Source organism: Perca flavescens, chromosome 3 (assembly GCF_004354835.1).
Source record: "Perca flavescens isolate YP-PL-M2 chromosome 3, PFLA_1.0, whole genome shotgun sequence".
Classification (NCBI taxonomy): domain Eukaryota; kingdom Metazoa; phylum Chordata; class Actinopteri; order Perciformes; family Percidae; genus Perca; species Perca flavescens.
In genome coordinates, this window is record NC_041333.1 from 12,898,748 (window position 1) to 13,020,475 (window position 121,728).

A 121,728-nucleotide genomic window follows, 5' to 3' on the forward strand; every position below is an offset into this window, starting at 1 on the left:
TTGAAAATGGGTCAATTGACCCGAAGTCAACACAATGGTTAAACTAATCCCATTAACCCCCTAAACCCTTGTGATTCAGTTTAGAGAAAGACAGTTTTTGTGACACGGAGGGGCTTTCAAGACCTTGAATTCCCCCCCGCCCCCTTCCCAAATAAAGTATCTATGTAACAATCTCTAGAGACGCTGGAGAGAAAATCGGACCTACAAATAAACAGAACCCCACGTCCCTAAATAATGTGCTTGTGGCAATGCCCTTATCTAAACACTGTATTTAACCTTCATGCCTGCACTAAATAATTTGCCACCGGCTCTTTAAGGTTCATTTTGTTTTTAGTTTATTATTACAGTGTTTCCTTATGGATTGTTTTTTAGCAGTGGGGGCAGGTCTGTCTCCACCCCCATTGTATTACCCTATTCCATATTGTTGTATAGAATTGTAATAAAACAATACTATTTCTCATCCTATTTTATGGTACAATTGGTATTCCTAACAAATTGGACCTAGGCCTAATACCATATCATTGTGCAAATGTACTTAATTTATACCTAGTCCTAGGTCAGGGGTCATGAGGGCCAGAATACAACCAGCATCATCATCAAGAATGAAGACTGAACATAAAGATTATGTCATTCACGTGCATATTAAGTAGCCACATTGGTTTGTTTTGGTCCTATAATACATCCATAAATGCTTCAGCAGAGGATGGTTAGTTTAGCCAGCAGTTAAGTTTACAAGAATTTGTCCAAATTTCAAGATTTGAGGCAAACTAAGATAAACAGATAGACTAGAAACTGACAGCTTTTGTTTCATATTTTTTGTCAAAATTTGGTGGATGAGAGTGGACTGCCCAGACAGATCAGATTGAAATATACCGCTTCCTACATGTGTATGCATGATACGTACATACTTTTAGGTTTTATTGTAGCCTACTTACAGTAACGAGCGTAGCGCTATCTTTCACAGTCAGGTGCATGTACTGCGTGTTGTAACACGTATGTGTGTGTGTGTGTGTGTGTGTGTGTGTGTGTGTATTTGTGTGCGCGCACACACACACACACACACACACACACACACACACACACACACACACACACACACACACACACACACAAACACTGAACAGCGGGCATCGGTTTAAATTATGTTTTTATAGATTTTATTTTTCTCTCACTATCGTTTACGACTGCCAGGGTTGCAACTGATAATAGGCTAAAGTATATGGAAAGCAAAAGTGTAATTATGGTCAGATCTTGTGCCTCACTGATGGGGAAGTGATATTGATAAGCGTTGTGATTTACGCATAACAGGGTCGTCTTTTACTTCTTTTTTTTTTACCAGCTTTCCTTCCTGCGTTTTGCCTGTAAAACCGTGTCCGTGTTCTTCATATTTATGCAGAATTATAGTTTGCTCTTCTTATGTAAAATATGCGGCTCTGGTAGGTGATTGGTCGTGGTGCGCAAACACCGCCTCTTTTATGTGAACGCGCGCGTCGCTGGATTGGGAAACCCTGAGTTGATTGAACTAGTTGTTATCCACCGTTGTGACACTGGTTATGTGGGACCGCGGTTGTCAGGTGAAATAAATCCAGGGCATGTTGATCTTGATTCGTAGTACAGGCCTCTGGAGTGCGGTTGTGAAGTTTAACGTTGGTAGTCCCCATGAGAAGAAAATGGTAATTTCATGGCGCAGATTAGAACCCAAATTGAAACGTAAGCAACTAAAATAGCTGAATGTTAGAACTTTGTGTCAAATTGGTCATTATTACTGTGACTTATAAAGTGTCAGGTTTAGTTCCATTATAGTGTTAATAGTGTCAAAAAATGTTAGCTGATGTTGTTGTTCAGTAGGTAGCTCAGAGATTATCGGCTAATGAAATTACTGATTACCCACCCACCCCCCTCCCCGGGATACCCTCAATACATAAAACTGCACATTTTAGAGTGGCCTTTTATTGTGGCCAGCCTAAGGCACACCTGTTCAATAATCATGCTGTCTAATCAGCATCTTGATATGCCACACCTGTGAGGTGGATGGATTTTCTTGGCAAAGGAGAAGTACTCATTAACACAGATTTAGACAGATTTGTGAACAATATTTGAGAGAAATAGGCCTTTTGTGTACATAAAAAAATCCTTAGATCTTTGAGTTCAGCTCATGAAAAATGGGGGCAAAAAAAAAAGTGTTGTGTTTAGAATTTTGTTCAGTGTATGTTCCTGTTTCACATGGATATACATGATATACATGCAGAAAGATGCAATTAATGTTGTTGAGCATCAACAACATTTAGGGGTTACCTTTAGTTTAATTCAAGATCAAACTGTTTATTTTACCATTTAAAGGAACTTATTCAACTAACATTTTACTTTTCTACAGTACTACTAAAATCACTTTGCTGCTTTCAAACATATCAACTATATCTTAAATGTTTAGGTTTCCTGATTAAATGCTTTAAAATAGATTCTTTGAGTTCTCAATCTGATTTAAGCTTATTGTCCTGAATCATCCAAGACAAACTGGGACAAACAATTGGATCCCATTAAGCAGAACATAAGACGGTAATTGGACATGTTGTTCTTGATTAGCTAATTCCATTCTCACTAACCATCCAAATCCTGTTAGTATGGGCAGGAACAGTGTTTACCCGTCCACGACCCATTACCCCCTAAAACCCATAATCCACTTATGTGCCATGATTTATAAAAGCAGTTTCTTCAACAAGACTTTATTGTTGACTCATTTTGGGCATACTCATCTATTAAAATGTTGTATAATAATAATACTGTATCTGTAGTATGATCATGCAAATGTGAAGTGGTAAGAAAAGTAATATTGCTATCTTTCTGAAGAAGCGGATGCCAAGACAGGACCGCCCAGTGTTTACTTAACCCTTATTGGCTGAGAGATTCAACCATTTTAAAACCATTAATCCTCATAAGTATCTTTAAAGTTTTAAGGAGAGTATTCTTTTTTCAGAGTCTGACATATGTATCTGCTTACTGTTGATTGAAATGGAAAATGGATCACTTCCATAGCATGATCGCTTTATGTCTTCATCCTTATTTCAAATGGAAATTTTATACATCTGTATAATTCAGCATGTTCTGTCACTACGCTGTGAGGTTAAAAGGGGAACATCACTGATTGTGCATGATGAAGTCAATTTACTGCACAGGGAGCACTGCATTCTGGGAGGACGTTTTTCTCAGATGGACCCTGAGAGGATTACTTAAATTAGCCTATATAATTTAAGTAATGCTTTGCTTGGAGACTACAAATGCTTAGCAGAAAGCCTGTGTCATTACATTTGAAAGGCATGTACTTAATTCTATAATGTGCACTAATTATGTGCAGGTAGGAGTCGAGTGTTTGCAATATATATTGCAAATGAGATATACTGAAAAAAGTCAGTATGCATACAAAACATGTGCTATTGATGTACTATACTTTTCAATTCACAAACAAATGCAATTCACGGCTGTAACAGATGCTGTTTGGTGTTGAAACACACACACACACACACACACTACACGTATCCACAGGTGCAAGCCTTTTGCTGACACCTCACAGAGCTACCCTGATATGGATAGAGAAATCCATGACTGACTAAGTGCTAATCCTAGAATCCTGGAAATGAGGCTATTTATACTTAAAGTGAAAAGATTTTGTGTTTGTGTCTCTTTATTTCTTATATAGATGGAGAGGTCCAAGTGCTGCTAACCACGAGAACCACCCTAAAAGGTGGAAGGGAAGCCAGAAGGGATCTATGCCACAAGGTTCAGGAGATTCCACACAGGGGAAACACGCGCACAGAAGGTGCCAAAAAGCAGTTGCTGCCAGAGGAATTGTCCCCCAAACAGCCACGTTCCTCCTACTTGGCACAGGCGGAGAGGCTCTCACACATTTCTTATGACATACTATATTCTGAATTATATTGTTTTATTCTTTATCTATCAAAGTCTACCTGAATGATGCTGCATTGATACAGTGGTCCAAAGAGTTATCACAAACTAAAGACGGTTTAGTTGTGCCATCTTAAAATCAATGTTTAGTAAATGTGTGTCGCTAATGTAACCGGTTAGGACTGGAAGTGGAGAGGAGATCTTAAAATGTATGGAAAGGGTCTTAAATAAAAGGTCTTAAACTGTATTTCTACCAAGTTGCATTATGGAAAGTGTGGGATTTAGTGTTTTTGGGGCTTGAGCCATAAAACTCAGGATATTGTGTTCTTTCCTTTGTTGATTTTTTTTAATTTTTTTAATCCCATCTCTTATTATAAAATATTTTCTATCCAAAGCTTTTCAAAATGTTAAAAACAAGTCAACAAGAACAAAGAAGGGTAAGGTAGACGCACTTTATTCCTAAAACAGAAGCTGCACCATCAGTAGCGGCACACAATTATATGTACACATATACACACGCAATTACCTAAATCTGTTATATAAAATATATAATCTGACAATGTACCTTTTTAATTCCTCTTCAGAGCTCATTGAGTTACTGTGCGAGAGACTCTGGAGCCAAAGCAGACAGAGAGGTAAGTCTCCTCCACTCATTGGGTGGGACACAAATGCCCAGGCCAGCTTTTACTTCATTTTTACAGCATGGCAATAAAAAGGTCTGTACCCTTTTGAAAAAATAATATTCTAAAAGCAATCTACAGCAAATTCACTTGAACAGGTTTTTCCGTGTTGTAATTGAGAAAATTACACTTTTTAAACCAATTCCTTTACAGTGAGATGTACACACCCTCTAGGATTTGTAATATATAAAAAGATATTAAGCATTAAAAATTCCACATATAAAAACTTACAATAAATAATATATGCAGGCATTTCATTAGGATAAAATTTCATAGATTGCAATCTACAGTCATTAAAAAGACAATTTATTCTCCTTTATGAAACGTCCCTTGATCTTCCAAAATGCGAAAATGGATTCTTGGCATCTGATTGATTGATTGGAAACTTGTAGTCAGTCAGTGTTGTGTGAGATACACCGGGGAGGAGGAGGAGGAGGAGGAAGGATGCTTCCTCCACATTTGCCCTGACGGAGCGTGAGGTCCTTTTGAGTGTCGGGGATCCTTCGTTGTTACTCCACGATTCGCCCGGAGCGAGCCATCCAATCAAATCTCAGCAGTTTGATCCTGTTAGAGTTCAGAGCATGTTCATGATAAAGTTGTACATCTGGGTGAGCACCACAAAGTGAACAGGCAGACAGGAGCGTCGGTCCTGGGTCGCAGGGTCGCACGTCAGCCAGGAGAGGGCGTTGTATTGCTCTAGAACAAATCTATTAAGCAGAGGGCAGAAACAGCTCCGTTAATGCATGTCCCACATTATTCTTTTCATTTGAACCTGCAGTTCTTAACTTGTGCAGACTCTTCTGATGGTAGCAGCTTACCTGAGCACATCAGAGGTGTGGTTGGAGTCCAATGGGTGGGAGTGTTTACTGTGCAGGAGCTCATCTGATTGGACAGAAGACACGTGCAGGTGCAGAGAGGCCTGAAAATGAATAAATAGATGGAGACACAAATGAAATCCAAGTCTTTTAGATTTATATGTGCTTGTTAGAAATACAGACCATATTTAAATGGTTTGATGAAGCATTTAATAATCATTTGTCAAGATAAAAATACAAACGATTATCTGGTTCCTGATTGGAAAGTGAAAATATCTTTAACATTTTTAGACGTCACATTTGGCTTTAGTGAAGTGTAATGGGCATTATTCAGTATAATCAGCCAATGAATCTATGATTTAAAAAAAAGAAAAAAGAAGTTGTAGTTGTAGCCCTACTTGAATGTGACTGACTCCAAAGATCTAGTGCTAATGTACCTTGAGGAAGAGTGGGCACTGGTTCTGGGCTTGAGGGCAGGCAGACCAGAACCAGTCGGGCAGTGGTCCAGCCTTGGCTGTGGAGACAAAGTAGCCCAGCGCCATCGGCTGCTGCAGGATGTTCAGAGCCTCCTCATGGGACTCCATGCGGTCGGCACTCTGGCCCTGCGATACAACATTGATGAAATTAATGAACACGGCAAAACTTGTTTTCTACAACATAAGCCACAAGGTCTATTCCGTTTATAAACTTCAGGCTTCATCTACAGGCAAAATGTGATTCAATTTTGAAGTTGCTTCATCTCTGTAGATGGTGCAAGAATTAAGAGACAATACTATACTATAATATTTAACACTAAATTGTACTCCTTTACCAATTTCAGGGTAAAAACAAACGAAAAGAAGAAACTTGTCTTGGTTCTTCATCATAGCAGGCATGCAGGTAAATGATCTTTATGGTTTGTAATAGACATTTAAAATTAACTTTTGTTTCATCATTTAGTTATATAAAAAAAAAAAAAAAGTGACAGACCTTATTTCCATCTCCCCCCTGGTGGTAGTGGGAGCCAGGGGAGTGAACAGGCGAGGTTGTGGGGGAGTTGGGTAGGATGTTGATGAGGTCTGGATCCACCATGTCGTTGTCAAACAGGTCAAAGATGCCCATTCCATCAGATCCATCTGCAGAGGGAAAAAAAAAAATTAAAAAACATGCCCAGAGCTCAGAGTTTGTCTGGGTACTTAAGTATAATTAAGTATACTGTATGAAACATTCAGGAATTAGCATCTCGTGATGATAAGCAAGATGATGTCGAAGTGATGCACTTCTTTTGAGGCCTCGTCAGCTGCAGAACGTACCGGGATTTATGGGATTGAAGTTGATGTCAATGGGCTCTGAAGTGTTAGTGTTGACCTGCACCATGGCTGAGGTGGGGAACACCAGGATGTGTGTGCAGGATGTGTCCTGAGGTGTGCTCAGCTGCGACGTCTGCATGTTGAGTGTGGTGCTGCGGCCAAACACTGAACCTGTTGACACGGAATCTGCAGAGACGAGACAGACCATCAGATTTAGAGTCCGCGTGAGTACTCACAAACGTAATTGGGCTCTCCGTTACAAAGCCTAAATAAAACGGGTTACTCTTTTCCTTTACCTGGCATGATGACAAAGGAACCCTGGGGCTCCATGGCAACCAGACAGGCGCTAAGGATGCTGGGAGTGTCGGCAGCAGAGATGCCACACAGCCTACACGTCTCCTTCAAACGTTTACTAAGAGACTGCAAGTTCCTCCTGCTCAGCAGAATACTCCAGTCTTTAACAGGGACGAGATTAGAGCTCATTATTGTGAGTTCATGTATGAAAACAAGCCACATAACATGTTCTACAAAAATTGCATGTGTGTGTACCTCTCAGCTCGCCGTGGCCCATTCTACCCAGCCGTCCAATGACCACCCTCCATGGCAGCGATGTCACCTGCACCAGGCCGAGACACCACTCCCACAGCTTTTGCAAGCCCACTCGCCTGGCTGAGCCCTTTTTCCTGCGAGCCCTGTAACAGACACACCACATGTACTTTAAATACAGACGCAACTTTATCAATAACTAAACTAGCGATCCTGTGGAAATTATGAAAGTTTTTATTTTTTTATATTCACGAGTGCACATACCGATTGGGTACATCAATACTAATGATGCAGGTCTCCAGCAGTTCTCCGTGTTGGTCGGTGCAGGAGGCCAGCAGCCAGCGCTGGTCATGGGACAGACAGTAGCCGACAAACAGGACGTTGTACTTCTGAGAGGCCTCGCCAAACGTCTCCCCGAGCTCGGTCTGCTTGTCTTTCACAGGAGCCAAAATGAAGGGCGGTGTATACAGACGCAAACACTCGGGCCTCTGCGCAGAAGGAAAACTTGTTAGTTTAAAAGAGAAACAACAGAGGACACCACAACCCAAAGCCAGACTCTTCACTAGAAGTCACACCAGTGTCAGATATCCAGCCCGAGTGACCGTTACCTCTGGGTTCTTGAGTGCCATGTCGATGGCAAGACCAGGGCCAAAGCCCGTCAGAGCCTTGAAGTTAGTGGAGTTGGGCAGAGGCCGACGACACTGCGTGAACACTGAGAAGGCCAGCGACTTGAGGTGCTGGCCGTAGAGGTGACGCTCCCCACTGCGCACCGGCTGCAGCAGATACTGGCAGGGAACGATCTGACAAGGAAAAAAAAATCAACAGTGGTACTTCAGTCAGGCATTCTCTATGTCAACATCACTAGTAGCTCTTTGCTAACTTTTAGTTTTCAGTAATAATGGTTAGTTTGCTTTTGAAAAGCTGGAAAATTCTGGGTTGTATCAAATGAGGTATCTTCATTCTTGCTTACTGCAAAGTGAGTAGCAGGCGCTAGTAGAAAAAAAAATAGTTTGTGACATGTTCCAGCCGTGTTGTACGGTTTGTCTAGATTTAATTAAAATATTCAGCTTCATCCAAGCAGTTGCGTTTGTAATTTTTCACTGAGTAAAACGCCCTTTACACAGGGAACATAACTAACAGAACGGCATGTGCATACTACTTAAGGGAATACGCCACCATTTGCTGAAATAGGGTTAGTCACAGTCTCCTCTACATTTATATAGGTGGCGAAACGCATTTTTGTCTTAGTCCGGCTGCCCCGCCGCTAGCTTAGCGTAGGGAGTGGAATCCTTTGTTTCCGACAACAAACAACCTAATTAGTTCTTGTGGCCTGCGTATTCACAACATGGCGGATTTTGTGAGAGACGAAGAGGAGGACTTCTCAGACAGTGAATATACAGAACCATACCTCTATGAACCAGATTTTTCAGAAGAGGAGCTGCGTGCTTTGGAAATAGAACGACAGGAGGAGGAGGTTGCGATCGCCTAACAGCCTGAGGACGTGAGGATGAGAGCCGACATGAACTGGTGGTGTGAGTGTGAGGGAATATGCCAACCTATGCCGACTGAAATAGAGTGTCTGTGCTGTGGCGAGGGGGACAAGTTACTGCCGTTGATGACCAGGCTCAACGTGTCAGATCAAGATAAGCGTGCCCGCAGTTGTGTCACAGCTACCAATGATTTCTCGGCATTGATCCATCCTAGAGTCAACTTTTTTTCCGTGCGATAAAGTCAACTGGGAAAAACGCTGAATGGACCCAAGACCCACTCTGTCCACAGAGTAAGTGATTATTGTAAACATGACACATGGTTATTTTACGGGATAGATCAACCCATATTACACCTGTACTCGCACAGAGTTGCTGCATGATATCTCTGCGCCAAAGTAGCAGCGTTTTGGCGGTGCTTCCAACCAATATAGTCTCAAATCAATATCTGCCTAGGTAATCATTAAGTCTTAATCTGCACTGCTATTTGTACTCATGAATACGCAGGTCACAAGAAGTAATTAGTTAGTAAATAGTTTTTTTGTTGGCTCATTTTTACTCACATGCTAACCGGCAACAAAGGATTCCATTCACTACGCTAAGCTAAGCTAGCGGCGGCCCTGCTGGACTAAGGCAATGCATGCACTGAGACAAAAATGCATTTGCCCACCTATCTAAATATAGAGGAGATGGTAAATAACCCTATTTCAATAAACAGTGGCGTGTTCCTTTAACAACGAGTGAAAATCAAATACTGAAGATGCATTATATTCTGACAGTATTTAAAAAAATAAATAAAAAAAGGCAATATACAGAGACAACCTAGTAGGAAGGATATCACTGGCTCTATTCTACCATTGCTGCACTAAAGGTTAATGCTCAAACTAATGGCACATTCACACCTCTAGGGTTTCAAAATCCCCTCTGGCGTGTTGATGCAATACTGTGACACTATATCACAGGTGTGGCAGTTGCCACCTCAATTAGTGTTTGCTAATGAGTCCCCTACTCCTTCTCACCTCCTGCTGTGCCTGCTGGTAACCTGCTCTGCTGAAACTAAACTGGCAAAAGGGGAGCAAATTAGTTAAACTAAGGATGACATCAATCACCGCTCCTCAGCAGACTCCTGTGAGGAAGACAACTAACTGTGTGATCTTAATGTGTCCATATAGTAACACTATTCCAACCCTATACTCACTCAATTGTAACAGAAAGAAACCACCAAAGCACTGGGACTGTACTGTTGGCCCGTACCTGTACTGAGACAGCGTTTCTGATGTATGCAGGCAGGAATTGGAGCATCTCCATGTAGCAGCGCAGTAGGCCCAGCGTGTAGGCGCTGGAGTGGACCTCTCTGACGGCGTCTTCGTAGCTGAAGGGGTCGACGATATACACCACAATGGCAGGCGGGTAAGACACAGCGTGGGATTCTCCGTCTGTTGGCTTCCCCACTTTGTCTCTCTCCATTGTGCTGTTGATATAAAAAAATAGATATATTTATATAAAAGGCACAAAATGATTAAGATATCAGTCCTAAAGAAACAACCCACAGGAAATATAATCTAAATAATATAACAAACAGAAAAAGAGGAGGAGCTTTGTTTTCCATGTCAAATAAACAAAAATGACTAAATTCTATGCTGCTGTTGCTTGGCTGAAGTTTCAGACCAACAGACAGCGGTTTGTTGTGCGTGTAGGTGTGGCGCTGTCAAAGTCGACTCAGCTGAGGAGATCGATAGACCGACAGAACACATCACTTAGTAAGACTGCTTGCTTTTCGTGGTTGTAAATAGAACTTTTAGGCCTAACTTTATTTCCCCTCCATTGTAACAATCCACAGACAGAAGAGAAACCATAGGAGAGTTAAAAAGGGACAGTCTTGCATTGCCAGACCTTCCTCCACAGCACTGCACAGGAGGGTCTGGGTAATCCACACATCATTCACGCCAAGAACCACCCTTCAATAGCTACTATTGGCGTCCATGCTTACATAAGGTAACATAACCTGATTTGTACAGGTCCTATCCCCTGACCAATCCGCTATCCTAACCTTAACCACTCAAGGTCAAATGCCTAACCCCAACCAATCGACCACTATTGGCGCTTTTCCATTACATGGTACCTACTCGCCTCGCCTCTACTTTTTTGGTTTTCCATTACGAAAAAAAGTACCTGGTACCTGCTAACAGGTACTTTTTTTAGTACCTCCTCAGTCGAGGTTCCAGGCGAGCTGAGGCTAGCCGAGAAGGGGACGTGAAACCTTGCAGGTTACAGATTGGTCGGAAAGAATAGTCACTGATCACTGCATTGCTAGCGACAGACGGCATTTTTAAATAGTTTAGCCAGCGGTGTTTTTTTTGCTGCCGGAGGCTCCACGCAGAGCTTTCTCCGTAGCATACAAGTGGCCTGATGTTTATACTTGTGCGCTGGTGTGTGGAGGTGCAATTGGGTGTGTGTGTCGAGTCGCCGTGTGTGTGTGTGGGGAGCTGGTGAGCGAGGGAGAAGTGAGAGAGTGTCGGCGATTAGCTCCGCAGCGAGTAGTGACTCTAGAGTCATATAGTGAGAGAAACAAAGTGTCTCCCCTGTTCTTTCTGACCACGGTGGGAAATCTGGAGCAGGAAAAGTTAACTATCTTGTTGATTTCATGTTGTTTACGGAGAAGGAGAACCAGGAAATGAGTCGGGGGAAAAGCAACGCTACCAAGCCACGCCCACGGCAGTCGCTATGACGACCAGCCAAGCTGAGGCGATACTAAAATCTGCAATGGAAAAGGGACGCACAGTGCGCCGAGGCGAGTAGAGTCAAGGCGAGTCGAGCAGGTACCATGTAATGGAAAAACGCCATATGGCGACGCCAAGTGGGTCTTGGCGTGGCCATAGTGGGATTCGTAATTTTGCTTTTGGCATGGGAGAAAAACGTGCTCTGGTTTATTGGCATTTCTTTAAACCGATCACAATCGTCTTGGGCGCCGCTAAGCCCCGGACACAATGACGGTGCCTCTGCAAAGTAGCCTCGGGAAGGAACTTGTTTTGGTGGAACATGTGTACGTTCAAAGGTTGTTTTAGTTGTGCAACAGAAAACTCAGATTGGACAGATAGTCTAGATAGCTGTCTGGATTTACCCTGCAGAGATCTGAGGAGCAGTTAACCATAGTCCTCATAAATCCACTGGAATTTAGAACGCCAACACAAAGAAAGCGGAAGGTGACGGACAGCCGGCCTAAAAACAGGAACATCCGGCAGAATTTCCGATGGCACCTAAACAATCCCGAAAGTGGAATGTCGTTGATATAGACTAAGGGACAGTCAACGAGAGAGTCTCACTACTATAAGATCATACATCTTATAAGACCAACATTACACATTGGTTTAGGATTGTACAGTCATATTGTACAAAACTGTTAAGTATTACATTGTGTTATGTAATTGCTTTGTAATGTAGTATGTTGTGTAACTATCAGTGCAGTATAGAATATATGTGACATCTACTGTATTTATTTAATATGTGATATGTATTTTCTGTAAACTGCTTTGGCAACATGTTTTCTTTGTTCATGCCAATAAAGCACACACAGAGAGAGAGAGAGAGAGAGAGAGAGAGAGAGAGAGAGAGAGAGAGAGAGAGAGAGAGAGAGAGAGAGAGAGAGAGAGAGAGAGAGAGAGAGAGAGAGAGAGAGATTTTACATAAGATCAGACATTCAGTACCCCCATATGGCCAGAATGGAATAATCCTTTGTTTCATAACCACATTTTCCAACCGCTGCAATGATTTTACGGTGAGATCGGCAGTTGAATCAGGCTCCTTAGATCAAATTGTCGACTATTCGGGATCACCCCTAGACTACACTATTACAAAACAACTAATGGTGGATACTGAGATATTAAATGGTTCATAAGCAAAATTAGAGCATATCCATAAACTAAATGTATCTCATGGTGGAGGGAGTGACTGCTTTGTAAGTAAGAAGTATTAAGACAAAACTACCCATCAGCAACAACAAAACTGAATCTCTCCGTCTGGATGATTAATTGACTCTCATTGTGGTATCCTACCTCTCTGGCGACTCAGTGGTTCCTTGAGGCTGGTTGGCAGAGGGTCCGTTTTCTGCCAGCCCCCCTGCAACCTGTGGGTTTGACTGGGGCCCATTCTGGGACGTGCCGCCCTGCAAGCCTGCTGTACCAAACGGCGAGTAAGAGCTTGGCTTGGCTGCGGCCATTCCCCCGGTAGTCTGGGAGCCTGAGGAGGGAGGGGTGCTGTTGACTGGGGCCGGCTGGGCAGAGCTGGTGCTGGTAGTGTTGGTGCTCTGGGGTCCTGAGGAGGCGCTGGAGGTCTGGGAGAAGGAGGAGGAGGAGGAGGAGGAAGCCACAACCGGGCTGCGCTGGGACAATAGGGAGCTATCCAAAGACTGCTCTGACAGGTATGGAGCTAAAAGAGGTGACAAGGTAAAAAGAAAAATCAGCTATCATTTTTACAAACCATCTGAGCTTCCTCATTTGGGGTTTTTAAGCTGAATGAGTAAAGATGTTACCTAGATCATAGCGGCACACTTGAGCAAAGAGTTTGAGCTTATTAAAGGCTTCATTGTTTCCGTCTCTGGCAGCCATCTTAAGGAACCAGTCACTAAGGGGCTGCTCTGCCATGCTCTTGCCTTCTGTGGTGCCGACTTTCAATACGCCCTCCGGGTGACTCTTACAGATGGGCCTGTGTTGCCCAAGCTGGCATGCCTGTCGACAAAAAGGGAGTGAATGCAAAAATGAAACTGTGTGAATCACTTCATGAGAGCACGAAAACGATTTTCGTGGGGCATGTCAGTACAAGAAGGATGAGTTTCATCCTGCCAGGTGCGTACCTCATATATACTACTCAGATCTTTGAAGAAGGACTTTGCCCCGCGGAGCAGAGCGTCATTTTCTGGGCAGATGACAACATAGCCCACGTCTCTCTGGGAACCAAAAGGATCCAGAAGAAGCTTCTCCCAGTAGGGCAACCCAAAAGGTGACAGCACCACAAAATCATACTCATAACCGACCAAAAAAGTGGGGATGGGCAGAGGTTCAGGAGACTCATCTGTACCTGTAGTGGAAAGAATACAAGGGTTCATCTTTCTTTCAACAACCACAATATTCCAAAAAAGATCTCCAACTGTGAATAGATGAGACTGATTAGGTACAAAAACACTTTTCACGTACCATATGATCCCCTCCCAGCCATCTTGTGGAACTGTTGCCAAGTGAGCGGTCCCTGAACGCCCCAGGAGCGCACACTCCTCTTCTTCTGAATGGTGTCCTGCAGCACAGGCTGGAGGGACAACAACACCCGCAGGACATCCTGAGAGAATAGTTTGCTCATGTCTGCCGCTACAAAAAAGGAAAAAACAGAAAAAGAGAAAAAAAAAAAGTTTAAACTTTTTTTTTTAACATGTAAAGTTAGGAATGAAAAGAATAAGCTTGTACTAAGGAAAAAATGGTGATACAAAAATACATACATTTGCATTTTGGCCATTGATGAAGACAAGTGCTTTTCACTAGTGTTTCATCTACTTTGCCTCCTGACATATTGTCCATGAACTGCCGGCCATGCTCCAGTGCCATGTAGCAGTCATTATAACAGTCTCTCTCTTCCACCCTCAGAAATGAACTGGGGGCAGAGCTCTGCTTGGGGTACTCCACGCCCGCCATCGGGGCAAAAGGGTTGGTGCACTGGTCCTGGAGCAGCAGGATTAGCTCATCCGGAGGTTTCTCTGTCAGGCTGCCGGCCTTGTGCGTCGTGGAAGCTCGCAGCTCTTCGAAACACCGCTCAGTGTCCCGACTAGCGTCCGAGCCCCGTACCACCACGTCCAGCTCGTCCTCCAGGAACAGCCCGGCCAATTGGCCAAAGCGGCGATTGGTGACGGCGCTGAAGCCGCAAGTGCAGGGGTACTGGGCCTCGCCGTTGTCCTTGAGGTACACGCCTACGTCCGCTCCTCTGATGTTCATGTTGCAGACGCACACGCAGCAACTGTCAAAGTTGCAGTCCTTGAAGAGGTTCATGACCGACTCGGAGAGAATGAGGGTGACGTAGAGACTGTGAGCCTCGGGGATGGAAGGTACGGTGGCCGGCTCAACGGAGCTGAGCGGTCGGCAGGTGGAGGCAGTGGAGGCGGGGGAGTAAAGGTCAGAGTTGTCATACTTGAGCGAGCCCTGGACGCTCGCTGGGCCGCGGGGAGTCCGTGGAGTGCGTGGCGTGCGAGGCGTGGGCACGGAGAACCGCGGCGTAGCTGGGGAGGGCAGGATGCCTGTGCCACTGTTGCTGGGAGGGGCACTGCTGGACATGAAGGGTGTGTGGGTCTGCGGGGTGTAGGTCTGGCTGTAGTCTGGCTCCACACTGGGGACGTTACTGTTACACAGAGAGAAACAGGGAGTCAAATTTATTTCTAATCATTGTTCCAGTAGATTTTTTACTTTTAAAAAGAAATCATAAATGCTATTTCCAGACTATATTCTTTTCTTTTTAATTGGATTTGAAGATTCTCGTCACGTATTCAGCATTATGTGTAATGGCCTGTTAACATAGCTATCAGTTTAGGCTTGAGTTTGGCTGGAGATGCAATAATTCTTCTTGAATGTTCTAATAATTAGTTACAAAATTTTAACAAACAAAATTACTTTATTAAAATTACCAATCTCTGCTACTAACAGACAGTAGCGTGTGTACTTTTAGGAAGTTTTTTTCAAACTCCATATCCTTTTTCAAAAGTCAACAATAAAACCTAAATGGAAATTCATTTTTTTTTTTTAAGATTCTTAGTTGGTTAAAATGACATAAGAAAACTCTACTTTTTCTTATGTTATAAGTTATTTTGCATGATCCAATGTGCAGCTGTAGATGTCAGTAGCATTTAAAACCAAATAACATGAATATTTGTGGCTGAACTAAATGTTCTATAAAAAAAAAAAAAAAAAAAAAAAAAAAAAAAAAAATCATAGAATGAAGCCACAAGTTTCAAACCTAGTTGCTGTAATAGGAATATATACAGTAAGCAATATGCTGCTTTAGTTAGTGGACTCCTCCTCTCCTTCCCCACTTCTCTGAACCACTGACCCACTGTTAACACTAAATGCACCAACCTGTCTTTGGTGAGGAGATTGACATTCGTTACTGGGGGTATCAGTTCCATTTTGCCCATGGTCCAGTTGGGCGTGTACACACAGTCTTCTGGCACTTTGATAGGCAACATACACTGGCTGGGTAGCATCTTCAGGGGTGCGTACATGGAACAGCCGATTAACAACTGATATGTCTCCGGCTTGTATACAAAGGAGAAGTCCTAAAAGTAAAAAAAAGAAAGTGAAAATGGTTAACACTGATGTAGCTACATTTCGCACTTGCTTTATGGTTGGCAGGTGTGTTGACAGGTCATACCTTTATTTCGGATGGCTTCGGGCTGCAGAATCCCTCCTCCACCTCCATCTTGAAGTGGTTGTTGAGCTGGCTGCCGTCCAACAGGGTGAGGCCCGTCCCTGCTTCCATGCTATCCTTGCTCCCGGAGTTCATGGGGGAGTAACCCTGCTGCTCCAGGGAGGGCGGGGTGGGAAACATCTGGTGCAGGTCCGCTGAGCCTAGAGGAAGAAAAAAAAAGGACATTACTACTCCTCTTTAAACATGGGTAAAACGTTACAATACGCAATGATTAACTGATGCTCTGTCTCCTTACTTATGCAGGACAGGGGGTCCAATGCGGCTGCTTTATTGTCTTTACAGCCAAACTTGTCTTCTGTTCCAACTCCAGCTCTTTTGGATCCAGGCTGTGCAGACAGGGGGGGGAAAAAAATAAAAAAATAAACTGTAAACTCAATACGTCTTCAATGTCAATGTTTCAACAGGCTTTACAGACCCGACTCGAGCGTATCAGAACACCTAAGAGTAAGATGTACAACTTTCAACTAACAATTTCGTTTCACCGTACTGATGCTCTTACCGCTAGCTCATCTTCATCTGAATTGAAGATTTTATCCAGGTCGCTGTAGGACACAGCCAAGTCGTTCTCGTGGATAAGGCTGGTGGAGGCTAAAGGTTTACTGCCTGATGGACCCTGACCATCTGCACCACAAAACAAAATTGGGAGAGGAGATCTTCAATAAGACGCCAAACTCCAAACATTAAAATTTAATGAAAATGTCAAACCTAGCGGCAGAACAAACGAGGAAAGGCATTCTCACCGTCTGCTGTTCCAGCTCCTTCGTCCACCTGGGTCAAAAAAAGAAACCGATCGCAGGAGTTATTGTAATGTTGTGGAACGACCATTACATCATTTTACAGGAGATGTATCAGGGAAACTGACAGTTTTACTTGTATACAATGCTCTAACTATCAAACTTATTCTGAAAATCATAACAGAACACGTTTGTTTACAAGAAAGCTCTTACCATGATTCGCCAAAACAACCAAAAGTTCATGAGCCGCTATGTTACAGTAAATAATATTTGATGAACTTTGTCACACAAAGTAACTCTGTGTAACACAACATCTGAACCTGGAGTTATATCGCCAAAGAAATATACAGTACAGAAATCTAAAAAAGGAATACTGGTACAGCTGGGGATTGTTTGGAAATCTTTCAATACTAGAAGGTAGAGATGGTCCGATACCATTTTTTGTTTCCCGATACCGATACCGATACCTGAAATTGCGTATCGGCCGATCCGATACCAGTGTGTCAACAATGAATGCCCCAAAACTTTCTTTTATTATCCAGTTTTTACAGTCCGTTATAATGGAAAAACAACTTAAATAAACTACTTTAACGTAGATTTTCTTTAGGGTTTTATTACGTGGTATCGGATCGGTACATAAACTCCAGTACTTCCCGATACCAGCGTTTTAGGCGGTATCGGAGCCGATACCGGTATCGGAGCCGATACCGGTATCGGAACATCTCTACTAGAAGGACATGACATATACTCAAGTTTCAGTACCAATACTAAATTAATGAGGACACTTTTTTCCAATACCTCAATCATTTAAGGAATAAAAACTATTTTCCTACACAAATTATTAGTTTTGTATTTAACAAAAGAAGCCAAACTTCTCACATGTTAAATGCGGTCTATAAACAAACACATTTTGGTCAGTGCCAAAGTATTAAGGTTCAACAAACTTTGTTCATACACGCACACACACGTTGTAAATCTCCGGGTTCCAGTCGGTACTTAACCAGGAAACCGAAGCAGATTTAGCGTGAATTCCTGTGATACACCGGGATCTCAATCCGGTATATCAACCCTAGTCAGGAACCCACCTTGTGTTTCTTGTTGCCCTCTCTCTCGGATCCAGACTTGTCCTTCTTCTCGGTGAAGCTGAACTCCTCATCTCCCTCTACGAAGGCGTAAGGGTCTGTCTCATCACCGTGTTCTCCGTCTCCTGCGGCAGAGGCCAGATGGCTGTTTCTCCGCTGGGCGTAAGTCTTGATCAGCTCCTGGGACACCTTCAGGGGGTGTGCGGAGCCCGACATCAACCTGAGACGGAAGGAATTGTGCAGAGATGCTCAGACAGATTGCAGGAATGCAGTAAAAATGAAAAGCCACATTTGTTTTCATGCAGCTGAGGAGTAGTAATTAAACACTTACTCGGTGACGGACACGACACTTTCTGTTCCTCCGCCTCCCCCAGAATCCTCTCGTATTTTATCCACAGGTAGCTGGGGCGTCAGGAAGTTGAAGGCCTTCTTCCTGGGCAGGTTAAAATACTTCCAAGGGTTGTGGGTGGAGTCTTCATTGGGGTTGATGGCTGAACCCACAAAGATGGTGGGTTCTAAGGTTTCACTGTAGGCTGGGGGGAAGGCCAGAGGCATAGGCATGTTCTCCAGCTGAGGCCCCTCAGATGAGCCCTTCTGTGGCAGCAGACAGGGCTCCACTGATGGCGGGTAGAACGGTTGGTGAATGGGCGTGGACGAGTTCTTCATGCCACCTGGAGTCATGTCGCCCTCCACGTGATCGCAGGGATGTGGGCTGAGGGGCGGGGGAGGCGGGGATCCGACGAGGTCTGCAGGGGGGCCGTGTGTGTGCAGCGTAGGGGCTTTGGAGGGCACTGTGTCTACGTGATGCAGGCTGGGATACGAGCCCTCCTCCTGTGATCTTAAACAAAGCCTCTGGGTCTGTGGCTCCAGGGACGGCTCTTCGCTCACAGAGTTGCGGTGGTGGAAAGGCGTCTGCGGCCTCTTCTGCTGCTTCTCCCCCTTTTCCAGCTTCTCGCCCAGCTTGTGCTTGGGGGCCGGCTGGGCAGGCTGGCCTGATGAAGGCGGGTGTCCTGAGGTGCTGCTGGATCGCTGTTTCTGACTCTTATGTCTGCGCGGAAAAACAACACAATGCTTTTAAGATACTTTCTTTTGATTGTAGAAATACGTCTCAAGTCGCTTGTGAATGCATTCTATTCAACATACCTCGAACAGGTGCAATGTGGCCTGTGAGTACACTCCACAAAATCCCAAAGTCCAGTTTTGTCCGACTCCTCTTCACAGGTCCCATTGGTCAATGTAGTAAACTTCCTCCTAATAAAAAAGATTATCATTTAAATCAGTCACCATGGAGGCACTTATTTGACTGGCAATTGTAATTTTGAGGAAGAGATGACACTGAACGTACTTGTTCCCTGTACGGTTTATGTTACACTCCTGCCACACAGACTCCACCATCTGGCTGGCCAGCCTGCGAGGGATTTTACCCCCATGAAGAGTGTTGTTAGAGCTGTAGCCATCCGACGCAGAGGACAACTTGAGCCACCTCTGGGCAGGCTGATAATCTATAAGGGAAGGTAAGAAGAAAAAAAAAGTGCAATACCGTTAGTACGCACTCTCTCAGAAATTAAGGCTGACCAATGTGTTTAATTATGGTCAATGTGCTCCTCCTGGTCTTACCAGTCTGAGCCTCCTCTGGTGACGTTGGAGGAGTCAGAGTGACAGAGGACATGGCAGGATCCCTGTGAGCAGCCTGGCCCTGCTGAGCACCACACAGGCTTCCCGAAGTGTTGACTGAGCCCTGAGGGACCACAGGAGGGAGGTCCGACAGGGGGAGAAGCACCAGGCAGGAAGGGTAAACCATCCTCACTCCCGCTGCAACCAAACAAAAACCTTTTTTTCCAAAAACGTCTAACTGCATGCAGAAATGAATTGCACAACGCTGTTAATTGATAAGTCATCATCTTCGTTTCAGTTCAATCAAGGGTCTCTGGAAGGTTTTCATGGGCCAAATAAAAGTTTCCAACTTGCGTTTAACCCCTTCAAAGAGTTTCACTTTACTATATGGTCATATTTATTATGTACAATGAATTTACAAAACACAGAATTACTTGAGCATTTAAACTGAATATTGCTGCGGCTAAATCTTCTGCATTTTATTATATCTTTCCATCAATTCTCTTTCAACCGACCGGGCCATTTTTGTAATTGTTGGTGGAAGAATCAAACTGGTGTGGAAAGCTGAAGGAAGCAAGAGTGAGACTTTCCTACATTTTTTAAACCCTTATGGTCTTTGTTGCAGCTGTGCGTCGATCTCCAATCCATCCATTTTTATAAAAAAAAATAAATAAATAAAATAAAAAAAAAGATACTACTAATAAAGATACATTATATGATTTGTCAACGAATCCCATGAAATTACCAAAATTAAGTCACTTTCTCAAACCTTCATGACTCTCCTACCCTGTCTGTACAACACTCTGTATAACAACTTAACCTTGAACATTCAGCAACATGAAGTTCAACACCTCATTTAAACATTAGGACGTCTTACCGACAAGGACCTCCACAGCTGCCAGGGAGTCATCCCCCCAGTCCGTATCCTCCATCTTGTCTTCCGGGACCTCCTTGGGATTGGGGCTGATGGGATAGAATTGCCTCCACTCTTCTATGAGCTTCTGAGTAGGGTGGTCTGACATCTTAAAAGCCTGACCGGTGAGGGTCCCATTCAAGCCGTATGGGCTCAGGATGACTGCAGGGCACAGAGGAGTCACAACATGTATGAATGTATGTAGTATTAGGTTGTAAGGATCAAAGAGTTCCTCACAGACCGACCACAGAGAGTGGGGCGCAGTGATATTCCCTCTGACAGTTATCCTGAATACAGGAGCACCCCAAGGCTGTGTGCTCTTACTGTCTAGTTTTCCCTATACACTAATAAAATGCAAATTATGAATTTATCCTGCCCATTGTATAAATACGCTGATGATATTGTGTTATGTAGACAGGAGACACGGTTAGTCTACATATTTTCACCATGTGTGCTTATTAAGTTATATAAAGAAAGTGCCCTTTTTTATTAATGAAAGCAAGAATAAGAAGCTGGTTATTAAGAGTCACCACAAAACAATCATTTTTTTGTCACCTGTTTCGATTAATGATTAATTATAGTTGTAGCAGTAGAGGAGTTTAAATATTTAGGAACCTTTTTTGATTGCACTTTTAGTTTTACAGCCAATACAGAAGACAATTTTTTTTTTATTAAAGCAATGGAGCGCTTCTATCTACAAAATATTATTATTATTATAATAAAACCTATTGGGAAATTTTATTTTTTTTAAAGACATCTAAAAGTTGTTTTTTTTAACATTGTGCACAGCTGGTGTGTTCCTACCTTGCAAGGAGCTGGAGCTCTGCTGGGCGAGGCTGAGGTGCTCCTCGTTCAGGCGCTGAAGAGGCTGATGTTGAGCGATCTCCACACTAGTGCACACGTTGCTGTCGCCGTGTACGAAGAAGGTGAATGCGCAGGACAGGTGCTCGCTGCAGGGTGAGTCAAAGACAATAAAAAGGCATTCAGCTGTTAGAGAGATTTGTCACCAAGCATAAGCAGATCATTAAGTTAAAAAAGAAAAAAAAAGAAGACTTGACCAAAGCTTCACTTTGCAGTCAGCACCCAATACAATACCTAATGTAAACCCCTGCCGGCAATTTGCGGTTATTAATGTACTCCCCATCACTCATTGTGAAGGAATGACTCAAGGGAGAAGAAAGGACGGAAAAAGGGTGGAGACGACGCAAGTACAATTCCTTGCATTTTTGGCGATGATCCATATCATGCTTTCAGGTGACAACTGTTGCTTTAACATAAATTGGGCAGAGAACACAAAGGCCTGACAATACCTCCAATCAGATGGTGCACACATAAAGTAACACACTGCTTAAACCTTTATCAAACCTTCTTGCGAGGCACAGGCTAAAATATGATTCAAAAATAAACATGGGAGAGATTATTATAGTGCTGAAATGTTAAAACAATATTCATATTTATTTTCTAACTACTACTGGAAGGCCAGGCGGCTAAATGCACTAAAATAGTACTTGTTGACATGGTTGCTGTAAAACCACAGTGCACACTCAGCATTTTCCAAAGACTGCCCTGTTCACCAGCCAGAGAGGGCAGGCGACAGCGAGACTGCCAGATTCTTCTGTCAGAGGTGCTGCGCTGCTGCCTCAAAACACACACACACACACACACACACACACACACACACACACACACACACACACACACACACACACACACACACACACACACACACCTTTATGTAGAAACAGAAGCTACACACCAGAGAGCAAGAAATCGCCTCCTGTTCTATACCAACGACTCTTTTATATAGTCGCTCAAACTCTCTTTGACAAAGCGGCCACAGGGAACTGAGCCAAAGGGCTGTGCATCAAACACAAGTCAGCTTGGATCAACGCAGCCAAAAAGCACAGGCGAAAATTACCTTGTCAGGGAACTCCAGGATGCACCAGCCCCCTCATTCAAGTGCAAGGGGACACTAAATCTATGTCACCACCCTTATGTACAAGAGGGAAGGACCTACAGCTGTGCAGAACCCCACTCTGAACCAGTAATTTATGTGCTGCTTGTATTTCCACAACAACACAGACCAGCTTTACCTTGCAGTTGGGAAAAGTGGAGGAGTGGACATAAAGCGTTACTCTGCAAGTGTTGTGCCATCACCTTAAAAAGTCTAAACTGAAATAGAGCTTACGCAACATGCTGGATGACTATTACTTCATGTGAAACTAGGTGGAAAATGTGTGACGCTGATGATGTAATTAGAAAACTGTAATATTCCTGTCATACTCAATCACCGTGACTGAATTCAGGGAATCAAAACTTTCTCGGAACATTGCAGGACCTTGGTGATTCCAAGCAACATGAATCTAGATGTAAATGCTTCATTAATATGAGTTACAACTGTATAGGAGTTCAATCAGAGGGCAGTCAACAGTCTAGTGAGTCATGGTTACACTGCTTATGGAAAACCTTGTGTGTATTTGTTCATGCCATTTTTCTTTCAGGAAGATGATGTCCCATTCCCTTAAACAGCAATTAGCTTATTTCAACATAGTTAAAACAATACAGCTGCAAGCACCATCTCTCCAGTTGAATCTCTAATGGGAATGTTAACAATTAAACCCTGTCAGAGGCCAGGAATTGTTATTGGAAGTTTAAAGCACAACTTCCATAACAATGAAGACATCTGCCCAGTGAGGCTTTCCACACTGGAGTACACACATGTAGAACACTCAGTCATTTGTCTGTACCATGTCTTGAATAATCATACAATGTTGCATGCATGCTTCAATCACTGTTTCCAACAAATATGTCACACTTCATCCACCTCTTTATAAAAAGAAAACTGTAATAGCCAACCTCCACATGCTGCACATCTTGACTAGTCCTCCAATACCAAATACTGACTCATGTTCAGCACACGTACAATTCATGACATCTTGCTCTGCAGCCATATTTATTCTTCAGCAATTGTGCTGCTTCTTTTCTGTTATAAACAAACTGCCTTAAGGTACATGACAGCCAGACTTGTATGATGTAGGTGGAAAAGGACTGTAGCTAAAGCTACATTTGTTGATAGTGACTATATTGTTGTCACAAATTCAGCTGACCTCTTTTTGGACTTCTGAATAAGTTTTCTGACTGATTGAATTTTTTTTTTTTTAACTCTTTAAACAAATGTCAGCATGTTCATATGGTTCATTTCATTCACATTAACAGCAACTTAACAATGCCAGAAGTAAAAGATAACTCATCATAACTTTTTCTGTCTGCTGTTAAGACGCGGGACACACCTTTTATTAATGGTCTTCTCCTCCTTCTGGTATGGCTTCACAAACCACTTGCCAATGCGAACAAAGCCACGGTTCATGAGACATCGCTCCAACAGGTTGTGGATGGCTTTGAACAGGAGCGTTCGACATTCGTAGGACAGGCCACTCTCCCACTCCCCATCCTCCTCACCTGAAACGAGGCAGATGCATTAAATCAGATACGTTTAACAAACAAACAAACCTCTCTCCTTCATGATAAAGAAAACTGCCTAATGGCAATTGTAAACTGTTGTCCGCTAAATAGGTTTGATCCCCTATAAGGTGTTTTTTTTTTTAACAAGTTACCATAGTAATACCTGAAGTGACCAATTTGAACACACGAAAAACATTAGCTTTCAACATTCATCTTACTGGCCATTATTATATAATAACATGATCCAAAATAAAATAATTCAGCCCCTTGGGTGTTAAAATTAATGACTTATGTGATGGAAAATTTACTATTCTGACCATACAAAGTTAATAGTGAAAAGTTCTGAGTTTGTTCTGCACGTGAGGCCTACTCATGGAATTTTGACAAAATGAATGCTCTTCTGGACAAAAATATTTTATCAAGAGCCATACTTTATGATGGAATGTAAATGTCCATCTCCAAATTAAAACTTCCAAATGTCTTTGCAGTTTATCTGTCAAAAATGTTGCTCTCCCTGTCTCTAACCAATCTGTGTTGTCTTCAGGTAACACTTGACCCTCCTTGAGACAGAATACCTGGTCAGTGTGGCATAGTTTAGGTTAGATGTACAGATATTTTTTCTATTTAAAGCTGGGAAAAAAAATGTAAATAATTTATTTATATATATATATATATATATATATATATATATATATATATATATATATATATATATATATATATATATATATATATATATATATATACACATATATACACAGTGGGGGAAATAAGTATTTGACCCCTTGCTGATTTTGCAGGTTTGCCCACTTACAAAGAATGCAAAAATCTACAATTTTAATCATATGTACATTCTAACAGTGAAAGACAGAATCCCAAAGAAAATTCCAGAAAATCACATCATATGAATTTATTAAAATTGATAACCATCTGATGAGGAAAAACAAGTATTTGACCCCCTGGACAAACAGCAAGTATTCTGGCTCCTACAAGCCAGTTAGTCTTTCTTTAAGACACAGCCCCAATCCGAACCAATTATCTACATCAAATACACCTGCCTCACCTCGTTACCTGTATAAAAAACACCCAAACAACCAGCATCCAACATCACCACCATGGGCAAGACCAAAGAGCTTTCTACGGACATCAGGGACAAGATTGTTGATCTGCACAAGGCTGGGATGGGCTACAAGAGAATCGGAAAGCAACTTGGAGAGAAAAGATCAACTGTCGGTGCAGTTATCAGGAAATGGAAGAAGCACCACACCACCGCCAACCTCCCTCGGTCTGGGCCTCCACACAAGATCTTGCCTCGTGGGTTGTCCCTGATCATGCGAACGGTGAGGAATCATCCCAAAACCACAAGGGGGGAACTGATGAATCAACTGAAGGCAGCTGGGACCACAGTTACAAAAAGCGGTTGGTTGGTAACACACGCCGTCATGGATTGAAATCCTGCAGCACACGCAAGGTCCCCCTGCTCAAGAAGAAACATGTACAGGCCCGCATGAAGTTCGCCATTCACCACCTGGATGACTCAGAAGAGGCCTGGAAGAAGGTGATGTGGTCAGATGAGACCAAAATAGAACTTTTTGGCCTTAACTCAACTCGTCGTGTTTGGAGGGCAAAGAACACCGAGTACAACCTAAAGAACACCATCCCCACCGTCAAGCATGGTGGTGGCAACATCATGCTTTGGGGGTGCTTTTCAGCCAAGGGGACGGGACAACTCCATCGTATTGAGGGGAGGATGGACGGGGCCATGTATTGTGGAATTCTGGACCGACATCTCCTTCCCTCAGTGAGAGAGCTGAAGATGGGTCGAGGATGGGTGTTTCAGCACGACAACGACCCTAAGCACACCGCCAAAGCAACAAAAGAGTGGCTGAAGAAGAAGCACATCAAGGTTCTGGAGTGGCCTAGCCAGTCTCCAGACCTGAATCGATTGAAAATCTTTGGAGGGAGCTTAAAATTGAGTTGCCAGGCGACAACCTCGGAACCTGAATGATTTCGAGGCTGTCTGCAGGGAGGAGTGGGCCAACATCCCTGCCGAAATGTGCACAAACCTTGTCACCAACTATAAAAACCGTTTGACATCTGTGCTGGCCAATAATGGCTTTTCTACAAAATATTAACATGCTGTTTGTCCAGGGGGTCAAATACTTGTTTTTCCTCATCAGATGGTTATCAATTTTAATAAATTCATATGATGTGATTTTCTGGAATTTTCTTTGGGATTCTGTCTTTCACTGTTAGAATGTACATATGATTAAAATTGTAGATTTTTGCATTCTTTGTAAGTGGGCAAACCTGCAAAAATCAGCAAGGGGTCAAATACTTATTTCCCCACTGTATGTATGTATGTATGTATGTATGTATGTATGTATATATATATATATATATATATATATATATATATATATATAGTGTAAGCAATTCTAATAAACATGGAAAAGTTGTTCAGCACTTACTTAAAAGTTCATTATGAATAAGCTCAGCAAAACTGGGGTCATCCCCCCACCAGAAAAGCCAGAGCTCTCTGCGACCTGGGGTGTGGTGCCTTCTCCACACACTTAGCACATCTGCCGCCAGGCATCGGCTGAAACTACACAAGATAGGGTCCTCTTCGGTGACAGGGAAAAGGATGGGCGAAGAGGTGGGTCCTTGCCACACAAAACGTCGCCATTTTATTCCGGTCAAATCCGCCTAAAGAGAAATAGAAAAACAATGTGAGAATGAACACACAACATAGCTGCACAGCATTAAGCCAATCATCTGTTGTTGACTGCATAACTCAACACTGTGTGTTTCTTCCCCTACACACACACAGTGATGTGAAGCTGAAGACTGTAACTGTCATACAGAAAATCACTTTGAATGAAACAAATATAAATAAAAACACTCTAACCCTGCTGACATCTTGGAAAGTTTTGCAATACTTTGTACATGTGACACCACAATCACGCCTGCAAACATAACTGTCATGCATTAATTTACTCAGCAGTTATTAACTAGTGACGCACCAGTGCAAGTCAGTCTAACATCAGATTAGTTAGTCTAATGTATAACATTAACTATGTGTCTTATTGACCAATATGCATACCACTTAATATTGCAGTGTCAACTTTAATAACAGAAACATTATGTTTTTGACAGGTTTTCAATAACTCGCCTGTTGGATTTACCTGTTACCATCATGTAACTAACATTAATGCCAGTTGAGCATTTCTGTAACCAATGCTGTCTAAACTAGCTATCATGCTATTTTCATGAGCGACTCTTCAATATAGTTACTCTGCAGCATGTGCTGTCTCTATTATGAAAGTTAGCTAGCGTCAGATCACGATTTGTGAGTTGCAGGCCCGATGCCTTCACGCCAGTCTGCAACTGACGTTACAAAGCTTGTTGCCTGATTAGCCAAAATGGCTTTTCTGGCCTCTCAGTATCAGAGCTAACGCTAGCTAGCGCAAAAGAGCAGAGAGTCTTACCAGGCAGAAGAGATTGGAGTGGCAGTCCTCCAAACTGGCCCCGTTTGGTACAAAGCACGAACTCATCCTTTCACTGCGTGGTTGTAACGTTAAAGGCCATTGTCTCAATCACCATCGGGGGCAATAGCTGATCCAGTTAACTCGCTGGCGAACTGGGGTTCAGTTTTGATGATCCCGTTAAAGCGCTGACCAACTTGCTAGCTACAGCTAGCTACCGCTAGTCAACCAGACAACTTCTAGCCAGCGCTAGACACCACTAGCCCGGTAGCTAAGCTAACGTTAGACAGGCAGCCAGATAGCGTCAACTGTAAGCTTTTAGCTATTCGATTCATCAATCCTGTTTGAAATGTATTGTCTGATCTGCTTAGCCGCAAGCTTGCTGCTACATTACCTTAACATCAAATAGTCAACGTTAACATGACCCGAACAGACTAAAACCCAACACCAGAAAAGTTAGATGCGCAATAAAAAATACGAGCTCGAAAACTAAAAAACTTCACCCCAAAAGCTTAGTCCCTGGTGTGCTAATGCTAATGCTAATACCAGCTAGCTGATCTGAAACAATTTCAAAGCAAAGGAACTCTCCCCTCCCCCTGGTCTCTCCTAGCCTACTAGCACAAAAGCTAACATACCAGAGCTCCAACGCTAGCTAAATAAAACAATTAGCTACACCGCCCTCCTCTTCGCTAAAACCACCACAGGGCTCCGTCATAGTAAAACTACTCTTCAAACGGATGAAATGCCAAATTAGCGAGACTACTCATCGGCTACTTTTCTCTGCCTAATCCATGGGTCCTGCAGGTTTCCATTTTTTCAGTTCATGGATTGAATTCTTTAATGGCGGCCAGGAGGACAACTCTGCCTCTCAACTCCTATTGGCCAATTTGTGGTAATGGGGGCGTCATCCGTCTTCAAGTAGCTCCATGACTTCACAGTTTACAAGATGAGAGCTCCAGTGCATCTGTCAGACAGTCAGTGGTCACTCCTCAATGATGTCTGTTACTGAACATGATTCACTATGCAACATCTGCTGCATGTGACTGCTATAAGAAACTGCGATTTAAAATAAAATAAAATTGGAGAAAATCTTGTCTTTTTGCACATCATATGGATTATTATAAGAATAAGAGGAACATTAAATTGTCAGACTAAGCTTTTGTTGCTATTTTGCTTTGTGCAATGAATTATAATGCAGGTATGGAGTTATCTAGGTCAAGTTGTGCAGACAAAGATGGGGACGTCACTGATCCCAGCGGTATTTATTAGGCTAATATTTGATCATATGAATCTCAGCTGGAATGTGCATGCACTACTTTGGCCCTCCACTATTTAAATGTGCTAAACTGAGCTTTTGGCGGTTAACAACTTTGAAATTCGCAGTGCAAAGTCCACATTATTGCAATTTTGAGGGATTTCTTTTTTCAATAACATAGTAATATCAACTTGTATTCAGGCGCACGTCAACGCCATCCTGTCATGCAAACTAAACCACAGGGCGGAGACTATACACAGGCTCTTGTATTCCCCTCCCATAGGCGGAGCGCCGGATGCATCAAGAAAATGTCAACAACATGCCGGAGTCTTCCAGAGAAACCGAAACTGACGAGAGAGTGACGGGCAGACAACAAAGAGATCACGGAAACCACTCCTCTCATAACATCGTGGCTTTAATATCTCAGTTCGCAGATGATAATTTAACACTTGTGCGGGTAGGAGTCTCCTTTGTGTGACCTGCAATCGACTGGTGATGGTGCCGTGCAATATGGTCGCTTCATTGCCGTAGTGTACGTGGAGCCACCTGCATCTACAAATCTTTAAGTGGGTGGTAGCATGTATTGGTAAAAGAGGGGGCGAGCATCAAAAAAAAAAAAAAGAATAGCATTCCCCCACTCAGAACCAATTCCCTCCAAACGATTCCTCGCTCTGTAGCCGTCACTGACAAGATAGCATACCCTGTTGGGGCAACACAATGTGTCCTAAGTGGGGTTTTTATGCCCCTTTTTCACTTATATTTCTGTCAAAGTCTTTCTGATTGTCGTTATCCTACACAGCTGTGTTGATGGTATCGCTGTCATCTCTAAACCCTTCACTGTTCTCTTGTCTCTCACACAGAACATAAGCACCGGACTGGCAGTTGCTGGTGTTATTGTAATAGCAAGGAGCATCAAACTGGTAAGAGAGTAAAGACATACACTGGGGCAAAGGGACCCTCAAACTACAGACTTGGCTAACAGTTGGATTTAATGTGCATTTGCTGTTGCACAATAATAGCCATCCTGGCTCCTTCCTTTTTTTAAGGTTACATTTTGACACTAATACTCCTCAGTAAAGTGGGAACTGTAAAGATTCTTGCAGACTAACGGATTATATTCACCCACTTAATTCCAAATCTCATTGCGTCTTATAATGTTAGACTTGCAGGATGTTAATGAAATGCATTTTGAGACATTTTACCTAAATGAGTCATTAAACGTGGCCACTCAGTTGTCTCATTCAACCTCTTCAGATCACCAAATTTCACGCTGCGTCTGAGATCCCTGCTCGTTTTATTGAGAGGAACATCAGCCTCCGTGGGAAAGTTCATTCAGTCACAGAGAGAGGACTTGAAGTGGAACATGTCCCAATTTATCTGCCAGTCCTCTCTCCGTTACTTTCGAAACACAAAGGTGAGTGAAATCATAAAGGCACACACACACACACACACACACGCAGACAATCAGTACATTAAATCTTGTCTTGTTAGTTAACCAGCATGACAGTTTTCTGCAGGTGCACCTTTTTATCTTGTTACAGCCAAATTACATTTTTACTTTGTAAATGCCAGACTCAAGGCAGTTGCATTTTATCATCTTTTCATGAGTGAGAGTGACAGGTAAGCTTGTTAGCTGCAATATCAAATCATGGTATTCACTGAACAATAAAGTCAAGCAGCTTATGCTTTCCCTGGAGTGCTCCATCAGCAACTTCAGTGTGAAGGACTCATGAACAGATTGGCTCTTGTCGAGAGCTACCGTTGTCCCACTTGACCTCCCACATTTTAAAGCTGGTTAGAGCCATCGTTTGGGACTGTGGCTGTTACACAAGGATAATTTACTGGTGTTGGTTGGTCTGCATTTTCTATTTTTCATATAAAGTCTCAGTCAATCACAGTTGGGGCTTGACATTGAATCTCAATAACTCAAAAAAACAAAAACAACCAACCAGTATTGAAAACTCATTTGTCATGGCTGGCAACAAATGGCTGGTCAAATTTGCAGTCTTATCAGACTTATTGAACTATTTTATGTAGGCAAAGTTCTTGTACAGCTGATTGTATTCAGACAACATTTGACATTTGAAAAGTTTATTTTCTTATATATACAGTGGAAAAACACGTTGATATTTCTCAAAGTAAGGTAACAAAAAAGGTATCATTTTTGTGTCCGTACCAAAAGTCAGGTATCATATCATTGCTAATATTAAATTAATCAGTATTTTACAGTGTGCATAACTCATGGTCAGCAACGGTTCATTTGTTTCGGTGCCGCTGGAGGTTCCGCCGCATGTCCCTCATTTTCGGCCGGCTGTCCCTCACATTCTGCTTTCTTTGTGTTGACATCCTAAACTCCTACTGCGACTATGGTTAACTGCTCCTCCGATCTCTGCAGGGTAAATCCAGACAGCTAGCTAGACTATCTGTCCAATCTCAGTTATTTCCCGAGGCTATTTTCAGACGTTGCTCTGTCCGGCACCTAGCGCCGCCCATGTCGATTCTGATTGGTTTAAAGAAATGCCAATAAACCAGAGCACGTTTTTCTCCCATCCCGGAATGCTGTGTGGACCAGCCAGACCCTCCTCCGCAGCCTGTGGAGTTACTGTAGGTCTGGCAATGCGAGACTAGGTCAGGTATAACCTATGCTTTACTGTAACACATGTAAATGGCTCTTCTATGTCCTCTTTAGGTGTGTGCACGTCCCTGATGCTGGTGCATCTTGCAGGAGTGGAGTTGACTCCAGAGGGCAGGGTATGGCTGCAGAAGAACCTGGCTCCTGCCCAAACAGTCTGGCTAAAACTTATCAGCCGAGAGGACAACATGCTACACTGTTTGGTGTCTCAGAGCAGGGTGAGGCATCTAATAACTGAGGAAAAAAAGGCTTTTAGTGTCTCTGCCAGTAGCTGAAAAAAAACAATAGTTTATTTTTCATAACTGTATACTGTTGTTGTGATGTCTGACTGATTCCATGAATTAATTTCCTCATCTCTCCAGCAGGGGTTGATGTGGAGCTACTGTTTGAGTGAAAAGGTCCTCATGCTCGGTCTGGCTCGCACTGCGCCCTTGGTCGGGGTCCTGCCTGGCTCTCGCCTTTATTGGCGTCTCCACAAACGGTTGCACAGGGCAGAGGTCAAAGCTGAGAGGAAAGGGCGGGGACTGTGGAAGCAGGACAGCCTATGGGAGAGGGCCTCCAAGGCTGTCAGGGACAACCCTTTATTCAGACTGATGAGGAGGATCTTTAAGAGGAGTTGATGCACTAAGTGATCCTAATCATGAATGTGTTCATTCACTATACCCGTTAGTGTCAACTGATATATTGAGTTTAAAAGTCACACTACAGGCTACAGAAAGTGCCATCCATCTCTAATCTCTCATGTATGGCAGATATGCTTCAGTGCTGTAAAAACACTTTCCTGATATTACAAAGAATACACCTGTTGCAAAGGTTTGTGCTTTATGGTTACTGTATTTCACAGTTTTTAAAAGTTTGAAATGATTAAAAAACTATCTCTAACCCTGATACTAATCCCTTGGCTTTCACCTACCCCATTAGACCACAGCTAAGCCAAGCCTCCTCTGTTGGTGTGTGTTGGGGACACCCCACTAATCACAAGACGGGGCGGGGTATGTTAATGGTGTTGGAAATGGAGAGAGGGGGGTCCACTTGTCTCTCTCACAGTTGCTATAGAAACACCAAATGTGAAATACAAAGCGAAGCAAAGGCTAAACTCTATATTGGCCGCCCTAAAACCCCATGGGAGACTTACATGTTGTGGGATTGTGTGGGGGTCTTTAAGTACCTACAAAGAGAACCCTTTTAGCCGTAACCTGACCAAGGCATTTAAGTATTTAAGCACTAAAATGGAACAGGAACGAGCAGATAAGAAGATATTTGATTTTGAATGTAAATCAACCCCTCCTGAAGAAGAAGCCCCGAAGCAAATTCCCAGTGTGTCCAGGATTACGCTCATGTCATTATTGTTTGCAGAATTACACCTTGTGTTTTCATGTGCTGTGGTAGTTCTGCATGCTTCATCAATGCACGGCAGAGGAGAAGAAGGAGGATGATGAAGAAGAAGAAGAAGAGGATGAGGGCCTGCAAATGAAGCCATACTGTGATGTGTGTCCTGTGGGGTGCAGGGTGAGGCGGAGGAGGGGGGGGGGTCTCCTTGCAGTGAGAGGTAGCACTGAAGCAGTCAATCCAATGGGCTCAAGGAGATTAGTGCAAAGGGTTAGAGGGTCGCAGGGGTAGAAGGGGATTTTGGGGCCCGAGGACAAAGGCAGGAGAGGAGGAGTCACAGTGGAAGGGGAAAGGCAGTGAAGGAAGGGGGAGGCGAGGGGGGGGGTTGATGAATCAGCTCTCTTTTGTTGTGTAAATGTTACTAGCGACTGTTACGGCCAAAGAGGCTTGTGATTGGTGGGCTGGTTTAAATTGTAAGGTGCATTTCAGGCTAATGGCTGTTGCTGCCAGACTTTGACCTGTCACTAAGGGAGGAGTGGGAGGGAAACCCTGGCTGAGACAGACAACTTGGGGGGGCAGAGTAAAGTTTCTGAAGATGGAGATCACAGAGAATGAAGGCTGAAGACACGTTTCAGATGTGTTTCAAATATTTAGTGTGACCGCATCTTTTATCGGATTAAACAATTTAGTATTTGTGCCGGTAGGAATTTCTTTGAGTGAAATCAATGGTCCAAGACACTGGCATTTGTCCAAATGTAATCTTAAAATAGCTATTTAATGATTCAAAAAAGGAGCAAAAAGATCATTTACAAAATCAGAAATTTGGTTGAAACTTCAGGGGAGGATTGATTCAGTACCATTTGACTCAACGGCATTTTCTGGGGGAAATGTTGACTGTGAATTGAATAAAAAATAATTACAGTGTCAAATATAGTAAAATTAACATCCAGTTAAAAGGAAGAAAATAAGGTATTGCCACAACAAGGACATCGGCTTATAGAGGTTTATGTCAGTGTTCTTTAATTTAGATAACACAATAATTTAATAGTCTGTTTCTCTTTTTTTTTTATCCATAAATTTGAATGGACGGACAGGACAGTGAATGAGTAACGCTTTGGTCTCTTTTAGAAAAGTAGTCCACTCTGAAATCCATCCCAGGTTTTCTCAAACCCACTGGTCCCAAACCAGTAGTAGTCCTTTGAAAAGGCACGGTGCTTGATGCAGTGGTGGGTACTACTTGCCCACACCAGTGAAGTTGTTGGGACATTCTCTCTCCTTGAAACCACACTGCTGGGACTATCACTGGCTTTTAGAACATTTGTGCCCCGTGCCATGGACGTTGGGAGCCTGAAGGACTACCGTTCTGGTGAAAGTGACACGATTTTGTGAGGAAGCTGACAACGTGGTCTCCGACTCTGAAACTAAAGTGACAGAAATAGCCTACTGTAAGTAAGCCTGTGATGCTTGATTTGGTGCATTGCCATTTGGTTTTCTTCACAAGGTGCATTTTCCTTACTTAAAAAAGTTTCCTGGAACTTAACTGCACTTTTCTGACTATGGCAAATCTGCACACTGTTAGCTGTCACTTTAAATGTCCTGTTGGTAGGATACTGTATACAGTATCCAAGCAGATGTACACCTGTTAAACCTGTGTGCCCGAACATTTCAATCCCTGTCTTTTATTGCACCTCTCCAGGTAAGCCACATGCAATCGGGTTCAAAACACTTTCCTGTTCATGATTTTGACAACCATAAATTGCCCGAGCTGATGTGATCACTGAAAGGTTTTTTTGTTTGTCATGCACTTTTTGCTTGTTTGCTACGCTTATCAATAATTAATCTGTGTGATTGATAAAAGCATTTTCAGCTGCAATGCGTTTCACATGTTGGTGCTCCTTCCCATTGTGTTTTAACAACAGAGGTTTGCAGCAGGGCAGCAGAACAAAGGCCTTTATTACTCTCAGCCGGTAGCCATCCCAGAGAGAAAGAGATGGGGGCACTCCCCCGTCCGAGAGCAGAGTCCTTGGGGATTTTTTTCTTTTTTGATTTGATTTGACTTGTTGTGTGTAGCTGCCCGGGTGTGAAAGACAAAGAGATTTTTTTTTTTTTAAAGAGACAGCAAGCTGATGTGACACTCACTGAAAAGCACCACAAACAAATACAAAGGTAACTCTCCAATGTGTGCTCCTCCTTCCTAACACAGTGTCAGCATCTCAGACAAGGAGCGTCTTTGTCAGGCACAGTTGGTAAAGCTGATATAGGTATAAAGGCCTAACGTCCGAACTCGGTCCCTTATTTTTTTTTATGAGCAGTCAATTTTTTCTCTCCAAATGAGGCAGATATTGGATTTTACCTGCGGTCACAATGAACAATACTGGGAAGCAACTACAAAACGAGTAGCTTTTCCATCACACAACCACGTCTGTGCGTGTGCACGTGCGCGTAAAGTGACTCCCTTGTTATGTGACTCGAAGTATTGTGAACAGTGTATCGGCCTGCAGGTGTAGGGTTGTAGGAGTGGGAACATGATTCTTTGTTGGTGCTGTGATCCCTCATGAATAATTGAAGTTTTTTTGGGGTGGAAAAGGAAAGGAGGACTGAGGGTGAAAACTTTTTTGAAATGAACCACATTGTGTGTGTGTGTGTGTGTGTGTGTGTGTGTGTGTGTGTGTGTGTGTGTGTGTGTGTGTGTAAAAGAGAGAAATATAAAACCCAGTAATGAACAAGCTGTCACGTTGTGCTACAGCATGTCAGAAGCCAATCACGGACCTGCTCATGTCTATTTACAAACACTGAAATGGGATGGGAATGGCAAGCTGATGTGTTTTTGACTCGGCAATCTCCCCAAAAAAAAAAAAAAGAACAGTCCTCTCTTGTCAATGAGGACATTAAGCAGACTGTTATAGTCTAAAACCTGGCAGTGCAAGTAAAGGATAGGAACAGGGGGGGAAAGGTGAGGGGGTGTCTCTGCTTGAAATAGATCTGAGGGTTTGACTCGTGACCTTAACCATCCCTCAATTTCACAGTAAAGCAAGACGACCCCCCACACACACACACACACACACACACACACACACGTGCAACCACACACACACACGTGCAACCACACACACGTGCACAGAGCAGCACACATGAAAATAAGATGGAGCTCTTAAAGTTTTCAATGCATGCCCATGCACTTGATATTCTGTCTCTGGAGATGGGATTTTCAACTAAAGAGGATGGATCTTTACAAATGGTATAGATCAATAGCATATTTCGGATTAAATTAATAATTTCTGGATGTCCGAGAAAAGATTTTGAACCTTAATGATCCTCTTCACTAAAACATTTTATGTTAGGCACTTCATTTTTAAACATAAATGCTCTCGTGATATTTCAGCATAAAATCTAGACCGTAGCTACATCAGTTAGGACACTCTGCACTTTTACAGAGGAGATTCCTCAGTTTGGGCCTTTTTTTTTAATTATTTTTTATTTTTTTTACGGCTCCATAATGTTAATACAGCATCTGTTGATAACCTCAGATAGCCTCACTGCCCCTCTGTAACTACTCTGACCCCTCAGTAACCTCACTGCCTCAAGGGTCGCTCTGTTTCCTTATCAGGTCAAAGGCTCACTGAAACAGCACAGGCCGGACAATTTAGATGTTACAACTTCCTCTTTCTTCCTCCTAGCCTCGTAAAAACACATTGGAGCTTTTATTTTTAAATTTTTTTTGTAGGACTGAAAATACAAGATAATTTATCTGCAACAATTTAGATAACTTTTTATCAATCAATTCTTATTATCAATAAATTTACAAAATAATAATACTTGTTTAAAGAATTTTACAAGAAAATGTATCAAAAAGTCTCCTAGCTTCTCAAAATGTGAGGATTTCCAGCCTTCTTTAATAATTATAAATTGAATATCTTTGGGGTTTTGAAGTGTCAGACAAAACAAGCTATTTCAGAATGTCACTGTGGAATTTTCACTATATTCAGATATTTAAGTGAACAAACAATACATGCATGAATTAAAAACAATAATCTGAAAATGAATCCACAATAAAAATCGGTTTAATCGGTCAATTGACCTTTGAAGTATAAAGATAACCTACAGATAATTAGGTTGATTACATTTTTAGCAGCCTTACAAACTGTAGTGATGCACCACACAGCGCTAACCCCTTACACATGAAATACAAACTTTATTTTAAAGAAGATAGATCTCTGAAGTTTGTTACAATGTATTTCAAAATGACAATATATAATTACATGAAGGAATAATGCTTTCTTGTCCCCTATAGCTTATACTTCTATATATCAATGAGTTATTGAGTGAGGGAGCACTCAGGTTGTTGTAGAAACCATCTGTCTAGCCATCATCATACCAAGACTGTTGGCTCTCTTTTCTGATAACTGCCTAACAAGCAATTACAAGCTACTCATTGACTCTATAGAAAGGCAAGGTGGTTTACAGGCTGAATGCCATTAGGATCTTCATCCTCCCAGTTGACTTGTAGTGAAGGGAGATATAAAGGGAGCAACATTACTGTGTTGGATTTAAGCCTGTACTTGTGCTTTACAGAAAGGCATAACCACAGACAGTTGCAGATTAAAAACAAAATTCTAATTATGGTTAATAATTGCTCGCATTTATGGCAGCTGGTTCACATATAATAGAACCACCATTGTATGTCTCATTATTCATGTCTAAATAGAGTGCTCTTTGGCATGTGTCAATATGGGGTGACAGATGCTGCTGTTTTTGTGCCTGTGTGTCACGAGAGGGCCCTTGTTACATACATATCCATGTATGAGGGGTGATTCGTGCCATGCCACATGTGCCATAAATACTAAACCGCCCCTTAAAAGGAATTATGGTTTATTTATTACAATGTGGGTCTTATGTTAATAGTTTTGGCCATAATAACACAGACATTGCTACAATGAAGGCCCATAAGGCAAATAAAATGAGCAGTCAGGCAAAATTATGACTAAAGTTAGACAAAAAAGTGATCTTTAATAAAAATGTCTAAGTACTGGACATCTCATCCATGTAGGGCTGGGCAATATATTTAATCAATATGATTAATCCATAGCTGTATTTTTTGAGTGTGCTTAATAATGACAGACTGGCAGGTGGTACACTTATTTTTATTATTGCTACTCAACTGCACATGAAGACCTAAAACATTTGGTCTTTAAATTGAAAATGGTCCACAATCTTGAGTAACATTTTTTGCCCTACATTTTGTTATTATTTTTGCTTCTATTTTAATACAATATTTTTAATTACTGCGACAAATAAGGCCTGCTCTCAAATTTTATATTTGAAAGACTAGACTAGACAATATTAACCCATGGGCCTAGAGTGCAATATACAGTATAGCACCAGTGGTTATTCAGCTATCTCCTGACATTAGCACCGCATCTTCCACATCCTGTATATAGCCTACAACAAATGGATTGCTATCCTGTCAGTTGTGTGTTTTACATGCAGGACAGACAGGAAAAGTGAAAGTAGCATACTAAAATGCTGCTTCCACATGTTTCAGATTGTATTACTTCTGTTTGATTTAAATATCTACTACAACAAAACTTTTTTTTTTTTTTTTTTTTTTACTCTGGGGCATCCTTGACCTACTTCCTGCCAGGGCCTGAGATAGAATGGCTCATCAGGCAGTCTGGCAGCGAGACATTTATTTTAAGCTGCTTTCTCTCCCAGTAGCCTGATAGACTAAGAGCAGACTGTATTCCCCTGATGTTTGGGCCCTCCTATAGATGAGAAGGCTGCTAGTGTTACACACAGTCAGAAGAACGGAGTCATTTTACTTACTCACTTTACATGCACTGACACACATTTAGTTTGTACTGGTTTGATTTATAAACCATATGCGTTTTTTTATTTTTTATTCATTAACCTGTTGCTATTATTAAAAGGAATAGTTTGACATTTTGGCAAATATGCTTATTCACTTTCTTGTTAGGTGACAAGATCAATACCCCTCTGTCTATATGGTTAATATGAAGCTACAGCCAGGTTAGCTTAGACTGCATGGAAACAGGGGGAAACAGCTAGCCTGTCTCTATCCAAAGGTAACAAATCCACCTACCAGCGCCTCTTAAACTCACTAATGTACACATTATTTCTTGTTTGCTTAATCTGTAAAAGAAACAGTCCCTGCTGGTTCTCTGGCAATCTCACAAAAAACCACAAGACTCCAGGCAGTCACTGCTCTCAGCCAAGAAATAGTCCGGCACATAACACTTCGGTTTAAACAAAAGAGAATGAATGTGTTAATTAGTGAACTTTTAGGGTGCTGGTAGATGGATTTCGTTACCTTATGACAGAGCCATGTTCTTCCGCTTATGTCCACTATGCTATGCTAAGCTGAGCTAACGAGCTGCTGGCTGTGTAGCGTTATATTTAATGGACAAACCTAAGAGTGGTAACAATTAGTGCATTTCCCAAAATGTTGTGAACTATTCCTTTAATTTGGTAGTGGGATACTTTGCTTTCACTGGTCAATACAAGCCCAGTATGCAAATATGTGATAATTGCCTTTGGTTCAATTAGATTATTTCCATTTTTTACTTATGTTTGTGATGGTACCACAAAAATATGAATGACCAATGTAAAATGGAAAAGATGGTAGAGCATTATAGACACTGTAAGATCTCTGATCATATTTGCTATGCAACTTCATCAACTTTATTATTTGTAAAGCTAACTAACTTGCACATTCTGGTAACTTCTTGCAATGTGACTTCAGCGTTTGTGGTTGATTCATAATCTAGCTGTATCACTCCCTGACATGCTATTGAAGCTGCTGGAACAGTGTCTCCAGTCATCCACCTCCGCTCGGCTCCTATCTCTAATTTAGACTCTGTTATGAAAACAAATGGTAATTTAGAAACATTATTCTGTAATTAAGCAGTAAACCACAAGGGGCCGCTCTGCAGTGAGTTCAGAGCAGCTCAGAGGCCCTGCAGGCACAAGACGAAGCAGAGTTTAATGACTATAAAGAAAAGCAGAGCTCAGATGATTTTCTGTGCTTATAACATGAAGGTCTGCTTTTCTTTAAGTAGTACTTTCCCTGTTGCTTTTTTTCTTCTTGTTGTATAAGTGAATCGTTTTGCTTTATTTTAGTTTCAGTTTTTTCAGGATGTTTCTGTTAACCTTTTTTTTGACTTCTTGGAATGTCCTGCACCAGCACCAACCAGAGTACAGGTTAATATTGAATCAATAATAATAAAACATTGCTGATGATAAAAAGGTTATTAGAATAGAATATACTTTGTCATTGTGCAGTAGAACCATACAACGGAATTTGCTTGTGCAGCCTCTAAAACAATACTCCCTTTCATATACAGACTCGCACAATAAAAAAAATAAGAAAAATATAATCATCAAGGCATCCATTTCATTGCATAGAATCCCTATCTAGAAAGTGCAACTGTGCTGGCTGGGGGGTGGGGGGGTGGGGGCATGATTGTTCAGTTCTGTGATGGCCCTGGGGATAAAACTGTTCTGCAGCCTGGATTCTTACATTATTCAAAGGAACCGATATTAAGCATTGCTTATCTCATCTAGAACTATAGAAAAAGAACAGAAATTTATTGCACTATAAAAATTAAACTGCTATAATACGTTACGGTTACCCATGTTGGCTGCAGATCTCACACACTGTTTCACCACGACATGGGTATCGTATTACAGTAACAGAATGAGTGGGACTTTGTCCATATGGTCTGCCATAAACACCACAGACATTACAGGCTTCTGTGTTTTAAAGTGAGGTGGTGGCCGGGTCACAGGAAGGTACTTTCACCTCAAAGATACTTAACCTGTGAGCTCTACTTGTTCTACCAGACAGTCATCTCTCCACGGGTCAGCCGGCACCAGACGCCAGTAACTGTCCCAGAGGCTCCGAGCCTTTCAGGATTGTGTGTGTGTGTGTGTGTGTGTGTGTGTGTGTGTGTGTGTGTGTGTGTGTGTGTGTGTGTGTGTGTGTGTGTGTGTGTGTGTGTGTGTGTGAACAGTAAATCACAGATGAGCAACAGGTGGGGAAACACTAAGCAGTGAAACCGCCAGTAGGAGAGGTAGGAATGTAAAGTGATCAGGAGGAAGTGGTGGAAAATTGGGAATCCGGGAATAATGGCGAGGAGAAACCGAAGGAAGATGAATGAGAACACATGGAGAGAGATTTAAAAATTCAAATGGCCACAAAAAGGTGAACAACGGGAACTGGCTAGAGGAATGGAAAATGGTGGGATGACAATTTAGTAAAGATCAAAGAATGATTCATGGTAGAGCTATGGAGACAGCATTTCATGATCACGACAACATAAAAAATTAAAGATCTGAACAACATATAGGCTACTATATGGTGAGAGGTGGTGATGCTGCCTCTACCACAAGAAGAAGAACACATTTCAAAATAAAATCTACATTGAGTCAAGTATTTGTCTTGAATTGCAGGGTATAGCAAGTTCTGTCAATATTCTGTCTTCGTACAATCTCACAAAACAAGCTACCAGAGAATAATTCATGAAAATGTAATTTGAAATACTAACCCAGCTAAATCTCCAACTTTTTGCCTTTCCTCCATATAGTAACTCTGTCTCTTATACTGCATCATTCCTCCCGTAAACCAGTTTTCTTCTTTTAAACTGCATATTGTGCTGTTTATCTTGAGATTTGGGAGCACAAGTTACAGTAGTTTTTATTATATATCACAATTTTTTTTTTTAGATTAATTTATTACCTGCAAAATGTTTGGACAACACAGTTAAATTTAGGGCTGCAACTAATGACTATTTTCATTTTCAATTAATCTATCGATTACCTTTTTAATTAATCGATCAGTTGTTTGGTTTATAAAATATCAGAAAATGGTGAAAACTGTGGATCAGTGTTTCCCAAAGCCAAAGATGATGTCCTCAAATGTCTTGTTTTAGCCACAACTCAAAGATATTCAGTTTACTGTCATAGAGGAGTAAAGAAACTAGAACAGATTCACATTTAGGCAGCTGGAATCAGAGAATTTTAACTTTTCTTTCTTGAAATTTACTCAAACCGATTACCAAAAGAGTTGGCAATTAATTTAATAGTCGATAATAATCGATTAATCTTTGCAGCTCTAGTTAAATTCTCTTCTCCTTCATAGGTCATCCAATTGTTCGTCCTCCTGCGTCCCACCTCCTCTCACCATGAGCTCCTGGGTAGTGAACAGGAAAGGAGAGCCACAGTACCGCCGCCACTTCCTGACAGACAACAGCACCTTTCATGGTAAATCACACACACACACACACACACACACACACACACACACACACACACACACACACACACACACACACACACACACACACACACACACACACACACACACACAGGGATTAATGAACATAATATAGTATACATTCTCTTTGATAACTGCATGTCATCGGAGTGAACAGCAGAGGGAGACTCATCTCCACTATTGTGCCTCAGACACTCATGCTTTTTATATTGCAGACAGCACAGCTACAGTCTTGTGACATCAACATTATTACTATTTACTGAAACAAACCCTGCTGCAAGCCAATAAATCATTGTGTGGGATGAATAAAAAAACTGTCCACAGAACTTTATTCAGTGTGAATACAAAACGTATACTAGCAGGCTACATCACCTGACCTATTGCAATACATTTCACTTCATGGGTGATTTATACGTAGAAGTCATACAGTGAAAAGTTCAAGTAAAAAAGAGAAACCAACATGTCCAAGGGGATGTACGTACTGTTCTTCTGCTTAATATCTGCATGCATCAACTTGAATACCCTGACATATACATGCATACTGGTTAATGTTATATTACGTATGATTTAACGAATCACAGCGAATGGTGCAATTTTTCATTCTCCTCAAAGCCGAAATGAGTCCAGACATCAATTTGATTGATGATTTATGAGTTTTAAGGCGGCCAGGCTGCACACTGACAGATCCGCCAGACAAATCCATAACAAATCTCTGTCTGCCTCTGTGGCCGTCACACCTACAGCAGACAGACCACTTAAAGCCTCGCCTTGACTTACTCTAGCCAGTGTCCCCACCCTACTCTTGCAGACTGTGTGCTACACACTGAGTGTGTACTTTCTATTTGTCAGCGAACTGTAGTAGATATCAGGCTTGACTGCTTCAGTACTCTGTTGTGGATGATGGATTAAACCCGACTGATGCAGAGATGCAAGTTTCTCCAAGCCAGAGTTGACTTTTCTCAGAATTTGTGGTTAATTAAATGAAAATGAATAGCGATTACATTTTCATATAGTCTTATTAAAGTGATCATGCACCTTCCCTCCACCCCCTCCAATCCATTTCTTACAAGCTAACATTTGGGGCCAGTTGTTCAAAGGTAAACTGATTGGATTTTGGTTATCGGATTGGATCAAATCTTGAAAATGGGTTGTTCAAAAGGGAAAGAAGGAATCTGAAATCAGATTAGATCACGGAATCCAATCCTAGTTTTAATCTGGATCAAACCTTCAGTTTGTGTTGTTCAAAACTTGTCAGTGGGATTTGGATAACTTTGATCCAAAAAATAATCGACTAAAGAAATCTCAGTTGACTAAGACCAAAATGACCGATTAGTCGACTAATCGACTAAGAGGGAGCAGCCCTAGTAGACATAGGCTACCAATTAAGCTATTCAGTATAGTAAAGTAAAAATGATCTTGTCCCCATGTCTAAACGAGAAACTGAAAGAGCAGAAGCACAGATAGTCCTGGCAGAGGAACAAATCAAGCTGACCAAACTGCAGCAAACCAAAGCTAAACTTCAGATCCGCCTCCTAAAAGCTGGTCTCTCCTCCTCAGATGAAGAAGAACCCTAAACATTCTTCATTTTGTTAACTTTGGACGTTTAGAATTTGTTTTGTTTTTAAGACGTTTTCAAAATATCCACAATGTATTTGTTAATGTATATTTGTTTTTATTTGTTGTGGCTCAGATGAGGGGTCATAAAAGAAATTGAATGAATGGAAGTGGAAGTTTATGTTATTTTTGTGTTTTGTCTCAAAATAAGAAACACTTACAATGACCCCATGTTGGCCCTTCTACCTGTTCTTTACATAGCTGGTAGCCCACATTATATGTTGTCCCATTTAGAGCGCTGGTAATCCGGATTTGGTAATCTTGAAAACTGTGTATCTGGATCAGGGTGATCCAGTCCAATGTTGCTTTGAAAAACCGGCATAAAAGTAAGACAGATTACCTGATCCTGAATAGCAAAAAATGGGATTTCCAAATCCGGATCATTTTGATCCAGGTTAAATGTTTTGAACAACTGGCCCATTCTGCTATCATATTATGGCACCTATACAGTTAAATATGTTAAAGCTGCCAAAGGGATAAAGAGAGGAGAAATAGAACAAATAGTCTGTGGATGAATTGTCTGTTGTATCTTCACCAAACTTCAGTTCAGTTCTCATCTTTCCCTGTTTTTTCCCCACATGACTTTGCTTCACTCTTCCTCTACCCTTTTCTTCCCGCTGTTTCCAGTCTTTTGTATGGTGGATGATGTTTTTTGTTTGGCCATGGTACATAAATCAGTGTGAAAATGGGGTTCGAAGGGAGGGGGGACTGTCTGTGATCAGGCAGGTGTGGATGAAAAGCCGTTTATAACGTAAATCAAAGTGAGCAATCGCTGGAGAGCAGCATGTACTTGCTAATACACACACACACACACACACACACACACACACACACACACACACACACACACACACACACACACACACACACACACACACACACACACACACACACACACACAGCATTGAACTCAGTGTGGCACTGGTGGTCAGGTTTGTTCTTCCAGACCTAATCGATTTAACCTCTGACTCTTGGTGTTTGAACACAACTGTGTGTGTGTGTGTGTGTGTGTGTGTGTGTGTGTGTGTGTGTGTGTGTGTGTGTGTGTGTGTGTGTGTGTGTGTGTATTTAGTCACTACATAGTCTAATTGTCTTCTGCAATCCTAAATCTAATGGCTTTAATGTGGACCAATGAGCAAGACTAATCTGGGAGCTCTAGATTGACCAAACTTTCATTAGGGAATAGACTCAACTAAACTTGAGGTTGAGACACACACACGCGCGCACGCGCGCGCACACACAAAGAATGAAAAAGCTATACCTACTAATGAATGTTTACACAGAGCTCTCAGTCTTATGTTTCCTACTGCGTCTCTGAGGAAGCCTTCGCTAAAACGGGAGACACACAGCGTAAAGTGGGTCATAGCGCCGGTGTCCCTAAGCAATGGTGACTGTTTTTTTCCCCTAAGAATATTCACCAAGGAATTTCTGACTAAAAAAAACAAACTGTTACACGAGTTAAGTTTTTGGTGGGGAATTCAAACTGTCGCCAAACAGCTGAACCAGACTGTCAACCAAAGCTGTTGAAATGCCCAAAAATGCCCAACTCTGGCGATTAAGCCACTGCTCTCGCTCACTCTTGCTTTTTAACAACCACTCTCCGTCGGCCCAACGAGCTTGTGAGTAATCGGCTTATCGTTTTGCTTCTGTGTTGCGCCTGCTGAGAGGAGAGGATGTGCGCGCAGCGGCTGTGGATGCGAGAGGTTTGATGGTTTGTGAATTCACTCCGCAGACTGCAGGGAGGCAGATGTTGAGGCGCAGTTTGTTTATGGGCTCGTTTCTTTTTTTTCTTTTTTTTTTTGTGTGGACAAAATCATCATGGCGCGTTTCATGTGAACGTCTAATCATCATGGAGAAATGGACTAGTCGGGCATGTTTTGATGGTTTTTCGAACCGCTACAATTAGGAAATTAAAAATGATGTCCAAAACGCATGGAGGGACCTTATGAGACCAACAACCCCAGTCCTAAATGGCAGAACTTGAAGTTTGCAGAAATCTCAGTTTGGAGAAGGGTAAGTGATAGGTTTCAAGCTTTCCCCCCCGGATTAGTTGTTTCATCTTTCAGTCTCATATGGAGAGGAATAGCCTACTCTGTGTGGCGAGCGCATTCCTTTGGATGACTAGACATTGCAAGCAGACTAAAGCCCATGCGTAATTTATCCATTGCGCTTGTTTTTGTGGAGACGTTTCATCGCCACGCTGCTACAAACACTTTAGAAAGGAATCTTAATTGACGATTGTCAATTTGCATCAAGGATTTATTGTGCAATAATGAGTGTTTATCGACATTTTGGGTACAAAACGTCAGAATTAATTACATGATATCACTCACTCAGTTGATTTGTTGTTCATTGACAGTTTATGCGAATTCATAAACTGAACTGATTTCGCCAGTTTATATGATGAGCTCTTGATGAAGAGCAGCAGTGGAGCAGCGGGACACTGTCCCTGGTGCTGAAAATGCCCCTTTGTTCTTGTCACTAGGGGGCAGAAAAGCCTCTGAATTTTGACAGGACTTGCTCTGCCCTCAGTCCATATAGCAGCACATAGTTGTGGATGTGCCACATCCTTCACAATCCTGCATCCTCCGCACTGTTCACAGAAATAACCATCCCTGAGATGTTTATAGGTTCTGTCACTGCAGCGCCTCCGTGTGAAGATGCCACTAACCGACCACATAGCATTACCACATGCCACAGCTCAGTAACCGAGGTGGATTGCATTGTTGTTGCAACAGGAGCCCCTTGAAACCCAGGCAGGGCATGTTGAGCTTTGATGGCAAAATTGATGTCCCAATAGTCCCCGGCTATTAGAGCGACCCTTTTGCTCTCTCTTATGCTGTCAAAAATATTGTGCATCCCTGGCACTTAGAAAGCAGGATGTGTCAAGTTGTCAGTCTTCACCCCTGCAGCGCCTGTTTTCTCTTTATCTGTGTGAGTGTTGGGGAGTGAGAGGAAGGCCCCTGTTATCTTCAATGTCCAAGAGGGCTACCTCCTCATTCATTTTTGTCAACACTTGTGCTAAGAAGAATTGCATGGCACCATAAGTCCTTGCTGAGAGAGAAAGAGGGGAGAAAATGATGGTGGGAGAAAGGTTTGGAGACACATGCATGGTTGCTAATCTCCTCCACATGGAGGAAATGGCTTTTCCATGGAAAACGTGTTTTTCCTCATGTGTCTCGCCTGTATTTATGATGATGAATCTCAGCATGAACCCCCCACCCCGTTTGTCTCAGCCTCTTCCTTTCTGTCGCTCCAGGGCAGAAAAACAGCTAAGAGAAACCAAGGGAGAAACACACTCTTGTCCTTTCAGCTCTTCTCCTCTTCTCCTCTTTTTATTTATACAATCTCTTGTTATTTTCACTCTCCTCTCCTAAATAGTTTATTGGTACTGACAGAAATGTGTCTGAGTATTAAAAACCATAATGTACCAAAAAGGCATCAAATGTCTGATTAAATAGTCCTTGATTTAAATAAAAATATCATGTCAAATTTAGGTAAATTCCTTGAAGTAGGTCTAAATAATATAGCACCAATTTTTTTTGAACCAATAGCTCTCCTCTCCTCTCCTCGAACCTCAATACTGTTTTGGTACCGATTGAAATGTGTTGCTTTTACTATTGAAATCTGTCAAGTGCCAAAAGTTGGTGTTGGACATCTGATCAGGTACTTCATGATTAAAATATTGTCTTGCCAATTCTAGAATCTTTTATGTAGGCTAATTCTAAGTAAGGAGTAATGTTTTGATACTGGTACTAATACTCAGGCTGTCAAACTATACCCAGCCCTACCGCTCCTCTCCTTCCCGTACTTTCATCTGTTTAGCAAACCTATGTGTCACATTCCATATTGTTCATCAACTAGCTTCACATCTCGGATATCAGGGAGCCACCAACATCCATCTTTGTCTTTTCCCCTTGATCCTGAAGCACCATGATTTGCATTTAGCCTACATAGAATTTCACTGACAATGAGTTACTGTATCAGCCTGCGCGTTGACTTGGCACGTCACATTTGTTCTTGCATAAAGCATATGGGATGGGATTGTGAAATGTCAGCTTCTCAAACCTACTGGGAGGCTATCCTCTGTGTAATGTTGCTCTACCTGCATCACGGCTAGAAATTGGAAGCCAATTATCCATAACAACTGGCTTTTATTTTACTTGCTTTCATCCCCTCAGCAGTTAATAAGCTACCCAGAAGCTCAGTCCACTTAGCTATGGAACCAACACTTTTAGGCTTGCGTCCCGATATGAAGCATCAGGAAAGCAGCTACAGCAGCTTCTCTCCAACGTTTGAAGCAGTTGAGATCAGACCGTTTGCATGGCAGTCTAGTTTTGCTGCCAAATATACTGTATCTCAATCTACTCACAGTCATCCAGCCTGGCCTAGGGAGGAAGAAAGAAGCTTGAACATTGCAGGAACATCAAAACACACACACACACACACACACACACACACACACAGTCTTTAGTTTCCTCTTTTGATGTTAGTGTTGAACTACTCCACTCGGGGAGCCCCCTGTAGAATCTTTGGTGAGTGTATTATCATGCTGCAGTTGTCATGTGTTCATTTTCATTCCGGTGCCGCTCTACATTCTGCACCTGGGGGGGACCCAGGAACCCATTTGTAGCTTTGGCGGTTTGTCTGCCTTGAGCTCTTAATTAGGCCAAAGTGAGTGACTGTGAGATGTGTGTGTGTGTGTGTGTGTGTGTGTGTGTGTGTGTGTGTGCGTGTGCGTGCGTGCATATATGCATGTGTGTTTTCCCTCTTTTGACTCATCATTTCCCTAGGTTTCCTAACCTTTTATGTTGCTAATAAGAGTGTCCACCAAATAACATTTTGTGCATTTGCTTTAAAAGGTATTTACATTGAAGATGTCCCCCCAGGTATGAAAAGTTTAGACTCACTTGCATTATGCTGCTGTAGAATGTGAAGCGTTGAAGTACTGCAGGTGGGCAGGAATTAGAAGGTCAACCTAAAATCCAAACCCTGAAAATCCCATTTTGAGACTGTCTCTCAAGATGAACAAGACTGAATCTACATGCTAGCGGTTCTTTACTAAATGCTCACATCAGCATGCTAACATGCTTACAATGATATTGTTATTTTAAGCAGGCAGCTATCATTTCCCCCAAGTTAGTTTAGCACGTTACCTTGCTAACATTTGCTAATTAGCAACAGCAACAGAAAGTATAGCTGAGGCTGATGGGAATCACATTAGTTTTGCAGATATATTTGGTTGAGGTATTAACTTTTTCATGTACTGACATGAAAAGTCAGGAGATTCGAGTTAATGTAACTAAAATAGAATGAGTAGCTCTGTCTGTCCGTCCGTCTTACTATTTTCTCGACAACTGTTCATCCGATCGACTTCACACTAAGTAGGTGTATTGCTGAGGATGTGCAATGCAGTGCAGTTGAGTTTGAGCTTTTGCGATCTATGGGACATATTTATTAACAGTGTTATGTACACACAGTGTAGTGTATTGAGAGGGGACCCCAATTAACTGTTACACCACTGAACGACATGCTGGGTACAGCCTGCTCTCTGTCACTCCTTACAGTCATAGACTGTATATAATACTAGGCTACAGTACATTCCAGAACAGAGAGCGAGAGCGGAGATGTTGTCATTGTAGCAAACTTAAACATTTAAAAAATCAGCAATGTAACTTTTGGAGTGGTCTCCTTTGTTCCTGGAAATAGCCTGGTCCCAAATAGCTCGGTGTTAGCTAATGAAGCAATCTACCATTGCTAGAGGACGCAACTATTTCATGACAGGTGTATTGCTCAGGACCCAAGGAAGTACAGTGTGAAGTTGTTTGGATGAGTGGGTGTAGAGAAAGCTGCAAGCTTCCAAGTGACCTCTTGTGGTTGTGTGAATGAAGACTCTCAAGAGAAAAGGCAGAAATAAAGTAATGTTGTTTAAGAACTCCAAAACCTCTTAATGGGGACGTCGGGTGGTTAGATGTACAGATCTTGTATTCCACCCAATGTTGAAGTTAGTTTCTTTTGACTATGGCCGTGATTTTTCCCGAGCCTCAAACAAGTAGTTTTCGTTGCCTAACCATAACCAAACATGAAGAAAGGTGCATGAATTCATTTTGTTGTGGTAATTTGTAGCGGTCTGGAAGGTACTGACAAACAATGTCATGCCAATAGGGGTGCCGGATCAGAAAATGCTCAAATAATCACGTACGTTGGATGGCGATTATAGGATCCTTTTATGAGCATTGTTATGTGTCAAAGTTATCACCATTTTGATTAATTAACATAACATGAAATATTTCTGTATTTCTGCTCTTGAAATGGTTGGGGCCTTGTTCGAGTATGGGGATTTCGCCATTCAGTTTAATGACGTATTAGAATCGCAATTGTTGGGTTGTTTGTCTATGTTTCCATTTTGTGAACATGCACTCTTTGTTTTTTTCATTTAAAAAAAAAAAAAAATAGCCAGTGAATGACAATAATGATAATAATCGAACATTTCTTGGTCATAAAGAACACAAAAAAGTGACTCCACTAGTGTGGCTTTGTGTTTAGCTCCACTACTTTCTGTGTGCAGTCTGTTATCTCTGCATTCATGCAGGTTTTTTTTTTTTTCTGTTTCCTTCCAATGACACACATCAGGTGGATTAGAGACTCCAGGGGTCCCACTGATATGAGTGTCTGTCTATCTGTGTTAGCCTTGACTGACAACTAATTCAGGCTGGCCTTCCACCAAACAAGCAAGCAGACAAAATGAGTAAATGTCACTTCCTTATTTCCTCATTATGTATGATGAATGCTTGAATGAATATGACCACCCAGTAGTCACTGGCCATCACACTGGTGGAGCAGGTGATGGGAGTTTTGTTTTGCCAAGGCTCAAGCTCAGTACTGTCACAAATGTGCTACCGACTTTTGTCCCTCCATGCAGGAGCCTGATTTCCCCCCACATTTATACCAAAGTCATCAAGCTGAAGCTGTGCGCCTGACTAATTTAATTTCATTAACTGTTGAATGTCCTGAGAGGAACAATGAAACATGGTGCAGACGGGGTGACGTAACCCCAAATTCATGAAGAAGAAATGAGAGAGATGAGATTAGTTGCGCTGTCATTTCGGGTTTATCATCTGCTGCAGTGGTATTAAAAATCATGCTGTCTGCTTAACTACTCTGAAAAATAGACTTTTTTTTCTAGTTTGATACATTTTTCTGACATTATCAAATTACTAATTTAAAAAAAAAAAGAAATTAACTATAGAATTTTGACATTGTTAAATTCAAGACAATTACCTACAATGCAGAAAGGTTACTGTTACTGAAAGGTTGCACAATGAACATCCCCAGAAAAGTAGCTCCATGTAGCCACCTGTTGATTGTATATCCCTCCCACTGGTAATATATTCAGTTCTTCCATGTTGTGTTGGGCCCAGCTGTGCCTGGTTGCCAAAATTTGCTGGTCACGTCGATTTGTGTTTGCCCCTGGAGATTTTGCTTGTATTTGCTTTTGTGCCCTATTTTAGGAAAATAGAGCTCCATGGGTTTCCCATTAAAGTCAAATCATGTTCTTAGTTTCTATGGTATTGTTTTGCTCCTAAAGAATGGTGTCTCCCTGATATGCTGATCTAGTATGAAATTGTCAGTACACTTAGTGGAACGTGGGCAAAGAGGATTTCACGCTTAAGAGGGAAAAGCCTTAGCCTGGAAATCCAGACCCAAATCCGAAAGCAAATTCAAATTGTGTTCTCGCGAGAACTCTGGATTTCCAGGGTAGACAAGCCTGTGTGAAATGGTTGCAATGGTTGTTTAGAACAAGATGGAGAGATGTGCTGTTGGTGACCCTTCCTGTAGCACACACAGATCCCCCCCCCTCCCCCCTCGTCATCCCATTAAATCATACTTTTACTAATGGATTTTCATATATGTTATGTCATCGTTCTTATCCTCATGTTGCTCTAGTTGACCCTTGATGAACCCGGCTGATATGCAGAGTCAAACATCTGCTGTAATCTCCACTTTCCTCCCTTGCTCTCCATAATCGCTCTATAAACAATACAAAAATTACTGGAGCTGTTAAATGCTGAATCTAAGTTTGTGCATCGGGGTTGCATGTTGCACAGCGGCACGTCTTCTGAGAGACCTGCGGACATCAAAGAGAGGCGGATGGGAAGAGCAGGAAGTGGGAGTGGAGAACAGATGACCAGGAGAAAGGTGGAAACGTGTGTGTGTGTGTGTGTGTGTTTTCAGAGAGGAGACTGTCAGTTGAAGGTGTCGCCACAGATCACAGGACGGTACAGAGGAGGATGAACAGGAGTTTTGGTGTGCTTGCTTGTTGTTTGGAGCGTGGAGGCTTTCTGTCTGAAGCCAGTCTGTCAAATCTGGTGTGAGGAATAGCAAACGAGTTTCAGCTACAGGTGGAGTGTGTTGCAAACTGGGACTGAGCAAAGGAGGACTCCTACTGGCTCCTTACTTTCTCCAGAGAAAATGGAGGAAATTAGTTTTGGTCCCAATGCATTATCTGCTCATAAAGTACGATCCACCTTTTTTTATGGTTCTGCTGAAAAATCGGCTGTGTTAACTGTCGCGACTCTCCTGGCGCGTAACATCTACCATATTGGTGGCACTGTGGCTGTACCACAGAAATGCAGGCTTACACAAATTGGTAAGTGTGTGTGTGTGTGTGTGTGTGTGTGTGTGTGTGTGTGTGTGTGTGTGTGTGTGTGTGTGTGTGTGTGTGTGTGTGTGTGTGTGTGTCCCATTAAAACCTACGTTTCTCCACTGCATCTTCCACTTAAATTGATACATATTGTGTAAAACCTCCCGTCCTTATGTTTTTCTTACTGCAGGTTGTCTTTCACAGACTAAATATTTATGTGTGTGTGGACAAACATATTGCATATTAAACATATTGCTTGCTGGTGCTATTTATAGTCCAGTAAAAGAGCAGGAGCTCATGTTGATGTATCCGAATATCCCCAGGATGATCAAACTGCTCATTTTCTGCAGTCGTAACTTTGAACCTGTATAGCTTGTCTTAATGAGATGTTGCTCATTACATGCAAGAGAAGATTTATCTTGTTTGTGTGTTGATTATTGTGCATTTTACCCCCCCATGGCAATAATTATGTGTAAATGTCATTCAGTTTTTGTTCAGTGGACAATCTGTTAACCAAAACTGAATCACATCTTAAATAAGCTTCAGCACACAAAACAATCCTTCAGGTCATGGGAGCGAACACAGCAATGAGTGAAGAATTACGACGGCGGGCCTCCATTCAGTTTTATGGTGGTGTGATTGCGGTGATTGTTGTGTTTCATCAGCAGTAGGACTGACTTGGATAGTTTGGGTGGCGGTGCCTCATGTCACATGAATAGTGCATGAAGGATCAGGCAGATGCTGCTGAATATGAATGTATGTAATTATGAATAATTTCTAAGAAACCTTTGGACTGGATCTTTGGTCCATTCGAGTCCTCACCCTCTGACCAAATCTTAACAAGAGATCTCACACAGAGCCGAACAAGCATTTAAATATTATCCCTAACTGATAATAAATAAACTCCTAGCAATGAGGCTAAAGGGATGGCTGAGATGAATATTTCATCATGTTGAGGTTAAAAAAATGACAGTTAAGATTGGAAATGATGAATGGAAAATGCTGTGGACGCTGTTTTTCACTCTCCTGGCGTGAGGGACAGGCTTTGTTCATCAGGTTATCACAGAGGCTTCTCTATCACCTACCCCATTAAAATATGTTTGAATTGCCTGGGCCTCTTTGGTAAGACAAAGCTTTGATCTGCTTTCTCTGCTCTGTGCTGACAGAGAGGATGTTTTTTTTTTTTTTTTACACATACATGCACATAAAGACAAATGCACACCAGTGAATACACACCCACGGACTCATTTAAAAGAGGGCAGCCAAAAAGTAGATGTCGCACAAAGAAATTTTTTTTTATTCACCTACCTAGCTGATAATCACATTTGTATATACTTTGGTGGAGTTTGTCTTTTTGAGTCCGTTTCTGTGAGGTTGCAAGGAGAGAACTGGCAAAGCATGAAAATTAATAACCTGCATACAAAGGCCAGGTGGGGTTAAGAAGACTGGAATTGCAAGTTTGAATTAAACTGTACATTTAAATCCTCACGCTCGGATGGTTTGAGCATTAATGCTTGTAGGAAAACGAAACAAGAGACAGGAGTGCAGATGTGAAGGGCACTGATCCTTTGATTCGGCCATCACGGCTCTTTTAAGAGCCACTTACATTAGTTCTCATCTTTGATTACGAGGCAGCTCCCTTCTCCTGGGCAGACATTAAACCTGCTTCCTCTTCTCCTTGTGTCTCTTGCCTCTCAATCTTCAGCTATAACTAGGTTTGAGGTTTGACTCTTTATGGTCCTTATCATTGCTGATGGAGAGTTAAGTGACTGGAGAGTGCCTGCAGAAATGTCAAGGAGGAATTGGGTTGGATAAATGACCGAAGTAAAAAAAAAAAAAAAAAAAAACAGAGGCAGAGTATTATTCTTTTAAGTTGTGTTACAATACAAAATAACAGACAAACAGACAATGAATTGATACCTGTACATGTCAGTCCTCCTCCTATTTCTGGAGAGTTGCCTCATGTTGGCTGTTGAGTTGGATGAAAAAAAAGCAGACTTCTGTATTCCCTTTAGCTTTTTCTTGGGAAATATGTCTGACTGCCTCTCGGAGAAATACTCTTACATATCTATACTCCAGGGGAATTGCAGGAGAATGGGCATGTACTCTCTAGTGATGGCAAATAGTGTTTATTCACTTTAGGCCTGATTTATGACGTTACAAGCACAAGTGTTGCTGGAAACTTGTCAAGTCTGAGTCATGGATTTTGAGCCTAAAACAGTGTGAGATCAAATATCCCAGAAGAACATGCCTGCTCACTGGAGCGGAGACTGCAGATGTGATCAATACTACAATAAACCCACATTAGACATTGACCTCCATTGAATTATGTCGTTAATGAAGCTGTGAATTTCAGAAGTGGCTTTGTGAAATAAATAATGCAAAATGGCCAATTTTCTTGTTTCTGATTAAATCTTTTCCCAGAGTCTCTCTTTGTCTTCAGTGATTATTTTCTGCAGCTCTGAAGAGTTGCCACAACACTTGCTGTACTTGCATTATGAGCAGATAAGAGATTGTACTGATTCTTGATGTTGAAATGATCAATTGATCTGTATGATAAATTAATTAAGCACAAAACTTAAATCTGGAGATTATATACAGTAAATATATTTCCTTGACCATGAGCTGATCTGTCACTGGATGCCCAGTTGAGACTTGTCTTGGTAAAGCCATTATGGAACTCTGTTAGAGGAAAGCTCCCGAGTTTACAGTTTTATTTACATGGCTACTTGTTTCTCTTCCCACGTACTCCATTGTGTGGCCATTAGTGCATTCATGATGCATTTGTCATGCACCTTGGGAGAAAACACACAGGGCTCAGGGCCATTTGCTTATGCTTGTGTGTGTCTGATACTGTCCCTGGAGATAGCATCTATGGCTCCAAGAAGTCATCTATTTTTGTTATGTATATTGTTTGTCGTATATTTTGTTCTCGAATACCAAGAACATTTGTGTCATTGCTAAGCCTATCCTCAGGCCAGAGAGTCTGTTAACAAGAACTCTGCTCAGCGTGTGTTCTGTTAAGTATGCTTGAATATGTGTTCCATGAGATCCATGAGAGGTTTGACTTTACTTGTCTTTGAAGATAATCACCCATGTCCTCGCAAAAAAATGCATTTTAATAGTTTTGTGTATACGTGCATGTGCTCTTCGTGAGTCAAGAAGAAAATGTCCTACAACTTTTGAACATTTTGTATTTTCTCGTATTTTTGTAAGGGGGCTAATAGACTGTTCCTGTTTGTAGTTTTAAACCCTGAAGGCTTTGAGTCATTAGGCTCCCTCGTCAGGCTTTCCATGCTTGTTTTCTAACATGGTTTTGATTTTATGCAGAAAATAACATCTGTGATTATAATACATTTAGACATGTAGTTGTAGGATACATACTGTATTTAACATCTTAACCAGGAATTTCTGGAAAACATGATATGCAAATTGTGTCAATAGTCGGTATCATCGATGTGTGGTTTGATTTGTTCAGATTCTCTTTGGGAACTGCTGTAAATGTGTGAATGTGGTCTTTTGCTGCAGAGTTTATTTTCTTTGTTGATCTAAGACATAAATGTGCCATGGGAATCTGATGTTAGGGTTTAAGATTGGAGTTTTGGTACGTTATGGTACCAGTTAATGTTAAGGTGAAAGGCTTGTAGTCGACAAATGTGCTCACACACAAACTATGGTGTGCAGTTTCTTTTCATTCTTCCTGCTGTCTTAAACTGCGTGTTGTAGAAGATTCATCACATTGAGGGATTAAAATTCAAAGAAGTGTGTAATTCCTTGTAGTACTTACCTACCATTGAGTTTTCAACAACTACCTTAAACCTCCCTTGCTCATACAAGTAGAATCTGTCCTTGACAAGCATCCATCCAACTGAAGTGTCCTTAAGAAAGCCTCTTTTCTATTAGCAGCTCCAGAGGGGAGGCTGTAAAGCTGCAGCTCTGTTGAGGCACTTTTTTGTTATTACTATGTTAGCTACAGTATATATTTGATGGCACTTTACACCTTTGTTGTAGTGCATTTGATCCATTGTGACTGGAAACAATTTGATTAGATAAAAAATGGATAACGGTGGCTTTTATCAGACTTAACCTCATCCATTTTAAATGAATTAAGGGCCCCTAATATTTTGTACAGGGGTATTGGGTAGTTTACTCTTCAACTATATGTGTTTCAATTCCTTCTCTGTAGTCAGGAGTTAAACCAAACTGATGTTTAAGAGAAAGGAAAGAGAATAAAATATAGTCCTGAGTCTGTGGCCACACACCTGAATAATTTACAGCTAAGGCTCTATAGAGTGAATTCTATTAATTAAATATATTACATTTCTTCATATGATCTGTTTACAATGTTGTTTTTTAAGCTATATATTTAGTGCAAAGACAAATGATGGGCTATATGTGTGTGTACTGATGCATGTAAACATATTGTAGACATTGCAACATACACGAAAACATGTGCTACAGTACATTCACACATACAGTATGCATAGCCAACCACAAAAACATACGAACGCACGCACGCACGCACGCACGCACGCACGCACGCACGCACACTCCACTAATGAGGATGGAAATTCCACAGTCTCTCTGCTGTCATCCCCGTCTGTATCCCTGCCACCAGCTTTCACCAAAAGTAAAAAGTTTTGTCTTTTATCTTTTCTCGATGCTGGACAGTGCCAGGCAGCACTCAAACACAAAGTCACTTTTCACATCATTTCAGTCCCTCTGTTCTGCTCTTATTTTCCTTCTTCTGTTCGTTACAAGTGTCTCTATTCCTTTGCATCCTGTACATGTATGCTAGAAATCAAGTTTTTTCTTCCTAGAATATGATGACAACAATGCATTGCAGGAACAGGTTAGCTGTCATCATCTTGCAATTTGAAAATGTGAAGCACCGGTTTGCAGTCAGCATGTGAGTGTGTCGGTGTTGAAGTTGATGGGGCAGAGACGTTTATATTTACCGCAGTATTTAAAACAGCCATGATGCAATAGCAACTGATACCAACACCTTGCTACCTGTTTAAAGGGTGAATTTAACCAAAATACAAAATGAACATAGATTGCCTCACTTATGGTATCTAGCCACAAAGATAGTTTTGAATTAAATGCAACTATTTTGATATTTATTCATTTAAAGAGCAACATTTCATTAAAAAAAAACGGTGTCCTAGTTAATCTGGATAATCCACAAACTTCAACTGGACAGATTTAATTGTGACTAGTTTCTTCTGAAGATATAGTTCCAATGCAAACTGTTATTAGTGCTAGTAGCAAGGATACTGATTCTGGAAATAATTTTGTCACGTTTCAATGCAAACTAAATTGCATTCACCTTGTTGTACAGATGAAGAGACAGATATCTCTCAAACCCAATGCACAAAACCAATCTGCAGAAGTATGTTTTGTTTGTTGTTTCATTTTTGTTAAATGTCATATGGGTGAAGCGATATTTTAAATCCTCACTACAAAATTAAACTATGTTTATTAGCCTTTAATGGAGCCCAGTCGTAGCTTCCACCTGCCTCAGCATGATGTGTAGATTTCTTCTTCTTGAACAGCCTACAGGCCCTCTGTGAAACTTAGAACAGAGAGACACACATTAGCTGTGTCTCTCTCTATGAGATCTCTCACTTTCTTCTTTCTCTCCGTTGCTTTCGGCAGCAAGTCGATGGGAAACCGAAAAGTAGCCCTGTATGTTCACACAGTAGCATCTCTGTTGCAGTTTGGACTCTGACCCACATCAGCTGTTGGCTGCTCCGCTAATTATGGGACACTGTGACACTTTGCCTTACTTCTTCCTGAGAAAAGACAAGTAAAGCCAGACACCTGTTCCCTTTGTGTCTTAAATATAGTGCTCCATTGACCCCAGTGTTTGTGTGTTCTCTTCTGCAGTGGAGCGATGCATGGGTGTGATGCAGTCCGGCACACAGATGGTAAAGATAAAGGCAGGATCCAAAGGGCTGGTGAGGCTCTTCTACCTGGATGATCATCGCTCCTGCATTCGCTGGAAGCCCTCACGCAAGAGTGAGAAGGCCAAGAGTGAGTATGCATGGGTGCACACACACATATACACAGTGTTGAGTTTGAAAGTCTAACCATAGACTGTATAAAATTGGGTATAAAGACTGTATGGAGTTGTATCATAGGAATTGTAGGTTGTTAATTTAATGAATCTGGCAAGTCACTTTAATGTTAATAATGAATGAATCAGTAAAATCTTCAGTAACAGTCGCAATTGTTTTATACAAAAATGATCATGTAAAACAATATCTGCTTGCAACAACTACAGCATTTTCATGGTTATGTTTAGGCACTGGCAGCACTTGGATAAAGTTTGGGAAAGATCATGTCTTGGTTTAATGCAGAAAAGGTCTGCACTGACTTGAAGCACGAAACACAATGTGTCTATTAACATTAAACCATCTTTTCCAAATCTTAACCCGTGCTCCCACTATCTAAACCTAACCAAAAGCCTGGTAGTCTGACTGTCCATTTGTTGCCCTGTTGGACTTTGCTGTAGTAAACTGGAATTATTCTTTAAACGTTTTAACTTATATAAACATAATGTAGGAATACCATGCTATTTTTGTAGCAGGTATTAAAGTGCAGATTGTCTCTATCTCTACCCTCCATTTTCCCCCAGAATGCCTGTTGAATCAGCCACACTGCTCTGGCTCTGAAAGGATTACATTATATATTTCATAGCCCCCTCAAAGCATCACTGTCACTTTTCTACTTTACTGGTTTTATGTTTAAACCTACTGAAGCATACATCTGTCTATGGGCCTGTCATTACATGTGCAGATAGCTCTGTGTGTGTGTGTGTGTGTGTGTGTGTGTGTGTGTGTGTGTGTGTGTGTGTGTGAGCTGCATTAGAAAAGCCTCTTAGATCCTCTCCATTGCTATGATTCAGAGAAACAAACAACAGCTGCCCAGTTCTTTCTTTGAGTACATGTGTTTTCTGTCTGAGCATGATGAAAATAATGCTACTATATTTAAAGGGGTGATAGATTGATTATATAGGGTATTTCACACTGTTCCTTAAGGTCTCCGAATACGGTATGTAACATTGGTTGGGCTGAAAATGGCCCGGGTGCTGTTAGGCCCTTATACAACCCTGTGAAATAGCCCTAGAATGAAACAAGATGTTTTCTCCCTTATATGGTATGCTCATAAATATTTAGATGACAACACACATCACAGCAACACCATCCATTTTTTCCTTTTGAGTCTGACATTCTCAGCGCCACCTTTCCCTTTCCCTTTTCCTTCTTGGCTTTCCATCATTAGACTCACACACTGTCTGTTAACGTTACCGATAGACGTACGGCGGGCTGCCCCGCGACCGCTGCCCGGCCGCACGTTTGGAAGTCTATCGGTAACGTTAACAGACCGCGTATGAGTCTAATGATGCCCACTGCTGCGGCCCGCCGTACGAGTTGAGCAGAGGCTGCGCAGTTTGACTGGCCCTTGCGCCCTCGAAATACTACCAGCCCACCGGGAAATGTCCAGACTCTCCCGATTGCCACACCGCTACTGGTTAAGTGTATTATTTACATTGCAATATAAATGAAAACATAACTTAATTTATTGATATCAAGGAACAGGCCTGCCACACTCGCAGTTACCAGGTAACTAGACCACCAACTACGCTGACCTGACGGAGCTCCACGACTGGCAGCTCATGGTGCTCTGTACCCAGCGCACAGTCATCTTTTCTTGGGTAACTCAATCACCAACTACTGCCTACCTGGAGCACCACGACCGGCAGCCCGTGATCAAATGTGAAAAGTGTCAGCATTCCCTGTACAGCCTGGAACACTGCATTTACGACCGTGGTTCATTTTCAACATCCTTGAAAAACTTCCAAACTTTCTTCTTTGTAATTCCCGTGGAAATGCACAGCTCGCAGCTAAACTAGTGTGTGAGATCTGCGTAACCTACATTCAGAACACCAGCTGGTCTCAGACCAGTGGTCTGTATGTACATTTTGAGGCTTGACAAAGGTACAGACCAGAGCCAGTCAAGGTACAGCCACCGAGTTGACATCAACTATTAGCTTTGTTGGGATTCGCCCGTTTTCAGCGGTAGTTTCAAATTGTTAGATTTGCATAGGAAAGAGGTGTCAATGTGACTTTGAGGTTCTCTGTATGCCCATTTCACCCACCGAGCTGTCGTTATTCAACTATGAAAAAATTAACTTGGTTTTGCACTCTATCACCCCTTTAAAGACAATGGAGTAGAAGCGCTGCTGGGTCTTTGTCTCGCATACGGGTGCTCTTCGGATACTTCAGGTGTACTGTGCTTATTCCATCTTGTGAAGGGCTCATTGCATTGGTGGAACAATGTGGCAAAAAAATATAAAATGCAAGTTTCCTTCAAAAACAATCCAAGGCACACTGTATGACTAGCCATAATGCTGCCAGTCATATCAGAATTTCAGAGAGGAGATTATGTAATGGGATGAGAGTGTAATGGGGAAATGGACTTGGATAATTTTGGAATGGCTTATTACAGTATTTTTGGGTGGGTAAGAAGGCAATTAATTGAATAGAATAATCATATAATTAATTATTTAATCAATTAATCCAACATCACGGTGTTTCCCAAAACATTAAGGTTCATTGTTCTGGGGAAAACACATTAGTGCATTGATGAGGGTCATTAATGAATTGATTTAATTGAATAAGACACATGTTAAAGTTAAACACCTAAGAAACATACCCTGAGGAGAAAATAAGCGAGGTGAAACGACGTGTAGAGCATCTATGTAAATATGTAGAACAGGACGTAGTTCAGTGCAGGCTGTTTCTCTTTCCTAACAAAGACACAGAATCAAAAATAGCTGAGTTTATCCTCTAATCTCATTTGAACGTGATACACTGTGAAGCCTACAGGAACTGCTTTCTCTGTGTGTTTTTTTTTTTTACACATGAAAGAGAAAAGAGAGGAACTCATGGTTATTTTTCAGAAAGCTACGAAAGTTCTGTTGTTATTCCATTTCAGACTTGCCTAATTATGCTGTCTCCATCCTGTCATCGTTACACTGTATTGGGAATTGTCAAGCAATGGGTCACAGTATTAAAGGATAAGGCTGGTGTTATTCTGTTTTCTGTTGTCATCAAATCATAGGAAACAACCAAAACCAACAATGTTTTAGTACGCCTCTCAATACTTTTCGACTTCCCTACCCTGTCTGTGGCTCTCAGCCCCAAGCCCATTCGTTTCTACTGAACAGTAAATCTCTAAAATCAGGTCACACATTAAATAGTTAAACTTTTTTGATAGACCCAATCATTTCCTAAAGCAGCTGGGCACTGCAGTTTTTAGCAAACACTATGCAACAACAAGAGCACATACTGCATATGGGTGACTATTTTCAACTGTGGAATAATACACATTGGGTGCTCTCGTGAGCATTCATTACATTACATGTCATTTAGCTGACACTTTCATCCAAAGCGACTTACAATTGCTATGTATGTCAGAGGTCGCACGCCTCTGGAGCAACTATGGGTTAAGTGTCTTGCTCAGGGACATATTGGTTGATGTATCGCAGTGGGAATTGAATCCAGACCTTCCACACCAAAGGCATGTGTCAAATCCACTCTGCCATATGATTCACAGCAACTGGACGGTGTGTGTGGGCTCGAGTCAAAATAAACTACAGTACCCAGTAGGGGTGTGAATCTTCACTGGTCTCACGATTTGATTATGATTATCCTGTCAACAATTCGAATCGATTCAATATCACGATGCATCACGATGCGTCACCTCCTCAATATTATTATTTATTGCTACACATGGTTTTCATAAACAAAGCAGCATCAATCATTGAGAGAGATATATATATATATATATAAACCCCCGCCCTTTATTGTATCTGCTCTTAAAAAAAAGACTTTTCCTGAATATAGCGAAGTCTGAACAAGAACATGAAGTAACATCAGTAGGCAATAATCGATTATGGTTTGTCACTGCATCGATGCAGAATCGCGAAGCAATGATTCATTTCAACACCCCTACTATGCCTGTTCATGGAAATGAAGGAACTTGTCACCCCACGGTGTGGCTCATGGATGTGTTTTTAATAGTTTTTTGGACAACAAAGGAGGTCAGTGAATAGGATAAATTCAATGTTGGTGTTAGACTTGAAAAAAGAAGAAGAAAAAAACAAACTGAAATATCTCCAGCCTTATCCAACAATAAACTAGTCTTTTCTTTTCCACTTCCTCAGTCACCATCGATTCGCTGTACAAAGTGACAGAGGGCAGTCAATCGGACATCTTCCATCGGCATGCTGACGGCAGCTTCGACCCGGCCTGCTGTTTCACGGTGTACCATGGAAACCACATGGAGTCCCTCGATCTGGTGACATCAAATGCAGAAGAAGCCAGAACCTGGATAACTGGCCTCCGCTACCTGATGGCCGGGATCAGTGATGAGGACTCGCTGGCCAAACGGCAGCGTACGCATGACCAATATCCTTTTAACAACTGATAACAATTTCATGTTCATGTCATTTTGTTTTCATCCACCTCTGGCCCAGTGTTCCTGGTCTTAGTTTTCATTTGTTTGGACTCTGGAGTGTTTGTGCACACTAAGTGGGTCAAAGGCGAGCACCGGCTCTAAAAAATATTATATTGAGTTGAAATACTTCAAATTATGCAGACAGATTTCATGTAGACATAATACACACCTCATTTTCCTTAATGTGTGTGACGTGGCTGAAGCAGACGTTTGAGGAGGCGGATAAGAACGGAGACGGTCTCCTGAACATCGAAGAGATCTACCAACTTCTCCACAAGTTGAATGTCAATCTGCCGCGCAGGAAGGTCAAACAAATGTTTCAGGTCAGAATATGAAGCCATTTTATTTAATTTACTGTTAAATCCTGGTCAATACGTTATCAGTGATAGTCCTTACAATTTTTAAGATGAGGTAACATTGTGGCATACTAATGGAAAGGATACATCTAAACAAAACAAGAACCATACAAACATTGCATCTTACAAATACAATAAATTGATATTACATTCATTTTTGAACAATGAATAGAAATTAATTACCAAAACATTTACGGACATATGCAAGCCCTCTTATTAACTAAAAATGAGGTTTGCTTTAAGTGAAACCCATTAAATTCCTTGTGTATAAATATTTAAGATCACTGATGTCACATTACTGTTGCATCTTTTATTTGTATCTGCATTTGTGTAATTCAAATAAATGTGTGAGAAATATTTCATATGTTCATTCGCGAGAAAGCCACTTTTAGAGTAAAAAGATGAAGTGTGTGGAGATGGCTGTTTCAATTTTTAAAACAAAAGTCAAACTGAGTAATGTCAGAAATCCAAATACAGGGTCTACAGGCTTTTCCAGTGTTCAAAAGGCAGGCTTTTTCTGAGTCACTAGGCAGATGCTGAGGGTCTAAACAGATCAACAATATAATCAATACCTGCAAGTAACTCAGCACTCAAAGGACCAAGGAATGCGTGGCAGGCAGAACACAAACAGGGCTTCAAAGTTTAGCCAACAAGGCAATAAAGACAGTGTTGGGGAAAGCCTGTGTCAAAATCTTGATTCCTTAATCCTTTTATCTTATATTGTGCCTACAATGCACATTCCTAAATAGATTTGTGTTTGTAGAGTGTGGGCAATAGGGGCACCACACTTTTATTATGGGACCCCCTAACAGGTTTATTTATATATAATGAAATAGAAATGTAAATCTTTTATTAAAGTTCCAAACTGAACCAGTTACCTCAAGAATTAAAAAAGGTCTTGTCACAAACTAGGAAATCTATATTTCAGCTCATCTTAAAACTGATAATATAATAACTGAGACTGCCTTGCAGTATGTATTTTCGTAACATTTGATAAAACTATCCAAACAAAGTATCCCCCGAAAGCCTCCTCTTCTCCACCCCCAACAGTTTAGAGTTGATACAGTTTCACACGTTTTACCATTTCAAAGTGTTTTTATCTCTTCGTAATGGGCTTAACTGTAATTTCCCTCTCTAAAACAATTCACTCTTTGGGCTTAGATTAGATGAAAAAAAAAATGAATTTGATTATCTCTTTCCATTTAAGCATTGGCAGAAAACGGCATTGCAAACCAGAACAGCTTGTGCAGTTGCTTAAAATACCATTATTCCGTTTGTTTTCTGTCCATGCATATCTAATGAAGTCCATCACAGTGATTTATCCTGCGGGTTGTTTATAGATCCTTTCTGTGATCGAAACCCGCAATACACACAGCGAGCTCATTATGGGAGTGTGATGGAGGCATTAGCTGGTATTATTAGATTTGGTGTGGAGTCGATGGGCCCGCCTGTGATCCAGGTAATATGAGACGCCGGATCCCAGCGAGCAGGCAGAGCAAGGTGGAGGGGAGAGGATGAGCAGCGATCTGTGCTGTGTGTGTGTCCTCGGGCAACATGTAGTGAGATATGAGGTTAGGAAAGAAAAAAATTTAATGTGTTTGTGCCATAAAGAATGCTACAGTGTGCAAGCTTTCCAGTATGAATTTGTGTTTGTATCAGTGTGGAAGAGAGAAAAATGACAAGAGATGAAGAAAGAAAAAAAAAATGCACAGCTGTTCCCCCGCACACACCTTCACAGCTGACAGGTCTATGCTAATTTTAGCATTGACCGATGTATTGGCAGGGCTTATAATGGTTTATCATCACTTAGAGTAATTATTGGTTATTGGCCATATATCATAGCCATAGCATTTCACTCACATCCATTCAGTCTTACATTGTGTTCATGTAAGCTGATTTGAAAGGAGGCGAGTCACTTTTCTTTGTCTTAACCAATCAGTAGTAAGTGAGGTCCGACAGACACGGAAGCTGCTGTTGCTAGGAGCAGCAACTAAACGTATTTCACATTTATATATATATTTTTTAGGTGTGTCATTCTCATCCAGACTTGCCATTTTTTGTCGCTATTTTCCATGAATGTAGAAAGGTAGCTCGCTGCCTACATAAGAAAATGACATCCCTATTCTTAATCTCTCCTACTCAGCTCTGATTGGTCGACTGTTTTTACAAGCAGGGGATGGAAGCTGGACGTATTTGAATTGCTCAAGAAATCTGACAGTTGGGCGGCAATTTAGAAGTGTGGAACCAGATTTTATGGCTTTTAAAATGCAAAATGAAACTCCAGTCAACACCGATTCAACCATAAAATCACACTGCAGGCCATGAGTTTCCCTAAACCTGTTATTGTAGTTTTGGTCTAACCATCAAAATATAATATATCACTTCCTCAATCTCGCAGGAAGCAGACACGGACGATCAACAGGGCACGCTGACATACGAGGAGTTCTCCGTCTTCTACAAGATGATGTCTCTGAGACGGGACCTTTTCCTGCTGATGATGGCGTACAGTGACAGGAAGGATCACCTGACAGCGGAGGAGCTGGCCAACTTCCTGCAGAATGAGCAGAAGGTGAGAAGTCCAGCCGGTCTCGGGTTAGAGCCAATAAAATCCACAGCCAGTTTGGTTAAACTCAACACATTTTTTATGAGGTGTCTAAACGACTTTCTCCCTAATCTCGCTTTGCTCTCTCCACAGCGCTGTGTCAGCACTCGAGTATGGTCTGGCTACACCGCATATCTATTCTGGGATAGGGGAGAAAACGCTTTGGCTTGTTTATATTTCTTTAAACCAATTACAACCGTCCTGGGCAGCGCTAAGAATGATAGATAGCGAGAGGGGAGGGACATCCGGCGCATAAGAGACACACCAGATGTCAGGCTTTATCCCAGCAATGTACACCTGTTGAGCCAGACTACTTTCTCTCCCAATTAGCTGTTTCAATATATTCAGATCCAGCCACACAAAAGAGATTAGGTTCCTGTTCCCCTTAGTCTAACATGTAACTCCCTTTGTCTCAGCTGTCTGCCCAGAGGAATCTGCTCCACTAAATCTATCACACCTAAAATTGGTTTGTCTCATGGGCGCCCTTCTCTTGTTCTTCATACTCTTTCTTTGTGTTTCTGACACACTCTTTTCTCTATTACACTGCAATGGTGTCATTTTTCATCATGCTGTATTTACCGCCTTCAGCCTGCGATGCACATCATTAATACCATTCTCAGACTGTGCTGCTTGTTTGACATGGCTGAAAATTAATTTAAAGATAGGAAAAAGACTCCATTTAGCATTTACACTGAAATGTAATCATTGTTATTTATTACATTAATTACTACACTAAATAGTCTAAACAAGGTCTTAACATGAATTGTTCTCTTTTTTTTCTCTACAGATGGCCAGTGTGACTCCAGAGTATGTTGCAGAAATCATTGACAAGTTTGAAATGTGTAACGAGAACAAACAAAGAGGCGTCATAGGAATTGAAGGTAATTGTCTCCCATTTCCTGTCTTCTGTTTTTCATCAATTACTTTGTTACATCCTCTCAAAACAGATCCCAAAATCAGGTATCGATAGAGTTTATGCCATTATGGAGTTTAGGAGGTGTCAACCGGCAAGAGCAGTCACACATTGTGACGACAGCTGGTAATGTTTTGTGTGTGTGTGTGTGTGTGTGTGTGTGTGTGTGTGTGTGTGTGTGTGTGTGTGTGTGTGTGTGTGTGTGTGTGTGTGTGTGTGTGTGTGTGTGTGTGTGTGTGTGTGTGTGTGTGTGTGTGTGTGTGTGTGTGTGTGTGTGTGTCATCATGGCAAAATGTGGTCCTGGAGACATCTGCTGTAGTGGGAACAACCACAGAGGCGGTTTTGAATACTTTGCCAGGTGTTGTATATGCCTGCAGCCAGATTTTGTCACAACGAGAGCATTGCAATCGTTTAAGATGCAGTCACGAAACTTTACAGGTGTGTAGTTGAGGTCAAAATGAAGGTCAAATTTGAAGATGATTGTGGTCCGATCAAGGGCGCCGGAAGTAGGGGAGTTGGAAGTAAGGAAGGCCCCCCCCCACTTTATGCCCCTGGCCTGACTTGGCGTTGTGGCTGGTGTGATCCCATCACAAGATGGTCTCTAGTGATTATGAGATGTTTGCCATTTCACAAAATGAATGCTAATAGCCTACACCACTATAAACACTGAATAAATGGTGTGCAACAAGAACAAGTTGAGTGATGAATTAATAAGAGTAAACTCTATATACACATTTCTTCCAGGCTTTTGAGACTAAGTTAGCAAAGTTATACACATCAAAATTAAACAACTTTAAAAAATTTTGATCATCTGTACAGGGGAATATTTTCAGGGTTTTGTCGAGCCATATAAAATAGTATCTAGGCCTACAGTACAAATTAAAATGACATTCATTTTGTAAGGTCCCATGACATGCTGCTTTTTGGATGCTTTTATATAGGCCTTAGTGGTCCCCTAATACTGTATCTGAAGTCTCTTTCCCAAAATTCAGCCTTGGTGCAGAATTACAGCCACTAGAGCCAGTCCCACAATAAGCTTAGGATGTGCCATTTCTGTGTCTGTAGCTTTAAATGCTATTGAGGAGGAGAGGTGGGGGGGGCAAGATGGAGGGTGGGGGTGTGGCCTTGACTAACTGCCATTTTGCTCGTTTGAAAGCCATGATGTCTCTCTCTCTCTCATGGGCAGGCCAAATTCTCTGGGTGGGCAAAGCAGAGAAAGGGGAGGTAACCTTTCCCCTTATGACGTCATAAGGGGAAGATTCCAGATTGGAAGCTTTAATTTTCTCAAAGGCAGAGCAGGATACCCAAGGCTCGGTTTACACCTATCGCCATTTCTAGCCACTAGGGGACCATAGACAGGCTGGGGGAACTCATATTAATGTTAAAAAAAAAACTGATGACTGTGAAATTGAAATTTTCATGCCATGGGACCTTTAAAGATTGTTGGCTTTGAGTAAGATGTAACATATGATTCAAGAAACTTTGAAATGAAATTGAAATTTAAGTATATCGTAATAATTTCATCACCATTACATTTTAGAGCAAATATACTAATTAAATTAAAAATTTCCATCAACCACGTTTTTTTTATTATTTACTGTGAATTCCACCCCTCATAATAAAATCCTTGAATCCTGACAATGAGTGACTAAAAAGAATAAAAACGAATGACCATGAATGTTTTAGGTTTTGTCTTTTGGCAAGTGTTCTTCTCTTGAGTGTGATTTAAAGTAACACCACGTGCAACTGAAGGGTGAGCTTAAGGGAGAAGATGGATTGAGGAGCGTAGCTGGAGTGAGAAAATTGGGAAGTCAGAATGAGGGCGACGGGAGAGAGAAAATGAGAGTGTGACTGAAATGAGGGTGAGTATAGGGAAGAGGAGATGAGAGGGGGAAGAGGAAGGGTGAGACTAATCTGGTTGGAGGCATGAAGGACTGATCAGACCCTGCAGGCCAGAGATGTGTTTAAACATGCTTTGTGCACAGATGTGACAGTAATGTACAAATTCATGTTAAAGGTGCCCTGCCACATGTATTTCATTACTTTGTGGTAGTGTCTGAAGTTCTACCATGGACTCTGTAACATTTTTTTGTTACCTTGTTTCAAGCCATTCTAGCGTGGTATAGAAAGCCTGCAGGAAGACTCAGCTAAATTTGTGGCAGTTCTCATTAATATTCAATGAGCTAAGCTGCTTGACTCTGATTGGCTAACAGCTAGCCAATGAGAGCCTGGCTATCAGCATCCTTTACCCAGCGCAACTGGGCGAACTCATGATTAGTAATGAGCTCAGGCAACACTTTTGTAATTGGCCTGATTTCTCCGCTTATTTCTTTTCAGTGGCTAGAGCTGACAGAGGAGGTAGCAGTTCATTTTCACATTCACGACTTAACACAAACACATATGGACCTAACATAATTCAAAAAGTGCAATTAAAAAGGGTTTTGTGTGGCAGGGCACTTTTCACATACTTTTACAGTGTGATGAGCTGTTAATAACAGTGTTTCATGTCATACAGTGCACTGTTAAAATCTGGATTTAGCCATGCTGACACCATGACGAGATTGTGCGTTCAGTCTGATCACTGACTTTCCACATCCAAAATATTTCCAATATCCGTGTCACGTTTTTCCGTTTCTCCACCACAGTCTACTTTTCCATTAGCTGTCTGGTTCGTTTATTCATGACTTTTCATGCTCTTGGTATTTTTGTCTCATTTTCATCCCTCCTCTCTGGATGACAGGATGCTTTCTTTCCTCTCATTCCTGTTCATGCTGTACCAAAAGCTGTGGCTGTGTGGAGCATATCCATCAGTAGCATGGTTTCAAACCTCACCACTCTGGTTTCAAACCACAGTGCTCTGGTTTGAATGTGCTTGTCTGTCATCCTTTGTTATTTTCCTGGAGATCAACCTGCAAGATGAAGAGAGATTCTGTAGATGTCACTATTGGAAGTTGTTAGAAGGTGTAGGAAATTATCTGGAGACTAGTAGTTTGAAATAGAAAAGTTCTTGGGTAACGGCGTTCACTTTTCTTTTCAGGACATTACATCTAAATGTAAATGAGATGAAGGTGGGATGAAGAATCACTGCATGACAAGCACTATAGTCTACATCTACAGCCATTTTTTGTGGCTCTGTGTGTACTTGAGCTAAATGCTAATTCCAGCATTCTATTATGCTCACAATGACAATGCTAACTCATAAGATGCTTGGGCAATAAGTGCTACACACTGCAGCAATCAACTTGAAACAATATGTAGCCACAAATTAGTACTGTGGTACACCAAAATATAACAGTAAAAATGACATACAACATGTCCTGTGAGATAAAATATATAAATACATAGGTATTATAAAAAATGAGGAAAGGAAATCATGAAAACCATGATAAATAATGCATATTACTAAATGCAACAGTGCCTTTTTGCCTATGAACTATATATAAGTAAGGATTAACCTGTTTTCTTGTTGAGTAGTGTTCTAGATGTTGGGAGGAAAGAAACCTGGAAGTTGTTGTTTTTACCTTTGCTGGCTCTTTAACGTCTCATGTTAAGCAGGTATAATATTTCCTGTTTACCAATTTAGTATAGCTTGTAACATTTTACAATTAGCACTAAACACAAAGTGCAACTGATTGTCATTGGTTTTGCAAATATTTTGGTCAATATTCTACAATTTAATTCATCCCGTTGGGCAACATAAATATCTGCATCTAATTTAATGGCATTGGGACATTTCACCATCATCAAGTGCCAACCGCATGGTGGGGCTAGAGCAAAAGTCAGGAGATCACCAAAGTCAGCAGGATACATCTTCCAGGGAACATGAATCCAATGTTTCAGTCTGGACCAAAGTGGTGCACAGACAACAGGACAACAGACAGACAGCATTGTCATCCACATGACTGCCAGCATGCCTAAAAACTAATTATGTCTGAGCCCATTTCATGTTTTTCATCCAATATCCAAAGTGATAAATCATAATTGAAACTAAGCAGAATTCTTTAACAATGTCTGGTTTGATTCAAAGTTGTTATTTTTTCCAAACATTTGTATTTTCCTTCAGGTTTCACAAGTTTCATGCGCAGTCCAGCGTGTGACATTTTCAACCCTTTGCACCACGAGGTGAATCAAGACATGGAGCAGCCTCTGTGTAACTACTTCATCGCCTCCTCTCATAACACATACCTGACTGGAGACCAGCTCCTCTCCCACTCCAAGACTGACATGTATGCCTGGGTGCTGCAGTCCGGCTGCCGCTGTGTAGAAGGTAAGCATATATATATATATATATATATATATATATATATATATATAGCAATGCACATAGCAATATATGCACATAGCAATATATACAGACAAATACATCAACATATAACATAAAGACAGGTATAGATAGGTAATTATATCGATTTTGTATTTTTTATTTGTATCTTTTCCAAGTAAACGAGTTGCCACAGTGTGTACAGAGCCTCACATACTGTAAATACATAGGTACATGAATACATCATACACCCCAGTATGTCGCACTATACATCTAAATTAAAATATGGACACCATGCAAAGCTATAATCTGACTGCGTAAGCCTTTTCCACAGAAGGAATTTTGACATATCACAGTATGAAAAGCACAGGTGTACATAATAGCATTAAGCGTGGCTGAATTGGTTTCAGTTTCTGCCATCATGGTATCGTGTATCACTCTCACACTGGCATGGTCTACTGGGGCACTTCAGTAGAACAGAGCTATCAGTAATGTTATTGGTAACACCTGTGCTTTTCTTACTATGTCAAAATGTGTGCTGTGCAAAAAGCCACTCCAATTGGACAAACTGGCTTATAATTGCAACAAACTCAGTTTCACTCTATATCAAATGGTATCACTCTGTTTAGCGCTAAATGTCGAATGAAAATAATCGCTGTTAGGGATGTTTATGGAGCTAAAGGATGTTTACTACTTAGCAATTTGGAACCTTTTTTGTTAATGTTTTTAAATTAAAACCCAACACCTGTTTTTGCTGTGTTTATGATTGGGAATACAATTTGCAGATGCAGCAACACTGAAAAGTAGCACAATCTTGCTTGAACATTACTTTTATTCATGCTATGTTGTGTCCCACAATAATTTCACACCAGTGTTTATTAGGCGAATGTAAAACAGCTGAGAGATCAAGTACAATTAAAATAGATTGTCTTTGCTATATTCAAAGCTGAACACAGAGAAGAGACAGAAAACTGAGAAGAGTAACACAATGCACTGTTTTATTCATACATCATTTCTTCTGTTGTTCCCTGCAGTGGACTGTTGGGACGGTCCTGATGGAGAGCCGATGGTCCAACACGGCTACACTCTGACCTCCAAGATACCGTTCAAGTCTGTCATAGTGACCATCAATAAATATGCCTTCATAAATAACCAGTGAGTCAAATCTCCCTACAGTGTGTGTGTGTGTGTGTGTGTGTGTGTGTGTGTGTGTGTGTGTGTGTGTGTGTGTGTGTGTGTGTGTGTGTGTGTGTGTGTGTGTGTGTGTGTGTGTGTGTGTGTGTGTGTGTGCATGTGCGTGCATGTGCGTGCATGTGCGTGCGAGATATTTTATGAAAAGTAGACACTACCCTTATCCCCTAGGTATTGTACTAGGAGAAAATGGCCCAGAATGCCAAATAGAAATGCCATTTTACTTATGTCTCCTAAAGTTAACTCAGTCATATAAATCTGGCTCAAACATTCAAACATCATTTCAGTAGAGCAAATATTGATTTTTGCTTCAAGACAAACCGCACGACATTTTTGCATATGCTAACACACAGATTGTGTTATTGATTACACTTTGTACATTGTCCTCTTCTGTTTAGGTGAGTTGCTTTATCGTCCACTTTGGGATGAGATATAAGAGCATCAGCTTGCTCATAAAAAAGCTGCAGAACTATTAGTTTTCCTCGTACAACTAAACTAGCACTTCTCACACTGCTATAATAAAATATCTATGAATTTGATAGAAGGTTTCCCCCCAGGGTTTAAGGAGAAAGATGCAACATTTAGACAGCCAGGTTCGTGTTTTTCAGAGAACACTATGATTCCTGGCAGTAATTAGCACCTATTACTCTACCATCTGCTTAGCAGCGTTTCCTCTGGCTCCCTGAGGAGCCACTGTTTGTCTCTGCTGGGTCCAACAATACCCAAACAAAGTGGTGAATGATGCAGCTTCCTGCTGTCACATTGGCTCGTTTTGACATCTATTGCAGCTACTTATGAGTACAGCGCCTGTGTTATAAAAGCATGTGTTCAAGTCAAAGGTAGAGACAGTGTTGGAGTACATTCAATTTAAGTAGAAATGAAAGTATATCTGGCAATGGCTCGTTGGAAGGTTTACTAAAAAGGCTGTGCATCTGCCTTTTAGACTTCATCTAGTCATTAACTTCTAGACGTTAATTCTTTCAATTCTTAGCAGGTAATATCTGTAATGGTTTTAAAGGAGTAGTTTGACATTTTGAGAACTATGCTATTGGCTTTCAACAAAAACAAACCAGGTACGTTTAAATTGGTGAGCTTTAGAGGTGCTGGTAGTTGGATTGGACAAAGTCTTTATGCTAAGCTAAGCTAATATGCTGGCTGTTACTTTATTGCAAGCTGAATTATTGTACGTCTGTACGTCTGTTGTTGTCTTAATTGAAATGCAATTTCAATCTTTTTTTTCCCTATATGTTTATTTTGAATCAATTATAGTTTAAATGAGTGTACTTTGAAGTGTTTCATCATGCATCACGATAAGAGATTTTGCAGGCACATAGCCATTCTACATTTCTTCCTTTCTACAATCATTCCCAGATCAAAACAGGATAACATTCAACAAAACAGGGAAGCAAAATGGAGAGCAGAGGCACAACTGCCTAATTTCAGAACATTGATCGAAAATCCCATGAAAACCATTTGATGGCTGTCTCTTATTGTCTTTTGTATTTTGTGTTTAGTATTGACTCTTATCAGCATCATTTGATAATATTTTAATTGTAAATGTCAAATATCTCCTTGTCTCATCTTTCATCTTGTGGAATTTGCTGCTTTTATTTGTGATAGAACATTTTACATTTGAACATTTTATTGGCCAAATGATAAATCAGTTAATTGACAAAATAACTGGAAGATGAAAATAATTGTTGGTGACAGCGTTACTACAGGTATAGCTTTTAAAAAATGTTTGCCAAAGCTGCACTACTTTTCCTAATTAATTTCAGTCGACAAAACATTTTCTCCTGATGGTTACTTTGTATTACTCTGTAAATTAAACTAAAGTCCATGTTTAATGTGGCCTCCTGAAAGAAAACATGCAAATTGAAAATATCTTTATATTCTCATAAACTCACACCATGTTAATTAGTCATTTGTAATAATTCTGACAGCAAGACCAGGTGAATAAATTAATCACCCTGTGCTTTATCTCGTGTCTCCCTCGCTGCTGTTCTCACCTTTTACATTCAACTAATGTTTTATCATCAGTGCCACCTGTTAATTTGATTAATGGCTGTATTGAAACACACACACACACACACACACACACACTTCATTGAGCCAGTGTCGCCCATGTGTCAAAGAGAAATTACTCTGGATGTTCCTCTCTTTTTTTTACTTTGGCTGTGTGTGTTTGTGTGTGTTTAAGTGTGTGCGTGCATGTGAGTGTGTGTTTTGTGGATCAGAGGTGGAGTTGAGAGCAAGGCTGTGTCCCTGAGGGAGAGCTGTCAGTCTGACAAACCTGACATTTGAGCTGCGCTGCCGTGTGGCCACAAGTCATTTCACCTTTTCTAAATGAAAACACAGGCGCGCACACACACATGCAGCACTTTGACACATACACACATACACACCATGCCACAGAGGTTAAGAGGTGTTTATGCAACTGCATTTTAATCATTTACTGGTTCTCTTGCTTGGAGGTGAGAAATGGAAATACAGATAAGTCTCACTTCAGTCTATTGGCTGCATTCAAGACACATTTTCTTAATGCAGGTTTTGATGTAATTTATGGAAATCTGAATATGGATGTTGATTTTTTTTTTTTTTTTTCTTTCAGGTTCCCAGTAATTCTGTCCATAGAGAACCACTGTAGCATCCAGCAGCAGAAGAAGATTGCTCAGTACCTGCGAGAAATCTTTGGAGACAAACTGGACGTGAGAGATGCCCTGAGCAGAGACTCCAAAACATTACCCAGTCCTCAATGCCTGCAGGGCAAGATCCTCATCAAAGTAAGAACAAATCTATGGATACTGTTGATGGATGGTGAACTGACAGAAATCCAATCCAACTTTATTTGTAAAGCACATTTAAAACAACCAGGTTGACCAAAGTGCTGGACATTGACATGATTACGAACAGATTATAAACACACAAGTAACAAAAACAAACATTTAAAACAAGTAACAAACTGGAAAATGAAAATGCAGAATACAACTCTCAAGCAGGTTTAAAGGCCAATGAATAAAAGTGAGTTTTAAGTCGTGATTTAAAAATGGGAAGGCTGGGGGCCAGTCTGACATGCAGAGGCAATTCATTCCACAGCCTTGGGGCCACGGCTGAAAATGCTCGATCTCCCCCATTTTTGAGCTGCTTTCTAGGGACAAAAAAAAAAAAAAAAGAGTAGCTGGTCAGCAGACCTTAATGACCTCAGAGGAGCGTGCAGCTTCAGTAGTTCAGCGATATAAGATGGGGCTTGACCATAAAAAGCTTTAAAAATGAACAACAGAATATTCACATGTATTCTAAAGCAAACTGGTAGCCAAAGAAGGGAGGCAAGAAAGGGTGTAATGTGATCTCGTTTATGAGTTCCGGTAAGGAATCGAGCGGCAGCATTTTGAACCAAAATAAAACTGCTAAAATTAAAATACACCCAGTCAGTTAGTGCACTTGCAAATCAAAGCATCTGCATCGCAAAACTCCATTTCCTTCCTCTTATTTCAGTGAAGAAAGCGAGGCACTCGTTATCCCTCCATATCTGGCTTCATGTGCGTTGCTGTACTGACGATGGGGAGTGGGAGAGGCACTGTGACGCAGCTAATTATTGCCCATAAACAGATGAAGAGAAGGAAGAGAAGAAAGGGAGGACAAAACTAGGTCATTGTATTAATCATAGAGGGGAAAGGAGAGACGGACGAGATGCCGGCATATGATAACTGAGCGACAGATTGTTGTGTTTTATACTTTTGAAACAAACAGAGGCACACATGCAAACACAACCTGCACGGCGACTCAGTTGGGTTTGTCAAACTTCATTATTTCAACTGTCATCAAATGTTGAATAGATGAATATTTAAAGCATATTTAAATTCCATTAGCAATGTACACAGAATCACAGCCAATCCTTTATTTCTTAAATCCCTGCTTAAAACTACACTGGAACGTAAAACTTTAACATAAAACAGTTTTTTTCATAATTCAGATTTGAAAAAACCTAGTAGTCTTTCTTAACTTACCATAGAAGCTCAAAATGGCAGTTTTCTCTAAATGATTAATAATAAATAATGCCGTTTTTCATTAACTGAAGTAATTAAGTCACCATAGGTGGAACACATTCAGTACTTAAAACACTCCTGGCACACATTCAGACTGATGCATTGCTCCAAAGGTACTGGATTGTAGACTGTTGCACTCTCTTGGTTAATGTTAGTGCTTTTTAACTCTGACATGTATAGAGGCTGCCTGTCCGAGGAAACATTAGCATTTGCTTTTTCTTTGAATTAGATTAAGTGTGGGTGGATGTAAAAAAATGTTTGTATAAAAAGGGTGGTTCACATTCTGTCTCTCACCACCAGTCAATGAAGGTTTCTTTTATCTATAATCATCAGTTTGGAGACCCTGGGCCTTTTTCATCAGCTTGATACTTGATGACTTTTCCTTTTTTTATTGTTTTTGAGGATTGTTTTTTGAACTTATCTTTCAGAAGTCAAAGAAAATTGAGGCATTACTTCTGTTTGGGGTCTCAGAAACATAGTTAAATTAAAGGATTGTCCTATATTCTATAGCCTATCTGTCATATTTTTGGCAAACCCCTCCCTAATCACAAATAAGTCTATTAGGATTTCTGTTTGGGAGTTTTATAGCACCTCCTTTGTATGTAAATTACTTTTTGGCAAACAAACAGAATATCATTGTTCAAGAATAGCCCATTAGGCATACGAAACATGTAAGATTTCCTTATTTGGTGTAATACCAATGCTTTACAATCATTTTTCAAAAGTCTAAAGCTCATTTTGTGGCAAAGGCATGGTTTACCACTTCTAACTTTTGTACATATTTTGTACGTGTATATGTTATCTCCAGTCTGTTGTGATCCCAAAAGGCAGGACGGGTGCCCAGCCAGATGATCTGTGAAATATGGTTGATATGATCATCCTCAAAAAGACATCTTTTTTTTAACATCAGCTCTCACTTTGAGGGCTATAGACCCAGAAGATCCTTATCCACCAACACAGGAAGAAGAAACAGAGATCATCTTGTTGAGCAAAAGCTCTCATCATTTATTTAATTTTTTTTTTTTTTTTTATAAGAACCAGATCAAATTGACTTTATCTGTAAAGTGAAGAAAGCCTGCATTGTTCCCCTGGAAAAAAAGTTCTGCTTTTGTCCCTTCCCAGCCAGATGTCTTAAAAGTAAAAGAGCATTATTGATTTTCTATAAAGCCCTTTACTCCTCTAACAGTTTTTCCTCCATTTCTTTCCTCCCCCTCTCTGCCCTCGTTTGAGAGCCTTTCACCTCTCTCCATCCCTCAGTGGAGCAAGAGACCATAGAGTCCCAAGACAGTAAAGGAAAATGCCTTAAGGCTTTTTGACAGTCACAGATAGAAGGAAGAGGGGATAGACTACTTGTAGCAGTGGTTGAAATGAGGGCGTTGATATCAGCCAGTGAGAGACTCAATGTACCACGGGAAGCTCAGAGTCTGCTATTGATTATGGAAGAAGCTTAAAAAATCTTGACTCCCACTCACACCTTCAGAATGGCTCACTAATGGGCTTCCACTCTGCTGAAGGAGCTGCTCAGGGAGCTGCTCACACAGCTGGTCAGAAAATCTGCAGCTGATTCTACAATTTGTGTGTGTTTTTGCGTGCGCACAACTGCACAATGTGTGTCTGTGTGGCAGTAATTGCTTTCACTCTGCATATAAATACAGGGAAAGGAGCCACATAACAGAGATTACTTTAAGGTGTATATGCAGTTAAGTAAATGTCTGTGTAAAACATGCTGCATTCTGCTGTGTTATATTCTCAGACTATCTTAGAGGTGCAACCTGTGTGGGCGTTCTATATAAAAGAGAAGAGCGAGGATTTAAGATAAATGCATGGGTCAAATGTATGTTTTGTCCACTCTCCTCTCATCTCTTTGGCTGTCCTGTCTCTATCCAGGGAAAGAGTCTGCCTGCCTATCTGTCAGCGGACGCCGAGGAAGGCGAAGTGTCTGATGATGACAGCGCGGATGAAATTGAGGATGACTTCAAGCTTAAGAGCAGCAATGTAAGGCAGAGAAATGTAGCTATAAACAATATGTTCACACAAACATGCATGAACAATTGAGTTACTTAACACCCCCAGACAGACGCGTTTCTTCACATTACTTGAGTCTTTCCTCCTTTGTTTTCAATAAGTTTTCGTTCTCAGACCAGTTGTGCCCATCTATCGACTTAAGCAAGTGATGGAAGTGAAAAATGGCTTGGGAGATCTTTTAATTTTTCACTATTATCAAAGTAAGATAATTATGTGTATTGGCAAAGTAACCAGTGGCTCAAGAAGCCCCTTTCTATTTAAATTAGTGCAAAACAGGAAGTATGCCTTTCATTCACCTTACACAGAGCCCTTATTCCTGTTTTTCTACATGCCATTGAAACCAGAACAGCACTGAAAGGATTGTATCCTTCAGCAAATTAAAAAAATATTTTGATTGATACAACAGATATTATAAATGAAACATCGCAAAACTCAGCTTTTTTAACTTTTAATTTTGTATTTTTACCTTTACAACATATTTCCTTAAAAAAAAAAAAATATATATATATATATATATATATATATATATATATATATATATACACACATATATATATATATACATATATATATATATATATATATATATATATATATATATATATATATATATATATATATATATATATATATATATATATATATATATATATATATACATATACATATATATATATATATATATATATATATATATATATGTATGGCCTTTTTCCTAAACTTAACTAGTCGCTTTTTTTTTTATATATATATATATATATATATATATATATATATATATATATATATATATATATATATATATATATATATATATATACTGTATATATATATATTTATTTATTTATTTATTTTTTTCTCCGACGGCTGTCAGCCTCTCTGTCTGGGCAGCAGCAGCAGCTTCCCTTATGGTTATATTTGTACTTCTCTTTCAGTTATTTAAGTGCAGCTTAATCAGTTCGTTCAAGAAAATATGGCATCATCAACAGCCTCTCTTGGCAGGGACTAATGTTAAAGAATCAAAACCTTCACATACAGGCACCACAAACAGAAGTTTGTTAGATAATGGCATCTTAATGGCATTGTTGTGCTTGATGTAATGACTTCAATAATTGGGTAGTAATGTCGGTACTTGTAAAGTTTTATTGATCATCATTGCAGTAATGATTTAGAATGATCAATGCTTAATGGTGCATATATAAATATTAAGTCAATGCAAGCATTTAAACGTGCAGGTTTTTTTATAGATAAGCAGCGCAGAAACATGTAAAACAAGTCAGAGAATCTCATCGCTGCATGTTTTTGCAGATCACTCCTGAACTTGCCTTGGGCCATTTTTATAGCCATTCCTAATCTTGTTTTGTCATTCTGTGAAACGGTAGTGCCAGGTTCCTCCTCACCACATTTAACGCAGGAAAACACTCCGCTATTTTCCAGATGGTTCCGTTGTGTAACTAGAATATGGCATCATTCTTCTACATTTAGCTGGAGGCATGAGGCCGCAGATGCCACTTTGGATGATCACTGCCATTTTATAAAGGGTGGATGGCAGGTTTCCACTGATAAGAGGTTTTGTACTCAGCTAATTAAACCATTATGTTTTCACAGCAGTCACCACTAACATTGCAGTGATAGTGTATAGTATATAGCTTCCGTCTGTGGGAAAAAAAAAGGTGAATTGCATAGTATTGTTTACTCCTACTGCATATGATGCCGCATAAAAATCTGTCTAAAATCTCAATTTACATCTCACTGCAGACTAAACTACTAAGTGTCTGTTGTGTAGAAATACAATAGTAAGCGTGAACAAGCGCGTAATTTTAGACACGGCTTATGTGTCTGTATAGTTTTGATGTTTTTAAATTTTAGACTCGTACCACCTTTTGGCTTAATCAAAACAATGTGATGCTAACATAGCCTACAGTTAGCATGTTTAATGTGTAACATTTTAAATATTAAACACATTCACTCTCGCAGCAATGAAAAAACCCTGAAGTGGTAACACATGGCCTGCAGTTGGTGCAGGAGGCAAAATTGCACGAGCATTTATTTCCTATACCTGTTGATGGGGCACATCTATATGTCTACATCTGCAATCCTAAACTGCTGCTGTAGCAACGCATTCTCATGAACGGGTTTGTACGATATCGTACGGAAATGTATGCACACCAATTAGAATGATATCCTACGAAATTAGGCGCGTCACGTGACTCTGGTTACAGAGCTCCATGAGTTGTTGGTTATATCAGCGGCCGTTGCTACTTGAGTTTAGCCAACAAAAGGTTACGTGGAGCCGGGCTACAGGGCTCCACGAGATGGCGGTCCTTTCAGGCGCTGTAGCATTTGAGTTTAGCTGACAAAAAGTGAGCGTCATACTGCGACGACAGTTAAGTTGAGGCACCAAAGCGACTAGTTAAGTTTAGGAAAAAGGCCATAGTTTGGAGGGTTATGGTTAGGTTAGGGTTAGGGTTAAAAGCGCTGTGCTTTATGACCCAAACATCCACCTCGACCTCCACCCTATGCAGCCCACGGTGTTTTTATACAGCAGCAGTTAATGTGGTGTACACCGCAAAAATATGTGAAATCATACAAATTATTTTTATTCGTAGCTATGCGTATGAGAACAGTCTGGCTGTAGTTATGGTGCGTTCTTTTTGTCCACCGAAGTCGATTTACGAGTCGTTTTCCGGAGTTACGAACCGGAAGTTGCAAAAAGAACGCCACCGAGGTCGTATATACGACTCGTCAAGTCGTCTGAACTCAGAGGACCCCGAGTTCACTTTCAAAGATGGCTACGTCGTGCATCACACGTCGTAAACACTGTGGTTTTCTACAATTTTAAGCACTTTTGTCTTTGTTGTAACCAAATGAAGAAGTCGTACACATAGCACTGTATACTGCTACCTATAGGCATGTCGCTACAGTCTTATTATGAGTTAAATACGCCTAATTAGTTATTTTGTAGCTTGTGCAGCTGAAATTGGCTAGAGACGCTCGGTTGCTATATGACAACAATGGCTTTAAGCCGAGTCTTGAGCAGAAAGCAGAGCAGTAGCCTAACGTTAACGTTAATCAAAACTTAATTTTCATGTATCAAACTGTGAAATATATTTGTGTAATATCTCAATAACTGGGTGAATAGAATCCTAAATGTTACTAAAAATGTTCAACAGTGACAATGTGTGTCGGTGCCCCAAGATGACACAACTCTCCATCATCTCCCATCAACATATGTTTCCTTGCTTCTTTATTGAAATGACCTCCTCCATGTGTCTCACTTTCTTGCCTAGCTGTCTTTCTCCTTTCCCTTTTTTAATGACTCTCCTCTTTTTTTCACACAGGGGAATGGTCATCACCAGGTGGAGTCTCACATCAGAAAGAAACTGGACTCTCTACTGAAGGAGTCTCAGATCGGAGACAAGGAAGATACAGACAGTTTCAGCATCCGAGCTCTGCTCCGGGCTACGCACCAGGGCCTTCAGAAGAACCTGCGGCAGGTACCACCCCAAGGCAATGTGTAGAGCTACACTCATCATCAGATGAAGAGAAGGAAGACGGGGGGGGATAGTTACTCAACCAATCACAGGTCAAACACACCTACTGAACACATAAAAATGGACAGTCAGGCAGGACCTCCTCAGGCCAGTCTAGAGGGACTGCTGTGTTCCCACCTCGGTGGTGTTTCATCCAAAGTGTGGCAAAACACACCAAAAGGGATGAGAAACTAAATGTCTGCAGTGTTACTTAATATTTAATTTCCCTGCTTGCCTCTTGTGCTATTTTTAGAAGCTTCAGTTTCCTGACAGCCATTTTAATGTACTGGGTGTTGTGCATCGGAGTTTCCTATTCTCTTTATTCTACTCCTTCTTTGTTGGTGATTCCCCTTCACCTCATTCTGTCTCTAAAGTATTTTCTCCTCTCTGTCTTCCTTTCTGTAATTTTCCTTCTTCAGTTTCTCTCTCTTTTTTATTTCTCACCCACTCTCTTCTTCAGCTGCGCTGTGCTTTATTGGCTAATGTCTGATGCAGCCCCCCCAGCTATTTAGCTTTAGGGTTTACATGTCTCGCTGGGCACTAATGTGGTAGTGATTAGATTTGCATCAAATGATCCACACACAAGAATGTAAACAAGCCCACACACACACACACACACACACACACACACACACACACACACACACACACACACACACACACAAATATATAAAAAAGAGTCTCTGAATGTGTTATTCTTGTCTCTAGAGCTCCAAAGGGGTTCTGAAGAAATCCCAAAGCAGATCCTTCATCACGACGCTCAAGCAGAAGGTGAGGAGCATGGAAGGGACGCTTGCTCTTTTTCTTTGCTTGATTCTTGATCTATTCTTGCGAGGTCTCAAATGGCAAATTCAGGTTATTTGGTAATGAAATACTTCAGTACTTCATATCCCAATAAATACAGAACTTTAGTTCTCTCCTTTAGATAATGTTGATTGGACAGCATCCAACTTTCTATTTACCGACACCAGTTTTGGGGCCTGACATACCAAACGGGCCCTAAAGAACGAACACTGTTCTTTTAATTGAAGAAAAAAAGTCGCACTAAATAGGTAAAATCCCAGATTTTCTCGGCTGTACAGCTACTCAGACAGAACTCCCTCACCACGGCCTCGGCTGTTGATTGAGCGTGTTCTCTGTAAAAACCGACAAAAGCCAATGGTGCTGGAAACACCACGCAATATAAGTGAAGGCTGTTTTTGTTGAGGACAACTAACTGAGGTGACTACAATGGCTGGGCCATGTGCTTGGATTGGAGACAGATTGCATCCCAAAGGTTGTTCTGAGATAGACTTCTCTAAGAAAGACAGGGAGCCTGGAGCTTTGACAGTCACTAGAAATAACTACACCTGTCAGTGTAACTTTACTATTCAACACACAGCAACAAAAAGTACAGCCTCCAACACTTCTCTAAAACAGTTAAAATAAAAACAGAACATTATAGCCTTGGTGAAGGCAGGACTTATTGCATGGCTATGTCATTAGACTGCATTAAAGGTGCTGTAGGTAGGATTGCGAAGATCCAGGACTTAGCCAAAAAATGTGAACATCGACAACTTCTCAGTCCCTCCCCCCTTTCTGCTAAAGCCCAAATGGTCTCCTAAGCCACTCCCCCCACAATTGAGAATGAATGTGTGTGCATGAGCAGTGATTGACACGCAGTTAGACACCCTCCCTGGCCCTGATTGGTGCATCTGAACAGGGAACTGTGGATTTTTACAAATGGCACTACAGGCTGGAGGTGGTGCCAGAGGAGGTGGATTATTTTTTTTAATTACCTGCTTCATGTAGTTCTACTGGAACATAGGGGTCAGTTTAAGCAAATATATATATTTACAAGTCTTACCTACTGCACCTTTAATCTTTTTATTTATTTTTTTAGTTCCCATTAATCTGGCCAATGAGTGTATTGTTTAAACATGATTAACTGATCTTCACTTATGGGACGCAGAAATGAAGCCTCCTCACTGTTTTCCTGAAGATAAATCTCCTGTAAAGTCCTACATGAGAACATGCATTTACAAAGCACCATTTGTAGTGTTATCTTCAGCCTGTATGAGGTAGCAGGAGGATAATTAAGACTGCCACATTCTTCCAATTCCACACTGCAGATCAATGCAGTGACAATTGTGCGTTATTCATACAGTGCTGCTCGTGAGTATAGGAACCCCTGCTAAAAAAATGAATGCCTTAATTGAAAAAAATTAGAAAAATCCAACCTTTGAGATTGGCATGGGGTACTTTCCATGAAATCATCTCTCAATGCAAATCAAACCAGCTATTAGGCTAACTGAAATAAAACCATGCCAATCTCTAGGTGTGGTGAAGGGTATGTGATGATGTGGGGCTATTTTGATTCCAAGGGAACTTTATCAGGATGCATAGTATCCTGGATCCATGAAATAACTGGCCTTTAAAAATAAAGATATGCCTGTCTCTATGGGAATTTAACATAGGGGTGTACTTACTTATGCCCCCCGTATTTTAAGGAAGAACATTTATTTATTTACGATACATTATTCATTCACAAAGAAAATTGGTGTCCTTAAAGGTTGGACTTTTCCTCATTTTCTTAATTAAGGCATTAAGATCAATTTCCAAAAGATGATTTTTTTTTTTTATTCCTCTTTTTAGTCAACTTTAGCATGGGTTCCTATACTCATGAGCAGCACTGTATCTGTGAATTACACATGCAGATCAAAAGCATGTGCTGTCATGCTTTAGTTCCTCTCTAAAGTCTATGTTTTTCACTCAGTGAAATTGGTTAAGATGTTTTATTTTCCTTCAAGTTTTCTTTTGAGACAGTACTTCAATCTCATTTTACGGTATTATATAGATTTGGACAATAAAGTTGTATGTGTGGGTGTTTTTGTTACATTTCTTCTACGTTCCCTTATTTTTATGCTACTATTTGCCACTCTGAATTTCTTTTTCTATCAATTTGCTTCATTTTACCTTCCTCTATCCTGTCCTCTGTTTACCCACTCACATCTCCTCTTCATTCTTTTATGCCTCCCTCTTTGCATATTATGCATCCTCCCACGTGTGTATATATATGCGTGCATGCATGGGTGCATGTAATCTGTTGGCAACCGGCCTAAACCCTGTAATTACTGCGACCCTCATCCTCTCCTCAACTCCACTTTAGCCCCAATAGAGATGTTGCTTCTCTCAGAAATAAAAGCACACTTCACAAACTACACACTTGCTATAATTACATACGTTTTGCATGAAACACCCACCAGCATGCACAACCAGACACTCAAACTGCCTTTATTATTGTGTGTGTGTGTGTGTGTGTGTGTGTGTGTGTGTGTGTGTGTGTGTGTGTGTGTGTGTGTGTGTGTGTGTGTGTGTGTGTGTGTGTTAAATTTATATATTGTGTGTTTCCATTGTCCAGAGGCACTCCAAATCGAGGCTGTCGTGCCAAAGCGTGGACAAGGAGGAGGACATTCAGGAGAGTTCTGGGAGGGAGGCCGGAGGACAGTTCAATAGGTGACCTTTGACCTGCCTCGCTACAACACTGACAATCCCTGACAGCAGGGAGGTTTGATAGTTGCTGACTGCTGGGTGTATTGAAGAGTAGTGCTATGCAAACCACTACGGCTTATGCAGTCATTTGTGTGAGGGAAAGAATAATGGACTTCAAGCCCAGAGCTACCACTGGCAGTAAAGAGAGGGAAGCCTAATTGGTTTTGATTCATTCTTCTTTTATGTATCACCTTTAACACATTTACAGTAAATGAAGGACAGCAGGAATGCTAGGCTGTGTTCACTCTGCGAGCCTTGCAGCTATATCATGACTTGCTGGTTTAATGTATTGAGTCACTTTACTGAACTGACTTACAAGTGCAAAACACTAAAGACCGAACACCCATGAAAAATACAATTGAGTTGAAGATTAGAGGAATCACATATAGGGCCCTATTTTAACAATCTGAAACGCAAGTATCAAACGTGAAACGCAAGTAGCTTTGTGGGCGGATCTCGGGCGCTGTTGCTATTATACCGGCGGGATAAATGACTCTTGCACCCAACGCAAATCTAAAATGGTTTGGTCTGAAGTAGCTAGGTGTGGTTTGGGCGTAATGTGCAATAAACCAATCGGAGCGTAATATCTAAGAGCAGGCGCACTTGTTTCATGGCGGATTGCTATTATGACGGCGGATTTGCCTGGCGCACCCGCGTCCACCTGCTCCACCAAGAGGGCATCGCGCATTGCCACTCCTAGACCAGATCCCGCCGGAGTGTCCACTCCCGCCGTAGTTCAACATCACGTCTCCTTAAGTCCTCTAATATTTCCTCATTTATGTCATCAACACATTCATGATTCATGGAAATGTTGTTTAAGACACAACAAGCCACAAAGAATGCTGCGACTTTTTGAGGACTGTATTGTAAAGTGCCTTCTGACCTATCCAAACACCTGAAGCGCATTTTCAGTAATATTTTTCCTTGTAATTATGTATGGTAGACTAGGTTTTTCCTGGTCTGTGGCGGAATTGTTTTCTGAAACTGCAAAATAGCACCAGGGAACGTTTGTCCCTGAACACCTCGCAAATACATTCCCTAATTTACCGACGAATAAAAGTCCGCTGTGCGTCGGGTGCAAAATAGGAATAATACATGTCAGTGTACAAAGGCAATTGCGCTGAGTGCAAGATAGGGCCCATAGTGTTATCACACAGCTCCAGTGGCTCACAGCAGTGTTTATTATAGCATAATATCATCAGAAAAAGATGATGAAAATGTTATTCAGCTGTGGCTGCTTCTTTTATTCAATATATTATATTGAGTTTTGCTTTGACATGAAATCCATTCTCATGTGACCAGTGGTTGCAGAATAACATAATTTATTAAGTAAAAGTAGCAACACCACACTATAAAAATACTCTGTTACATGTTAAACTCCTGCATACAATATTTTACATTAGTGAAAGTACAGTGGAACTGGCAACAAAAGTGACTTGGAAATATCAAAAATGGCCATTTTGTAAGATGACCCCTGCTGGCTATATTTGATTATTATTTTTGATGCATTAAAGCACAATAAATAACACACTATTCCTAATAAAAAAAGGAAAAGTTGAATCCATAACTAATAAATTATCCATAATTATTATTTGTGGCCAGAGTGGCAGTGTTCAAAAGTCACACAGCACACTGAAAGTTGTAGTTGGTCAAGGTGGGGCTGACTTTAACTGCTTTTTATACTTTTAAGTAGTTTAACCTATAATCATTTTATAAACCGATAAAATATTTTTGTTAATAAAGTCTTAATAATCTTAAAAGTAATAACTGTAATTGTGATATAAATGGAGTAGAGTAAAAAGTGAAATATTTCTTTCTGAAATCTAGTGGAGTAGACGTATGAAGAAGCTAAAAATGGAAATACTCAACTAAAGTAACTAAAAGTTGTTATATACTTGAGTAAATTTACTTTTTACTGCTACTGTCACTTTGTTTGAATTGGGTGGTGATGAAGCAGTGGATTTGACACATGCCTTTGCTCTGGGAGATCTGGGTTCAATTCCCACTGCGATACATCAACCAATGTGTCCCTGAGCAAGACACTTAAGCCCTAGTTGCTCCAGAGGTGTGGCCTCTGACGTATGTAGCAATTGTAAGTCGCTTTGGATAAAAGAGTCCGCTAAATGACATGTAATGTAATTGCACAGACAATATTCCACCTGACTGTCCCTCCACTGAAAACCTCCACAGCTGCTGTCCTCCTTCCCTCAAGTATGAGTATGGAGTCATAATTTTTTTTTGCAATGGAGTAACATACAGTAAATGTCTTCTCTCAGTGCCCTCAGTAGTATCAGTATTGGGATACACGTTCCTTTGCCACAAATTAGATATTCACATATGAAAGAGACCCAAATCACAATTGAAAGTGTCTTCTTTCTTTCACAGTTATTAAAACTGATGTGATTCACTAGTTTTATCTGCACCTTGAATATATCCCAGTTTTCTTTCACACACATTGTTTGTCCACCTCTGGCTCGCTTTTCCTTCTTGTTTGTGCGTGAGCATTGGGCAGGAAGTATGGGAATGCAGCTGTGTTTCTCTCCCTTGAGCGCTCGCTGCGTATAAAGCCTTTGTCTCTCTTTGTTCTCCCAGTATCTGGTTGCATATTCATACATGCATGTCACAATACAGATTCCTAAAAGCATGTGTCTGAGTGGCTATGTGGATGTCTGACTGCCTTTGTGCATGACTGTGTGTGTATGTGTGGAATCTTGCTGCACTACATGTGCTCTGGTCCCCATGAAGCTTTTTGCCTTTGATGCTCTTTCCTGCCGTTTGCAGGCTGCCTCACTGATGGACAATCCTCTCTTGCCTTGCTTTGCTTTTGCCACTCTAAATTCGTAAGCAGCTATATGAGTGTGTGCATGTCTTCCTACTTTACCTGTCTCATATCTTTACTGTACATGGTCTCACTCACTCCCCTCTGTCCTCTCAATTGTCTTCTGTCATCTGGCAATTGTTGTAGGGGAGGAAGGAAGAGGAAGACGATGAAACTGAGTCGAGATCTGTCAAACCTGGTGGTGTTCACCAACTCTGTTGCCTCACAGGAGTGTCTGAATGAAGGTGAAACACCAAACAAAGCTCTGACACCTTTACACACACACACACACACACACACACACACACACACACACACACACACACACACACACACACACACACACACACACACACACACACACACACACATTGCAATCTTTACCTCCAGGGTGCAATTTGCCAGGGAGGATTTCCCCCTTTCTGGTCTACATGTACCTGCCTCTGCTGAATTATTTTTTTATCCCCAGTGGGGACAGAATGTATCCCCCCCCCCCTCAGAGACGGTCCTTTCGGGGGCCATGGTAATTGAGTTAAGCCAGAAAAAATGAGCGTCATGCAGCACTGACAGTTAAATTTAGGGACCAAAACAACTCGTTAAGTTTAGGAAAAAGATTGGATTTAGATTAAAACCACTACCAAGGAATGAACAAGCGTTTCCTGTGTAAAGGTATTTTGTTTTTGCTGCATAGTGAAGGACGCTGTGTTTTATTACTGTATGTTGACACCATGTTGTGCTATTTCATTTTAAGATTATTTTCCATTGGATATTGAAGTGCATAAGTGTTCTGGCATTGCTGGCCGAGTGGCGCTATATCCATGGTATTGGAAGGGGGATTTTGTTTGGTTGTGCACGATTATAAAAAAAAAAAAAAAAACAAGTCACAAATCGCACGCTGTTTACCTCTGAGACATAACCCATGTTTCTTTTCAGGTACTCCAGGTGATGTTCTGTCATTCAGCGAGACCAGAGCCCAATCTCTGGTCAATCACAGAGCCGAACAGTTCCTGGCTTTTAACCAGAGGCAGCTGTCACGGATTTATCCCTCAGCCTATCGTATCGACTCATCCAATTTCAACCCCCAGTTCTACTGGAACGTGGGCTGTCAGTTGGGTAAGACAGCTGTCTAACGCTCTAAGCTTTTGACCTGTATGGAGGTAGTCTGTTGATGAAACCAGGTGTCTTCCCTTTAGCCACATACCTGTCATAACACATAAATTGACACTGCATACCAAATGCATGCACACATGCATTTCCTTTGTGGCCGGCACACTACCCATTTCACTTAAACACATCACATTGTTTAGTTTGCCAGTGGTCATGTGTGCAGAGACTAATTGGTATGGAGTGTGAACACTAACTCAGTTGTGCAAGTTATGTGTGTGTATGGTTTGTATTTGCATGTAGTGTGTGATTGAGTGTGCAAGTTTAGTTGTAGGGCTACAGCTGGATCAGGAAATTGTGAGGATTAGGGAGAAATACATACATAAATAAAAAGTAGATACACTCTTGAAAAGGAGTCAGAACAGAAATATTTTTATCCATTCAGAAATGAGCAGTGTTAGGAAATCCAAGATCCAAGGAATCCTTGCCTGTCCCAGCCAATAAAAAAATAAAAAAATGAATCTGTTAAATTCAGAGAGCAATATTGAGCTCCCAGTTGCGAAGAAAAAAAGATAAATAAACGCCAACCACTGATCTTAATTATCTTTGAAACAACTGTGATTCTTCCTTTTAGTTTCTGCTGGTTTCCTTTCTCATCTGGTTTTTCTAATTAAGGTTTCAAGGTTGTATTTCCACACATCCTTAATGAATGAAACAAAGAGGAAGATTTGGTGAATGCAAAATGACTTTACCTGACAAATCAGTCTCCTCACATGATTTTTGCTGCAGACTATTGAGCATCCTCAGGGATTTTCACAGTTTACTCCACCAATATCTGGATAATAATCAGTGTTCGAATTATCTTTTTGTCTTCAAGGGGGTCTCTCTATCTCATAAAAAAAGTTGGCACACCCTGCGCATAGCCTAACAAGGCTATACAATTAAATAACCTAGGCGCGAGTGGCACTTTTGCGCAGTATGCACACAGCAGAATCTTTTGCCACGAGTTCAAGTCAAGTCTCTGGCTATCTGATCTTTCCCATAAATCTTATGAATTCAAAGCATTTCCAGACTAGGGCTGGTCCGAATACCATTTTTTGAGCTTCAAAGCTTTGGTAGTAATGAGCATCGAATATTCGAAGCTTCGGAGAGAGGGGGCTGAACATATTATTATCTCTAATAAAGGCAGGAATCTCCATGTGTCTGTTTGTTTGTTTGCATTTTGATTATTTTGAGAACCTTTCATCCAAACGACTTCACAAGGGAGCGCAGTGTCGTATTTGGTGCAATATAGATAGACAGGCCAGACGCGTTCAGAATTAAACTTTTAACCTCTCAAGGATCACCGTCTCGTCAACGGGACACTTTGTGACTGGGGCGTCGCTGTAACCTCGATAAAACTTCCACTCATGATTGTTTTTATTACTTTAAAGCATTACATCTTTACAATATACAGCCATGTACACAGCGGTTACAAAGTAACAGAAAATAAAACAATTCAGCCGTAATCTGCGCAGCCAAGAGTGCATGCATACCTGTTTTTGTAGTCCTTTCAGCAACAAAGTGGTATTTTGACCAAAACTTGATTTTCATAAATCCCCAAGAGTCCAAGGAAATGTAATATCCAAGCTTTATATTCCAAAACGATCTCTTCGCCTCACAATGTTGAAGTTTCTGTCCAAATCACAACGGAAAAACGTGAAACAGTTTTCCATTTCCGCACTTGTTATCTCCGCTAGCTTCTCTGCCCAGCTTGCTAAATGCTCGAAGTGGGCGTCATTGTGTACCGACAGTATCTTCTTCTTCTTTTTAGTTTATTGGCGGTTGGCAAACCAACTTAAATGTGCATTACCGCCACCAACTGGACTGGAGTGTGAACGAGAGATAAATGCAGAAAATAAATAAACCAAAATAAAATTAAATTAAAAATTAAAAAAACGAATATTCGAATGTCAAATTTTCAAATCGAATACCAACCCACCGAACGAATATTTGAATATTCGGGTCCAGCCCTAGTCCAGACAGTACAGTATTAAAATCAGTTGTGGAATAACTTTATGGGGTCTACTTAACACATCCCTCTAGCCATCAGACCTGGTGAAATATTAACCTAAGTCTGTCACATTATATGGATACAACTATAAAGATACAATGTGCCTGTTCCCAGCATTAGCACAACACTTTGCCACGGTTAGCTTGTTACCTGTGATGATATCATATATTCTAAATGTAACGTCTTTCATTCAAAAAAATGTCTAATGTCGAAGTGGAAATCAAGAGCATAATAGCAGCGCCACACAAGTTACAGAACAACATGCATCTCAACATCAGTCCAAATTACACACAATAAGCAGTTTGAACTCACTGATGTAATGCAATTTATTTTCTAAGCATTAGTACGTTCAGTAGTAGTCCAGTGCGAGAGAGACCCGACTCAGAGGAGGAGAGGTTAGCGAGGCCAGCGTCTCCACGGCAGGTGACAGTGCGCACGGATCCGCTGCGCCACGCATAATGAAATAGTAAATAGGACTACAGTAACAGAAATATGTGCAGAATTAAGACCCAGTGTTTGGTGGACCGGGTACACCTTGTTCACTTAATAGCCTACAAATCATCCACGGGATCAATTACGCATCACATGAGTTTGCCCCCCCAACACAGCGTTTGTTCCTGGGGAGGTGGATCAGTGCGTCCTGCCTCCTGTGCGCCATGGATTTCTGAGCCTCAGCAACTACTAACTATAAAGATATAATTTGCCTGTTCCCAGCATTAGCACAACACTTAGCGATGGTTAGCTTGTTACCTGTGACGATATATGCTAAATAACGTCTCTTTCACATTAGCGTGTGAGTGACTGACCTGCTTGGGTGCGTTTTGAGATGCCTGATGAAGTCCGACGTTACACCTTGCACGTAGCTGTTGGCTTACTTCCACTGTTTACAAAGTTATTGAAAACAAAACTAATGACAAAAGCAAGATCACTTCTTCGGACTTGCAAGTGCTGTGAAATCGATCGTATGCGGTTTGCTCACGTAGCCTAGTGGTGTGGTGGTGAAGTGCAGTCATGCTGCGTTCAGGAGCGTAGGGTAGGCTCAGGTCTACGTAGCCTATATTTTAATTTAACATCTTTAATGGTAAGAGATCGCACAGGGATGGATAATGAGCGTTGATTAAGATTAAATTACAATGCCACATATGGCAGACACCTTCAGATATGAGAGACCCCCTCAGATTTTTGACTTTGGTGCTTTCATGAGCCAGTCCTCATTCTATGGGAGCTCGGCTCCCTCTGGCTCCCACGTAATTCGGACACTGTAATTAGAAAAAATAATATCCTACGTGGGCAGGTTTAGTGACAGTAGTATCTAAATAAATGTTCTTTCTTTCTTTTTCAGTTGCTCTGAACTATCAGACAGAGGGCAGGATGATGCAGCTCAACAGAGCCAAGTTTATGGTGAATGGAGGTATTGGCTACGTCCTCAAGCCCCCTCCCATGTGTAAAGGTATGGCAAGAAATGGACCGCATGCACACAAATAAGCACCAATACATACATACAAAATATTTTTCATTCATACAAATAAAAACTGAAGCACAAATCAGTGGTTTTTAGTTTGGATGTATGCAATAATAAGTTATAGGCTTAGGGACAGCACAGGTATGTGTAAGAATGGAACCATACTGGATGACACCACATACATACATACATACATACAGTACATGGGGTTAGGGAACTGTAAATGTGTAACCTATATATTATTTTTGCTATTATTACTATTATTATTTTCGTTTACTCTTTATTTTCCATTTAAATAAAAACCTTTTACACTACAATATATTTTCTATGCGTTTGCTTCATTAAACCTACAGTATATGACATTTCAATGCAAATGCAAGAAGAGACAAGCCTTGTTTTTATTGGTACACAATTACAGGAAATAGAAATAAGTGATACATTTTCTTTAATTATATACATATGTATAGATAGATTATATTGCATATATTTTCCTGTAATTCAATGTGACATATTTGCTAACCTTGGAAATTTTGAGATCCCCACTGAATCTGAAACCCACTGTATGTTTTTCCGCACCACATGAGTTTATAAAGACAATCTCATCTCATTTGATATTAGATATCCAACTAAGTCAGCTACACAACAAACCGGAGGCATGGATGTTTTTTCACGGCCTTCCTGCACATGTACTGTATAGTTTAAGATGCAATGCTTATTGAGAGGATACAAAATGTGTGCTCTCTAGTAGGCGTGAATGTAACTGTAACCACAAGTCAAGTCAACATTATCTAATAAGTTACAGAGATGTGTGTATATGTTATTTTCACCGTTTATTTTGCATATAAATATTGCACATAATGGGAACAAACAATAATGAAAGAGAATTGGATTTCAGGATTGAGTGATGGCATAAATCAAATTTCTTGCTCTGCTTTCTTTCATTCCCTCCAGGCTCCTTCAACCCATTCTGTGATGACCCGCTTCCAGCTTACCCCAAGAAGCAACTCGTTCTCAAGATCATTAGTGGACAGCAGCTGCCTAAACCACCAGACTCCATGCTGGGGGACCGTGGAGAGGTATAAACACACCAAAACACTCTCTCTCTCTCTCTCTCTCTCTCTCTCTCACACACACACACACACACACACACACACACACACACACACACACACACACACACACACACACACACACTGTGCACTCACATTCTACATCTGTCTCTTTCTCACACACACACATTCTACACACACACACACACACACACACACACACACACACACACACACACACACTGTGCGCTCACATACACACACACACACACACACACACACACACACACACACACACACTTTCTACATCTGTCTTTTTCACACAGAAAAACACGCAAGTGCACACTATTATGTTTGACTACTCAGAAATGTTCAACTTGCTCTCGTCATAAAATAAAATCATAATTTATTTTTCCCCTTTCTCCTCTATCAGATTATTGATCCATTCGTCGAAGTGGAGATTATTGGCCTGCCAGTTGATTGCTGCAAGGAACAGACACGAGTTGTTGATGACAACGGTTAGACACACACAGATCAACTTGAACATCACAAACTCACTGAACCACTGAAGAACATGTCATCAACGGAAAATTGCTTAAAATGGCTGTAATAGATATTTTAATAACAATGTATCAAATGACAATGTGGAGACAATGTGAAAGGGGTCGCTCGTAGTGACGAATCTACAGAGAATGATCGAGTTTCAGCTCATTGTTTAGCTGTCCTGTTTTGGTTCACTCTCACCGCTCTCATAGCATCATTTTCAGCCGCAGCAGGAACTGTTTTCAGTAAAAAAGCTCTAAAATCCCACGGTACACTACCTGCTTAGCACCAAACAGGCACAGTCATTCACTAGCTGGTAAACATAGTGGAGGATTTAGAAACTAAAAAGACAAATATTTCCCTTAGGAGTTGGTAGAGACCTAAAGCAGAGCTAAACAAGAGTGAATATTGGACTTACATTCACCATATCCATTAAAAGGTGATGATATGTCAGTGTTGTGTTCACGACTTGTTTCAGCTGCCCCCAAGTGACCGTAAAATTAGTTATTGCAGAATTCCAGTCGATTTCAACACGTAGCTGTTTGTAAATTTGGAGTGCTGTCATTAGCCAGAAAAACAAAAACAATCGGTGTTGCCTTCACCGTTTTATCCTCCTGCTACAGTTTGCCCCCAGGAGGCTTGAAACAGGGCAAGTTTTAAACGTGCTTTTAGCCTCTTAACATGTTTGAAATGTCATTCCAAGTGCCTACCCATGTGAAGTGATTCCTTCCGAGTGAACACAGTGAATTTGTCTGCAGTAGATGTAAAAGAAATGCACCAAAGTCGCGCTAATTCAGCTCTGTTTAGTTCCGGTGTTGAGACGGCAAGACGAGTGCATCAGGATCGTCTGCAAACTACAACACCGAAAAAAGATACAAAAATATTTTCAGAAATAGGCATATGCTTATTTTTTTAAAAGTGCTGTAGTACAACTAGCAGGAGACGAGTTCTAATCATACCTGCCAACACTCCCGTTTTTCCCGGGTTTCTCCCGTTTTTTTAGCCCTATCACCCGGACCCCTCCCGGTTTGTTATTTCTCCCGGGAAACTCCCGTAATTTGCATGGCGCAAACTTTATAACTTTATAAATAATTGGACCAATATGTTTTTCTAATGTTGACCAGTTGCCAGATCTTGTATGAAACACATCCTATTCACACAATCCACACACCATATACAATTTTCAACCTGTTTGTCGCCTCAACCTGGCAACCTATAACTTAGTTGCGCATGCTTTGCGGATAGTTCAGACCCGAAAGCGAGCCGATAAAAATGGCAGGTGTTCTGCAAAGAAATCAAAATATAGCTGTAAATTTCAACAGTGTTGGGTGCAACAATTTACATGCATCTTACCTAGTCATATCGACAACCTCCACGCTTTTTGTAAGGTGTGTTGCATTGATTTTAATGTAGTGCACTGCGGGAAAAATGACATTACCCAGCACATTAAAACACAGCGGCACCATTGTACAGAAGAGGCAAACAACAGAGCTACGTGTTGAAATCGACCGGAATTCTCCTTTAAAATGTACTTTTAATCTAAGAGCGTGTAGCCTTTCCCCTTTTTAGCTTCCTAGCTGCTGCAATTCTTTTACTTCTAATAGAAGACTGACTAGTTCCTGTTGGTGGGTAATAAATATTTCATGTTTTATCTAGCCAGGCCTGCATATTTTTGACAAACAGTAGTAGAGAATATCGAGAAGAGAACCCAACAAATAATATTTACATTTTTAAATCAAAAATAGTTAATGGATGACCTTCTAATCTGCAAATATGTTTAATACATGTCTAATAGCTTTCCATTTCATTTCTCTTGTGTTTTTCTCTAATATAACATAACCAAGACTGTTGGCGTGTTAAAAATAGGCTGTCAAATTATTTCAAGGTACATCCATGAAGCGGTCTCTGGTAAATTCTGTATTTTGTATGGGGTCCTTGGCTGAAAAAAGATTGAGAACCTCTTGCATAGAACAAAACAGGGGGTCCTGATTCAGCTCTCTGTTGGTAGTTTTACAATATAAGTTAGAAAGATACAGTCCAATCTAATCTAGCTCTGAGGGCTCTGATAATTTACAATGACCTAATCAAGGACTGGATAAATGTGGCAGCCACACTTTTTACCTCATCTGTGCCACATACTATATTTATATTACACTTTACATGCTATGGAACATATATGCTATGGAACATATATATATATATATATATATATATATATATATATCTCATGTCATAATGAGTGCCATCATTCCTAAAAAAAACAGCAACAAAAAAAGCACAGCAGAGATGAAACAATGCCATAGTCACAGATGCTGCATTACGGATTTTGGGTGGTGGAGCACTGCTGGGATTACAAATCTGATTATTTAATTAGAGGCATACAGGAAGCAGAGCAAAGGGGTCTGCTGGTGTCACCCCTAATGTCCCCAAAGAGATATATATCATTCTTTAATGATATACATTAATGATATACTGATGAAACACATCCTAATTATAATGAACATATATGTGTATGTTTTCCTCAGGTTTTAATCCAGTATGGGAGGAAACTCTGTCCTTTACACTTCACATGGCTGATGTGGTTTTGGTGCGCTTCCTTGTCTGGGACCATGACCCAATTGGACGGGACTTCATTGGTCAACGGACAGTTGCCTTCAGCAGCTTGATGCCTGGTCTGTGCAGAATTCCTCAGTGTTTTCAGCTTTATTTGAGAAAACCTTTTGTGTGTGAATGACATTAACGTTAAGAGGGGGCATAGTTTGTTACTACCAGTTACACTCATTATAGACACAAATAAACAGACTCACTCATTCACTCACACTTAAACACACAATTTCCCTTATGGCTTTGGCAGTGCTATGGTTATGGGGCACATTATCTTGTGTCTAGTGAACCATGCTTTGTTTGATTTGTATAGTAAAAGACCTGTGGCGTGGCGGGTTATTTTTTGTTGTTTACATCCATTAGAGTTGTGCCTGAACTCCTGATGCCCTCTCTTTAGGCAACTACTTCGCAATTACCAGTCTGATAACAGTTGACATATTTCTTTGACTCACTCTATCACTCACTCTCTCTCGCTCACAACAGGTTACAGACATGTTTACTTGGAGGGGATGACTGAGGCTTCCATCTTTGTGCATGTGTCAGTGCATGATGTCTATGGGAAGGTAAGTAGTGTATAGTGTTTATTGTAGCATTGACCCTAATTTGTCAACTGAGTTAAAGCAACAACAAAAAAACATGTTTCTTTCAACACATCAATCCAGTTAAGCTCAATCCTTTGTCTTTCTAGTGGAGTCCTCTAGTCCTGAACCCCAGCTTTACCATAATGCACTTTCTAGGATCTAACAAGGTATCCTGATGCCCTGAGGCTCTGTGTGGTGCTGCATGAAACAGCAATGCATGATGCAAAAGTGCAGTTTGTGTTCAGCCGTATGTCCAATGACTTGTTTGTGTGTGACATTAAACCACTGAGTCAAACATTTTGCTAATAAGGGCATTTAAAAATAAATAAATAACTGTGGTTGTCTCATTTTCAACAAAGATGGAATAATTTGCAATGCAAGCATGCATGCATCTTTCAATGGTGTCTTGCATATTGCGTGTTGTGGTAACTTAAGGAGTAAGGGTGCCATCTGCAGGCAATGCATTTAAAAGCATGACATTGTCAACATTTGCTGTGAAACAAGTTCAGTATGTATGGAGGATATATTTATTCATAATTCAAATTGAAAGTCCAAAGAGAAAACGAAGCGTTATCAAATTAAAAATATTATTTTACTACTCATCTAGGAAAAATCATCCATCCATCCATCTTCGTCCGCTTATCCGGTGTCGGGTCGCGGGGGGAGCAGCTCCAGCAGGAAAAATCATGCCATAATTAAATTTAAAAAAGAAAAAGGAAACTGAAAAAGCAAAATTGAAATGTAAAATGATAATTAGAAAATGCAAAGTTCAATGTAAAAAATGAAATTTAAAATGCAAAGCTTAAATATAAATGCTTAAACTGAAATATTGAATGACAGAAACATCAAATATGAAACTCAAAATGTGAAATGGAAAAGCTTAAATAGAAATACTTAAATTAAAATTTCAAATAGAAAAAAAGAAATAATTTTGCACTTAATAATTTTCAATTTTCAATTTGAAGTTTTATCTTTTGAATTTTACATTTGGTTATTGCCTTTTGACATTTTAAGATTCTCCATTTCTATTTCTATTTAACATGAAGCCTTTTCATTTTGAAGTGACACTTGTCAATTCAAATGAGGAGGTGTGGCACAACGGCTGGTGGGAGGGGTGGAGACTTCCAGCTGACAGCGGGGTCTCTGGCTTCACTGGCCGGCCGGCGAGTAGACCATGTCGGCCGCAACTAGCTGGCTTGTCACGTTAGACTGGAGGTACTCAAGTCCGTCAATTTTCGTCCACTATTTCACCACTAAATTCACTTCGGAGAATGTTGTAGGCAAGACGGATCGTTTGTTTAAACATAACAACACAACCTGTGGTTAACTGCATTTTCGGAGTTTAACTCACTCACAGACACACACACACACACACACACACACACACACACACACACACGGCCACAGCGCAGCAGGCAGAGGGAGAGATACCCGTTTCTCTTCGACAGACTTGTTTAAATGTAGGTCCGCTGCAACTCTCAGTTCTTTTAAATCAAGGCTGAAGACCTTTTCTTTTTGGGTGACATGAATCTCAAAACTCTGCATCAAAATTATTTATTTTTATTCAAGAATTCATCTGTCTGCCATTTAAACCCAAAAATACAATTATTATTAATACATTATGAAACAAACAAAACAAACACAATGACTACTCGACTGCAACAGGAGAGCACCCTGCTGCTTTAGATATCGACGTTTGGGCATGTTTGAGAGTACTGAACACAGGTTTAGATTTCTGTGTGGCTGGAGGGACATGTAGTTAAACTCTCCCGGCTACTACTCGAGAGTCTGCTCTTGAGACTTGAGACTCTAATTCTCAGGACAATTAAGGCAAGATTCGAGATTCGGGACAATTGCTTGGCTTTCGGGACTGTCCCAAATTTTTTGGGACGTCTTGTCACCCGGGAGACTTCCAGCTGACAGCGGGGTCTCTCACGTCAGACTGGAGAGTCCGACAATTAGTGGAGCAAATGTGCAATTGGCCATGAAATTTTGTAAAACTTCCCTTTTTCAAACTCTACATAGTTGATTTCTCGCATAAAAAATCTCCGAAGTGAATTTAGTGGTGAAATAGCGGACAAAAATTGTCTAACGTGACAAGCCAGCTAGTTTCAGTGGCCAACACAGTCTACTCGCCGGCCGGCCAGTGAAGCCAGAGACCCCGCTGTCAGCTGGAAGTCTCCACCCCTCCCACCAGCCGTTGTGCCACGCCTCCTCATTTGAATTGACAAGTGTCACTTCAAAATGAAAAGCCTTAATGTTAAATAGAAATAGAAATGGAGAATCTTAAAATATCAAAAGGCAATAACCAAATATAAAATTCAAAAGATAAAACTTCAAATTGAAAATTATTAAGTGCAACATTTTTTTTTCTATTTGAGATTTTAATTTAAGTATTTCTATTTAAGCTTTTCCATTTCACATTTTAAGTATCCTATTTGATGTTTCGGTCATTCAATAAAAGATTTCAAAGATTTCCTCCTGAGAACCGAGGAAAATTTTGTTTTTCCTAATCAGATTTTTTTGTGATTCCATACCTGTTTAAGGTTAAAAAAACATCTTACAATTTAAATTTTTTTATTTTTATTTATTTAAAGAATGTCCACTGTAGTGGACAACAGGATCATTTGAGTACGAAAAAAGACAAATTTGGTAGATGTGGAGTCATTATTTACATGAAGATAGTCCTGATGTCCACTATAATTGACATTCATAAAATGGCAAATTTTTCAAAAGATACATCATGTAGTTTCTATCAGAACTCAATATATGATTCCTAACACCTTAATGAACAAGAACATATATGATTATCATAGTAACAAAACCATAGACAAATAATATTTGACTCATCTCTTGTCTTTCCATAAAATGTGCTTGTTCCTATGCTGTCCATTTTGGATTGAAAGATAGAAGCGGTTCCCGGCCTCCCAGCCAATCAAATAACACATCACTGAAAAGCCCAGGATGTCCTCTGTACAGTACAGCAGGAATTAAGAGACTTGCACAAAAGATTCCAAGGAGAGGAATGAAACTCAAATGTCCACTACAGTGGACATAGTTTATATTTAAATTATAAGTTTATTTATATTTAAGCTTTGCATTTTTTGCATTTGACTTTTTACATTGAATTTTACATTTTCAAATGATCATTTTACATTTCAACATTGCTTTTTCAGTTTCCTTTTTCTTTTTTAAGTTTAATTACGGCATGATTTTTCCTAGTAGAGTAGTAAAATGATAATATTTTTAATTTTATCTCGCTTCGTTTTCTCTTTGGAGTTTCAATTTGAATTATGAATAAATATTTTCTCCATAAGTATGTGACATTTTATTTCATTGTTTCATGAAAATTAACACTTTAATTTCAAACTGTAATGTGTGAAAAATTTCTGAGAAGCACATTTTCTCCTCTTTCTTCTCTTATTTCTTTCCTGTTCTGTTTCTCCTGCCCTAAGGGTCATCAGCTGCGAGGTATCCGGGGTTTGTTTAACCGTTCTTCCAAGTCCTCTGCGGATACAAACTCCAGTGACATTCGGAAACGCTCCATCAGTGATCACCTACTGCGGCGCACAGCCAGTGCCCCAGCAAAGGGACGGAAGAAAACCAAGATGGCACTATCAGAGTCACTGGCTTCAATATCAGACCAAAAGAACGGCACAGGTGCAGGAGCAAGAGCACAGGACATGTCAGGGAAAGAAGGAGGTGTGGAGAAGCGTTACCAGCCACGAGGCCCCCTCACCCACAGACCTATCTCCATGCCCTTAGACAGGCTGCTGCAAGGGCAGCTATCCCTCTGTTCCCCAGACAAGGAACAGCATGATATGGGCTCAGACACTGTCATCGGTGGGTGTTTTTCTTAAATCATCCCAGTCAAAGAATTAAGTATATTTTGGAATTATGCAAATTACACCCAAATTACATCCATTCTAGTTTAATTCGCATAAGATTATTTATAACATTCATGATGTTTTTTCAAATACTAACATCAAGGCATCAATGACAGTTACTTTTGGCTTTGGGAACAGTAATACTGTGTTATTTAAGTAAGTTCTTTAAATTGTAGGACAAAAGTGCTACTTTGTTTGTGATAAAATGCTTGCAGTGGACATGTCTTAAAGCAGCATTTTGCATTGTCTTGTTTTGGACGTTGATTAATGTAAGTTTTACTTATCCTGCTACAAATTTGTAAAACTCATGTTAACATGCCTTTTCTGTCCCATCTTCATTTGTTGTGCTTCTTTATAGTAGAGAACTGACTAGGATATTCCTGCAGGTAATCTAAAATACCTATTGTCTGAAGGTTGCATCGTCCAAAAACATACCAGTATTGCGTCCACCCAGTGTATTTTGTCCGAAAGTGGTCTGAGAAATATATTCCTGTGTCATTTGATTCCATTTGACCAAACTAATCCCATTTGACCATCTCTTTCCTAATCTGATGTCCACAAACTTACTTTTTTGAACCTCTTGTTTTAAGCCTCATTTTCCAGCTTCCCCTTCACAGTTGTACTTGGTGATCCATTTGTCTGTGTATTGCTATTGCCTTGTATTGGCTGGACTGTTAATTGTTGTGATTCAATGGTTGGTTGGCTTGGTGTTCTACAGCAAAGGATATATATAAGCCTATCTTTATTAATCATTTTGTTCAATTATCTGTGTTCACAGGATCGTGCCCCTTCAACAGGCCCAGGTCTTCCTCTTTGGACCCTTTCATCGAATCCTCATTGTCTATCGAACCAAAAATCTCCTCCCATTCTAAGACATACATCAGTAGAAATAAAGATTTTGACCAATCAGAGGAGGTTTCCTACCTGGTTACTGGTGGAGGAGCAGTAAGAAAGGAAGATGATTATGCCAATTACCAATCAGAAGACAATGGAGTCAACAAATCAAAGATCCTATCCACAGAAGCAGAGTCAAAGTGCTTTGTCTCTGCTTCCAAGAACAGCCAGATGAGATCAGACAAACCAAAAACATCATCAAACAGCACAACATTCACAGTTGCACCTTCAATCTCCTCATCCTCTTCTTCTGCCCCCTCCTCTTTGCCCCCGATTTCCCCTGTCAGTATGGACTGTGATCTGAAGAGTCCCAGCTCTTTGCATGACAGCACCATCTCCAGACTCATTGATGCTGTGTCCTTAGGCAATGAGCAAGACACATGTGGCTCCATTTCTGCTCTGATTGGTCAGTTTGAAAGCACTGTTGAACAAAATGATTCACACACATTATCTCATGATCATACCCCTTTCCGTCTCTCAAACTTGAAGCCTGCCACCCCTCAAGCACTGCAAGATTTAAGGTCTCCTCTGAAGACCAATGCTAAATCTACTACCAAGAAACACCTAATAAGTCCCCAAAAAGTAGCTGAAAAGACAAATCATGAAATCCATTCAGCGCGCAATATTTCCCAGGCAGATGCAGCTCTCCTCTCCAGCCCAGAAACCGCTGAGCTCGAGGAGGTCTACACCATTCTGGATGAGGAGGTGCTGTTGCCTGTATCAGTGTACAACCTAAGGAAACCGATGGTCCATTTTCATTCAGACACTAGGGAGAGCACACCCTTAAACAGCTTGAGGTCCTCTCCAGCAAAAGTGGTCCAAGGATTAGGGGAAAGACACAATGTGGGCTGGGATGATATGACCAGAAAGAGGGGCGGGAGAGAAGAAATTGAGGAGGCAGAGGAGAGTGTATACGAGGAAGTGTATGATCCCCCAGCACTACCACTACCAGGGATACCAGTGATAGAGCAGGGTACTTCTAAAAGGTACATGGGCTCCTCTGTAAACAACGACTGCTTCCAGTTTTTCCATGACTCCGCTGGAAATGCTTTTGCAGAAGTGGAGATAAATGTTGATGAGGATCCATTGGAGATGATGATGACCTCGCCTAGACATGGCAGCCAATGGGAGGGACTCATAAGTCCAACCAAACGCCATGCTATTTACCAAAACCATGAGTCCACTCCCAACTTCTCCCAACAAAAACAGCCTTCATCATACCGTGATCTTCAACAGCAGTACCCATCACATGCATTTTCACAGTGTCCCTCCCCAATGAATCAACCTTCCTATCAGCTGCCCAATCCCCACCAACACCAGAACAACTCCCAGCCTTCTCCCTTCCACAGACCGGTCAACTCTATACCCTCCAACCCTAGTCCACTGCGTCAGAACAGCTATCCCGTTCCTCACAGCAATTCTGATGCCTTTAACAACAGCAGAGACTTCAGCATTTCCTACACACAACAGAGGAGCTGTAATGGCAACCAGATCCTGAACAGGTCTCATCACGATAGGCTAGGGTATGAACAGATGGAGAGGGAGCAAGTAAGGTGCTTCCATAATGGTTTCTCCTCTTCTGAAAGCCTCCCTGGCCAATCTGCTGTGTCTACAAACATCAGTAGAGACAGAGGCCTTTTTTCCCCTTTTTCAGACTGCGATGCATTGTACAGCCACCTGGACTATGACTGCATTTCACCCTCATCAGAGTCTTCCGCTCCTCGAAACACCCAGCCACATTCCCAAAGTCAAACACAATCATACACCCCGACTCATTCATGGAACCAAAAGGTTTCCCTCATCACTACAAGGCACCAGTCACAGCCTGAATCCAGGGATTCTCTGCACTCAATTTTAGGCCCTTCATCAATTCGACCCCAGTCTGATACCATACACCCCACAGCCCCCAGCCCATGTAAGTCCAAGTCCCTGGGAGACCTGACCTCCGAAGACATATCGTGCAACTTCCAGAGCAAGTACCACATTATTAGTCGCAGTTTCATCACTCCTCATATGAGAAAGCAAAAGGGGATGGGTACCTTGGGGGACTTAACTTTCCAATCACAGTCTTGTGATCCTCTTACTGAACAGCTACGTAAGCTGGTCTCGCTGGAGGGGGATGACAGTGACAGAGATGGACCCCATCCTCCTCAGTTATGCCAGGAAGTAAAGTCCCCGCTGTCACAGCCACATGCAACAAGTGTCTCTCCTGTTGTTTCCAGGAATGTAGATGATTCCCCTCCACTCCTTACCCGTCGCCTATCTTCTCGGAGCCAAAGCCGAGTGCGTCACATCAACAGCCGCGCCCGCGAAAGGCAGCAAGATGCTCTAAAGCCTAGGGCAGGTGTGGTGATCAATAGTACAGCCAGCATTGGTGGGGTGGTATTGAGGAATAAACCAGCCTCACAGAATCCACCAGCTAACAGACACTCTACTGGTTCTTACATAGCAGGCTACCTTAGTCAGCTGGAGGACAGGGGACTTCCTGAAGGAGCTTGTACATCGTTACGTTATGGAAATGGGGATCATTATGGAGATCGGTCCTATACGGACGACTCTCTTCCACCTGCTGATGCCAACCAATCTGCGTCAGAGCCCGAGGTGTACTTTCTGCTCAGACTGTAGCTATGACCATAACCTAAAATGAGATTAACTATCAAGCAATGATTCTTGATGATGTTCAGTTACACCAAAAGCCAGAAGATAAGGAAATAAATACTTGCCATAGTTTGTTCCTATGTTCGCAGATCCATAGGTTTCCATTATAACAGTTGAATAAATGTTAATCTTGGCTATTTCTAGATAAAGATATAGTCTGTACAATGTAAGTGAAATGTCACATGTAATCCATGGTTGGATTTGACAGCATGAATTTCCTGTATGAAATGTCTACTATTCAGTGGTGAATGGTCTTTCTAGTCTGGCAGTGTATTTTCTATATTCTACTTAATGTGTAAATGTACTTGGGAACTTTGACTCCCCCAAATGGCTTCCTAGACTGATTGTACAGATACTTGTTATCTTTGTTCCTGTGATGTACTGTCCAAACTGCGTACATTGAATATGAAGCAAAAAGAAGAATTAAGTCTTAAGCAGAGAGGGAATGTCTTTCTATGTATAATTTGAATGTGTAGTATAATCAAACAGCTACTTTTAATAGATGGGGTTCATCATTTCAAAGATCAAATGTAAGTCTTCCTTCTCTTTTCAGTGGTATTTCTGTATTTGTGTTGTGTGTAAATATTCCTGTCATTGTTTTTAATCTAAGATGGGTTTTAGTTAAGAACCAATTCTAACTGTACATTTATGTTTGTGCATGTTACCTGTGTAAACATGTCAAGCATGACTATGCACCAATTTATACAATAGATGTTGCATTGCCCAAAAACATTTGCACCGAACAAATAATTGCATTGGATACAATAGAGGACATGTCTTGCTTAGGTGCAATATAGTACATCAACTTCCGTGCTTGGACTTGTTGCTCTCTATGATTTGTAAAATTTGAAAACATGATTGCAAATTTGAAAGATTTGGAGTTTAAAGGTTTTTATTTTTATAATTGCTTTGATACAGACTGCAAAAAAAAAATCTTTGTTGGTTATGGTTGTTTTATTTTGTATAACTTAATGGAATGATAAAACAGAGTGACATAGACACCGGGTCAGGCTGAGGAGTGGAGGGTGGCAAAGCTACAGTTTTGTTTTTTATTGTTTCAGTGTTGCACCATTCTCTTTTCTTTCTATTGTTGCTCATCAGAGGACTGTGAGCATTTTCTTACCAATGCAATAAAATATTGAAATATTTGATTTTAACAAATCTCATATTTATTTCATGTTTTACTCAAAATGGTACACAGAACATACAAAAACTAAAGCTTTAGCTCAAAATCAATTATTTTAACCACAAACAGCCTCATCTTTCCCATTTGCCCCCTTAAACATAATGGGATATAATTGCTCATGAAATTACTGTGTAATAGAGTTGACAAGCGGTAGACCTGTTGCTCTGGGCATAAAATTCTGGTTATATACTGGTTTTAACAGACTGTCACACTTTGTTAAGTTATATTGATCAATCACAGTATAATATTCCTTAGAAATCTAAGAGGAAAAGACACCAAGTTGAATGATTTATTTCATGTTTGATGTCCACTTTGCAGCTTATTAAGATAAAAGGTAAGCAGCCTCCCAATCATTTTCACTTGCTTATCCTCAGGTTCAGTATCTCAGTCACCTGGGGTAATTCGAATGACATCATACACGCACACACACGCGCGCACACACACACACACATACACTTCATACATGTTAATCACTTGTAAGCATTCAATTGTTTTTCCACCATCACTCTAGAGAGGAATAATTTGGCTTGTGTGCTGCTTGTGTCATCAGTTTTTCTTCCTTGAATAAGGCTTTACACCTATTATAAATACTTACTACAACAATTCACTTGTGCAGAGTGGGGGGTGGTTATGTTTTAGTCAAGATACCATTTTCAGCTTTATTTCCCCAACTATTAACCTTTTGATATTAGCTGTGTTACCAAGTGAAACATGTTTCTGTTTACAATGTCCTCTCTTTATTTCCCCAACTATTAACCTTTTGATATTAGCTGTTCAACCAAGTGAAACATGTTTCTGTTTATAATGTCCTGTCTTTTTGCCAGTAACTGACATGAGGCTCTTATGTTACATTTGGACATGTGATATGTAATGGGATTTGTCTTTGGTAACAGGAATTGTTGAACATTGTTTGTGAGGTACCATTTATTCACTCTATTTTCAGGTTTGATGTGACTTGTGTTTTGCTGTGCTTTACAGACTGAATATACTGACACATATCCTGACATTCTGATAACACTCAGCTATATGTGTTAAATGTCCAGAACAGCTGCATCCATGTCTCGGTTCCCCTGGCTCCTCGCTCGGTGGCCCTCCTCAGCTCTCTCCCTGCTGCTTCTCAGTGTAGTGGGCAGACAGATGGGACTGGAGGTGGTTCAGGCGATAGTGTGCTCCTGGTGGGGTGCACCGAGCAACAAAAGCCTCTCCCAGGATGGAGATGTGATAATCGGTGGACTTTTTAATCTCTATTACAAACCTTCATATGTAGAGCAGGTCTTTAACACGCTGCCACATTATGAACCTTGCACTGGGTAACTTAATCAGTACATTTTTGTTGAATGTCTGGTGGTTATTATGTTGTTTAGCACTTTTTTTTTTTTTTTTTTTATTATATTTTTGTCATGCTCATATGTTTCTGTTACAATACAGATGAAAATAAAATCTTAAATCTACTAAATGTAGAACTAGAAAATTTTATATTGATTGTATTTTAAGTAATATATATATATATATATATATAAATCTGAGATAAGCACATTTGAATCAGTTTAATTATTTCAGTAGATTGTGCTGCTGTGATGCATTTATGTTGGTATATATCACATTTTTGGACATTTGCTGTTTTTATATTTATGGTGATTATTTTTCATCTGTCAATAATTCATGTTGTGGTTTATGTTATGTTATATGCTAATCCTTTCTACTTCTGCGGTTTCAGATTAGATCCAGAGGTATTACAAAATGTGTATGCCATGGCATTTGCGGTGGAGGAAATCAATCGTAACAACACCCTGCTACCAGGAGTGAAGCTGGGCTACCGCATATTTGATAGCTGTGTCCGATACCCCTGGGCTCTGCAAGCTGCATTGTCACTGGTTGCAGGAGACAAACACAGCTGCAACGTAACAGCCTCCACGTCTCGTTCTGCAGCCGGAGAGACAGCAGGTATCATTGGATATTACTCATTATGCTTCTAACATTTGCTATATCCATGAAAACATCAACTAATATTTGTAGTATAAAAAGATTGACCTCATGTAATTATATGTCCAATGCTATCAGCAGGCGGTCAACCTGTTCCTTTGCTCATTGGTGATGCCACATCAACAACAACCATATTTCTGTCCAGGATCCTAGGGCCTCTCTCTGTGCCATTTGTGAGTTTCATTATATCAGGAAATAAACCTCTGATGAACCTTTTTTATACAGTTTACACTAAGAGGCTGATACTATTTTGAAAATGTTTAAATAAAAATAAAATGGTATTACTGCTGTAAAAGCAGTGTCAAAATAATATTGCTGCGTTTTTCTCTCAGATCAGCTACTTGTCAAGCTGCCCCTGTCTAAGTGACAAGATTAAGTTTCCTAACGTCTTCAGAACAATCCCCAGTGATATTTACCAAGCCCGGGCCATGGCACAGCTGGCCATACGCTTCGGCTGGACTTGGATGGGAGCGGTGGTTGACAACAATGATTATGGTCTTTTCGCAATACAGGTGTATGTCTTTGTTATTATTCTATAAAATGCCTGAAAACTCTCTAATAGATCTCCTTCGTATATACTTAAGATAATAATATCCTATTTACAGTACAGGCCAAAAATTTGGACACACCTTCTCATTCAATGTGTTTTTTATATTTATTTTCATGACTATTTACATTGTAGATTCTCACTGAAGGCATCAAAACTATGAATGAACACATATGGAATTATGTACTTAACAAAAAAGTGTGAAATAACTGAAAACATGTCTTATATTCTAGATTCTTCAAAGTAGCCACCCTGTGCTTTTTTATTAATAAGGGAAAAAATTCCACTAATTAACACTGACAAAGCACACCTGTGAAGTGAAAATCATTTCAGGTGACTACCTCATGAAGCTCATTGAGAGAACACCAAGGATTTGCAGAGTTATCAAAAAAAACAAAGGGTGGCTACTTTGAGGAATCTAAAATATAAAACATGTTTTCAGTTATTTCACACTTTTTTGTTAAGTACATAATTCCAAATGTGTTCATTCATAGTTTTGATGCCTTCAGTGAGAATCTACAATGTAAATAGTCATAAAAATAAAGGAAATGCATTGAATGAGAAGGTGTGTCCAAACTTTTGGCCTGTACTGTATATGAAAATATTTGTTGTTTTGACCTCCAGGCATTTCAGAAAGAGACTCAGGGGAAAGGGGTGTGTTTGGAATTCCTAGAGACCGTCCACAGAGAAACTATTGAGAGTGATGCCAGACGTGTTGCCCTCACAATTCAAGCTTCGACTGCGAGGGTGATTCTGATCTTTTGCCTGTATATCGATGTAAAGACAATATTTCTGGAACTGGCCAAGCTAAATGTGAGCAACTGGCATAGAAATAAAACAAAGACATAAGCTATAGTTTTTAAAAACATAATGCCATCTGTTTTTCTTGTCGCAATTTATTTCTATTTCCTCCTACTGTAGGTGACGGACAGACAGTTTCTGGCAAGTGAGGCTTGGAGCACCAATAATGATCTTCTCCGAAATCTTGCCATCTCTAAAGTGGCAAGTGGTGTTCTCGGTGTGGCCATTCGAAGTTCAACCATACCCGGATTTGAAAATTATCTCAGACGTTTGCACCCAATTCGTAATCCTGATGATGACTTCTTACAAGAATTCTGGGAAAATGAGTTTGGATGCAGTCCTGGAGCTGATGCTGAACCTCTCTCTTCACCACTCAAAAGAAGGTCTGACCATCCGTCAAATGTTACATCTTCATCTACTGCCAAGGCGTCCTTTCAGAAAGCTTCTCTATCACCCTGCAGTGGCACAGAGTCCCTGGAGGGACTGCATAATCCCATCACTGATACCTCTCAGTTAAGGGTGACATATAATGTCTACCTTGCTGTTTATGCTGCAGCCCACGCCCTTCACAGCCTTCTCTCCTGCCCCGACACAGACAGCTCACACGGAAACAACAGCTCCACCTGCTCTTCTCCAAAAAACATCAAATCAATAGAGGTAAACATAATTATGCCTGTGTTATCTCATCCCCAACACTCATAGTTATTTAAATTTTTTGAACTGAATATTGTAATATTCATAGTGTAAGTGCATTTTTTGTAGACAGATTTGTTTTTAAATATCAACGGTCTCTTCAACATTTGTTGCTTTCAGCTGTTGCAGCACTTGAACAACCTGCATTTCTCAACGCCACAGGGGGAAATGTTTTACTTTCAAGGTGGTGACGCTCCAGCAAAGTATGACCTTGTCAACTGGCAGAACACCCCTGAGGGGTCACTCAAACTTGTTTTGATTGGTCGTGTGGACGGGTTTGACCTCCACCTCAACCAGTCAGCTGTTCAGTGGAGCAACGGATCCAATCAGGTGGTCACATCGACAAGTGATGTCAAGGCTACAAACAAACTTGCTGTTGAAATGAACGTCTGTGTAGATTCACAAGATAATGTTGTATTATTTGGCTTGTTGTTTAGGTGCCTACTTCAGTGTGCAGTGAGAGCTGCCCCCCAGGCACCCGAGTGGCCAACAGGAAAGGAGAACCTCTCTGCTGCTTTGACTGTATCCCATGTGCTGATGGGGAGATTAGCAATCAAACTGGTAAGGAAATTACTCCCTAAGACAACTTTAATTTTCCCCTTTGTGTTTTATTTTCCTTCCCTCTCTTCTGTTTTTTCCTCTCCCAGGTTCCCTTCACTGTGAGCGTTGTCCATTAGAGTTTTGGTCCAATGCTAAACGAACTGCCTGCATCCCTCGCCAGCTGGACTTCCTTTCCTTTAATGAAACTTTGGGCATTACTCTGTCTACAGCAGCTGTGTCTGGTACTGTGGTGACAACAGCTGTATTTGTGGTTTTTCTTTACAACCGTCAAACACCTATGGTGAGAATCTAAAAATATTTAATAAAGAGTTTGTTGTATTCATTTAAAATTCCTTTACATTTATTTTTTTCTTTAATTTTTTTGGTTTGTTTATGAAACTGTACTGTATTGTTTAAATGGCCACATCTTTGTCTGTTAATCTGACTCACATCAAGGTACGAGCCAACAATTCAGAACTGAGCTTCCTGCTCCTCCTGTCGCTGAAGCTCTGCTTCCTGTGCTCACTGGTGTTCATTGGTCGTCCATCAGTCTGGGCTTGTCGGTTCCAGCAGGCAGCTTTTGGGATCAGCTTTGTACTTTGTGTTTCCTGTCTCCTGGTCAAAACCATAGTAGTTCTGGCAGCTTTCCGCTCAGCTCGGCCTGGTGCTGAAGCCTTGATGAAGTGGTTTGGTCCAGGCCAACAGAGAGGAAGTGTTTGCCTCTTTACATCTATACAGGTGTGAATATTTTTTTATTGATTTAGTGATGAGAACATTATTACACTTATAAAAAAATAACCCTTACATGTGTTTAGATCATACAGGTTATCATTTGTGCCACATGGCTGTCCCTCAGCCCCCCTGTGCCTCAACGTGATCTGGGTTTTCAGGGTTCAAAGGTCACCCTGGGGTGCGCCATGTCCTCTGTGGTGGGCTTCTCTCTGGTTCTAGGTTACATTGGTTTGTTGGCCTGCACCTGCCTTTTCTTGGCCTTTCTTGCTCGGAAACTCCCTGATAACTTCAATGAGGCCAAACTGATCACCTTCAGCATGCTGATATTCTGTGCTGTCTGGGTGGCCTTTGTCCCTGCTTATGTTAGCTCTCCTGGGAAATACACTGTTGCTGTGGAGGTTTTTGCAATCCTGGCCTCTAGCTACGCTTTACTGCTCTGCATTTTTGCCCCGAAATGTTTCATCATTCTCTTGAGGCCTGAGAAAAACAGCAAGAAACACCTGATGGCCAGGTAGTTTTTCTGGCTGAAATGCAATTTTCATGTGTTTTGTCAATCATCTTTCTACCGGAAGTCATCTAAATAATGCTAAATGTAAATGTGCTTATATGAAATGAAAAAAATTTCCTTCAATCACACATAGTTATGGCTTTCATTGGTAACTGAGTAGGAATATTTCTGCTGTTCTTAGAGATCATTAAATGCTAATATAACATTGCACCATCAATCATTAATGACAAATACACATTTAAATTAAATGCTGCTCAAATGAATTGATGTATTTTGCATTAATGTAGTTGTTCTCCTTTTCTGTGTTAAAAAAAAAACTCAACGGTATAAAACTCTCCACCAGTCCCTCAGAAAACAAAAACATTTTGATTAAAATTACATTAATGGATTTTTGAAATAGATGTCATTAATTTATTCAAGAAAAATTATGTAGCTTGTGTACCATTCTGTGGAATTTGTATTAAACTCTTTTCATGCAATAATTGATAGAAGTAAATAAATGTATTACTTTCACAGTGGGCCAATATCGTGCAGTATGTTCTAGCTTTATATATATATATATATATATCACTGACATCACAGTTTTGCTGCATGTAGCAAATAAAGACCACTAGATGGAAGTATCATACCGTCTAATAGAATGATGCTCTGATGCTTCTTTCCTCATCTCTCAACAAGGTTTGTTCCTTGTTGGACATGCTAGTCAAATGCCAAAGACCCATCCTGCACACTTAGAGTATTACACATGTACACCAGATGGGTGTGGGAAGGAGTTCCTTGCCTACTTCACTTGTGTATAATGCCAACCAGGGTGTGTTGAGTGTGGCCTATATCTTACCATTGCCACTCCCGGCCCCCACCCCCCCTCCTGCCCCCACACACACACACACACACACACACACACACACACACACACACACACACACACAAATTCATACATGCTTATCACTTGTAAGCATTCAATTGTTTTTCCACCATCACTCTAGAGAGGAATAATTTGGCTTGTGTGCTGCTTGTGTCATCAGTTTTTCTTCCTTGAATAAGGCTTTACACCTATTATAAATACTCACTACAACAATTCACTTGTGCAGAGAGGGGGGTGGTTATGTTTTAGTCAAGATACCATTTTCAGCTTTATTTTCAACTCTTAACCTTTTGATATTAGCTGTTCAACCAAGTGAAAAATGTTTCTGTTTATAATGTCCTGTCTTTTTGCCAGTAACTGACATGAGGCTCTTATGTTACATTTGGACATGTGATATGTAATGGGATTTCTCTTTGGTAACAGGAATTGTTGAACATTGTTTGTGAGGTACCATTTATTCACTCTAATTTCAGGTTTGATGTGACTTGTGTTTTGCTGTGCTTTACAGACTGAATATACTGACACATATTCTGACATTCTGATAACACTCAGCTATATGTGTTAAATGTCCAGAACAGCTGCATCCATGTCTCGGTTCCCCTGGCTCCTCGCTCGGTGGCCCTCCTCAGCTCTCTCCCTGCTGCTTCTCAGTGTAGTGGGCAGACAGATGGGACTGGAGGTGGTTCAGGCGATAGTGTGCTCCCGGTGGGGTGCACCGAGCAACAAAAGCCTCTCCCAGGATGGAGATGTGATTATCGGTGGACTATTTAATCTCTATTACAAAACTTCATATGTAGAGCAGGTCTTTACCACGCTGCCACATTATGAACCTTGCACTGGGTAACTTAATCAGTACATTGTTGTTGAATGTCTGGTGGTTATTATGTTGTTCAGCACATCTGGGGTTTTTATAATAGTGTCATGCTCATATGTTTCTGTTAAAATGCAGATGAAAATATAACTTAAATCTACCATATGTTGAACTAAAAAGTTACAGTATGCATGTTTATAATGGTACATGTCATGTTTTATATTGATTATCTTTATAGTAAAATATTAAAGTTATAAAGCTATAAATATATATAGGAAATTTGAATTAGTTTAATTATTTCAATAGGTTTTGCTGTAATACATTTGTGTTGGTATATTTATGACATTTTTGGACATTTGCTGTTTTTATATTTATGTGCATGGTGGTTAGTTTTTTCATCTGTCAATAATTCATGTTGTGGTTTATGTTATGTTATATGCTATTCCTTTCTACTTCTGTGGTTTCAGATTAGATCCAGAGGTATTACAAAATGTGTATGCCATGGCATTTGCGGTGGAGGAAATCAATCGTAACAACACCCTGCTACCAGGAGTGAAGCTGGGCTACCGCATATTTGATAGCTGTGGCCGATACCCCTGGGCTCTGCAAGCTGCATTGTCACTGGTTGCAGGAGACGAACACAGCTGCAACGTAACCGTTTCCACGTCTCCTTCTGCAGCCGGAGAGACAGCAGGTATCATTGGATATTACTCAGTATGCTACTAAAATTTGCTATATCCATGAAAACATCAGCTGATATTCGTAGTATAAAAAGATTGACCTCATGTAATTATATGTCCAATGCTATCAGCAGGCGGTCAACCTGTTCCTTTGCTCATTGGTGATGCCACATCAACAACAACCATATTTCTGTCCAGGATCCTAGGGCCTCTCTCTGTGCCATTTGTGAGTTTCATTATATCAGGAAATAAACCTCTGATGAACCTTTTTTATACAGTCTACACTAAGAGGCTGATATTATTTTGAAAATATTTAAATAAAAATAAAATGGTATTACTGCTGTAAAAGCAGTGTCAAAATAATATTGCTGCGTTTTTCTCTCAGATCAGCTACTTGTCAAGCTGCCCCTGTCTAAGTGACAAGATTAAGTTTCCTAACGTCTTCAGAACAATCCCCAGTGATATTTACCAAGCCCGGGCCATGGCACAGCTGGCCATACGCTTCGGCTGGACTTGGATGGGAGCGGTGGTTGACAACAGTGATTATGGTCTTTTCGCAATACAGGTGTATGTCTTTGTTATTATTCTATAAAATGCATGAAAACTCTAATAGATCTCCTTCATATATACTTAAGACAACAATATCCTATTTACATGAACATATTTGTTGTTTTGACCTCCAGGCATTTCAGAAAGAGACTCAGGGGAAAGGGGTGTGTTTGGAATTCATAGAGACCGTCCACAGAGAAACTATTGAGAGTGATGCCAGACGTGTTGCCCTCACAATTCAAGCTTCGACTGCGAGGGTGATTCTGATCTTTTGCCTGTATATCGATGTAAAGACAATATTTCTGGAACTGGCCAAGATAAATGTGAGCAACTGGCATAGAAATAAAACAAAGACATAGGCTATAGTTTGTAAAAACATAATGCCATCTGTTTTTCTTGTCGCAATTTATTTCTATTTCCTCTTACTGTAGGTGACGGACAGACAGTTTCTGGCAAGTGAGGCTTGGAGCACCAATAATGATCTTCTCCGAAATCTTGCCATCTCTAAAGTGGCAAGTGGTGTTCTCGGTGTGGCCATTCGAAGTTCAACCATACCTGGATTTGAAAATTATCTCAGACGTTTGCACCCAATTCGTAATCCTGATGATGACTTCTTACAAGAATTCTGGGAAAATGAGTTTGGATGCAGTCCTGAAGCTGATGCTGAACCTCTTTCTTCACCACTCAGAACAAGGTCTGACCATCCATCAAATGTTACATCTTCATCTACTGCCAAGGCGTCCTTTCAGAAAGCTTCTCTATCACCCTGCAGTGGCACAGAGTCCCTGGAGGGACTGCATAATCCCATCACTGATACCTCTCAGTTAAGGGTGACATATAATGTCTACCTTGCTGTTTATGCTGCAGCCCACGCCCTTCACAGCCTTCTCTCCTGCCCCGACACAGACAGCTCACCCGGAAACAACAGCTCCACCTGCTCTTCTCCAAAAAACATCAAATCAATAGAGGTAAACATAATTATGCCTGTGTTATCTCATCCCCAACACTCATAGTTATTTACATTTTTTGAACTGAACATTGTAATATTCATAGTGTAAGTGCATTTTTTGTAGACAGATTTGTTTTTAAATATCAACGGTCTCTTCAACATTTGTTGCTTTCAGCTGTTGCAGCACTTGAACAACCTGCATTTCTCAACGCCACAGGGGGAAATGTTTTACTTTCAAGGTGGTGATGCTCCAGCAAAGTATGACCTTGTCAACTGGCAGAACACCCCTGAGGGGTCACTCAAACTTGTTTTGATTGGTCGTGTGGACGGGTTTGACCTCCACCTCAACCAGTCAGCTGGTCAGTGGAGCAACGGATCCAATCAGGTGGTCACATCGACAAGTGGTGTCAAGGCTACAAACAAACTTGCTGTTGAAATGAACGTCTGTGTAGATTCACAAGATAATGTCGTATTATTTGGCTTGTTGTTTAGGTGCCTACTTCAGTGTGCAGTGAGAGCTGCCCCCCAGGCACCCGAGTGGCCAACAGGAAAGGAGAACCTCTCTGCTGCTTTGACTGTATCCCATGTGCTGATGGGGAGATTAGCAATCAAACTGGTAAGGAAATTACTCCATAAGACAACTTTAATTTTCCCCTTTGTGTTTTATTTTCCTTCCCTCTCTTCTGTTTTTTCCTCTCCCAGGTTCCCTTCACTGTGAGCGTTGTCCATTAGAGTTTTGGTCCAATGCTAAACGAACTGCCTGCATCCCTCGCCAGCTGGACTTCCTTTCCTTTAATGAAACTTTGGGCATTACTCTGTCTACAGCAGCTGTGTCTGGTACTGTGGTGACAACAGCTGTATTTGTGGTTTTTCTTTACTACCGTCAAACACCTATGGTGAGAATCTAAAAATATTTAACAAAGAGTTTGTTGTATTCATTTAAAATTCCTTTACATTTATTTTTTTCTTTAATTTTTTGGGTTTGTTTACGAAACGGTACTGTATTGTTTAAATGGCCACATTTTTGTCCGTTAATCTGATTCACATCAAGGTACGAGCCAACAATTCAGAACTGAGCTTCCTGCTCCTCCTGTCGCTGAAGCTCTGCTTCCTGTGCTCACTGGTGTTCATTGGTCGTCCATCAGTCTGGGCTTGTCGGTTCCAGCAGGCAGCTTTTGGGATCAGCTTTGTACTTTGTGTTTCCTGCCTCCTGGTCAAAACCATAGTAGTTCTGGCAGCTTTCCGCTCAGCTCGGCCTGGTGCTGAAGCCTTGATGAAGTGGTTTGGTCCAGGCCAACAGAGAGGAAGTGTTTGCCTCTTTACATCTATACAGGTGTGAATATTTTTGTATTGATTTAATGATGAGAACATTATTACACTTATAAAAAATAACCCTTACATGTGTTTACATCATATAGGTTATCATTTGTGCCACATGGCTGTCCCTCAGCCCCCCTGTGCCGCAACGTGATCTGGGTTTTCAGGGGTCAAAGGTCACCCTGGGGTGCGCCATGTCCTCTGTGGTGGGCTTCTCTCTGGTTCTAGGTTACATTGGTTTGTTGGCCTGCACCTGCCTTTTCTTGGCCTTTCTTGCTCGGAAACTCCCTGATAACTTCAATGAGGCCAAACTGATCACCTTCAGCATGCTGATATTCTGTGCTGTCTGGGTGGCCTTTGTCCCTGCTTATGTTAGCTCTCCTGGGAAATACACTGTTGCTGTGGAGGTTTTTGCAATCCTGGCCTCTAGCTATGCTTTACTCCTCTGCATTTTTGCCCCGAAATGTTTCATCATTCTCTTGAGGCCTGAGAAAAACAGCAAGAAACACCTGATGGCCAGGTAGTTTTTCTGGCTGAAATGCAATTTTCATGTGTTTTGTCAATCATCTTTCTACCGGAAGTCATCTAAATAATGCTAAATGTAAATGTGCTTATATGAAATAAAAAAAACGTCTTTCAACCACACATAGTTATGGGTTTCATTGGTAACTGAGTAAGAATATTTCTGCTGTTCTTAGAAATCATTAAATGCTAATATAACAATGCACCATCAATCATTAATGACAAATACACATTTAAATTAAATGCTCACTAAAAATGAATTGATGTATTTTGCATTAATGTAGTTGTTCTCCTTTTCTGTGTTAAAAAAACTCAACGGTATAAAACTCTCCACCAGTCCCTCAGAAAACAAAAACATTTAGATTAAAATTATATTAATGGATTTTTGAAATAGATGTCATTTCTTTATTCAAGAAAGATTACGTAGCTTGTGTACCATTCTGTGGAATTTTTATTAAACTCTTTTCATGCAATAATTGATAGAAGTAAATAAATGCATTATTTTCACAGTGGGCTAATATCGTGCAGTATGTTCTAGCTTTATATAGTTCACTGACATCATAGTATTGCTGCATGTAGCAAATAAAGACCACTAGATGGAAGTATCATACCATCAAATGGAATGATGCTCTAATGCTTCTTTCCCGGTCTTTCCTCATCTCTCATCAAGGTTTGTTCCTTATTGGACATGCTAGTCAAATGCCAAAGACCCATCCCACACACTTAGAGTATTACACATATACAACAGATGGGTGTGGGGAAGAGTTCCTTGCCTACTTGAATGAATGAATGAATGAATGAAGGTTTATTCGGTTACTAAACATAAAACATAATATAAGTACAGCAAGTTCATTACAAACAAGGGTGGTAACCGAAAAGGTGTAGGCTGAAGCCTTAGCTTATTACACCTACCCTATTTACAAAACAACATCTACCCATCAAAAGTTAAACATAAACAATATACATGCATAAACATATCTCATATGCAAACGCATATACATACACATACATATGCATGCACATATACATACAACATACCTATACGATTTTACTTAGGCAACCTTATATTTGAAAAGAATTAAAGTTTTAAACTGTTTTTTGAAATAATGAATGGAATTACTCCTCTTAAGATCATCGGTGAGACCATTCCACAAGTCGACCCCTTTTACCGAAATGGTGTTCATTTTAAAGTTTGTTCGGACCATTTGTTTTTTAAACATGTTCTCTCCTCTTAGGTTATATTTCTGTTCCCTTTTTTCAAACAAACATAATATATTTTCAGGCAATATTTTCCTATAGACTTTGAACATAAAGACAGCTGTATTCAGACTGACAAGATCGGAGAATTTTATTGCTTTAAATTTGCAGAATATTGAGTTTGTCGGTTCGTTATACAGTGAATGATTGACTATCCTTATGGCTCTTTTTTGTAAAATAAAAATAGGTTTTGTGTTTGTGGTGTAAGCATGCCCCCATATTTCAACACAGTAAAAAATGTATGGAACAATAAGAGAACAATACAGAATATACAGAGATGGCTTATTTAGAAAGTACTTGGTTTTATGTAGTATAGCCATTGATTTAGACATTTGTGATTGAACATGAGCAATGTGTGGTTTCCAGGATAATTTATGGTCTAATATTATTCCAAGAAATTTATTTTCATTCACCCTTTCTAATACCACATCATCAATCTTTAAGCTCATGCTGGTTTTAATTTGTCGATTACTAAATATAATATATTTAGTTTTATTTAGATTAAAGGATAGTTTATTTTGGTCAAACCATCGCTTGATTCTGGATAGTTCTCTGGTCACATCAGCAATTAGTTGGTGAAGATTATCCCCGGATACATACAATGTTGTGTCATCTGCGAATAAAACACATTTTAACAAATCGGATACCTTACAGATGTCATTAATATATAAAATAAACAACTTAGGACCAATCAAAGATCCCTGGGGCACTCCACAAGTTACTTTGCACATTTCTGAATGTTGATCATTAAAATGTACACACTGGTATCTATTGTCAAGATAACTTTCTAACCATGAGTAAGCACGGCCTCTAAAACCATACTGCTCTAGTTTGTTCATTAACAATTTATGATCTATGGTATTGAAGGCTTTTTTTTAGATCAACAAAAACACCCAAAGAAAAATACTTATTATCTAATGCGGATGCTATATAATCCACTAATTTAATAACTGCCATCGAAGTTGATCGGCCGCTCCTAAATCCATATTGATCATCACTTAATATTGTGAATTTTTCTATGAAGCTGTCAAGCCTCTTCAGAAAAAGTTTTTACAGTATTTTTGAAAATTGGGATAATAATGAAATTGGTCTATAATTTGAATATAAATGACTTTCACCACTCTTATAAATTGGAATAATTTTTGCAATTTTCATCTGATCTGGAAAAATGCCAGATTTAAAGAACAAATTAAAAATGTAAGTCAGAGGTTCTAATATTGAATGGATTATATTTTTAACTAGTTTCATATCTATGTCAGTCCAATCCGTTGACCTTTTATTTTTAAAACCATTCACAATCTCTAATATTTCATTTTTAGTAATGTCAGACACAAACATGAAAGAAGAGTTCCTACTGATATATTTGCAACTATTTGTGTTTTTACTTTTTGAATCAGTAATGCCTTTTGCCAGATTGAAACCCACATTAACAAAATAGTCATTAAATTTGTTTGCTATCTCCTTTGGGTTTCTAATAATGTCTTCAGTGTCATTTGTAAAATAACTTTGACAGTCTCGTTTGTTGTTTGTTTTTTTAATAATTTTATTTAGTACTTTCCAAGTTCCTTGCATGTTTTGCTTTTGTTGTTCTAAAAGGGTGTAAAAAGATTGCTTTTTACTATTTCGGATAATGCTTACCAATTTATTTTTATATTTTTTATATTTTTCTTCCGACTCAATAGTTCTTTTTTTTTAACAAATTTCGCATATAATGTATTCTTCTTTTTGCATGCTTTTTCAATGCCTTTTGTTATCCACGACTTTTTTCCTAATTTAGTTTCTTGGTTTTGAGTCATCTTAATGGGGCAGTTAATGTTAAACAGCTCAATAAATCTATACAAAAAAGTATCATATGCCACATTTGCATCACTTTCGGCGTAAAGATCTCACCAGTTTTGGTTACTAAGATCCTTTTTCAGTTCTTCAATATTTTTTTCCGTACAACTTCTTTTAAATTTATTAATGCTATGGGATTTATTTTTTCGTGTAAAAAAATTGGAAATATTGCAAACACTGGCAGATGATCACTAACCTCCCTCGTAAATAAGTCCACAACAACCTTTTCATCAAATCTATTGGTAAAAATATGGTCTATTAGTGTTGCTGTTTCGGTTGTGATTCTGCTAGGCTTATCAGTAAGTGGACATAAATGATTGCTGTACATTATATTTATAAACTCAGAAGTACCTTTGAAAACTCGTTGATTAAGTAAATCGATGTTGAAGTGTCCACACACAATTTGTACTTCATCAGTGGTCATATTATTAAGCAAATCTGCAATTTTTTCATTAAATGTTGTCAAACTTGTTCCTGGCGGTCTGTACACACAGCTAATAAGTATGTTTCTGGAGTGTTCTACTTCAATTTCCACTGTTAAACAATCCAGGACATTGTCTATACAGTATGAGACATTTTTAACAATTTTACTTCTTAACAATTTTACTTCTTGATTGATCTATATGCAAAGCGACTCCTCCGCCCTTTTTGTTGTTCCTGTTAGTGGTACTTCACTTGTGATAATGACAACCAGCGTGTTGAGTGTGGCCTAGATCTTACCATTACCACCCCCTCCCACACATACACAATTTCATACATGCTAATCACTTGTAAGCATTTGATTGTTTTTCCACCATCACTCTAGAGAGGAATAATTTGGGCTTGTGTGCTGCTTGTGTCATCAGATTTTCTTCCTTTAATAAGGCTTTACACCTATTATAAATACTCACTACAACAATTCACTTGTGCAGAGTGGGAGGTGGTTATGTTTTAGTCAAGATACCATTTTCAGCTTTTTTTCCTCCAACTATTAACCTTTTGATATTAGCTGTTCAACCAAGTGAAACATGTTTCTGTTTACAATGTCCTGTCTTTTTGCCAGTAACTGACATGAGGCTCTTATGTTACATTTGGACATGTGAT

At 40.5% G+C, this 121,728-nt stretch overlaps 5 protein-coding genes and 2 long non-coding RNA genes across 9 annotated transcripts; 6 read left to right on the forward strand and 1 right to left on the reverse strand.

Moving 5' to 3' along the window:
- Positions 1 to 4,338: 4,338 nt before the first annotated feature.
- Positions 4,339 to 28,348, reverse strand: LOC114553372 (mediator of RNA polymerase II transcription subunit 13-like). The gene is made up of 30 exons (XM_028574646.1): positions 27,469 to 28,348; positions 26,452 to 26,686; positions 23,809 to 23,977; positions 21,323 to 21,468; positions 20,483 to 20,680; positions 19,609 to 19,803; positions 19,337 to 19,493; positions 19,135 to 19,242; positions 18,323 to 19,039; positions 17,995 to 18,211; positions 16,916 to 16,943; positions 16,675 to 16,796; positions 16,411 to 16,501; positions 16,119 to 16,315; positions 15,824 to 16,023; positions 14,203 to 15,092; positions 13,907 to 14,074; positions 13,567 to 13,790; positions 13,246 to 13,441; positions 12,770 to 13,142; positions 9,972 to 10,188; positions 7,839 to 8,030; positions 7,495 to 7,718; positions 7,234 to 7,376; positions 6,981 to 7,139; positions 6,688 to 6,870; positions 6,365 to 6,510; positions 5,833 to 5,997; positions 5,399 to 5,499; positions 4,339 to 5,287 (listed from the first exon to the last, which is right to left on the reverse strand). The coding sequence occupies exons 1-30, from the start codon at positions 27,532 to 27,534 to the stop codon at positions 5,155 to 5,157; spliced, it is 6,360 nt and encodes a 2,119-aa protein (XP_028430447.1). The 5' UTR covers positions 27,535 to 28,348; the 3' UTR covers positions 4,339 to 5,154.
- Positions 4,455 to 10,259, forward strand: LOC114553386 (uncharacterized). The gene is made up of 3 exons (XR_003692302.1): positions 4,455 to 4,535; positions 6,216 to 6,274; positions 10,004 to 10,259. It is a non-coding gene; the product is annotated as an uncharacterized LOC114553386 (long non-coding RNA).
- Positions 10,263 to 19,986, forward strand: LOC114553388 (uncharacterized). The gene is made up of 3 exons (XR_003692304.1): positions 10,263 to 10,712; positions 19,377 to 19,505; positions 19,612 to 19,986. It is a non-coding gene; the product is annotated as an uncharacterized LOC114553388 (long non-coding RNA).
- Positions 28,349 to 28,949: 601 nt separating the features above from the next.
- c18h3orf33 (c18h3orf33 homolog (H. sapiens)) lies at positions 28,950 to 32,240 on the forward strand. 2 transcript variants are annotated; one of them, XM_028574663.1, is made up of 5 exons: positions 28,950 to 29,177; positions 29,581 to 29,640; positions 29,975 to 30,134; positions 31,410 to 31,570; positions 31,715 to 32,240. In XM_028574663.1, the coding sequence occupies exons 1-5, from the start codon at positions 29,016 to 29,018 to the stop codon at positions 31,970 to 31,972; spliced, it is 801 nt and encodes a 266-aa protein (XP_028430464.1). In that variant the 5' UTR covers positions 28,950 to 29,015; the 3' UTR covers positions 31,973 to 32,240. The 2 variants fall into 2 exon arrangements, with proteins under 2 accessions (XP_028430464.1, XP_028430465.1); XM_028574664.1 differs by having other exon boundaries at positions 28,954 to 29,177; positions 31,718 to 32,240.
- Positions 32,241 to 33,850: 1,610 nt separating this feature from the next.
- On the forward strand, positions 33,851 to 105,741 carry plch1 (phospholipase C, eta 1). Of its 2 annotated transcripts, XM_028574647.1 has the most exons (24): positions 33,851 to 34,126; positions 41,839 to 41,960; positions 58,121 to 58,267; positions 62,466 to 62,709; positions 62,952 to 63,081; positions 65,513 to 65,683; positions 66,504 to 66,597; positions 70,693 to 70,896; positions 71,925 to 72,045; positions 74,693 to 74,864; positions 78,015 to 78,122; positions 81,494 to 81,649; positions 82,394 to 82,456; positions 85,086 to 85,180; positions 88,182 to 88,279; positions 88,968 to 89,147; positions 92,534 to 92,641; positions 93,605 to 93,729; positions 94,136 to 94,220; positions 96,771 to 96,917; positions 97,333 to 97,412; positions 97,538 to 97,597; positions 100,886 to 101,273; positions 102,096 to 105,741. In XM_028574647.1, the coding sequence occupies exons 2-24, from the start codon at positions 41,882 to 41,884 to the stop codon at positions 104,834 to 104,836; spliced, it is 5,796 nt and encodes a 1,931-aa protein (XP_028430448.1). In that variant the 5' UTR covers positions 33,851 to 34,126; positions 41,839 to 41,881; the 3' UTR covers positions 104,837 to 105,741. The 2 variants fall into 2 exon arrangements, with proteins under 2 accessions (XP_028430448.1, XP_028430449.1); XM_028574648.1 differs by lacking the exon at positions 97,538 to 97,597.
- Positions 105,742 to 107,111: 1,370 nt separating this feature from the next.
- Positions 107,112 to 111,866, forward strand: LOC114552251 (extracellular calcium-sensing receptor-like). Its single transcript, XM_028572918.1, has 12 exons — positions 107,112 to 107,365; positions 107,773 to 107,951; positions 108,120 to 108,211; positions 108,371 to 108,550; positions 109,210 to 109,398; positions 109,507 to 109,731; positions 109,813 to 110,043; positions 110,200 to 110,409; positions 110,517 to 110,640; positions 110,727 to 110,920; positions 111,076 to 111,357; positions 111,444 to 111,866. The coding sequence occupies exons 1-12, from the start codon at positions 107,112 to 107,114 to the stop codon at positions 111,864 to 111,866; spliced, it is 2,583 nt and encodes an 860-aa protein (XP_028428719.1).
- Positions 111,867 to 113,310: 1,444 nt separating this feature from the next.
- Positions 113,311 to 117,554, forward strand: LOC114552252 (extracellular calcium-sensing receptor-like). The gene is made up of 12 exons (XM_028572919.1): positions 113,311 to 113,429; positions 114,003 to 114,181; positions 114,347 to 114,441; positions 114,601 to 114,780; positions 114,899 to 115,087; positions 115,196 to 115,412; positions 115,518 to 115,732; positions 115,889 to 116,098; positions 116,206 to 116,329; positions 116,416 to 116,609; positions 116,765 to 117,046; positions 117,132 to 117,554. Exons 1-12 carry the CDS (start codon positions 113,311 to 113,313, stop codon positions 117,552 to 117,554), a joined length of 2,427 nt encoding a protein of 808 aa, XP_028428720.1.
- The last annotated feature ends 4,174 nt before the right edge of the window (positions 117,555 to 121,728 follow it).

Coding starts and splice junctions, on each gene's coding strand:
- c18h3orf33 (XM_028574663.1), top strand. CDS start 29,016: ATGCATCAAGAAAATGTCAACAACATGCCGGAGTCTTCCAGAGAAACC. Junction 30,135..31,409: donor GTTACTTTCGAAACACAAAG/GTGAGTGAAATC, acceptor TGTCCTCTTTAG/GTGTGTGCACGTCCCTGATG. Junction 31,571..31,714: donor GTTTGGTGTCTCAGAGCAGG/GTGAGGCATCTA, acceptor TCATCTCTCCAG/CAGGGGTTGATGTGGAGCTA.
- LOC114552251 (XM_028572918.1), top strand. CDS start 107,112: ATGTCTCGGTTCCCCTGGCTCCTCGCTCGGTGGCCCTCCTCAGCTCTC. Junction 110,410..110,516: donor GGAGCAACGGATCCAATCAG/GTGGTCACATCG, acceptor CTTGTTGTTTAG/GTGCCTACTTCAGTGTGCAG. Junction 110,641..110,726: donor GGAGATTAGCAATCAAACTG/GTAAGGAAATTA, acceptor TTCCTCTCCCAG/GTTCCCTTCACTGTGAGCGT.
- plch1 (XM_028574647.1), top strand. CDS start 41,882: ATGAGCTCCTGGGTAGTGAACAGGAAAGGAGAGCCACAGTACCGCCGC. Junction 93,730..94,135: donor TGCTGGGGGACCGTGGAGAG/GTATAAACACAC, acceptor CTCCTCTATCAG/ATTATTGATCCATTCGTCGA. Junction 101,274..102,095: donor GGGCTCAGACACTGTCATCG/GTGGGTGTTTTT, acceptor CTGTGTTCACAG/GATCGTGCCCCTTCAACAGG.
- LOC114552252 (XM_028572919.1), top strand. CDS start 113,311: ATGTCTCGGTTCCCCTGGCTCCTCGCTCGGTGGCCCTCCTCAGCTCTC. Junction 114,781..114,898: donor ATGGTCTTTTCGCAATACAG/GTGTATGTCTTT, acceptor TTTGACCTCCAG/GCATTTCAGAAAGAGACTCA. Junction 116,330..116,415: donor GGAGATTAGCAATCAAACTG/GTAAGGAAATTA, acceptor TTCCTCTCCCAG/GTTCCCTTCACTGTGAGCGT.
- LOC114553372 (XM_028574646.1), bottom strand. CDS start 27,534: ATGAGTTCGTGCTTTGTACCAAACGGGGCCAGTTTGGAGGACTGCCAC. Junction 16,502..16,674: donor CAGATGAAGATGAGCTAGCG/GTAAGAGCATCA, acceptor CTGTCTGCACAG/CCTGGATCCAAAAGAGCTGG. Junction 13,143..13,245: donor AGTGTGCCGCTATGATCTAG/GTAACATCTTTA, acceptor CACCTCTTTTAG/CTCCATACCTGTCAGAGCAG.